We start from the raw sequence: 121,896 nt of genomic DNA, 5'->3' as shown, positions 1-121,896 counted from the left end.
AGTCCAGGGGAAGTAGAGCACATGTACATTGGGTGGTAACAAAGACACTTGGGATTCCTTTCTTCATTAGGCATGGCATAGGGCAGGGATCTCACATGACAACTTTACTAAACATCACTTAAGCCACACCTTTGAGAGGTTAATTAGGCCAATACTTTGAGAGGATGGTCATGAGTGGACTGAACTCCTGCCTCAGCAAGGACCTGGACCCATTGCAGTTTGCCTATTGCCACAATAGGTCAATGCCAGATGCAATCTCAATGGCTCTCCAACGGCTTTAGACCACCTGGACAACACAAACACCTATGTCAGGATGCTGTTCACTGACTATAGCTCAGTACTTAAATCAACCATTCCCACAATCCTGATTGAGAAATTGCAGAACCTGGGCCTCTGTACCTCCCTCTGTAATTGGATCCTCATCTTCCTAACCGGAAGACCACAAGCTGTGCAGATTGGTGATAACATCTGCTCCTCACTGACACTCAACACTGGTGCACCTCGGGTTGTGTGCTTAGCCCACTGCTCTATTCTCTATATACCCATGACTGTATGGCTAGGCATAACTCATATACCATCTATATATTTGCTAACAATACAACCATTGTTGGTAGAATGACAAGAGGGCATACAGGAGTGAGATATGCCAACTAGTGGAGCAGTACCGCAGCAACAACCTGGCACACAACGTCAGTAAGACAGAAGAGCTGATTGTGGACTTCAGGAAGGGTAAGACAAAGGAATACATTCCAATCCTCATCAAGGGATCAGAAGTGGAGAGAGTGAGCAGCTTCAAGTTCCTGGGTGTCAAGATCTCTGAGGATATAACCTGGTCCCAACATATTGATGCAGTTATAAAGAAGGCAAGACACTGACTATACTTTATTAGGAGCTTGAAGAGATTTGGTATGTCAACAAACACACTCAAAAACTTCTATAGGTGTACCGTGGAGAGCATTCTGATAGGCTGCATCACTGTCTGGTATGGTATGGGGGGGGGGGGGGTGGCACAGGACCGAAAGAAGCAGCAGAGGTTTGTAAATTTAGTCAGCTCCTTCTTGGGTATTAGCCTACAAACTACCCAGGAGATCTTCAAGGAGTGGTGTCTCAAAAAGGCAGCTACTATTATTAAGGACCTCCGGCACCCAAGGCATGCCCTTTTCTCACTGTTACCATCAGGTAAGAGGTCTGAAGGCACACACTCAGCGATTTAGAAACAGCCTCTTCCCCACTATTATTCGATTCCTAAATGGACATTGAACCCTTGGACACTACCTCACTTTTTAAATGTATAATATTTATGTTTTTGGCACAATTTTTAATCTATTCAATATTCATTTACTGTATAAAGTATACTGAATAAGATTTACTTATTTATTTATTATAATTTTTTTCTTATATATTATGTATGGCATTGAACTGCTGCTGCTAAGTTAACAAATTTCATGTCACATGCTGGTGATAATAAACCTGATTCTGACCTGTATTATTTTTTGCAATTTTGGTTGGCAAACTTTAGAAAAGGTTGTGATTGCACAAAGGACGGAGCAGAGGAGATTCTGCAGGACTGGAAGACTTCAGTCGGAAGGAGATCGCACAGGCTGGGGTTATATTACCTGGAAGGGAGAATATTGAAGGTGACCTGATAGATAGGAAGATAGTAAACACTTTTTCCCCCATAATGCAGATATCTCCACAGGAGAGCATGGGTATAAGGTGAGAGGTAGGAGGTGTAGAGTGAATTTTCGCGGAATTTTTCCCACCTGAAAAATGGTTGGAATCTAGAATGCATTGCCTGAGGAAGTGGTGGAGACAGGTACAAGCACTTGAATTGCCAGAACAAAGACGGCAGACCATTGCAGCTACATGAGATTAGTATAGATAATTACAATGGCTGGCATGAACATGATGGGTCTGTTCCCCTTCTTCGTAGAGTCTTCTTTCTAAGACTCTACAAAGAAGAGGAATGTAAAAATGCTTTTAAATATCTTAAGTATTGCATGGGCAATGTAATCGGTTTGAAAAATAGATAATTCCTCACAAATTCAAAAGAGTTGATGTCTGCCTAATGAATATTATGTTGATTGGATTTTCGCAAGTGATCTCATCTGTTAGACTTTTGAAAAAGGTTAAATATTCTAAATTAACTGCAACTTAGCTTGTTAAAAAAAGAAAGGAAAATGAAATGCTGTTTCATTGACTAGTGGAGTTGCTTAAGAACATGGGGCCATACTAATTGAACCAGCATTAGAGCTGGGTGCTTCTAACAGTCAGATAGCTAACAGAGACATCAAACTATGTAACCAGAAGTAAAATATCAGGAAAATAGACAGCAATAAAATAATCTTGTTTTGTTAGGGAATTAATATATTGAGGACTACTAAAAAGGCATGGTCATTTACACAAATCTGAAACTTTCCTATTATAGCACAGCCAGATCCAATTAGCTCTTTTTAAAATGGTTTGTAGGGACCACTATAATGAAATTAAAGATGTTTATTATTGCAATAACCAACATAAGATATAAACTGTCACAGCATCAGAGGTAACTAAAGTATATTCTGAAAGACTGTTCCCTATGAGTCTTTTCCAGTCTGTCCTTCTGGGTTTATATGTTTTTATATATTTTAATAATATATTTATAGTCTAGAAAGAGTAAGCTTAACTGGAGTCCTGCTATTTCTACAAGTTGAATGTAAATAATTTTCATTATTATCATCATCCAGTTTTATTTCAGAATTAGAATCAATATTAGGTTTAATATCATTGGCATATGTTGTGAAATTGTTGCCTTTTAAATTTTCTGCAGCTGAGAAATGCCAGTGTGTGCCCATTGAGAGTTTATGGCATCTCTTCATTAGAATCTGAATCAGAACAAAAGCTCCAATTGTTTTGAGCTAATGAGGATGCTGAAAATTACTTTCTGAGCAGAGATTTTTGGAGAATGAAAACATAATAGCAATAACAGAAGAATTGTCACTGAACAGAAGAATGAAAGTTAATTTAACCATCGCTGATTGACAAAGGTTCCTGGAATGCAAAGCTGCAAAAGGTCACAGGGCCCCTTTAACTATACTCTTGACACACAAGCACAGCAATTTTAAGACATCATCTTTAAAAGCAAGGCAGATTTATTGAAACAGCTCCCCCTAATGTTTGAATCAGTGGTCACAGAGGTATCTACATCCCTGCATATAAAAATTTGCTGTTCAATTACTGCTAGTTTGGAAAGGCAGTCATGTCATTGTACAACAAAATCACTTGAAATGGAAATAGTTTCAATATGTTTCATAACAATGACCCAGTCAATATCCATCATGTAATTCATTAGAGTTCTCTGAAATGTACCTCCTGCTAACAACTTAAATATTAATAGTGCTACATTTACATTGAAGAGTTGCTATTTTATGTTTTAAACCTACATAATTAAAAAAATCTATTTCCTATTTATAAGTTACTGCAACAACATGGTTTAATGGTGAAGGAAGCATTCCATGATACTTCACAAGAATTTTATTAAAAAATAAAGTGACCATACTAATAATTAGGCACAATACCAAGAGCCTGGTGTGACTGGCAGGCTTCAAAGAGAGGTAACTGTAGAGCTCAGAATTTTGGCAGCTGAAGGGATAGCCAGCAATGAAGGAGTATTTAAAACTGGAAATATTCAGTCAGCCAGAATTGGAGGGCATCTTGAACACTTTGGAGGTATGAAAAGATTGAAGCACCTTGCTATCAGCATGGCAACAGCTGCGGGTTGAATTGTGAGTTAGGACAGGGCAGCATTGTTTTGGTGACCTCATGTTTGAAGGTACAATATGCCTACATTTTCTACCATTAATAACTTTAAGAAAAAATATGCAGATATGTAGGTGGAGTAAGGAGAACATAGACTTTATAATAATTTCTACTTCCAGCTGAAAAACTAGTTAATGTAGAGTGTCAGAATTGTCATAGCATAGAAAGTCATTCAGCTCATCATCTCTTTGCCAGTTCAAAGCAATCCCACCAGTCCCACCCACTCTTTCCTGCAAACTTGAGCTTTACACTAATACTGCGTCACTTTGGTTTTGTACTCCATGCAGTTATGAATCCATGCGTCTTGTGTGTCTTACTCATCACGCTCTCAGTTTACCCTACCATTTTCAAACTTTGGACGCGTCTTTACTCATCCGCTCCTGCAGACCCTCTGATTACCTCTGTTCACTTTTCTCAGACCTGTTTAAATTTCTGCAGAGAGAATCTGCATTGTTTGGAAATAGCCGGGAACGGTAGATCTGAGAGAAGCTCTCCCAAACTAGAACAGACTGCTCTATGTGTGCAGTAAAAATAAAGTCCCGAATATGAAACATATAAACCAGAAGGAGACGCTGCCCTCGCAATAAAACCCTGCAGAAGACAAGTGCCCTCGAGATCACTGTGGTAAAAGATTTATTTTGAGCCTACGATGATAGGAAAATTATAATCTCTTTTGGTCATTTATAATATTGTGGTTTATAATTTTAAACTATTAGCAAGATTTGACTTCACACGGAACGTATTTCCGAAATTTTACCGCAACTTTACTTCAGTATTTACCGAGGATTTTAATCAGTAACTACTTTCAGTTGTGTAGCCTCGGAGTAAATTGAATCAATAATTTTTTTTTAAAAGTGTGGATTTTTTAAAGTAATTTGTCCGGAGTAAAGTGGAAGTTAAAAAAATTTAAGTTTTTTTTAAACCAGGAAGCAGTCAGGGGAGTTTTAATGTGACCACGTGCCCCCTTCACATGGCGGTAGTGGTGTGTGATGTTTCATTGTGTTTAGCCTTGAGTTTCTTTAACAAGAGTTTGAGATGCTCAGCGGGGTGGAAGTCCTCCTTATCCGCGGTGTTTATTCCAGCGAAGCCTCTGTTGGAACCGGGCTGTAAAAAATACCTGCTTTAATTCCGCCGATTTGCGGAGAATGCAGACATAATGCAGTCATTGCTCCACGTTTTTCTAGAAATCGTGAAATTTTAGATCTGTGCAGTTTGCGCTAGGAGCTGTTTATCCGGAAGTGCTGCTCTCCAAACCTCTGGAGAGACGGTCGCCACCTATTCTTCCTCTGTGGTAGAACTAAATCCAGCAGCACGTGAATAGTTATAATCTACTGAGCCTGGGTAACTTCTACTAAGAACTTCAAGACTGGACTTTAAAGCTGCCGTTGAATCGCTGCAGTCGAACGGAATGTATTCAAAGGCACCACCCCTTGCATGTTAATATTCTGTAATCGAAGCTCATTCTTTTTCAGTATCCAGCCACCTGTTCGCGGAGCAGGAAAGTCTTGGAGGCACCGAAATGCCGGCACAAGAAAATGTCACTGGCAACTATTTTGTGGCCCGTTCAGTTTATTCGGAAAATAGTTTTTTAGAGGAAAATGAAAGAAAGGAAAAAGTCCCTAAAACGATACGTGACCGGCTGGTCAAGGGATGCAGGTGAGTTAAAAGTTTTCCGGGTTCCGAGATTTTCAGCAAGTTATTGGCTACCATAGTGTAATTTAACGAGCTCTTACAGTTTTAACTTTGCCTGCATTTACAAAAATTGCTGATGCCCACGGTGATTTCTTTAGATGTCAAACCGAAAAGGAGAAACACTTTAGGGTGATCTCAACAGAGGGGTGGTTCGGAAGCGGGGAAAACTGCACGGCGCAAATCCTGAATCCACGATTACAGAACGACAAGCTCATGTGGTTTTAGGTTGTGCCGCGACAGATTAACACAGGACAGTCAGGGTAACAAGGGGATAAATCTAGACTAGATAGAAGGGTCTGGAGTCATCACCCTATATATTAAAAAAGGGCCAAAGCAAGGAAGCAAGTTATTATTCCATGTAAATTTTACTAATATTCTGGTAGTATTTTTGTAGTGAAATAACATTTTACCTATGCAATGACATTTGCCTTTACATTTTAGCTTAATTTTCCCACCCTTTGTATATTTAATGATGTGTATATGTGTACACTCTAATCTGACTTCCTAAATTCTTATTCCCATTTTGAATACTTCTGAGTATTTCGTGTTTTCAACTTGGTTTCTCTGTTGGCAACTTAATTATTATCACAAGGCTTTCTGCTTGTTCATTTTAATCTCCATCTTTAGACATTAAAAAGTTTTTTTGCCAAGAATATGCCATTCAGTCCAACAAAGCTTGCCAAATTCCTATTCACACAGTGTGTTGAAATAACTATTGAGTTTAGATTTGAAAGTCTCTAAGCTACGTCTCTCAGCTACACAACTAGGTAGTTTGTTCAATGCCTCCACTACTCGCTGCGTAAAGAAATGCTTCCTGATGTTAGCCTGAAATCTCCCTTGAACCAGTCTCCACCTAAGGCCCTGTGTCCTTGTTGATTGATTAATTTGGAAGTAGCAGCTTCCACTTAAACCACCTTAATTATACCCTTAATGATTTTGAACACTTCTGTCATGTCTCCTCTCATTCTACATCTACTTAAGTTAAAGAGATTTAATTCTTTCAATCTTTCTTCATATCTCATACCCCGCAGATCTGGTATGAGGCTGGTCATCCTTCTCTGAACTCTCTCCAGTGCCTTCACATCCCTCACTAAATCTGGAGACCAAAATTGTACGCAGAACTCAACGTGTGGCCTCACAAGCACATCATACAGCTTAAGGAGAACGTTTCTGGACTTGAACTCCACTGAGCGCATTATATAGCCCAACAATCTATTAGCCTTCCTGATCGCTTCTGTGCATTGTCTAGATATTGATAGTGATGAGTCTACCAGGATGCTCAAATCCTTTTCAGACAGTGCACGTTCTAACTCAAGATCCCCCACTGTATATTTATATCTAATATTTCTACTTCCTATATGTAATACTTTACATTTACTTAGATTAATCAGCCCACCTCTGGATTTTGTTTAAATCTAACTGTATTGATTCTGCTACCTGAATGTCATCTGCCCATCCTCTTAATTTTGTCATCTGCAAAGTTTACTAGTATATTTGTTATGTGCTTATCCAAATCATTTTAAATTATAAACAGCAGTGGTCCTAAAACTGTTCCCTGTGGAACCCCACTTTTAACAACTTCTAGGTATGAAAATTATCCTCTCACCATAACTCATTGTTTCTTTTTTTTAAGTCATTTGTGCACCCATTCGCATACCTCACCCTTAATCCCTACCTCCTGTAATTTGATTATTAATCTCTTGTGGGGTACCTTGCCAAAAGCCTTCTGAAAGTCCAAGCAAATCATATCAACTGCTCTATTGCTTTCATAAATTTTAGTGCCACTTCATTGAACTCCAGCATATTAGTAAAATAAGTTCCCTTTTTGGAACCTATGCTGTCTTTTTATTAACATCCCTGTTCTTATGAGCTGTGTTTCCATCTCATTCTTTAATAATGTTTCCATTATCTTGCCTACAATACACATTAAGCTTACCGGTCTGTAGTTACCAGGGTCAGTGTGGTCACTCTTCTTGTATACTGGGCCAACATTAGCCTAGTCAGAGAGCTCTTGTTTTGCATGCTCTTTCTTTCCCCACCCCCTGCCCTTGTGATCAGGTCTGCACCAGAACACTCTTCTGCTGGCAGTGTTTGATGCCAGACTACCTTGGTTAGATCCCCTTTTAACTTGTTGAACTTAACTTTCCTCGTGATGGTTGTTCTTACTTTGGATTATCCATTGTATGCCTCTGTTACTAAATGTGTTGCAGGCAAGCCATGCTGCATATTCTCCTCTTCGTCCCCCAGATCGGGCACTGTTTCCTGCTTCAGAACAGGAGATCTAAATGAGAGTTGTCTGTAGCTTGCCTTGTCAGCTCCTTCTGCGTGTTGCTAGCAGATCCACTCAGGACGTAACGTGTTCATCTTGATTGTTGGCTTGTTATGATGAGGTGATGTGTCCTCAAAAGTTTAGTGTAATGGACAGCATGTGGACCTCAAGCATATTGATTGAGAATCATACAAGAATATTTGCCTCTGCTATTTCCAGAACTAGGCTCTGATGGATGAAACCTTCATCTGTATATAGTTCTCTGGGTCTCATTTCGATCTCAGTTTTGCTTAAATGATTGAAAACTCCCAGTTTAAGCCAATATGTGGCACATATGTGGATATGTAGTTTTGAACTACTCTACGGTAAATGCAATATTGAATTATCCCCCTGCAGAGGATTGATCATTTCTCAGTCAAGGTAGATTTGTGGTGAAAAGGGTAAGTGTTTCCCAAAGGGGAGAAAGAGATCTCCAACCCCCGCCCTGATCCTGAGCATCTCGCCTGAAAAAGGAGTTGATGTGTCAACCTAGTACAGTATATGACATTGAGGTTTGACATACATGGCATTAGGATGGGTGTTAGCCTTGATGTAGGTTGTTCATAGTAAAACCTGTTTCATTTTGAGGTGACCCCAGTGCTGACATGGTAGCTCAGAAATATTGCAAAGTAAATTTTATTATCAAAGTGCTTATGTCACCATTTACAACCCTGAGATTTGTTTTCCTGCAGGCACAGAGTAAATCTATAGAATAGTAACTATAACAGGATCAGTGAAATATCAACTAGAGAGCAGATGAAAACAAACTGAGCAAATGCATATATAAGTAAATAGCAATAAATCATGAGATAAGAGTCCTTAAAGTGAGATCATTGGTTGTGGGAACAGCTCAATGGATGGGCAAGTGAGTGTAGCTGTCCTTTTTGATCAAGAGTCTGCTGGTTGTGGGGTATTTGTTTCCCGGGTGATAGATTGGCAGTACTCTTGGGTACCATTAATAACAGGACTGCTAATGATCTTGCAAGCGGAATCTCAGGTGATGGTGGAATCATTTAGAACAAAAATGTTTCCTCCTTGACAGGATCATCTTGCACACTGATATTCCAAAGGATAGTATTCATAGTCGGCAAAGTACCGTGGGCTTTAAGCAATAAACTGCAGAAATAAGTTGGAAGAAAGGAGGGAAAACCCTGCAGTTTTCCCCAGCTGTGTCTAAGCTTTTTGTACGTGGGGGGGGGGGAGGAAATGTGTCTCTATATGGAGAACACACATGCATTCAATGTTAGATAGAAGACTTCGTTGTAATTATTTTTGATAGCTTAACTATATGGCTCGGCAAGTAAAAGAAAAAGGCTAGGGTCTGTATATTGTTATTGAAGGATAACTAAGAAAAAGCTTTGAAGAAAAGATAAACAAGTAAGAACTTCAATGTAGATTTTTATTTATTCTTTATACATGGATTCTGAATGTTTCTGCAACACCACAATTTAACATTCGTTCTTCATTGCTCCTGAGATAGTGAGGAGCTACACATTGAACCTTCTAAATTTCATAGCTAAAGTGTGGTGCTATTGGGTTGAGGGTTTTAGGATTTGGCCTCACTGACAATGAAGTCACTGCCACTCAGGGGTTCCCAACCTGGAGACCCCTCAGTTAATGGTAGGGGTCCATGGCATAAAAAAGGTTGGGACCACTACTGCTGGTTGTATTTCCAATTTAGAGTTGATGTGTGACATTGGTGGGTGAGCTGCAGATGTAATTTCCAAGCTTGTTGCTCTGTGCATTTGATGTAGGGACTTAACCTGAAATATCATCATCAACTTTGCCCGTAGATTCTGCCTGACCCACTGATTTCCTCTGGAAGAATGTTTCCTACACCCCCACCCCAACTGTTGTGTTGGAGGGTGTATATTACACTGCACAATGGTCAGTGAATATGTTTTCTGTCACTATGATGGGGAATAGATCTTCAATATAGCTGAAGATGGTCAGGCCTAGAGCATTACCCTGAAGATTGCCTGCACTACTGTACTGAGGCAAAGTAATTGCCATTCAATTACCATAGGACTTTAGAAGAATGGTGGAGGGGGTTGGTGGAACTATATTGAAAGGCCTAGATAGAATGTATTTGGAAAGAATGTTTCCTATAGTGGGAGAATCTAGGACTAGAGGGCACTACCTCAGAGTACAAGGCTATCCCTTTAGAATGGAGATGAGGAATTTCTTTGGCCAGAAGGTGGTGAATCGTTTGAATTCCTTGTCACAGGTAGCTGTTGAAGCCAAGTCATTGGGCATATTTAAAGTGGAGGCTGTTAGATTCTTGATTAGTAAGGACTTCAAAGGTTATGGGAGAAGGCAGGAGAATGGGGTTGAGAGGGATGATAATATTCAGACTTGCCAAGCTGAATGGCCTAATTCTTCTCCTGTGTTTTGTATTCTTATAATAGTCTTCCTTTGCATAGGGTGTGACTCCATCTATTGATTCCCACGATTACTAATTTTGCTAAGGCACTTGTCTGTTCACTTAGTTTCAAAGTCTCAACCTCTCAACCTTGAATAAAGGCAGAACTTGGAAAAAGTGAGTAAACAAGTTTGTTTTTAAGATGGGAGAAGGGTGGAGAGAATAAAGAGAAAATCCGTGATAGGTTGCAGACCAAGATTGTACTTGTGACACATGTTGATGATATCTGGGAGAAGGTGATGTGTGTGTGTTTTTAATTATAGTTTTTTTTTGTCTGGAGGCATACGAGTAGAGGCAACAGAGGGAAAGAAAAGTTAGAATTGAGTTTCAAAACAGTTCTTGCTCAAAATCTGAAATAACAGGGAATGCTGGAAATAACAGGAATGCTGGGGGTATGGTGGTGCACGGTGAGCAGAAAGGTGAGGGCAATAATGCAGATACCAGTTTCCAGGCAGCTTCTGCAGAGGAAGAAACGGTTAACACGTTGATAATCATTCAATAGAACTGGAAGGGTGAGAAGGCAAGCATGTTTTGAGTTCCAAAGATTGGGTGGGGTGGACAGAACGAAGGGAATGTATTTGAGATGGCGTCAACAGCATGGAGTTGATGTTGATCCAATGAAAGGCGTTTCATCAATTCACTCCACGTCTCCGGCTCTTTGCCAGTTAAAGCACACTTGTTTTCTTGTTTTCCCAGATCTGATGACAAATCATTGACCTTGTTTCTCTCTCCACATGTGCTGCCTGACTTGCAGAGAAGCTGCAGCATTTTCTGTTTTCAAACTGGGTTTCCAGCATGGGTTTTTCTGTGCTGTTCTCTCTGCATTTACTTTTGACTATGATTCGATATGTGAGATGAGTCCTGGAAATTGTTGACTCTGATGGAACCCAAACAAAAATCCAGTGTCTTTATGACTAGTGAAACCTTTTATTAAATGCAGAGCTTTTGAAAATAACATTGTCAAGAGCTTTGTGTTTGTAATTAGAGAGTATCTGAGAAGATAACATTCATGAGATTTGTACATGAATTAGGGGTCATGGGATTGTAGATATCTAGACTTTTAAACTTGTTCTAAAACGCTAAGACATGATCTTTTACCTTAACAGCAATCATGCTCTTTATCTCCTGTGCCTTCATTTCCTTGGAAACCTTTTTGATATATCTCCAGTGAAAATACTCATTAATTGTGCATTCATGTGCTTCCGGAGTGGAGAGTTTCAAAGCATCACTAGTTGTGAATACAAAAGAAACCTTTTGACAACTTAACCATTTGGCTAAATCTTATTATGGGACTAACACCAAATTCTATATTTCTGCAGAATCTTCATAATGTTTGTTTCAATGAATCCACATTATATTTTTCTAAGCTTTAGGTATTCAGAGCTGTGTAGGAGAAATTAAATCAACTATCTCAAACCAAGAACTAGTTTAGTATGCCTTTCTTGCATTCTCTCTGAAGTAGGCAAAAAATTTTGCCCCGTTTTAATAATAAAAAAATCCCTCCCCCCTCCTCTCTTAGTCTTTTCATTGCTTCGGCTTCTTACTTTTTCACACCTGCCGATTATCTCCCCCCGGTGCCTCTCCTTCCATTTCTGCTATGATCCGCTCTCTTCTATCAGATTCCTTCCTCTCCAGCCCTTTACCTTTCCTACCCACCTGGCTTCACCAAACATCTTTTAACTATCCTCCTTCTTCAACCACCCCCCCCCCCCACCCAGCCTTTTTATTGTGGCATTTTCTTCCTTCGTCCCAGTCCTGAAGAAGGGTCTTGGCTTGAAACATTGATGTTTATTTATTTCCATTGATACTGCCTGGCCTGTTGAGTTCCTCCAGCACATTGTGTGTGCATTGCTTTGGATATCCAGCAGCATCAGAATTTCTCATGTTTATATTCTCCTTTATTCAGGAGGCTAAATACTGTATGTAAAGTATCCCAGCAAGTCTCCTTTTAATTGTAATATAATTTCTTTTAACATCCAATTCTATTGCAATAATGAATATGGCATTTCACCTTTATGACTTGTGCTGCATATTTCTTGAATTGTTAACAAAGAAATTCAAGGTCCTTTGAATGCAAACCTTTTCCAGATTATTGACATTTGAAAATATTCTCCTTTACAAGTTGTTGTATCATATTTAATAACCACATTTTTCCACATTCTATTCCTTTTTTTTGTCATTTCTTGTAATTCAGTTGAGTTATTCATTGTAGCCTCTGTTCACTTTGTAACCTGCTTTCCCACCAAGCTTAGTTACACAAGACAGCTTTGAGTCCCCATCTCAAAGATGTTGTAGATTGCCGAAACCCCAAGCATAGATTCTTGCAGAGAAAATATAGCCTGCAAAGACCAGCTTCTGCCTGTTTTTTCTGTCTGTTAACCAATTCTAACACCATATTTGCAGAATCCCATGACCCTGAAGTTGTGTAATAGTCATCTTCTGAGTACTTTCTGAGAATCCAAATCACCAATTCCATGAATTCTCTCCTATCCACACAGCTTAGTAAAATGTAAAAATGTTCAAAAAAAAAGCAATTTCTCCTTCTTGTATTGCACTCTGCCAATAATTATTTTATGTATTTCATATTTCCAGTATCTGCAGTTTTTATTTTGATCTTCAGTGTTTTTGTGAACTCTGTTCATCTTTCCTTCAGTAGATTCTTGTGTTTATCTCCCTACAACTAATGTCAGTCTAATGTGTTTTTTTTTGTTTCTTCTCTTCTTCTGTCCTTCTCCCTCCTGACTTTGTTGGTCACCTCAGATTTGCGACCTTCCATTTAATCTGTAGCTGGCCAGTGGTGTGGTGGCACAGACTTTGAGGCGAGTATTCCCAGGTTCAAATCCAGCCGGCTTCTTGCATGCTTTCTATCTGCACTGAGTTGAATGTCGAGCTAGCAGCTCGGCCTCATTTAAAAAAAAGAAATGCTAAAGAAACAGCAAAGTTGGCACCTCATGCACCACAAGACGTGGAGAAGAACAACGATTGAGTCTATGCTGAGTAAAATCCAGAGAATTTCTGGGAACATTGCTTAACCCCTTAATCATCCTAGTATCATTTTTTCCCCTACTGCCAGTTTTTAATTTCTCTTTGTCACTGAGCTTTGGATTCACTTATTTTAAATATTTTTCATGCTTTCTACCATGAAATGTGGAGAGAATTCTGAAGTGAATATTACCCTAATCTTTCCTATCTGTTTGCAAGGGATACATGTATGTTTTCACTGTTTGCTTTCTTGTATATAATCTTCATATTTTTGATAGCTTATTTTCTTTGTTTTCTGTGTCAGCATTCTTTACCAAGTCCTAAAATATTCCCAATCATGAAGCTTAAACTTCTTTCTTTAATGCTATCTTTAAAACCAATTTGTTTTTAAACTAAAACTGGACCATTTTTATCATGTTCTTATCCCTTCAAGGGAACAAATGCTCATTGCAAATTATGAATCAAGGATTTAAGCAAACTATATTGTCGATTTTGTTTTGGGATCTGTGCAACTTTTATGAAGATGGTCATGGGTCATCTTTTTAAACAGCTGTAGTTCTTTGAAAAGCTATTGCTGGGTCTGAATTCTCCAATGACAAAGAAACAATAATATATTTCCAAGTCGGCATGTCATGCAACTTGGACTGAAACCTGTATGTAGTTAGTGGTGTTCCCTTGTACCTGCTGCCTTTGTCCTCCTGGGTCAAGATTGTGGTGTTGGAAAATAGTACCTGAAGAGCAGTTCCTAGCAAATGCAGTGGTGTCTTTTGTAGATGGTTTGCGTTCAGCCGTGGTACTGAGAGCGGAGGAGGTATATTTTTATGGTGGTGAATCATGTACCAATTTAGCAGGCTGCTTTGTCCTGTTTAGTATACTCCGTTTGGAAAGCGAACAGGGTATAACTAAGTAACTTTTCTTGATTGTCAAGTAGATGCCTGTGTTGTAAGTGGGTTAGAGGCGCAGGTAGTTTTGGAGTGCAGTCGTGAGTACTGCCTTGTTTCTTAGCCCTTTCTTGTATTCAGTGCTTAGTAGTGGATTGAATCAAGTTGACTGAAGAGAGACTCCTGTAATGGTGAGAATCTTAGGAGGAAGCTAGGGTGATTTATCAAATCATTACTGTTAACTTAATAATGTGAATGCTACCTCCTTGTCCTTACTCTTCAGTGAGCCATCTTGATGTTGAAGTGTCCAGGAGCCTCCTCCCAGTACCAGATAAAGATGCCAATTTCTGAGCTTATGGATTGATTGCAGGTCCATTTGTTGTATTAGAAATGGTAAATTTAATTGAGTGGAAGAACATAAATTCAGAGTAGGAAATGAATTATAATGAAAAATGTTTAATGAGATCTTTCGGTTGCTGCTAACTTGAATCAGAAAAAAACTAGAGGTAAAGTTTGTTTTTCTATTGTTTCCTGAACTCCATAATGTAGGTGTTTTGTCTTGTGTTACAAAGAGCACTCATGAATTGATAAAAGCTGAGATTGGCAGTTGTAAATTGAAATGTTACTTTTGGTTCTTTCATGTATTTCAGCAGATTATATTTGTGATATTTGTGATTTTTATACTCCAGTTGCTCAGCTAAAAGGGTTCTGGGTATTATTAAAGCTGTGCTTCCTATACTGGATTGGTTGCCCAAGTACAAACTGAAGCAATATCTACCTGGAGACATTATTTCTGGACTGAGCACTGGCCTGGTTGCAACATTGCAAGGTAAGTTTATTTTCAAAGTACCACCTTTGAACTTTTAATCATTTTGATTTAGGCATTTTTGTATTATTAGTAGCTCTGTGTACACATGTGTAACTTCATCAATTATCAGTTCATTTAACTAACAGTTCTCCTTTTCACAATTGAATCATTAATAATTTCAAATTTATGAACTAATTATTTATATTACATGACATTCTTAAGTGTACTTAGTGGTGTTATGATATGATGCCTCCATCAAACTTTATATATTTGAAGCAAAAGAATCTATTTTTACCCATTTACATGCATCTAAATAGATCCTTAATCAGTTACGAAAGAGATTTGTTGATATCATTGGATTGATCATTACCAATAGAAAACTAATGTGTTCTACTTTGTTCTTTAGTCATATGATGTTTTCTCCTAGTCATTGACAAGTTTTAGTATAAAGTGAGGGCAAAATTAAGCAAATTGAACTGTTGCATAAACATTAATTGAGAACTTTTTGCATTCTGGAATCAAATTTCACAACAAGATATTAATATAACTATCCATTAACATTTTCACAACAGAAGAATATATCGGCCTTAAACATTTGATCTCAAAGAGACAAGTTCTTGATGGGAACTATTTTCTTACTTGCTTCATATATGTTGCTACATATCAAGTTGAAACAATGAAAAGTGTTATTACAACACATCATTTTTTGAATTTTCAGGTCTGGCTTTTGCTCTACTGGCAGAAGTCCCTGTTGGCTATGGTTTGTACTCTGCTTTCTTCCCCATTTTACCATATTTCTTCTTGGGGACCTCAAAACACTTAGCTGTGGGTGAGTATACCCTTAGAGTTTTTATTGTTGTTCATTCCCTTTTACTATCGGGTGAGTTTTTTTTTTGATGCCTTGGCATGAGAGCCGAGCCTACAGGTTTTAAAAAATCACTCTTGCAATTACAGTAACATTAAATGGACAGTAAATGGAAAAAAAAAGAAAGCCCAAGAGTGGAATAAGAGAAAAGAACTAATCTGAGAGAGTTGTAGAAGAAAATCTACTGAGTATCATCTCAGTGCAAATGGGGCTAGTGGAGTAAATTACCATCATTGATGCCTGTATTCTAAACTAGATTTCAGAGTTTGATGCAATTTCAGACGAGGTAGTGTGTTCAAATACAGAAATGTTAAATGGAGATGTGCTGTAAGTGTAGTATTTGGGGAAACAGCAAGGGTACTTTAACAGCAAGACCCAACAGTAATTATCTTCTTGAGGAATGGCAATTTGTTGAATTACAGTCAGTGCATACGGGTCAATAGACCAATTTGGGCATAGTTGAAGTTTTGAACTAGTAAAGTTTCCAGGATTGGGAGAGGGTGGGTGGTTAATGTTGGTGACAAAGCATCAGTAGTTGTAAAAAGATTTGAGAAAGATTGTTTTCAGTTTGTACAGCAGACTAGTGAATTGAGTGGCACAAGCAGAATGGATCAGAAACAACAATAGGGCATTATTGACTTGGTGAACATTGATGCTATGAACCCATGAACACTACCTTGATATTTCTTTTTATTGCATTATTTATTTATTTGTGTAATTTGTAGTATATACTTTATTGCTGCTGTGAAACAACCAAATTCCTGTGATAGTAAATTTGTTTCTGATTCCGCAAGCCAAGAGCACTGGGAATAAATTCAACATCTCCAGAAGTGTGGGGGTTTGTCAGCACCTGAATGGTACCGGGGGAAACTTTAAAGCTTAGACACAATATCCGGTGCTTTTGGGTGCAGCAAATGAAGCTTCTGTGGAGGAACTGGGCAGTAGGAGGCCCTGCAGGCATGTGGTTTATGAATGGTGAGAAGTCAGAAGTAGGTACAGAGATGAATGAAACTCTGTCTTTAAGTTGCCATGTTCAGTTAATGAATCTTCAACTACCATTTGTTACCAGTTATCCTCCAATGTTCAGTCTTTGACCAACAGACCATAGCCTCAGTTGTTGACCTGCACCACCTTTAACAATTGGATATAAGTTAATTTGTTCCATTCCACTGTCCAGCATGCAGAAATTTTGTAGGCCTATAACACACTTGTTTCACAGACTGCACACCTTCCCAGATATTCAGCCATGACAGCCACATGACCTGAAGCGATTGCACAGTGCTTCCAGTTGCAATACTAGGTAGCAAAAACTTGAAGCAAGGTGGAGGATGACAGGTGCTGGGCACTAACAACCGTGAACGGTACTGAGGCTAAATCTCCTGGTAATGAGTGTCCTTTCACCTCCTCTTCATTTTCAACATTGCCAGGGCTTCCCAGTCTGGGGTCCTCAGACCCCTTGCTTAATGGTGTTGGTCCAAGGCATGACAAAAAGTTGGGAACTCCCTGCTATAAGATCTTCAGACTTGCGGTTTGCAGATGGTGCCCTTCTTGCTTCCCCTTTGCCTCTGAATCATTACTTAACCCTTTGTAGCTTTCTCCTTCCGGGTAACCAAAGAAGTACAGAGTGTAGTCAGTGAAAGAATAGCAAGATTGCAGACTTTTTTAAAAAAAAAATAAGGCTTTGTTCAGTAGCTTCACATTTGTAGGCACGTTTGTCAGAAGCTTTGCAAATTTAGAATATGGCAAAGGTTCTGGAACAGGATGTGGTTTGGCACTAAATGTGAGTGGGTTGCAGTCATGGTGAAGTATGTTGCAGGTGCCAGCTCATGTGCGTGTTCTACTGCAGAGGTTTCAGATTTGGGTTGCACCATGAGATGCAGCTGGGCTGTCATGGTTAATGCCCTCCCCACATCTACACGAAACACTGTTGTAGCAAAGCAGCATCCGTCATCGGGGCCCCCAGGACGCCGGACGTGCCACCATCAGGAAGAAGGTACAGGAGCCTCAGGAATAACGCCACCAAGTTCAACAACAGTTAATGCCCCTTAACCATCAGGGTCTTGAACAAAGAGGATAACTTCATTCAACTTCACTTGCTCATCATTGAAATGTTCCCATTACCAATGGACTTGCTTTCAATGGCTCTTCATCTCATTCTTTTCAATACTTATTACTTGATTGATTATTTATTTATTTGCACAGTTTGTTGCCTTGTGCACACTGGTTGAACACCCAAGTTGGGCCATCTTTCATTGGTTCTGTTAGGGTTATTATTCTATGGATTTATTAAGTATGCCTGCAAGAAGATGACTTGTTTAAAATAATTCTGTGGGTCCATCTGAAAGCTCTTGATGTTCTTAACTGAATTAAAAGTAACCTATTTGTTTTGTATCCGAGAGTAGACCCTTGTGAACTAGGGAAAACTAGGGAAATCAGGTGAAGATTCTAAGGGATATAGCTATCATATTTTGGAGGTGACAGAAACATTTGAAATCCCTGGTAGTCATATCTGCATTGTGATGAACTACAGCTCAGTACTGAGGGTGTGACCAGAATTAGCATTGCAAAGTTTGCAGCCCTTGGGTTTCTCCAACTGCAGCAAGGTTCTTGCGCACTCCAGGTGAGCTCTGAACTAAACATTGATAGAATGTTTCATGGACTCTGTGGTTTGATGTCTTATATTCTGTGTTTATCACTTTTTCTGCTGTTGGTATGATTTGTTATTTTTTTGTGTGTTGGAGTTTGATATTTTCTTTGAATGGATTCACTGGTGTTGCTTTGTTTCATGGCTGTCTGTGGGAAGAAGAATCTTAGGTTTGTATACTGCATACAAACTTTGATCATGTTCTTTGAACTTTGAGAGCTAGTAGATATACACAGGGAATCAGTCAGTTTGGGGAGTCAAAGGAGATTGACCAGGAATCTTCTGCTAAAGTCCTGGCTCGTTTAATTAATGTTGATCTGGGGTCCAAATGCTGTTGAATGATTGTGAAAGCCTTAAAAATGGTGAACTTTTTTTTTGGAGCATTAGTTTTCAAAATGACAATGCTGATGTCAAGGCAGGACTGCAATCTAATAGTACAGTCTTTCTACAGTACACAATAGATATTTGCTGCATGTTTAAATGTCTCATGTTAGTTATGATGTGATTTTCCACAAGAATACCTATTACCTTGGATATAGTTTGGACCAAAGTTGGGAAGTCATAATTGCAGAAAATACTATTTGTGGCAAAATTTATAGGCTTCCTAATATTGGTTGTTGGACAGAATATAAGCTAGGAATTAAGTGTTCCTTCAAGAGAAATTCAGTCATCCTGTGACATTTAATGTAGAGAGAATAAGCAAAGTTTACAGTTATAATATGGAGGTAGGATGCCTTAAAGAGGGCTTTCTTGATCAGAATGCAGAGAAATCAACATAGAAACAGACTGTATGTTATAAATCTAAATTGTGAGACAAAGTTAATTAAATCTTTTTATGAAAGATCCTTTGGAGAGGAATGACATAGTTAGAATTTTATGGTGAATTTGAATAATTTAATTGCATTGAAAGCTAGGATCTTAATTCTGAACAAATCAGTTTTGTAGGTATGAGGAGCAATAGACTGAGATAAGTTGGGAAGCAATTTAAATGAGCATCTAGCTGATTAACAGCGAATTCATAAAGTAGTTTTGCAATTATGGGTTCTCTCCAGCTTACAAGTACTCAACTTGTGCAAACCAGTACAGGTGAATGAGTGTTTAGGAGACTGGCATTATGGATTATGGACTAACTGTATACAAACCATATTAACTTGAATGCAAAAACTAAATTATATAAATTTGATGGCCTTGTGGATGGAAAAATTAAACCCTGAAAAGACTGCAGAGGATATTTAGGAGTTGAATGTGTTTGAGTCTGATGGATAGAAAATAAAATGGGAAACCTGTACTCATTGGCAACTTAATAAGGTACAACACTGTACCTATTCAATTGGCCACAGGAGTGGAACCCAGAGTGGTTTTCTGCTGCTGTAGGCCACCTTCCTCAAGGTTTAACCTGTTGTGCATTCAGATATGCTCTTATGCACACCACTGTTGTAACATATGGTTATTTGAGTTACTGTCACCTTCCTGTCAGCTTGGACCAGTCTGGCCATTCTCCTTGGACTTCTCTCATTAACAAGGCTTTTGCACCCCACTGGACTGCTGTTCACTTGATCTTTAGTTTTTGTGCACCATTCTCTGTCAACTCTAGAGCAGGGTCAGCAACCTTTTTGCCTCTGTGGGCCGGATTGCATGTTAATGAGCGGATGTTGGGCCAGATAAAAGCCATAAAAAACTTGAAATATTGGAATTATCCATTTAAATACATCGTTATGTTTTGCCTCAAATTAATGAATAATGCATGCTAGAAAATCATTTGTGTTTAACTAAGGATGCCAATTAGTAATCAAAGAACTCAGTTTAGTCACAATTTATTTCAATCAAGGCATCTTTTGAATCTATTAAAAGGGACACAAAGAACCTTTAAACATAAAACATATGAACATAATGCATTGAAAGGTGGTAAATATAATCAAAAAAAGATAATTTCAATGCAAACAGTTGATAAATCAATGTGAAACTCGATGCTGCTTGTTGCTTGAAAGCTTCTCAATATTGTTGATGCCAAGAGCAAGACATTATCTGGATGGGCATCAGTCAATCTTATTCTCAAATGTTTCTTGGTGTGCTTCATTTTTGAAAATAATAGCTCACACGGATAAGTGCTGCCAAAATATGATGCCATCTTTTTCGCATGGTCCACTAAGTTAGGATACTTCCCACTTGGATGAATATATTTTCTATAGAAGTCAAGCACTGACACATCTTCAGAATGAAATTCCAATCTCAATATGTCGTCACACTGCATCTCAATCAATTCCTTCTGAAAAATTTCAGATGCATTGTCATTCATATATACCAGTGTTTGGTTTGGAACAAAATGGAACCCAGGGCCAGTGTAACAAGACGCCATGCATGTTCATCAGTGTGGTTGCGTGAAACACTCCGAATAAGGAAAAATCGCTCGCGGGCCGGATAAGCATAGTATCCCAATATTTGCCCATGGGCCGGTCAAAATACTTTCATGAGCCGGATCTGGCCCACGGGCTGTAGGTTGCCTACCCCTGCTCTAGAGTGTTGTGTGTGAAAATCTCAGGAGATCAGTAGTTGCTGAGATACTCCAACTACCCTGTCTGGCACCAGCAGACATTCCATGGTCAAAGTCACTTAGATTACATTTCTTCCACATTCTGATTTTTGGTCTGAACAGCAATTGAACCTCTTGACTATGTCTGCATGATTTTATGTGTTGAGTTGCTGCCATATGATTGGCTGATTAGATATTTGCATTAATGAGCAAGTGTGCATAATAAGGTGGCAACTGAGTGCATATTTTCTTTGGTAGAAAAGATACAAAACAGGGACCTCTGGGAGCCTTGGTATTCAGACACTGGAGTATCAATGTTCATACATCACAAGATTAATGAGCAAGTATAACAAGAAGTTTAGAGGTCAAATGCTGTGGAGAAGTTCCATAAGTAATTGGAAAATAACAGTAAATTATCCTGATCAGTTTTGCACTGCCACTGGGTGAGCTCAGACATAGAATATTGTTTTTTTTTGTAGATTGGCTAAGTCATAGGAAGTACCAGAGGTGCCTGTATAATGGATTCAAGACTCATTTATTTCTCGCGTACATCAAGCGTACAGTGAAATGCATCATTTGTATTAACAACCAACATGCCTGAGAGTATGCTGGGGGCAGCCTGCAAATGTTGTCACGCATTCCCACGCCAACATAGCACGTCTACAATGCTTAGCAGAACAGCACAACACAACGAGCAACAAAACAACGACAGCAAAACAAGTCCCTGTTCCACTCTCCCACCCACACATCCCAGCCCAGTCTGTATTCTTTGGTCTCTAGTCTCCATCAGACCAGATTCAGATACAAACGTTGATCCTTCAACTACCCCAATGAGACATTCGCAAACTTGAGCCCCAGGCATGGGTCTCAACGTTTGGGCTTCTGATCATTGGTCATCAACCTAGGACTTGCCAATTTCCAAGTTCTGGACCTGACAATTATCAGACCTTGCTCCTCTTGTTCTGCAGAACTCCAAATTTAGACTCTGGCTTGTCCTCTAATTCCCCCACATTCCTGTCCCTAAAACCCTAACCTGACCTTTGCCTCCCCTTTCTGTCCCCCCCACCACAAACCCAAAAAGAAATACTTATTTAAAAAAAAACACTAAACCCTGCAATCTCAACGGAGGTCAAAGCTCAGTGCCATCTTGCTTTCCTCCTTGGTGCTACAGTGGATTTTTTCATAATTTGCAGATAGCACAAAACTTGGAGATAAGCGAATTACATGGAAGATATTAATCAGTTTCAAGGAGGTATGGATGGAGAGATGACCAATGAAATTTAATGGTCATTATTATGAGCTTGTGCATTTTGGTAGGAGGATTGAGAAAAGATGACCAACAAGAGGGCATAACTTTAAAAGAAGCAGAGAGTGATCTGATGGATACATGGTTTGGTAAAAGTGGCAAAGCAAATGGAGAGCATGGTTGAGAAGGTAGCTGTAACCCTGGGCTTTATTAATAGAGGCACATCTCAAGACCAAGGAAGTCATGATAAATCTTTGTAAATAACACAGCCCTAGACTGTACCATTGTGTAAAATTCTGGCTACCATTCTTTGGAAAAGGTGTGCAGACTTTAGAGAGAGTGCAGCAAAGATTTGTGAACATAATTTTAGAGCTGAGTATTCTTTGAGCATAGTTGTAGAGCTGTGGTACTTCCAAGAGCAGCTGAAATTCCAGTGTGATCTCAAACTTGTTTAAAATCATGAAGTTTTCAGAGAGTAGACAGCATGTTTTTCGTGTTCAAAGTAAATGTATTATCAAAATACATAAACAGTATGTCACACTGAGATACACTTTCTTGTGGGCATTCACAGTAGAATAAAGAAATACAATAGAATTAATGAAAAGCTACACACAGACTGACAAACAGCCAGTGTGCAGAAGATGACAATCTGTGCAAATAAGATGTATCAAATGATAATAAATAAATAATACTGAGAACATGAGTTGTAGTGTCCTTGAAAGAGTCCATAGGTTGTGGAATCAGTTCAGTAAAGAGGTGAGTAACGTTATCCACGCTGGTTCAGGACCCTGATAGTGTGGGTCCCAAAGCTACTGTACCTCCTTCCTGATGGCAACAGTGAGAAGAGAGAGGGCCTGGATGGCGGGGTCCTTGATGATGGATGCTGCTTTCTTGTAGCAGTGGTCCTTGTAGATGTGCTCAGTGGTGGGGAGGGCTTTTCCTATGACCGAATGGGTGATACCCACTACTTTTTGTTGGTTTTTCTGTTCAAAAGCATTGGTGTTTCCATACCAGGCCATGATAAAACCAGTCAGAATGCTCTCTTATGTGCGTCTATAGAAGTTTGTCAAAATTTTAGATGACTTGCTGAATCTTTGCAAACTTCTAAGAAAGTTGAGACACTGCTATGTCCACTTTGTAATGGCACAATGTGCTGCTCCCAGCACAGATCCAGTGAAAAGGTAATGCCATGGAATTAAAGGTTAATGCCCCTCTCCCCCTCCAGTCCCCTGATGAGGACTGGCATTTGGACTTGCAATTTCCTTTTCTGGTAGTCAAAAATCAGCTCTTCGGTTTTGTTGACATTGACTGAGAGGCTAATGTCGTGGTACGATTCAACCAAATTTTCAAATTCTCTTCCTATATGCCAATTCGTCGCCAGCTTGGATTCTGCTAACAGTGGTGTTGTTATCAAACTTATATATGGTATTAGAGCTGTGCTTAACATCACAATCATAAGTATAAAGTAACAGGGAAGAAGGCTAAAACTTGTGGTCCACCTCTGCTGATGGAGATAGTGAAGAAGATGCTGTTGCCAATCCAAACTGACTGGGGTTGGCATGGGAGGAAATGGAGGATCCAGTTGTACCAGGATGTATCGAAGCCTAGATCTTAGAGCTTATTCAAGCAACACACACCAAATGCCTGAGGAACTCAGCTGGCCAGACAGCATCTATGGAAAAGGCTTGCGATCCTTCATTAGAATCCTCTGCCCAAAATGTTGACTGCTTACTCTTTTCCGTAGGTGTTGCCTGACCTGCTGAGTTCCTTCAGCATATGGAGTTGCTGGGGATTTCCACCATCTGCAGATTTTCTTTTAGTTCTTGGAGCTTATTGACTAGTTTTGAGGAAATGATGTTGAATGCTGAGCTGTAGTCGGTGAAGAGCATCCTGATGTATGCATCTTCAGTGTCCGGGTGCTTATGGACTGAGGGAGAAGGGATGAGTGGCCAAAAGAAACAGATGTGACACGGAATAAAACATTTTTCACAGCAAGTCTGGAATATATTCCAATGTATTAGAGCAGCTGGAATGGGGGATCCAGTACGGCATTCATAAGGGAGCTGGCTGAGTATCTGAAAGAAAAGGGCATGCAGGCGTTTTGGGAGTGAGGCTTGCTGGGTTGCTTTTGGTTGAGCCAAGATAACTTGACAGGCTGAGTAGCTGCCTTCTTCCATGCTGAAGTTATTCTGTGACTATGATACCCAGGAGAGATGTATTTCACTTGAGGAAGTGGGACATTGACAAAATATATGCCATGAGTTTTAGAAAATGAGAGGTAACCTCAGCAAAATGTACATGATTCAATAGGTCAGATTCTAAAAAGATGTTTCCCCTGGTTGTAGACAGTAAAACTGAGTAATTGGTGTCCTAGAATAAGCAATCTTTTAGGACGAGAGTGGTAGGGGAATTGATTACACTAAAGACACATCAATAGATTGTTGTGCTCATGTGGATCAGGGGGATATATGGGAAGTCTGAAGAGACTCTAGGCTGAATTACTTAATCCTTCTCTTGTTTTTAAAACAAGTGGCCTCTGTGCACAGTATTTTCCACTTTGCAGATCATTTGTCGGAACTATTGTATTTATGGGAATATAAATATTTAAATTTAGATTTGGACTTCAGTAGTCAATTTTAATAGCTTCTCAGAATTATCTCAACTAAGTCTGTCTTCTTCCAGAGTGTGCTGGTACAGAGTGAAATAGTATCAAGTCTCTGTATACACCTGGTAATGGTTTCCTGTGTAAGACCAGAAACTGAAGTACTGTAGTGGTATTTGTATGAATGTAGAATGGTACTAAGTTGTTATACCTCTTGTACCTGCTCTCACCAGTGGGAATTCCACATAAGTGAATTGTCCTAGACATGTTAGAGTGCACTTGGTACATGTGGGGCTTGCATCTGCATGACTTCCTTGCTCCAAGAAGGAATGAGAAAATTGTAAAGCTTAAGAGGGATGAGTTTGCTTGTCATGGGAATTTTCCAATTGAAAGCTCTAAGCCTACTACATTCTGCTTTTGACACACATTCTCTTGACTTTACACAGGTCCATTCCCAATTACCAGCTTGATGATAGGGTCTTTGATTCTGCAGTTGGCTCCTGATGAGAAGTTCATGATGTCAAGCAATATGACCGAATTCAGTAATGACACAAAAGTGGATATTGCTGCCAGGGATGCCCAGAGGGTTGTCATTGCTTCCACTGTCACTGTTCTTGCTGGCATCATACAGGTACTGCATTTTTAGTTGTTGATAATACCATTCTTCAACAACTGCAGCGTGTCAGTTAAATTCTTTTTGGTGATAACAGTTGTTTCCTCAATTCTAGCTTGTGCTTGGGGTTCTGCAAGTTGGTTTCATTGTTCGTTACCTCTCCGTGCCCTTGGTGGGAGGATTTACAACTGCTGCTGCCTTCCATGTCTTTGTCTCCCAGTTGAAAATAGTTTTAAGTGTGCCGACACAGAGTTACATGGGAGTCCTCTCTGTCATATATGTGAGTATTTGCTTAAACCCATCTGAAGAATTTTTATGTAATGACATTTATAAATACAGAGGATTCCAGTTCATTGGGCCAAAAAGTACAGGTTCAAATTAAGTAGCTGCCTCAGGCAGCCAAAATTCCATGGAAATAATTCAAAAGGTTTCTCAGAATGGAGGCCAGTGGCTAGTACTGTGTTAGAGGGGCCATGTTGGGACCCTTGTTATTGACAAAAAAACTCTCCTTGGGCTTCCAACTGGGTACAGGTACAGATTTTTTAACCAACGTTTTGATAGTGACTCTGCTATTTTCATCAGGGGTGATTGCTGGGCATGTCTAATCTGGTGGTGTATACATACCACTGTCATCTGTGTTTCCTGATTGATTGGATGAGGACAAACCAGCTTGCCCGCTGTCCCACCTTGTTAACTGTCATATTCCAGTTCTTACTTAGAGTGAGATCATCGTCTTAGTTATAATTCTTTTTCTCCAGATTTATCTCAATGACTTCCTTCACCAGGCAGTCCCAAAAGCCATTGAAATAAAACCTAGAAGAAAAAGAATTTTAACAAAGTTGAGATCTTGCTCTAGGTAAGAATTGGAATTTGATTGCAAACAATGTGGCACAGTGGAAATCTAATTAGTCAGTCCTCTTCCACCTCATGGTCATTCTAAGTGGACGTCCACTCTATCTAGGCCTTTCAATGTTCGATAGATTTCAATGAAATCCTCTCTTCGAAATTGCAAGGAATCACTCTGCATTCGATAAGGCTTTCATCCCTGAATCATTATCTTAAACCTCCTTTGAACCATCTCCAATGTTAGCACACCCTTTCTTAAATAAGGGAGCCAAAAATGCTCTCAATACTCCAGGAAGTAATTGCTTAAACTGGGCAAGATTTACAGTGATGCTGCCAGGACAAGAGGCCCTATGTTGTAAGGAGAGGTTAGCCAGCCTCTGTCTTTTTTACCTTTAAAATGATAAAAGATTAGCTTTATTTGTCACATGCACATCAAACCATACAGTGAAATGCGTCAATTGTGTCAACGGCCAATACAGCCTGAGGATTTTCTGTAGGCTGCCTGCAAGTGTGCCATGCTTCCAGCAACAACATAGCATGCCTACATTGTACTAACCCTAACCCATTCCACTTTGAAGTGCTGGGGGTAACCAGCGCACCCGGAGGAAACCCACATGGTGACAGGAAGAACATGCAAACCCCTTACAGAGGGTGGAGGGAACTGAACCCCAATCTTCCGATTGCTGGCCCTGTAAAGCACTATGCTAACTGCAATGCTTTGTTGGAATGTTGGAGAATGAGGGTTGACCGTAAAGGAACATTTAAAATTCCGGGAGGCGCAGATGAGGTTAGTGTTTACAGTCTTAACCCAAGGCGCATAAACTTAGCGTGAGTTGGAAAGGATTTAAAGAGACCTGAGGGCCAACTTAATCACACATTGGATAGTGAGTATATGGAGTGAGCTGCCTGGGGATGTAAATAAGGCAGATACAATGGTATCATTTAAGAAACCATTTGATAGGTGCATCAAGAATGATGAGAAATAGTGGTGTGTGGATTGCATTCAGAACACCATAAACAGAAAAGGGAAATAACTGCAGGGAAGAATTTTTCTACAGGCCAAATTAGAGTGGATTGATGACGTAATTCTGTATTTGATACCCTATCTGCCTTCCTAAACACATTGGCTACCCATTTGACATCTTCAAGAATCTATTGACTGAGACCCATATGCTCAATATTCCCTAAGATCCTATCATTCATACTATGTATGTCCTAGCCTCTGTTCATCTCTGTGCCTTGTGGCACAATAGGCAGCAAGCTTGCCATTTTTTTTTTGCATTTGTCTGTTTTTTTATGAGGTTGAGTTGCTAGCTTGATGCTCAACCCAGCACAGATGGAAAGTGTACAAGGAGCTGGCCAGATTCAAAACCTGGACCACGCATCTCAAAGTCCAGTATGGATGCCACTATACCACTGCCCAGCATGTCCTAGCCAACGGTGCTCTCAAAATGCATTGCATCACATTTGTTTGGATTAAAATCCATTTACCATTTCATAGCCCATTTTGGCAAACATTGATATCTCTCTGTAGCATAAAACTAACTTCTGCACTATCAGCTGCTCTGCTAATTAGGTAATCTGCAAACTTGCTGATCTTCTCTGCCACACCTACATTGAAGTCATTCACTTACCTTATATAACAAACAACAGAGGTCCCAGAACTGATCCTTGTGGGATACCACGATCCACAGCATTCAATTGCAGAAATCAAAGCCAGTGCCATCACCTCTGTCATAATTTTTGATCCAGTTTGTGTATTTGTCTTGGATCCCATGGATGCTAACTTCCCATGTGGGACCTTGTCAAGGCTTCACTAAAATCTATGTAAGTCACATCCACTGCAGTAATTTGCTTTGTTACCTTTTCAAAGAATTCAATCAAATTGGTCAGACAAGCTGCCCGTGGCAGAGTGATGTTGGCCACCTACGATTAGTTCCTGCCTTTCCAAGTGATCATTAACCCCCTCAGAATTGTTTTCCAGAATCTTTCCTTTTGCTGATGTTAGGCTCACAGGTCTGTCGTAACCAGGCCTTTCCTTGCTGCCTTCCTTGAAAAAAGGGACCATGTGTAGTGGGAAGGCTCCTACAGCTTGGGGCATTGGAGTTCCGAGTTTGGAGTTCAATTCTGTTATCTACTGTAAGGAGTTGGTACGTTCCCCTGTGACTGTGTGGGTTTCCTCATAGGTGCTCTGGTTTCCTCCCACAATCCAACACCGTGCCAGTTTGTGGGTTAATTGGTCAGTGTAAATTGTCCAGTGGTTAGGCTAGTGTTAAATGGCGAGTTGCTGGCTGGCATGGCTTATTGAGCCTGTTGGGCTGGAAAAGCCTGTTCTGTGCTGTTTCTCTAAATAAAAATAAAATTAATGGAACAGCTGCTGTCTATCTCTTTTATATTCCTATCTGTATTTTTCTAGGGTGCAAAATTTGGCCAAAACATTAGGAGAACACACTTCAAAACTTGCCTGGAATCTTGTATGGAATATTGGTGGCTAAATAAAGTTGAGACAGCTACTTGGGTAGAGGTGCAGCTTTTGTTACAGCTTTCATTTATTTTATTTTTCAGACTCTTATTGATATATTTCGCAATATTCGACAAACTAACATTGCAGATTTCATTGCTGGTTTGATCACCTTTGTCTTGTGTGTAATTGTGAAAGAAATCAACACTCGCTTCAAAGATAAAATAAAAGTGCCTATTCCAATTGAAGTAATTGTGGTAAGTAAGAATGATGGAGCATTAGTCTCCTATTCCTCCCTCACTTAGTTTTTGTCTTTTCCTGCCAATGATAGCTCACATTAAATGCCAGGGGACTCTTCAACTTAAGTAGTGTTTACTTAGGGAACTGAGTGCTCTGACCTGATGTTCACCTTTTGGTAGTTGAATCAGAGTCAGGAACAGGAATTTCACTCTCATCCTCCAGAGATCACTAGTGCCAATTCTCTAGACCAGTTGCTGCTCTTTTCCAAATCATTCGAGGTCTAGTAATTGCACCTCGGTTGGAGATACTCCATGTGGGGGGTGGGGGGAATCTGTTTTCAAAACATTATTGGAATGTTCTTCAGGCACCAATCTGCATACATTGAGTGATACATGGCATCGTGCCAATTCTTCCCACTTATTTTCATGATGGAGTCCCCACATGGACATATAAAGCACCTGCTCACTCAGACTCTTGTTTAAGAGTTGCAGTTCACACATTTTCTTTCATGGCTGAAAGGTTTTCCCAATTGGTTATGCAAGGGGGAGCTTACTTCTCCTTGCCTTAGCAAAACAAAGCTTTAACTGTCACACAGTTAGATGTTACTTTCCTATATAACAATTGAACCCTCTATCTAAGTCAAAGAGATGTAAGCAAGAATGAGCTTGCAATTCCAGAGCATCTTTCACAATTGCAGGTGACCTCCGTCTTGGACAGTGAAATATTTTCAACTGCAAACACGGTTGAAATGTTGGACATCTGGTAACTCATTCATGACAAGCAACCTTTCAGAAAAGCGAGGTGCTGGCCAGGCAATGTACCTAAATGATATTAATTTTCAGAACTTCCAGGATAACTCGCTAGCCATCCAAATAATGTTTTGAGATCCTATTGAACACATCTGAAAGTGTCAGTAGAAGCTTCTGTTTTACATTTGATATCTCCATATTGCGATGATGTGCCGTTAGAGTTTCAAACTAGATTTGACCTCAAGTTGTAATGCTACCTTTGAGCCAAGTCTGACAACTTCATGGCTACCTTGATGAATAACAACACCTGTTGGCTCCTCTATTTCAACATAAAGCCTAAAGGTGTTGCCGTCATATTTCCCATTTGCAGTGGTCATTATTGTACACAGACCGTGATGTTTCCCATGGTGGATGTCAGAAAAGAGCATTCTACTGCCATCTTAAGGGAACAGCAAAGAATGAAGTGTACTAGCTATTACTGTCCACTGCTCCATTAATGATAAAACAGTAAATAGATGGTGGTACAAAACCTTCAGCTGTCATGGCTTGTAATTATAAATTGTCAATGATACTTGTAGAAAGGAACAGTTTAAAAAAACATACTCTTGAGAAGTTAGTTTAAGTTAACTTAATCAATTGCTATATTTCTGATATTCTAGATGCAGTGAATGGCAGGGAGAAATAGAAAAGATCAGACTTAGATATGATGGTTCATATTTTTAGAAGGAAATCCATTATTAAATAAATCACATCAGTGAGAGTATTTTTCCAACTGGTGATCTGACCCAAAGTCTGATAAGACCATAAGATATAGGAGAAGAATTGGGCCATTTGGCCCATTAAGTCTTCACCATTTCATCATGGCTGCTTGATTTTATTTTTCCCCCCATCTCTCGGCCCCAATCTCCTGCCTTCTTCCCGTATTCCTTCATACCTGTGACTAATCAACAATCTATCAACCTCTGTCTTAAATATACCCAAGGACTTAGCCACCACAGCTGCCTGTAGCAATGAATTCCACAGATTCACCACTCTCTGGCTAAAGAAATTCCTCCTCTTATTTATATTGTTGCCTGTGATGTAATGGATGAGAGTGAGTCCTTTTTAAGATGGAAGGTCCCAAGGAAGGGAAGTAACTCGTACCATAAAGATGGAAGAGCTTCTTAAACTTAACCATTGAAACCCTATAGGTGGAGTCAGCTGGTGCTCCATCAGTGTATTTGAGTGGCAAGAACCCACATTCTAATTATAAAGTTCTAGCAGGACTTGCATTGAAGTTCCTACCTTGACATCAAGTAGCCCAAGCACTTCACATCAATGACATGTTGGCATTCTTATTAAATCTTGTGTGCACCAGGCAATTTCTTCACAGTAAGCTTTCAGAAGCACCAATGTCTTAATGACTAGGTAACCTATTAGTGATGTTGTCTAATGTGTAGGTATTGGTTAAGGCACCAAAAATATTTGCCATATAATTGCCACTTCAAAATAGTGCCATTGGATCATTTAGTTACACCTAAGAGGGCACACAGGCTCCTCGCATAACTCCTCACCTCAACTCCAGTGTCTCAACCTCTCAGAAAGTCAGCTCACATTTTTGTACTCCAATCTCTATAATGAAGACAACCTCGTGTTCACAGGTTTACGCAGTCTTCAGCACAGTAAACAGATTTGGAGTATTCATCTCTCTGCATTTTTCGTGAAATTTGTATGGAGGAGCAAAGGACACATGCATTTAAGAAAATGAGTGCTAAATTATCATATGTAAACATATTGGGCATGGTTTTAATTCTGAAGATATCAGAGGAAGGAAAGTTGGGGATAGTGGTTAATGCCACAGTTTTGAGATACATAGAATTACTTCAATGCAGGGAAGAATGACAGCATGAAGTACTGGTCAAAAATTTGAGGAAAATGTGTATAACTAGGGTGCCTAAGACCTTTGCACACCACTGTAGTAATTTTATTTATTGCACTGTGTTGCTGCTGCGAAAAATCTAATTTCCTGACATGTTGATAAACCTGATTCTGGTATTGTCTCCATTGTGGACAGATGGGAAGGGGGCCAAGAGAGGGGAGTCATGGTTTGGAAAAGAGGAAGAGAGAAGGAAACACTGGAGGGACTTTCTGTAATGATTAATAATCCAATTGTTTAGAATTAAATTACCTTGCCTAGTGTCTCAGGGTTGGGTGCGTCTGCACCCACACCACCACCTGGCCCTGGGACTCCTTCTCTGGCACCTGTCCCACACACCTCCCGTGGCGCTCCACCCTGGTCATTCCCAACATCCTTTGCTCCCGCCAGATTTACTCCACTGTGACAAATACAGTACTGTGCAAAAGTCTTGGGCAGTTTACAGCATAGATGGTGGTTATTGTTCAAACATACTGTATACGTCTGCTCGTTTCAGACTATCGTAGCTACCGGAATATCATATGGTGCTAATTTGGAAGAAAAATATAACGCTGGTATTATCAAAAAAATTCCAACGGGGTAAGAAAAATGAGGAATTTTGCTTTCATTTAAAAAGTCCAAATTCTAAAGATTCTGTTGGTATCCTCTACTACAGACTAGAATTTTTATCTGAATGATTTCAGATTGCCTGTTATTTTTTTTTACTCGTACACAGATTTTTATCACCGACACCACCAGATGTGAACTTGTTTAGTCAAATGGGAACATCAGCATTTTCTATTGCCATAGTGGGATATGCTGTGGCTGTTTCTGTTGCTAAAGTATTCGGTACCAAGCATGGTTATCCAATTGATGGAAACCAGGTAAGAAAAAACTGTGAACATACCTTCCATTAGCCTCTTGAAAGGTGGCTTGCATCCCAAATGAAAATGGGTGAACGCAAGTTCACCATTTCAGATACAACACACACAAAACTCAGTAGATTAGGCAGCATCCACAGAAATGAACCAACAGCCAACGTTTTGGGCCAAGACCCTTCTTCAGGACCTGAAAAGGACTTGAAATATTGATGGTTTGTTGACTTCCATGGATGCTACCTGACCTATTGAGTTCCTCTAGCATTTTGCACGTGTTGTTTTGGATTTCCAGCATCTGCAGACCTTCTGTTGTTTATTATTTCAAATGTATATATTTTATATTGGGATTGATTAGTCAATGCCAAAATTGTTAAGTTTATAATTTGTATTTGTATTGAAGATTTGTATTTGATTTTTAAAATAGTATCATTACAAAGCTGCAGTTTGTTTTATTTAGAGGTGCAGGGCGGAAAAGGCCATTCTGGCCAATCGACCTGCGTCGCAGGGCAATCTACCAATTTAACCCTAGCCTAATCGTAGGACAATTTAAATTGACCAATTGTCTTTAGAAAGTGGGAGGGAACTCACAAAGTCACAGGGACTGCGTACAAACTCCTTACAAAGGACTCTGGGATTGAACTCCAAACCCCGACCTTGTAATGACTTTGCACCAACCGCTACATTGCCATGATGCTCAGACTGAAATTATTCTACATATCCACAATGGAAAGAAAAATTCTAAATTCAGATTGAATTAATATCATCAATCTGAACTCAGTCAAAATTAATCCTGATGATGTTAAACTCGCGAAGATTTCTTGATTTTAAAATTAATGTCGGCGAGCTTGTAGAACAGTCAACAATGAATCACCTGTCTGTAGCACTTCCCAATTTTTTGTTTATAGTGGCATTTGTTCCAGGCTGAAACTGCAATTACTTTATCTTTACATCTGCTAGAAAAGGTCAATCTCTTACATAATAGTTCCTTAAAATGTGATGCTTATTATAAATTCACATTAATGTGAAACTGTGGCCCATTTTTGCTTTACTATAGTGCAGGTGTGCATGGACTTTACAATGAATGCTGTGTCTGGTTTAAGGCATTCTCACTGCCTGAGGACTCGATCATTTACAGAACTTGGAACAATTGGCCATCAGGCCCTTTAGGAGGGAACAGGAAGTTTAAAAATGGGAGTGCAGTGCTTGACCAGAGAAATTGCACTACCCATCCTGCAAGCTGAAATGATCCAAGCTGTGAGATGGTTGTTGTAGACTAGTTATCACAAGCCCTGAGCATTGTATGATAGCATAGTAGGTCACACGACACAATTACAGCTAGGGGCTTCGAAGTTCAGAGTTCAATTCCGATGCACTCTGTAAGAAGTTAGTCTGTCCTTCCCGTGAGTGCGTGGGTTTCCTGCAACTTTCCAAAGGTTAATTGGTCATTGTAAATTGTCCTGTGATTAGGCTAGGATTAAATGGGTGAGTTGCTGGGCATTGGATGGGAAGGGCCTGTTTCACAAAGCATCATTAATAAATAAGTGATAGCATGCTGGGAAATAAGGCAATATTAATTCCATTCAGCTGCAGGCTGAACTCCAATACCTTCAAACCTAAGGTTGTGGAGGATCTCGGCACAAACTCTATCAGTAATCTTCTTTGGATACATCTCCACATAGTAAATTAATTGACTGAGTGCATCAAAAGTGAGACAGCCTGGTCTTATTCCTTTATTTAAATTTGTTTTGTGCTCTGGGCAATGTTTGGGTTTAACATTTGCTACGTCATAGTGCTGAAGAGCTGATGAAGAGGTTTGCTGACCTGCTGCCCTATCACCACACGTGGGAACAAAAGGCTCTGTCACACTGCTGTGGTTTGTTGATTACAGATTTGCTTCACGCCCACTATGGAACCATTGGATGCACATTTATACAGCAAATTGTACTGTCTGTCACATTAATAAGACGGATGACACTTGTTCATGCGGGGACCATGCATACAATAAGTAATTTGTGAAATCAATTCCACATGCAGCTCTAAATTTATGACATAACTCAACAATACAGGTTGTTTCAATCTGGAGGGAGAACCCATTATTAAGCAGCAGAAAGAATGTACCACATAAGGGTTTCAAAAATTTGTAATTGGACTGTTGTGTAGGAATGTTGGTCGTCAAGAAGCACAGGTTTGTGTTTACAGAGCTTGTCTGAGCTTGTGAAGGATAGTGAGGTGTGGCTTTTAAAAATAAAAAGGATGTCCTGACTTTTGAACTTCATCTAAGCTTTGTTAATTCAGCCGTGGAGGCTTTTTGGACTTGTCATTCTGGGAGACAGCTTGATTATAATATTATTGAACTTGCAGCACAATCAAGTGAGTGTCCTGTACCTGATCAAAATGGATTAGATATACAGTACTGTGCAAAAATCTTGAGTATATGTAGATAACTAGGGTGCCTAAGACTTTTGCACAGTACTGGAGTAATTTTATATATTGCACTGTACTGCTGCGGCAAAACAAAAACAAATTTCATGTCATAACTGAGTGATGATAAACCTGATTCTGATAGGGGTCTCTATTGTGGATTGAGAGTGGGAAGGAGACAGGGAGAGGGGAATCGTGGTTGGGAAAAGGGGGAGGGAGTGGAAAGCACCAGAGAGACGTTCTGTAATGATCAATAAACCAATTGTTCAGAATCAAGTGGCCTTGCCTGGTACCTCAGGGCTGGGTGTGCCTGCACCCAAGACACCCCCTTCTCTGCTATCTGTCTCATGCTCCTCCTGTGGTGCTCCAACCTCACCATTCCCAACACCCTTTGCTCCCACCAGATTTACAAACTTGCTCTCTGCTCCATTTGGCAAATACAGAACTATGCAAAAGTCATGGGCATCGTAGCCACATATATGTGCCCAAGACTTTTGTACAGTACAGTATTGCACATTGTGACAGTTTCAAAGCTGTCAGATTTAGTTCCCTGCACCCCTTAAGTAAAAGACCATAAGATATAGGAACAGAATTAATCGTTTTAGCCAATGGCATCTGCTCTGCCATTCCATCATGGTTGATTTATTCTCCTTCTCAACTCCATTCTCCTGCCTCCCTGACACCTTTGATGCTTTTACTAATCAAGAACCTATCAAATTTCTCTTTAAAAATACCCAGTGACTTTGCCTGCACAGCTGGCTATAGCGAGGAATTCCACAAATTTACCACACTCTGGCTAAAGAAATTACTCCTGATCACTTCTAATCTGATGATTTACCCTCTAGTCCTCTCCACTGCTCCACATCCCTCTGCCATCCTCTCCACATCCACTCTATCTAGGCCTTTTAATATTCAATAGGTTTCAGTAAGATTCCCCCCTCCAGTCTTCTAAACTCAAGTGAGTACAGGCCCAGAACCATCAAATGCTCCTCGTACGTTAACCCTTTCATTCTTGTGAACCTCCTCTGGACTCTCAACAAAGGCAGCACACCTTTCCTTAGATAAGGGGCCCAAAATCGCTCACAGTACCACGTGTGCGGTCAGACCAATTCCTGATGAAGCCTCAGGATTACATCCTTGTTCTTGTATTCTAGTCCTCTCAGAATGAATGCTAACATTGTATTTTCCTTACTTACCACTGACCCAACCTGCAAGTTATCCTCTAGGAAATCTTGCATGGGGGCACCCAAGTCCCTTTGCACCTCTGATTTTTGAATTTTCTATCCATTCAGAAAATAGTCCATGCCTCTATCCCTTCTACTGAAGTACACAGCCACTCACTTCCCTACACTATAATCCACCTGTCACAGCTTTTTCCATTCTCCCAATCAGTAAAAATCCTTCTGCAGACTCCCTGCTTCCTCAACACTACCTGTCCCTCCACCTATCTTCATATCGTCCACAAAGCCATCAATTCCTTCATCCAAACCATTGACCTATAACATGAAAAGAAGCAATTCTCACCCTGACCTCTGCAGAACACTGCTGGTCAATGGCAGTCAGCCAAAAATGGCCTCCTTTATTCCCATTCTTTGCCTCCTGCCAGTCAGCCAATCTACTGTTCATGCTAGATTCTTTTCTATAATACCATGGGTTCTTGTCTTGTTAAGTAGCCTCATGTGCAGCATCTTGACAAATGCCTTCTGAAAATCGAAATAAACAAGGACTGACTCTCCTTTGTCTATCTTGCCTGTTAGTTCGTCGCAAGAATTCCAACAAATTTGTCAGACAGAATTTCCCTTTAAGGAAGCCAAGCTGACTGTGGTCTATTTTGACACGTGGCTCCAAGTACTGCAAAACCTCATCCTTAATAATGGACTCCAACATCTTTCCAACCACTCATGTCAGGCTACCTGCTTATTATTTCCTTTCTTCTGCCTCTTCCCTTCTTAGAGTGGAGTGACATTTGCAATTTCTCAGTCTTCTGGGATCAATCTAGAATTTAGTGATTCTTGAAAGATCATTGCTAATGCCTCCAAAATCTCTTTGGCTACCTTCTTTTGAAACCTGGGATAGAGTCCATCTGGTGCAGGTAACTTATCCACCTTCATACTTTTCAGCTTCCCAAGCACCTTCACCTTAATAATAACCATGACACTTGCCTCTTACCCCTTACACTCTTGAATTGTGGCATACTGTTAGTGTCTTCACGGTGAAGATAGAAGCAAACTCCTTTTCGAGTTCCTCTATTTCTTCTCCCCCCACAATATTACTACCTCCACAGCATAATTTTCCAGTGGCTTGATGTCAATTCTTGTCTCTCTTTTTGTATATCTGAAAAATATTGCATCCTCCTTTATATTATTGGATAGATCACCTTCATATTTCATCTTTTCTTTCTTTATCGCTTTTTAGTTGCCTTCTGTTGGTTTTTAAAAGCTTCCCAATCCTCAACTTCCCACTAATTTTTGCTCTATTAACTGCCCTCTCTTTGGCTTTTATGCTGTCTTTGACTTCCCTTGTCAGTGAACGTTGCCTCATCCTTAAAAAAGCAACTTGGAATCTATCTGCCTGTTTCCACTGATGGAGTATCTTTGCAAGAACCAAATCTGTACTAGTCAAAAAGAACAACAGTGGAATAATATGCTATTGCTGTTACATTTTAGCTGCCATTTTATCATTTGTATGATTGTGCTATATTCCAGGAATTCATAGCGCTAGGAATTTCCAATATTTTTGCCGGCTGCTTCTCAAGCTTTTTAGCAGGCACTGCTCTGTCCCGTACAGCTATACAGGAAAGCACAGGAGGAAAAACTCAGGTAATAAATAATAGTGGATAAATATGTGTTTGTATCTTGTTAAAATTCAAAGAAAATTTATTATCAAAGTACATGTATGTCACCATATACAACCCTGAGATTTTCTTGTGTGCATGATCAATAAATCTATAGAATAATAACCATAACATTATCAATGAAAAACCGTACCAAATTGGGTGTTCAACCAGGGTGCAAAAGACAACAAACTGGACAGATACAAAAAGAAAGAAAGAATAATAAATAAATATTGAGAATATGAGATGAAGAACCCTTGAAAGTGAGTGCACTGGTTAGTGGGAACATTTTTAATTATTGGGCCAGTGAAGTTATCCCTTTGGTTCAAGAGCCTGATGGTTGAGGGGTAGTAACTGTTTCTGAACCTGTTGGTATGGGTCCTGATGTTCCTGTAACTACAGTACTTCTATTTTCATTGTAGATTGCTGGACTTTTAACTGCGGTAATTGTGATGATTGCCATCCTGATAGTTGGAAAGCTACTTGAACCTCTGCAGAAGGTAACTTTTCATTTGTATTGTGACATGTTGTCTCCAGGATCGTTAGGAATAATTATGTAAGAGATGTTCATGTTAATTTGGGTTTATGCAGTCTGGCTTCACTGATCTGTGAAGCTCTGAATTTGCAAACTTTAAGGTTTTCTTTATTTTCTAAAGCCAGAATGACATTGTTTGTGATTTCCTCTCCCCACCCCAATCAACATGAAATTTGATGGTATTGCATTCAAACTGCAGCTGCAGTACAGTCTGGCGGGGAGCTGCTCTTGTTCACTCAATAATACTGTGCAATCTGGTTGCTCACAGAAATGTATTTTATTTTGTCGAGATTTATTAGAACCATAGAACATTACAGCACAGAAACAGGCCTTTTGGCCCTTCTTGGCTGTACCGAACCATTTTTTTGCCTGGTCCCACTGACCTGCACCTGGACCATATCCCTCCATACCCCTCTCATCCTTGTACCTGTCCAAGTTTTTCTTAAATGTTAAAAGTGAGCCTGCATTCACCACTTCATCTGGCAGCTCATTCCACATTCCCACCACTCTCTGTGTGAAGAAGCCCCCCCCAATGTTCCCTTTAAACTTTCCCCCCTTCACCCTTAACTCATGCGCTCTGTTTTTTTTTTCTCCCCTAGCCTCCATTGAAAAAGCCTGCTTGCATTCACTCTGTCTATACCCATCATAATTTTATATACCTCTGTCAAATCTCCCCTCATTCTTCTACACTCCAGGGAATAAAGTCCTAACCTACTCAACCTTTCTCTGTAGCTCAGTTTCTCAAGTCCCGGCAACATCCTTGTAAACCTTCTCTGCACTCTTTCAACCTTATTAATATTCTTCCTGTAACTTAGCGACCCAAAACTGCACACAATACTCCAAATTTGGCCTCACCAATGCTTTACACAACCTCACCATAACATTCCAACTCTTATACTCAATAATTTAATTTATAAAGGCCAATGTATCAAAAGCTCTCTTTATGACCCTATCTACCTGTGATGCCACTTTTAGGGAATTTTGTATTTGTATTCCCAGATCCCTCTATTTTACAGCACTCCTCAGTGCCCTACCATTTACCTTGTATGTTCTACCTTGGTTTGTCCTTCCAAAGTGCAATACCTAACACTTGTCTATATTAAACTCCATCTGCCATTTTTCAGCCCATTTTTCCAGCTGGTCCAAATCCCTCTGCAAGCTTTGAAAACCTTCCTCACTGTCCACTACACCTCCAATGTTTGTATCATCAGCAAATTTGCTGATCCAATTTACCACATTATCATCCAGATCATTGATATAGATGACAATTAACAATGGACCCAGCACTGATCCCTGTGGCACACCACTAGTCACAGGCCTTCACTCAGAGAAACAATCCTCCACTACCACTCTCTGGATTCTCCCACTGAGCCAATGTCTAATTCAATTTACTACCTCACCATGTATACCTAGCGACTGAATCTTCCTAACTAACCTCCCATGTGGGACCTTATCAGAGGCCTTACTGAAGTCCATGTAGACAACATCTACTGCCTTCCCATCATCCACTTTCCTGGTAACCTCCTCGAAAAGCTCTAATAGATTTGTTAAACATGACCTACTATTAAGTCCTTGTCTATCCAAATACTTGTAGATCCTATCTCTTAGTACTCCTTCCAATAATTTACCTACTACTGATGTCAAACTTACTGGCCTATAATTTGCTGGATTATTTTTAGATCCTTTTTTAAACAGCGGAACAACATGAGCTATTCTGCAATCCTCCGGCACCTCACCCATAGATACCATCATTTTAAATATATCTGCCAGGGCCCCTGCAATTTCAACACTAGTCTCCTTCAAAGTCCAAGGGAATACCCTGTCAGGTCCTGGGGATTTATCTATTATGATTTGCCTCAAGATAGCAAGCACCTCCTCCTCTTCAATCTGTCTAGATTCCATGACCTCACTACCTGTTTGCCTTATTTCCATTGACTCCATGCCAGTTTCCTTAGTAAATACTGACGCAAAAAATCCATTTAAGATCTCCCCCATTTCTTTTGGTTTCATACATAGCCGACCACTCTGATCTTCAAGAGGACCAATTTTATCCCTTACTATCCTTTTGCTCTTAATATGCCTGTAGAAGCTCTTTGGATTATCCCTCACCTTGACTGTCAAAGCAACCTCATGTCTTCTTTTAGCCCTCCTGATTTCTTTCTTAAGCATTTCTTTGCACTTTTTATACTCCTCAAGCACCTTATTTGCTCCGTTTCCTGTACACGTCATACATCTCTCTCTTCTTCTTTATCAGAGTTCCAATATCTCTTGAGAACCAAGGTTCCTTATTCTTATTCACTTTACCTTTAATCCTGACAGGAACGTACAAACTCTGCACTCTGAAAATTTCTCCTTTGAAGGCCACCCACTTACCAATCACATCCTTGCCAGAGAACAACCTGTCCCAATCCACACTTTTTAGATCCTTTCTCATTTCAAATTTGGCCTTTTTCCAGTTTAGAACCTCAACCCGACGACCAGATCTATCTTTTTCCATGATCAAGTTGAAACTAATGGTGTTATGATCACTGGAACCAAAGTGTTCCCCTACACACACTTCTGTCACTTGTCCTAACTCATTTCCTAATAGATCTAATATTCCATCCTCTCTAGTTGGTACCTCTATATATTGATTTAGAAAACCTTGGAACACATTTTACAAACTCTAACTCTAACTTTAACAGTATGGGAGTCTCAATCAATATGTGGAGAATTAAAATCCCCTACAATCACAACTTTATGTTTCCTGCAGTTCTCTGCTAACTCTCTGCAGATTTGCTCCTCCAATTCTCGCTATTGGGTGGTCTATAATGCAACCCCATTAATGTGGTCCTACCTTTCCTGTTTCTCAGCTCCACCATATGGCCTCAGTAGACAAGCCCTCTAATCTGTGCTGCCTGAGCACTGTTGTAACATTTTCCGACTAGCAATGCCACCTCCCCCACCCCACCTTTCATTCCTCTGCCTCTATCACATCTGAAACATCAGAACCCTGGAACATTAAACAGCCAGTCCTGCCACTCCTGTAGTCAAGTTTCACTGATGTCTATAATGTCGTAATTCCATGTGTGAATCCACACCCTCAGCTCATAGCATTTGAGTTGAAGTAGACCCACCTCAGAAGATTATTACCACCACACACAACCCTTCTATTTGTGACTTTGCATGAACTTTTAACATCATTTATTTTCACCCCCCCCCCCCCCCCACCTCCCAGCTCCACTATCTGCTCTGGTTAATTGTCTGAGTTGAAGATAAGATTCTTCACCTCTTAGCTCCCTGGTTCTGAAAATAATCACGTCATTAACGGGCCATTCCCGCATCCCATGCATCACAATTGAAGGTGTCTCCCTGCTGCAGGAAGCAAAAGGAAGGAGAATTGATTGCTCATAAAATGGAGGAGTTAATTTAAACTCATTCACTGTGGTATTTCTACACTGGTTCACCACAATTTTAAGGCAAGGGCAGATTTGCAATGTAGATCATGGAGGGGCCCATCAGAGCAATGATTTTTTTTAAACCACATATAGTTCTGATGTGGTAGACATTGTGAAACGTGCACCTTTTCCTGAATTCCAAATGCATATTCAATGGCTTCTTCAAAACAATTTTCCCATTTGAACAGTGTGGACTGCTGTTGTCATGTTGTCAGTCTATTGGCATTGTACATCTGCTGGATGTTGCAGAGAGTTTGATTTGCCATCTAAACCAGTGTAAACTAGGATTAAATTGACCTTTCACTCAAATTCTAATCTATTCCTTTGCATATTCAGAAACAACATGTGAAAGACATAAACAAAATAACCACGTTAAAAAGACATTTGGACAGAAAAGGTTTAGACCAGGGGTTCCTTATGCCAGGACTAATACCATTTATGCCAGGACTAATACCATTAAGCAAGGGGTCTGTGGACTGCAGGTTGGGAAGGAACCCTTAGTTGAGATGGGTGTGGAGAGAAAATGAGACTAGTTTAGGTTGGCACCTCGTATGGACAAATTGGGCTGAAGGGCCTGATGCCATTCTATATTCTACAACTCTATATGGCTCTCAGCAATGTGCTTCCAATTAGTTAGATCTATATCAACACAGGCCTATAAATCTAATCCTTCTCAGTCAGCGGCAAGCGAAATTCAAACAATTATCTCCTCACTTTTATTTTCTGAATAATTGTATCAGTGCTTTTTCTTTCTTGTATCTCTTACCATATCTAATTAATGCCTCTTGTAACTGCTATTTTATTGGGAAGAGTTATTGTTGTCTCAGTGTCTTTCCCCCTTGCTGAGCACATTGTCCTTCAACATTTTTTTAGTTGCGGCAGTCACCAGTGCACTATCTTATATTCTTTCATATTGCTGTGCACAAGCTAGTTGCATATTTCCATCTCTTGGCATGGATAAACTGAGAGCTTCAAGGAGATAGAATGGTGTTATTACTAAAGTGTGTGCAGCTCTCATACTTAAAAAAAAAATGACTCCCATAACCGATCCAAACTTAAACAGAAAACCTTGCAAATTGGAGATCCAGATAGCACTTGCAGTCTTAGTTTAGGGTTTGTTCATTGAGGCACCTCCTGGAAGGACTATAAAATCAACAAACTGAACAGCAACATCCTGATTCCTTCTATTATTTATGTATGCAGCTCATCAGATTTTCAGACAAATGTTCTCAAAACTTCACACTGTGCTTCTGTCTCAAAGAATGTGCTGCTTTAGCCAGTCCCCATCAGCTATAAATTTCCAGGTCTTGGGCTGATATTGGATGGGGGAAAAGAGATGGTATCTTTAATAGTTATTATATTTCCAGACATGTAATCCAAAGGCCTGGAGGCCATCAGGACAGCAAAAGACTTTCATTTCAGTTAATAACACACTTATAAATGTAAAAGTTAAAGATGACTACAAACTTCTGGATTGTCCGAAAGTCCCAACTGGATTATTAATGTACATTGGATAGGAAATCTGGTGTTCTTACTCAGTTTGGTAAATGTGTCTCCAGACTCAGCAACTTGGTTGATTTTAACCTCCTCAGTTCAAAGAGGATATGGAATACTGTATATGCTGGCTCTGCCAGTGATGTCCTGATACTGAAAAATCAATAATAAAATTCAATTTGTCAAGTTCTTAGTTCTCCGCTCTCTCTTGCTTTTCTTTTTTTTTGTCCTTTAGTCAATTCTTCCAATGCCCTACCCTTCCCACCTTCCCAGAGTGAACTGGTAGTTGCATGATCAGTACATGTGATAGATCTTATTAAGGTGGTGGGACATCACTTATTTTTGTTTCCTTTTAACAAAACTGGTAAATGAGAAAAAGAGTTGTTTTAAGAGTTGTTTTAAAACATCCAGCTGCCTCCTTTGGAGCAATGTGCCGGAGACTTGTACTCAGTTGGCCATTGGTGTCACATGTGGCTTGCAAAGTGATCCCCGAGGAAGTTTGTCAGAATGACAGAAATTGCATTTAATAAACAAATGTAAATGTCTTTTGAAATGCTGAGAATTAACGTTGTATAATAAATTGAATTTTCTCATTAGTAATATTTCTTCCTATTGATTCAATACAGAACTTCATTTACAGTTCAAAGGAAACATTGCTGGAAGAACTCAGTGGGTTGAGCAGCCTATGTGGGAGTAAAAAGTATAAGTTGATGTTTTGGGTTGAGACTCTACATCAGCATGTCCTCCACAGATGCTGCTTAACCTGCTGATTTCAAAAGTTCAAAGTACTTTTATTATCAAAGTATGTGTGTGTGTGTGTGTGTATTATTTATTTATATGTGTATATATATTTTTAAATTAGTAAAAAGTAATGAGACGTGAGATAGTGTCCATGAAAGTGTGATCATTGGTTGTGGGGAAAATTTCATTAATGAACAAGTGAACTTGAGTATAGTTATCCCCTTTTCTTCCAGTGTTCTATTTTTTTTTGTTCCCGATTTCAGCATCTTCAGTGTCCTTTGTCTTTATCTCCACCTCTTGGACTCCATTTTACTGTACTAGAAAATTATTGTGAAAAATAGTGGGCGTAACATGAAACTGTAAGCTGAGTTTTGAAATGCTAAGCATTGTATGTTTGATATTCAATTTTTTTTTTAATTCAGTCTGTACTGGCAGCAATTGTCATTGCCAATTTGAAGGGAATGTTCTGGCAATTTTTTGATGTTCCAGTTTTATGGAGGCAAAACAGAGTTGATTGTGTAAGTATTTTGAAAACCGTCCTTGTTGAAACTGTTCATTAGAAAATTTGGAGACTTCATACTCTTAAGAATTGGGTATGACTAAGATATATGACTGCCACCTTAGAGTCCCAGTTAGCATGACACTATTACAGCTTGGGGCATCGGAGTTCAATCACAGCATCCTTTGTAAAGAGTACCTGTACATCCTCCCTGTGGAAAGTGTGGATTTTCCCAGAGCCCTCCAGTTCCCTCCCACAGTACTAAGACTTAAGGGGTAGGTTAATTGCTCATTGCAAATTGAGATGAGGTTGGGGATAATCAGGTTTGTTGGGGTTGCTGGGGTGGTGCAGTTCGAAGAGCTTGAATGGTTTATTCCACACTGCGTCTCTGAATCCAAATCTAAATGTTACCAATCTGGTATAGGGCATGCTTTGTGATGTTTTTCTTGTCCTCTGTCAATCTGAATGCAGCCATGCCCTCATTGCAGTAATACGAAGATGAATTTATTCATCCAAGTTAAATCTAACAATCAACAAAAAAAATGTCCAAGAAGAACTAGTAACTTTATATTTTTACCCAATATCTTTTTTTTAAAAAAAGGAGAAATTTGACAAGCTATTGTAATGGAGAGTAAAACATGAATGGTTTATTTTTGTCCAATTATTGTATATCTGACAGCTGATGGATTTATAATTCCCTTGGTAAGATGAGTTTATCTTAAAAACTATTGATCATTAAAAGATTGCGCTGTAACTGACATTGTCCTGTTTTTCTGCAGCTTATATGGGTTGTGACTTGGATTGCATCTATCCTTTTGGGATTGGATTTGGGGCTTTTAGTTGGTGTATGCTTTGAACTTCTTACTGTTGTCCTTAGGGCCCAGTTGTAAGTATTTGATTACCATTTTTAAGAATGAAATTGCTTTATTTATCATATACTAGATAAAATCATTTATTAAATTCAACATTAATCTTCTAGCCCAGCTTCCACAGTTCTAGCGAATGTACCAAACACAGACATTTACAAGAATCTGAAGAGATATAAAAATGTAAGTATATTTCAATTTGTTTTACTCTGCTCCAAAATATGGTTCAAGTATTATTGTTCTAATGGAGAATGTTTTCCTATTGGTGTTTGACAGCTTGTTGAACCAAGTGGTGTGAAGATCTTCAAATTTTCTTCTCCCTTGTTTTTTGGAAGTGTTGATTATTTTAAGGAGAGACTCAATAAAATTGTGAGTATGTTCTGCAGTTGTATAAAATGCAGCTCTTTTAAATACATACTTTTAGTTATGTGGCTTGTAATTTTATGAATGTAATATTTTCAGGTTGGATTTAATCCAGTTCGAGTGTTTAATAAGCGAACAAAGGCTTTGAAGAAGATTCAGAAACTTGTAAAGAAGGGTCAATTAAGAGCAACAAAGGTACTTAAATTGACTTTGTTATACTGGCCATTTTTAAAAATGAGTAAATTTTTAATTAATTCTAGCTTCTTACTCCATTCTCTTCAATTTTCTGGCCTTCATGTGCGTATCTCTGCAACCTGTATCTATTATCTTATTTTTTTAAAAAGTTTTTTCTCTCATACTTGTCACAATATTGCATTTCCTCCAACAGCTTCATCTCAATCTTGGAAGTCTTTTGTTTGTATATTCACACATAACAGTCTTCCTCATTAGGTCAGTCATAGAAAAGTACAGCACAGAAACAGGCCCTTTGGCCATCAAGCCTGAGCTGAACTGTTTACCTGCACCAGGATCAGATCCCTCCCACCCGTGTACCTATCCAAACTTCTCTTAAACATTGAAAGTGAGTTCACATGCACCACTTGCGTAGGCAGCTCATTCCACACTCTCATGACCCTCTGAGTGAAGTTTCCCATCGTGTTGCCCTTAAACATTTCACTTTGCACCTTTCACCCTTGGCCCATGACCTCTGATTATAGTTCCACCCCACCTCAGTGGAAAAAGCCTGCTTGCATTTACCCTATCTATACCGCTCATAATTTTGTATACCTCTAACAAATCTCCCCTCAATCTTCTATGTTCCAAGGAACAAAGTCCTAACCTATTCAATCTTTGCTAATAATTCTAGTCCTCCAGACCCAGCAACATCCTTGTACATTTTCTCTGTAGTCTTTCAACCTTTATTTAATCAATTACTTTTGCTAATTTTTTTTTAGTGAATATGAATTCCCTCACATTCAGCTTCCAAATGAATATGAATGACTGGTCTGTCTCTGTTGTCCAGAACCATCACTCATCACCCAACAAACCTGTAAAACACTAAACCCAGTCGGGTGGGCCTTCCTTGCTTTCCTGAACCATCCTGGATTCCAGCAAGAAATACTGCCCATCAAGCTTTAAGAGCTGGAAAAACCCGTTCCCATATTTATCAGCTGTAAAAGCTGAGTGTGGCTGTTAGTGTATAATATTTAGTGATTTGACATTTAAAAACTATTGAAAATAAAGTAAGATGTATATAAAATGCTTGATTTCATAAACATCTGGAAGCATTGGATGTTAGCCTATTTTTCAGATTCTGTCCTCCATCTCCCAACAACCTCTTTTCCTTTCACACTTTCAAAGCTCATTCACTGTATTCTGAAGTATTCTCCTGATCAAAAGTTTGTATGTCCTTGTATACAATGCAGAGATTCATTGTTTTTGTGGACGTACTCAATAAATCTATAGAATAATAACAGAATCAATGAAAGACTGCCTAACTTGGGTGTTCAACCAAAGTGCAGAAGACAACAAACTGTGCAAATGCAAAAATAAATTAATAATAATTAAACAACCAATATTGAGAACATGAGATGAAGAGTCCTAAAAGGTGAGGCCATATGTTATGGAAGCATTTCAAAGATGGAGTAAGTGAAGTTGTCTCCTTTGGTTCAACAGCCTGATAGTTGAAGGGTAGTAACTGTTCTTGAACTGGTGGTGTGAGTACTGAGGCTCCTGTACCACCTTCGTGATAGCAGCAGTGAGAAGAAAGTATGATCTGGGTGGTGGGGGTCCCTGATGATGGATGCTGCTTTTCTGCGACAATGATCCATGTAGATGTACTGAATGGAGGGGAAGTCTTTGACCATGATGGACTAGGCTGTATCCACTACTTTTTGTAGGATTTTCCAGTCAAAGGTATTGGTGTTTCCATAACAGGCTGTGACACAGCCAGTCAATGTTCTCTCTGCCATACATCTATAGAAGTTAGTCAAAGATCAAGAAATCTCCACGTAAGAACATTAAGAAATAGAAGTAGGAATGATCCTAAATTCTGAACATCTTGGATTTATTGCTTATGCCTGCAAGAAAACTAATCTCAGGGTTGTATATACATGTACTTTGATGATAAATTTCCTTTGGAAACCTCAGAATACTGAAGCCTATTGATCGCAAGTATACTTTTATGATCAATCATCTGCAGCCTTTTCAGGTAAAGAATTCCAAAGGCTTGCAGTCCCCTGCATGAACGGATTTCTCCTAGACTCAGTCACTTTATCCTGAAAAGCTGACCCCAAGATTGGAGCTATCCAGCATGATATTGGAGCCTCTGAATGAAATTCTGCCAAGCCCGCTCATTTTTCTGAACTGTCAAGAGTGTTCTCTGTCTTACATCTCTCTTTATTGAGTAACCACAGGGATGTCCGCTGCTCCGATTTAATTTCTCTCGTGCAGAGATCAAACTAATCCAAATGTGGTTTCATCAATGTTATGCACGATATTAGTAAAAGTTCCTTGTTTCTGTAATTCCTTTGGAATAAAGACCAAGGTCCCATTTGCTTTCCTAACATGCGTGTTTTACCTGCATGTTTACTTTGTCTCTCACGAACCAGGACACCCAAGTCTTTCTGAAAGCAAACCCGTTTCTCACACGTTCAAATAGAAATCATCATTTCCTTCCTTTCTGACAAAGCCCTTAGCCTCATATTTTCCCATAGTGTTGGTCACCTTCCTGTAACTCCATATTTTCTTATTTTCCTCTGTGATCTGTTGAGGGTAGTTTCCCATCAGTTTACGTGCTCGATGGATTTCGCAATGATCCAAGTCTGTATTTGTCCAACAGTTATATTTCAGAAATTCCTTTCCCATCTTTAGGACGGGGTTGTAACTGATGGAAGTGTTGCCAATGAAGCTTTTGAAGACGATGAGAATGCTGCAGAAGAGCCAGAACCAGACGTTCCAATGAAGGAAATGGAAATCCAAGTTGACTGGAACGCTGAACTCCCAATCAAAGTCATGGTTCCCAAAGTTACCATTCATAGCCTTATTTTTGATTTCAGTTCTGTGTCATTTATTGACATTGTGGGAGTCCGAATCTTTAAAATGGTAAGTAAACTTTTGCGGTAACAAGTAGCACTGTGAAAATCATGTTTTTTTAAAAGAACGGAAATGCATTTCTTTTCAGTCGGCATTTAGGTGAAGTATGTTTGTGCTCAGATACATCATCTGCTGAAAAATACTATTTAAAAAAAAATTTAGACTTATTCCCAGTTGCAATTTTTAATACAGTGTTTTAGTATTTGCTTTTTTAATCTGCATCTTAATGAATTTTTAAAATATCCCTAAAGTACATCATTAGTATCTACAGTTTTAAGTGATTTGTTCCTTGTGAAATCCTTTCTTTAGAATATGGATGGTCTAATTAAAAGGAAATGAAGGCTAAGTTTTAGAATTCATTCTGATGTAAAGACCATAAGACATAGGAGCAGAATTAGGCCAAATGGCCCATTGAGTCTGCTGTACCATTTAATTGTGCCTGATCCTTTATTTTCCCCCTCCTCAGCCCCACTCCCTGGTCCTCTGCCCATAACCTTTGATGCAGTGCCAATCAAGAACCTATCAATCTCTGTGTTAAATACACCCAAATGACCTGGCCTCCATAGCTGCCCATGGTAACAAATTCCACAAATTCACCACCCTCTGGCTAAAAATTCTCCACAGCTTTATCTTACATGGCGCCCCTCTATCCTGAGGCTGTGCCGTCTTGCTCTGGACTCTCCCACCGTGGGAAACATTCTTTCCACATCTACTCTGTCTAGGCTTTCAATATTTGAAAGGTTTCAATGAGATCCCCCTTCATCCTTCTAAATTCCTGCGAGCAGAGGCCCAGAGCCATCAAACGTTCCTTGTATGATGACCCTTTCATTCCTGGAATCATCCTTGTGAACCTCCTCTGCACCCTTTCCAATTCCAGCACATCTCGTCTAAGATGAGGAGCCCGAAACTGTACACAATACTTAAGGTGTGGCCTCACCAGTGCCTTATAAAGCCTCAGCATCACATCCCTGCTCTCGACCCCTTGAAATGAATGCTTGCTTTGCATTTGCCTTCCTCACCACTGACTCAACCTGCCACTTTCTTGCCCATTCTCCTAATTTATCTACGTCCTTCTACAGCCTTCCTGTTTCCTCAACACTACCTGCCCCTCCACCAATCTTCATATCATCTGCAAACTTGGCAACAAAGCCATCTATTCCATCGTTTAAATCATTGATATACAGCATAAAAAGAAGCTGTCACAAAACTGACTCCTGCAAAACACCATTAGTCACTGGCAGCCAACCTGAAAAGGACCATTTTATTTCCACTTGCTGCCAACTATCAATCAGCCAATGCTAGTAACTTTCTTGTAATACCATGGGTTCTTGGTAAGCAGCCTCGTGTATGGCATCTTGCCAAAGTCCTTTTGAAAGTCCAACTATAGAACATTCATTGCATCCCCTTTATCTATCCTACTTGGAATCTCCTCAAAGAATTCCAACAGGTTCATCAGGCTAGATTTTCCCTTAAGGAAGCCATGCTGGCTTTGTCCTATCCTGTCCAGTCTCTCAAAATACTCCATCACCTCATCCTTAACAATTAATTCCAACATCTTCCCAACCACTGAGGTCAGGCTTACTGGTCTATAATTTCCTTTCTGCTACCTCCCTCCTTTCTTTGAGTGGAGTACCATTTGCATTTTTCCAGAACCATGGCAGTGCCCAATGATTCTTGAAAGATCATTACTAGTGCCTCCACAATCTCTACCACTACCTCTTTCGGAACCCTTGGGTGCAGTTTATCTGGTCCGAGTGAATTGTGCACCTTTAGGTCTTTCAGCTTTTTGAGCACCTTGTAATAGTAACTGCTATTGTAAATTGGGTGTCTCTACTCTTAGGCTTTCTATATGTGCTGTTGCCATGGAAATCGAGAAGTTGTTTCTTTCTTACATTTACTCACTAATGTAATATTGTTAATCCAATCTGGAAGGTGTGTGGGTCAAAGTTAGGGCCACCCTGCAAAACCTTTAAGCTTCTGACTTGCGTCCCTTCTAGTTCATTGCATGGTAAGTGCTGTTGATGTTAAACTGTTTGAGGAAAGAACTTTTCCATCTCTACCTTGAAATTTCATGGTGTGCGCACACCATTGACATCCATTATAAATCAGATTTGCCCATCTCTCAGAAGAATTCAGACCTTCTATAAGCAGGTATAACTGTAGACTCTGAAAATAGTATTCTAAATTGTACTTATCAATGTTTGCAATCATTAGAGTTTATTTAATGCATAATTCGGTAACTGGTGATGGAGCTTAGCGCCTGATTAATCCTTCTGATTAACTTCCAGAGCCTTCTGCTGCACTTGGATCATATTCCCATTTTCCCCTTTCATTTGCTTTTCAGTTTCCCTTTTATTTCAGATAAGGTGTAAATCTATATGTGAGGGTTTTTGTTTCAAATTGCTGAACTTTTTGACATCTTGTATTTTCTGCTTTATTTCCATTTATAAATAAAATTCACATAGTTCTGATAGAAACTTGAGTTTTCCTCAGTCTTTTTAAACTATAGGAAATGGCATTTGAAGTTGACCCCTGGTGACATGTAAATTATTATTTATTGCAGTTGGTAAAGCAATTTGAACGAATAGGCGTTAAAGTTTATGTGGCAGCATATGAAGGTAATTTAATTTTAAATAATAAATCAGTTTTTACAAAGCAGAAATATTAGCTTGAAGAAGCTTGTGATGAGCAAAAAATAAGTGTTTCTCTGGGTTTGCCCAGCAGCTCCATAATGAATCACCGACTAGTCCAGGAATCACTAGCATGACTGTTTCCAAAAACAGGATTTTGATTCTTGCTGATAGATTCCTGCTAGTAAACCTGTTGGTAAACACTACTGATGGGCTCAGCATGGAACTGTGTAGTACCCTGTGAAATTCAGCAATGAAGCATTGGCTTGCTGCAATTCCCAAACATTTTCAAATCAAGTCAAATTTATTGTCATTTAACTATATACATGTATACTGTCAAACGAGACAATGTTTGTCCAGGCCAGTGAGTAAAACACGGTAATACATATAACACACATGTAACACATAATTGATGAAAGTAAGGATAAAATCTACAGATGAATTACACATAGATAAACAAAATAAAGTTTATAAATTAAATATTGTTAAGGTCCAAAACAGGTCAACTAGTGACTCTTCGAATACGATGCGGCAGTGAGCTCAGAAGCCTAATGGCTTGAGGGAAGAAACTGTTTCTCATCCTGATCATTCTTGGTTTTAATGCACCAGAGTTTCCTGCCTGATGGTAGAAAATCAAAGGGGATGAATGGGTGGGATCCTTGATAATACTAAGTGCCCTGTGTATGCAGCACTCCTGATAAATGCCCCTGATGGGTGGTAGGGAGTGATTAGATCTGGCATCCGATCAGTGAGCCCTTTCATTTGAACGGAGACATTATAGCTGCAGAGAGGATAGATGAAGTCCATTTTCATAATTTCACTGCTTTTTAAATGTTTAGGTGATTTTTATGATTTTTAATTTGTAACTGTAATAATTATTTCCAGTGAATTGTGAATGCTTCAGACTCTGTTAGAACAATTTAATTGTCAGTAATAAAATGCATTCTTTTAAGTCTATCATTCATCCAAAACTTGAAATTTGCATGCTGTTGAGCTGCCCTGCCCTCAGCAATTTATAGAGGCCACAGTTCTATGGACTTGCTTGAAACACTGGACTATTATACCCAGTACAGTGGTGAATGATTAATTTTATGCCTATGATTCAAAGTAACTCGGAAGCAACAGACAGAAAATATCGGAGGAACTCAGCAGGTCAGGCAGCGTCTATGGAAATGAATGAACAGTTGACGTTTCGGGCTGGGACCCTTCTTCAAATCTGACTTATTTTGGCTAAAATCCCAGTTAGGAATGATTTTTAAAAAAGATCTTGTTTCCCGCCTGAATTCCAGATGACATTGTGAAGAAGTTGGAAAAGTGTGGCTTTTTTGATGAAAGTGTGAAAAAGGACATGTTTTACCTCACCGTTCATGACGCTGTTGTTCACATACACACTCAGACTATGTACAAAGATATACAAGATCCTATATATGATAAGGTAGGAGGCAATTTAATTCTCATTTGATGAAATTTTGCTTTTTGGATAGAAAACTTGCATCAAATCTAGAGTAAAGATTGTAGATGATGTGTTAACAATAATTCCTATAATTCACACCATTTTCCACTGCTTACACGGTCAATTCTGATTACTGCCTGCTCACAGAAAGAAAGAAATGTGATAACTTCCTTTTAGTTTCCTGAGTAATGCTCTGAGCTGATGTTTTGTTTGTTTACTTATTTACTTTTATTTGGTGAGAAACAGTGCAGAATAGGTCCTTTGAGCCTTGCCACACAGCAATACCCCGATTTAATCCTAGCCTAATCAAAGGACAGTTTACAATGAATAAATAACTGGTAGGTACTGTGGGAGGAAGCCAGAACACCGGAGGAAACCCATGCAGTCACAGGGAGAACTTACAGGCAGCTGCGGGAATTGAACCCAGATCGCTGGTGTTGTAAAGCGTTGTGCTAAACCCTATGCTACAATGCTGCTTACGCATATTGAAGGAAATGGGGATGAAGACTTTGGCAGAGAGATAGGAAGAGTGTATTGGAATAGAACTGCTCAGTTAATACTTTTCACTTTTATATTGTGTCCTTTGGATCAAACTGTAAAACAGAGTCAGAGGCACAGCATACATGAAGGGAAGGACAAATACACTGTGCAGAATATGGGAAACCATGGGAGTTTTCACCAGTTCACCAGTACAGCAAGTAAATAGACAGTGTGTGAGGGAGGAAAGGCAAGTGATGGAGAAGGGATGCGCTCAGCCCGAAGATGTAGGGGAAAAGAAAGAAAAGGATAATAAATTTGAATGCATTGTTAGGGATGAAAAGAGAGGAGGGGGTGGAGAGTATCTTAAATGTATCTATTTTAATGCTAGGAGCATTGTAAGAAAGGTGGATGAGCTTAAAGTGTGGATTGATACCTGGAATTATGATGTTGTAGCTATTAGTGAAACATGGTTGAAGGAAGGGTGTGATTGGCAACTAGATATTCCTGGATTTAGTTGCTTCAGGTGTGATAGAGTAGGAGGGGCCAGAGGAGGAGGTGTTGCATTGCTTGTCCAAGAAAATCTTATGGCAGTACTTTGGAAGGATAGATTAGAGAGCTCCTCTAGGGAGGCTATTTGGGTGGAATTGAGGAATGGGAAGGGTGTAGTAACACTGATAGGAGTATATTATAGGCCACCTAATGGGCAGTGTGAGTTGGAAGAGCAAATGTGTAAGGAGATAGCAGATATTTGTAGTAAGCACAAGGTGGTGATTGTGGGAGATTTTAATTTTCCACTCGTAGACTGGGAAGCTCATTCTGTAAAAGGGCTGGATGGCTTAGAGTTTATGAAATGTGTGCAGGATAATTTTTTGCAACAATACATAGAAGTACCGACTAGAGATGGGGCAGTGTTGGATCTCCTGTTAGGGAATTTGATAGGTCAGCTGACAGATGTATGTGTTGGGGAGCACTTTGGATCCAGTGATCACAATAGCATTAGCTTCAATATAATTATGGAGAAGGACAGGACTGGACCTAGAGTTGAGATTTTTGATTGGAGAAAGGCTAACTTTGAGGAGATGCGAAGGGATTTGGAGAGAGTGGATTGGGTCAAGTTGTTTTATGGGAAGGATGTAATAGAGAAATGGAGGTCATTTAAGGGTGAAATTATGAGGGTACAGAATCTTTATGTTCCTGTTAGGTTGAAAGGAAAGGTTAAAGGTTTGAAAGCACCATGGTTTTCAAGGGATATTAGAAATTTGGTTCGGAAAAAGAGGGATGTCTACAATAGATATAGGCAGCATGGGATAAAGGAATTGCTCGAGGAATATAAAGAATGTAAAAGGAATCTTAAGAGATTAGAAAAGCTAAAAGAAGATATGAGGTTGGTTTGGCAAATAAGGTGAAAGTAAATCTGAAAGGTTTCTACAGTTATATTAAAAGCAAGAGGATAGTGAGGGATAAAATTGGCCCCTTAGAGAATCAGAGTGGTCAGCTATGTGTGGAGCTGAGGGAGATGGGAGAGATTTTGAACGATTTCTTCCCTTCGGTATTCACTAAGGAGAAGGATATTGAATTGTGTAAGGTGTGGGAAACAAGTAAGGAAGTTATGGAACCTATGACAATTAAAGAGGTGGAAGTACTGGCGCTTTAAGAAATTTAAAAGTGGATAAATCTCCAGGTCCGGACAGGATATTCCCCAGGACCTTGAGGGAAGTTTGTGTAGAAATAGCAGGAGCTCTGACAGAGATCTTTAAGATGTCATTAGAAACGGGGATTGTGCTGGAGGATTGGCGTATTGCTCATGTGGTTCCATTGTTTAAAAAAGGTTCTAGAAGTAAGCCTAGCAATTATAGACCTGTCAGTTTGACATCAGTGGTGGGTAAATTAATGGAAAGTATTCTTAGAGATAGTATTAATAATTATCTGGATAGACGGGATCTGATTAGGAGTAGCCAGCATGGATTTGTGCGTGGAAGGTCATTTTTGACAAACCTTATTGAATTTTTTGAAGGTTACGAGGAATGTTGACGAGGGTAAGGCAGTGGATGTAGTCTATATGGACTTCAGCAAAGCCTTTGACAAAGTTCCACATGGAAGGTTAGTTTAGAAGGTTCAGTCGTTAGGTATTAATGCTGGAGTAATAAAATGGATTCAACAGTGGCTAGATGGGAGATGCCAGAGAGTAGTGGTGGATAATTGTTTATCGGGATGGAGGCTGGTGACTAGCGGGGTGCCTCAGGGATCTGTTTTGGGCCCAATGTTGTTTGTAATATACATAAATGATCTGAATGATGGGGTGGTAAATTAGATTAGTAAGTATGCCAATGATACTAAGGTAGGAGGCGTTGTGGATAATGAGGTGGATTTTCAAAGCTTGCAGGGAGATTTATGCCAGTTAGAAGAATGGGCTGAACGTTGGCAGATGGAGTTTAATGCTGAGAAGTGTGAGGTTCTACATTTTGGCAGGAATAATCCAAATAGAACATACAGGGTAAATGGTAGGGCATTGAGGAACGCAGAGGAACAGAGAGATCTAGGAATAACAGTGCATAGTTCCCTGAAGGTGGAGTCTCATGTAGATAGGGTGGTGAAGAAGGCTTTTGGAATGCTGGCCTTTATAAATCAAAGCATTGAGTACAGAAGTTGGAATGTAATGTTAAAATTGTACAAGGCATTGGTCAGGCCAAATTTAGAATATTGTGTGCAGTTCTGGTCACCGAATTATAGGAAAGATATCAATAAATTAGAGGGAGTGCAGAGACGATTTACTAGGATGTTACCTGGATTTCAGCACTTAAGTTACAGAGAAAGGTTGAACAAGTTAGGTCTCTATTCATTGGAGCGTAGAAGGTTGAGGGGGGATTTGATCGAGGTATTTAAAATTTTGAGAGGGATAGATAGAGTTGACGTGAATAGGCTGTTTCCATTGAGAGTAGGGGAGATTCAAATGAGAGGACATGATTTGAGAGTTAGGGGGCAGAAGTTTAAGGGAAACACGAGGGGGTATTTCTTTACTCAGAGAGTGATAGCTGTGTGGAATGAGCTTTCTGTAGAAGTGGTAGAGGCCAGTTCAGTTGTGTCATTTAAGGTAAAATTGGATAGGTATATGGACAGGAAAGGAATGGAGGGTTATGGGCTGAGTGCGGGTAGGTGGGACTAGGTGAGATTAAGAGTTTGGCACGGACTAGGAGGGCCGAGATGGCCTGTTTCCATGCTGTGATTGTTATATGGTTATAATATCTGCTCGGAGGAGCTCATGCAGAACTATGTGCCCGATATCTATTGAATTAATGTAAATGGGACCTTTGTATGGTGGCACCTTTTGGTGAAGGAGGAGGAAACTGAAGAAAGTTAAGTTCCTGTATGTAACAGGGTTTACTATGCACCAGATCAAATTCTTGGATGAAAATGCCTGGAAACATGGAATGACATGGTGTGTCTGACATGGAATGAAAGCCACTAATGTTGTCTTGAGACTGGCCAGTAGTTGGTTGAAACATTCCAGTATCATTTCATAGTTCATTAACTGGAACCCATTATCCAGTTATCAGAATCTTACTCAATAAGTGCAGAGCTGTGGTCCACTGCCAGCATTTCTTATGTTCTTTGAAGTAATTTATAAGAGCATTTTAACAGCCCTGTGAGTTATTTTCCAATGTTCATAATTCTTTCCCCTCTTTTTGCCACAAATGTTTGCAAGTCACCTGCAAACAGGAAGTAAGAAAAGTGCATAAAGTTCAGCAAGCTAAAATCAGACTGGGGGCCCTTTTGGAATATAAAGTTAGCAGGAAAGTGTTCATACAGACAATTAGAAAGTTCAAAAGGTGCTACGAAATGGCCTTGGCAAGCAAGATCAAGGAAAATCCCAAGGCATTTTATACTTGTATTGGAAAAAAATAGGATTACTAACAGAAGGGTAGGTTCATTTAAGAATAATGGAGAGAATTTATGCCTGGAGTCAGAGCAAGTGACTGAGGTGCTAAATAAGTATTCTGCATCTTTTTTAATGGAGGAGTATGATTTGGAGGACAGTGGAAAAAGAATGGGGCATACTAATGTGCTGGGATGCAGAGTGCAGAGGAGATGGTCCTCAGCTGCCTTAAAAGCATTAAGGTGGATAAGTCCCCTGGGCTTAATGATGTACTGTATATATACCAAAGCATTGAGTAGATTACAGGGGTTTTGACAAAGACCTTTGTCTCATCACTGGTAACAGGTTGTTGTTGGAGCATTAGAGAGTGGCCAATTTGCCTTTGTTCAAGAAGGGAAATGGGGATAGCCCAGGTATCCCTCCACATCAATGGGAGAGAAGTAACTGGAGAGGATACTGAGGGATAGGATTTGTGCTCATTTGAAAAAGCAAGGCCTACTTGGGAACAGCCAGCATGGCTTTGTGCGAAGCAGAATCATGTCTTAATGAGTTTTTTGAGGAGGTGTCAAAATTGCTTGTTGAGTTTGAGGCAGCGGATGTTATCTCTTTGGACTTTAGTATGATATTAAATAAGGTCTTCATGGTAGATTAATTCAGAAGATAAAGATGCATTGGAGCCAGGGTGAATTGCAGATTCGGATTTGGAACAGGTTTGCCCTTGAGAAGACAGAGTAGTGGTGGAAGGTTGCTATTTAGACTGGAGGTTCAGATGAGTGCTGCTCCACAAGGATTGCTATTGGGACTTGATGGTTGTGATATTATCAATGATTTGGATGAAAATGTAGATGGTTAGATTAGCAAATTTGTGGGTGACACCAAGATTGATGGTGTTGTGGACAATGTAAAGGACTATAATTAAAACCAGTGGGATATAAATCAATTATAGATATGAGCAGAGGAGTGGCAGATGGTGTTTAATCCAGGCAAGTGTGAGGTAATGCACTTTGGTAAGTTAAACAGAATGAGAAACTATACAGTTAATGGCAGCATTGAGGTACAATGGGATCTTGAGGTCCTGCTCCATAGTTCACTGGAAATGGATTAAGATGGATAAAATGGTAAAGGAGGCATATGTCATGTTTGCCTTCATTGGTAAGGATGCTGAGTAGAAGACTAAAGAAGTCACTGCACGTATGTAAGATATTAACCAGATTACTGTTGGAGAATTGTGTGCAGCTCCAGTTGCCCCATCATAGTAGAAGGTAGAGACTGTGGGGGAAAAAGTACCAAAGAGGTTTACCATGATGTTGCTGGATTAGAGGGTATAGGCTGCAACAAAGCATTGAACAAACTTGGGTTGGGTTACTTGCTCTAGAGCAGGGAGCTCCCAACCTTTTCTTTTTAATGCCATGGAGCATTACCATTAACCAAGGGGTCCATGGACCCCAGTTTGGGAACCCCTGCTCGAAATCATTGCAAGCTGAGGGGAGACTTGTCAGAGGTCCTTAAAACTGAAGGTCATCGGTAAAATAGAAAGTCAGAATCTTTTCTCTAGGGTAGAAATGTCAAACACCAGAAGACATGTTTTAAGACGAGGATTCCCAACCTTTTTAGTGCCATGGACCCCTACCTTTAGCTGAGAGGTCTGTGGATCAGGCTGGGAACCACCTTTATAAGGATAGGAGGGGTAGTTTAAAGGGAACATGAGTGATAAGATTTTTTTCCCTCCTACAGAGTAGTGGATACCCGGAATAGGATACGTGGGTGGTAGTGGAAGCAGGCAGTTTGGTGGAGTTTGAGGATTTTGGACAGACACTTGAATAGAGTGAGATATGGAAAATGCACAGGAGGAGGACATTCAGTATAAATTGGCATCAAGTTCGGCCCAGCTTGGTGGGTTGAATGGCCAGTCCCATGCTATCCTGTTCTATATTCTGTTATATACCTCTGCATTGATAAATGGTTGGAAATATAATGTTGCAGTATAGGGAGGTAACTCGGAGTGCTATTACTTGTAATACATATTAGATCATACATTCTAGAAAGCAAATTATATTTGTGCTCACAAGAAAAGATATTGTTGTAATATTCTGCTATAGGGGAAAACAAACACAGTAAATTGTGAAATACGCTGATAGAATCAGTCTGTCAGATATAATAAATTGCCTATTGTTCAATAGACAGTGAGATTTACTGCCCTTCGTACTGTTTCATTATTATACAGCTACATTTCACTGATTTGTTAATTGCGTTTCCAACTAGATATCACTCATACAAGAATCGAAAGAACCTTTGGAAGAAATCGAGGATGATGTGGAAGAACTAGAAGATCAGAATCAGGTAAATGCCAATATTTAAGAAGTATTTTTCTTCTAGCATATCTCGGGGTTTCCTCACTCTCAGGCTCACGTCATTAGGGCACAATCTCCTTTGATGTAAGGAGTGGCCTTTATCATCCTTTGACCTTCCAGGTCAATGTCAAAGCAGTTTACAGGAAAACCACAGAAGTAGTTTGTTGCTTGGTACACAGCCTTATAGATATTGTAAAGCACGAAACATGCTAAAAATGCTGATAGAATTAGTCTGTCAGATATAATAAATTGCCCATTGCCTATTGAAAACATTTTTACAATATAGAATGGGTGTGCTTTGTCTGCCCAGCTGAGCTGCATTTACCTGCTATCTATGCTTGGGACATTGTTGAACAGTGACTGTTTTAGACTTTGACTATGTCATGATATTCGATGTCCAGGCTTATAGTTGAACAAGTCAAAATGTACATTGGTTGCATTGTTAATAAGATTAATTGAGCAGAGATGCACTCAGAGGCCATTTTATTAGGTATACATATACACCTGCTTGTTAATGCAAATATCTAATGAGCCAATCATTTTTCAATACATAAAAGCATGTAGACATTTAATTGTCATTCACACCACTCATCAGAATGAGGAAGAAATATGATCTAAGTAATTTTGACCATGGAATGATTGTTGGTGCCAGATGGGGTGGTTTGAGTATCTCAAACTGCTGATCTCCTGGGATTTTCATGCACAGCACGCTAGAGTTTACAGAGAATGGTGTGGGTAGAAACAAAATAATATCCAATGAATGGCAGTACTGTGGGCAAAAATGCATTGTTAATGAGAGAGGTCAGAGGAGAATGGCCAGACTGTTTCAAGCTGACCGGAAGGCAACTGCAAATCAAATTACCAGACATTACAACAGTGAGTAGAAGAGCTTCTCTAAATGCAAGTCTTGTAGTGGATGGGCTACATTAGCACAAGATCATGAACATACACCCAGTGGTACAGGAAGTACCTATCCAATAAAGTGGCCACTGAGTGTATTCTCATAACGAGTTCAATTGTAATTTCTCTAACTGAGATCAATGGGAAAGAATGTTGAGATGTGGAGTAACTGTTGGTCAACTGAGTTGTGGCATGCATCATGTGTGTTAAGAATGGGCTTAAAGGCCTGAATATCCTCTTCCATTTTCTAATCTCAATATTGGCCCCTGCGGTAAAAGCAATCAGTGAGCAGCTGTTACTAATCATACTGCCTGACTCTTGAAGTGTGAGGATAAAGAGAGAAAGAGTGAAGCATATGTAAGGGGAAAAGGGAAGAGAATCCAACAAGTTAGGAAATGGGGAGGAAGTTGAGATGAATCAGTTGGAAGAAGTTAATGAGAATGAAATTGGAGAACTTTTTTAATATTTTGAAATGCAGCACTTCTTTCCCTTTGAGCCACGCAGCCTGGCAATCCCACAGTTTAATCCTAGACTAATCATGGGACAATTTGCAGTGAACAATTAACCTACCAACTGGTACGTCTTTGGACTGTGGGAGGAAACCCACACTGACACGGGGAGAATGTACAAACTCCTTACAGGCAGTGGTGGGAACTGAACCTGGTTCGCCTGTATTGTACAGCGTTGTGCTAACCACTAGGCTACCAAGCCCCCTGCCCCCCCCCCCCACAACCCTGAGGCAGAATGTGGGGGGAAAAGGGAAAAGCATAACTGAGTAAAATGTAAACTTGAGAATGCAATATTGTGTATGTGGGGGGGGGGGAGAGTCATTCAGTTTGTCATCTGATGTTGATTTTGCAACAACCTTGTATGTATAGTATACTTTAATTATAGCTACAATAACAACGACCTGAGCGAAGCTGGCCAGGAACTGGTTCCCAGTAGCAGAGGGTGGTTCAGCCAGTCTCGGGTTTGCATGCAGATAGGGTCACATGGAGAGGTCTGAGATAAAGTGCATGTTAGATGCTGACTTACCTGACCATCACCTCCACTGCTGCACTGGCCCAACAGTGAAACTCTGTGCTAAGGTGAAGCCTGATATGCCTTGCATCCAGCCCTTTCAACATTACAGTATGGCAGGCTTTCATAAGAACTACACTCTCCACAAGTTGTTTACAGATTTTCACTTTATTCCAGTATTTTAATTATTTGCTCCTTTTTAAATTATTTAAAAATGGTTCCAACATTTTAACTATCTGTTTTGAACATTTTTCATTTTTCTCAAAACGTGTACCAAAAATCAGGAACTTTTGACAGAAATGGCCTGTCAAAAGCTATCAACACGGTGTGAGGCCTCTATACAGTGCAGAATGAAACGTGGGCTATATCTCTGGTCCATAGTGTTAGTTTTCTAACCCTGGGCTTGGAAGAGGAAATACGTACAATAATACTGTTCACCATTGTTGTCCTTGTGACATTAGTGACTGACATCTGGATAGTGACTAAAGACTTGGTCAAGGCTTGCCTCTGATGTCCATGCACTTCAACTGTAGGCTTTGCCACAAAGAAACACTTGCTCAGTCAGGAACTAGCGGCTGGATGGTACACAAACTCCTGTATCACTTGTAAACCAAAGAAATTAGATGCAGAGCTGGAAAACCACAATTCCACAAATCTAAACACAAGGAAATCTGCCGATGCTGGAAATTCAAGCAACACACACAGCTCTTGTTAGTTATTGCTATTTATTTATATTTGCATTTGCACAGTTTGTCTTCTATGCTCTATCTGATCTTTCATTGATCCCATTTGTAGTTACTATTCTGTAGATTTGCTGAGTATGCGCCTGCAGGGGGAAGAATCTCAGGGTTGTATGTGGTGACATGTATGTACTCTGATAACAAAATTTACTTTGAACAAGCACAGTATTTGTAGCTAACTTATTTACAAAAAATGAAGCTGATCACATCTGGAGTCTCAACTAGGCACTTGAGACCAGTAACCAATTGACTGGATTAGATTTTTCTGGGAAAACAGCTGTTTTTCTAAATGTTGCATTTCTTCATAGTTTAAAAGTTTTTTTTTTTGGTTAATGCCGTTCAAGTTGCTGCTCCGGAAGACAAAAAAGTTGATACTTTATTTCAAATATTCCTTCACAGGGCCACACTGGATTCAGCTATTGAAGCTCTTTGATCCAAATGATCTTGGATACAGAGAATTCCCAAGGCACATGCACTTGTCAGTTCTTATGGATTCATTGGAGCTTTCTATACTAGGCCGCTGTTTTGTTGTTAATATGGATAGGCCATGAATGATCTTTGATATAAATCTAAGAGATTTGTAATCTATTTTTATATGTATAAAACACCTACAGAAATCTTTGCTTGAAATTCTTGCAATTGTGACTATTGGTTGGTTTGACCTGGGAATCATTGTTATATGGTATATTAGGCGCTATCTTTTTCTGCAACTAGGGACATGATACTATCAATAAATTGGAGTAATGCTATTGCAGCCCAGCCTGAAGTACTCTGTAGTCATGTCCTATGGACTGTTTAGATCTGAAACGGACTGTTCACATGTCGCTGGGAGTTTGCACTGTTCATTTTCTGTCTACAGTAGATTCATAATTTTGCAGAATTAATCTTAATTGGATTGAAATTACATTTAATCAACCATAGCTCGCCGGGACAGGAATTGTTGCACATCAAAAACTGAAGTTTTGTGCCATTTTATTATATAAACTTTTAAAGTGTGTGATATTTAGAAATATAGGAGAACTTCAAACCCAATTACTTCCTACAAAACAAACTTAATGGGTTAATGCATTCTATTCTAAGTTTATTCCAAATACAATATAATTAGTGCATAATATATTCTGAACTTTGAATATTACATGAAAAAATGTCTAATCTTAATGCTATGAATTATTTTATTCTTGGAATTGTTTTTAAAAAAATGTTTAGCTACCTTCAGGGTTAACGTGATTTTTCACATTATTGATACCAAAGTGTCCTTAGTCACACTGAGGAATAAAGTGTATGGAGATCAAGAAGAAAGTTGTACTTAATTTGGAATTTTGCTTTAGATGTAACCCATGAGTAGTAATTTTTGAGGATGATTGTGATCGGTCTTTTTTTTCCCTTGTGGGAGAACTGCACTATATTTACTATTTTATTTTAAATTTAACCACTGAACAGAATAGTAGGTATCTCAAAAATTCAGGGTCAATCATACCATTTAAACAGTCTACTCTTGCTTTCGGTGAAAACAATTCAATAGGCCATATAATTTGAAATGATGGATATGGGATGTGAATGGGGGCAGATTATTTGTCCATGCTGTGATTGTTATTAAAGATAAAAGTACAATATTAACAAATCTCAAATTAAACAAAAGACAGGGGAGTTTTATTTTCAATTACAAAAGTTCAACTTTAGTGAAAACAATTAATTTTTTGTAACATCAAAGTGGTATACTGTAGAAAGCCACTCTATACCACTGTGCATGGATTACAGACTATGTGGGTGTTGATTTTAAAATTGGCTTTAAATTCATTTTAATACATTCCACTGGAAATGTTGGAGTATTATTCCCTCAGAAATGTCCTCATTGATAGGTGGAGATTCTAATGGAATTATTGGGCTTAACAGCTAAAATCTTTTGTTTCCCCCTTTTTAAATTAAGAATTTGAAGATATTGTTGTGGTAACTTTACTATTCTGTAGTTGAAGTAAGGAGAAAAGCTGATCTATTTTAGGAGTTTAAAGTTTGCAACCAAATAACCAGCTTTTTGGATTCAGGATTGAAATTAAGAATTTTATTGAATAAATTTTCAAGCAAGTTAATTTTTTTTCAATTTTAACATGGGGGGGGATGGTGTTCTTGAGTGTTATTATGACATCACTTAAGGTCCACCTTAGTTTTCATCAAATTTTCTGTCTACTTTATTAATTAAAGTATCAATCTGTTTAAAATCAATTGATCAATACCTGTCTTACAATTGTGGGCATAGGAATATCATTGTATTCTTTGAACAATAGTATGTATTATGGCTTCTTCATCGATGGGCTCTGCAAATCCAGCTTTTGATTAGTTTTGCACTGCTCAGTTCACTGTTTTGCAACTTTTGTTCATTTATGTAAATTGGTGACAGATCATGACGCGAAATTTGTCCTTTGATAAACTACCTAAATTTCAGTTACACTAATTTGTAACTGCAGACTTTGTAAAATAATATGCAATTAAGCTGTGTAGTAAAATTATAGTCATTTCAGAATCTTGTAAGTATGGAATTAAGTAATAAAAAAAAAAGCAACTTTGGAATTGCGTGCGAAAATTGGGGAGAAAAAGAGGGATAGACTAACTCTATTGGACATGATCTGTTTAAGAATAATTGTTATGATACTTTGGAAACAATACACTATACAAAAATGCATTTTAATGTTCAATATTTTATACAAGTAAGCATTTGTTTCAATATTTTTAAATATGTGGAATGAATGGGGTGTTTCTTGTGTTTCAAAATATTTAGTTTTGCTTTGAGGTTGCCTCATGCTACAAGTCTGATCTGTTTGCTAGTGGAGTCCTATGGTACACATTCTTGCTTGTCATGAAATGCTCTCTGATATGAAACCAAATATTGTTTGCCATTTAATACCTATATTTTTGTGCACTGACATTCTTTATAATTATGGATGAGTGGATCCCTGATCATTTTTTGTTAATTTAATGTAATGATAAATTGATTGGATCAGTCTAATAAAGATATCAGTTAAGGAATGATTGAAATCAGGCATTGTATATGGAACGTGCAACCACTCACCCATTCTACTCATTATAGTTCACTAAGCCTCTTTCTACTTTTCTTTATCCGACTCGTATAACCCTCTTTCTTCCTTCGCTTTTGTGCTAAATTAATTTACTGACCTATTTGCTTCATTTGCTGATTGCACTCAGTTTTTAACAAAAATTCTAAATTCACCAATTAAGTTGGATGGTCTTCTAGTCCTCTCCACAAATAAATACACACTATCTATCAAAGCCTTTATTTGTTATGATTTCTTGGGTCAACCCGTTCAAGAAACAAGCAAGCCTCTTTGTTCAGTCCTTCATGATGGGAATAACTGTTTCTGGTGCAAACCCTGCAGTTTCTTTTCATTGTTTGTATATCATTTAATATTCTTCTCCAGCCCTTTACCTTTCTCACCCACCTGGCTTGACCTATCCTCCTCCTCCTATCCCCATCTTTTCATTCTGGCATCTTCTTTCATTTCCAGCCCCAAAGAAAGGTCTCTGCCCGAAACATTGACAGCTTATTCATTTCCATAGATGCTGCCTGACCTGAGCTCCTCCAGCATTTTGTGTGCATTAATCTGGATTTCCAGCATCTGCAGAATCTCTTGTGTTTATTATTTCAAGTATGGTAATCGAACTCTAAGAGTTTACTGTAACTTCTAAATTGCAATTCTGCCTGTACAAGAAATAAATGACTTTAGTTTGTTAACTGTGTTGTCTATTTATTAAACTCCAAGATCCCCATGAGCCCACACACCATTTATTCTTACCAAAATATAATTCACACTTATAACCATATAACAATTACAGCACAGAAACAGGCCATCTCGGCCCTTCTAGTCCGTGCCCAACGCTTACTCTCACCTAGTCCCACTGACCCGCACTCAGCCCATTCCTTTCCTGCCCATATACCTATCCAATTTTACTTTAAATGACAATACTGAACCTGCCTCTACCACTTCTACTGGAAGCTCGTTCCACACAGCTACCACTCTCTGAGTAAAGAAATTCCCCCTCGTGTTACCCTTAAACTTTTGCCCCCTAACTCTCAACTTATGTCCTCTTGTTTGAATCTCCCCTACTCTCAATGGAAAAAGCCTATCCACATCAACTCTTTCAATCCCCCTCATAATTTTAAATACCTCTATCAAGTCCCCCCTCAACCTTCTATGCTCCAAAGAATAACCTAACTTGTTCAATCTTTCCCTGTAACTTAGGTGCTGAAACCCAGGTAACCCAGGTAAATCTTCTCTGTACTCTCTCTATTTTGTTGACATCTTTCCTATAATTTGGTGACCAGAACTGTACACAATACTCCAAATTTGGCCTTACCAATGTCTTGTACAATTTTAACATTACATGCCAACTCCTATACTGAATGCTCTGATTTATAAAGGCCAACATACCAAAAGCTTTCTTCACCACCCTATCAACATAAGATTCCACCTTCAGGGAACTATGCACCATTATTCCTAGATCACTCTGTTCTACTGCATTCTTCAATGCCCTACCAATGCCCTTAAAATGGTTGTTATTCCCTTTTATGCCTTGTGGCATTTTTGCCATTTCTGTAGTAATTAACTGTTTTTCATAAAGCGGAGTTGCTAGTTCAATGCTCAACGCAGAGAACTTGCAAGGAGCCTGCCAAATCTGAACTTGGGGCTGCTTACCTTGAAGTTGGGTGCTGATGCCAGTAACCACTGGCCTACTAAACACTTAAGCTACGGTGAACTTCATTTACAAATGATATTCCTATCTCTCCTGGAAACTTGTCTTCTGCAAAGTTGGACTATAGCTCCAAAGATAATTTCTGTCAATAAATAAGGTCAAAAAGGATATTCCTGGGATGTTGAACAGGTTAGGACTTTATTCCCTTGAACATAGAAGGTTTGGGGAGATTTAATAGAGGTATGCAAAATTATCAGAGGTATAGAAAGGGTAAGTTCATGCAGGCTTTTACCATGCAGGTTGAGAGAGACTACAACTAGAGGTCATGGGTTAAGGGGAAAAGGAGAAATGTTTCAAAGCAACATGAGAGGAAACCTCTTCACTCAGAGGTTGGTGCGAGTGTTGAACAAGCTGCCCAGTGCAAGTGGTGGATGTGGGGTTAATTTCAATATTAAAGAGAAATTTGGAGAGGTACAAGATTGCGAGGGGTTTGGAGGCATATGGTCTGGGTGCAGGTTGATGGAACTAGGCTGAATAATGGTTCAGCACAGACTAGATGGGCTGAATGGCCTTGCTGTCATGTTCTATGACTCTAAATTGCAGGGCCTGTATGTCCCTTCTATCACTCTGAATCACAATTCTCTGCCATCTATAAACTAGTACAATGGCTGGATAATTTTAGTTAGGAGAACTACATGGATTTAAATGTCTCCTGGCAATAGTGCTCTTGTGTTGTCCATGGTATTTACTGACGATGGAAACACTGGGAATAATTTGTAACAAAGGAGAATACTGGGCACAGGATTCAACTTGACATTTGAACTTTTATATAATGGAGAGAATTCCAGTTAACTAATTCTGTGGGGTGAAAATATTAGCTAGGGAATATTTTGAATAAAGCTTCCATATGATGTGTGAAGACATTTTACCTAGATGTAGATATTAAGGTATAATTGCTGTGGCTGTTCAGCCAGCCCTGAAATAATAGAACCTCTGGGTATCATCATTGGATACTCCTGTCATTCTCTTACAAAGAAACTAACATTAAAAGTGGATTATTGTAGAGGTTAGTATCTAATATTATGGTATTATAATTGAAGCACAAGTCTACTAGAAGAAAGATGTATTATTCACATCAGCCTGTAAAAATTAACTTTCTATTAACATTGCTCAGTGGTAAACACAACATTCAGTAAACTTTTTGACAATAGAGGACAACTGTGTTGATTTTAAACAATTGAGTGAATATGTTTTGGCTCAACAATGGAAGTAAATATGGCTTGTGTCTTTATTCGAGACATTTGTTTTATTTTGAAGTTTCTGCTCCATCTGTCAAAGCTCATCTGGTCTTTGGATGCAAGGGTAGCTTAGCCCTGATTAAATCAGACCCGACCACATGTGACATTTAGTTGTCAAACTAAATGTAACACTGAGCGTCATAGGAAGTCATTCCTGCCTGTGGCCATCAAACTTTACAACTCCTCCCTTGGAGTGTCAGACACCCTGAGCCAATAGGTTGGTCCTGGACTTATTTCCGCTTGGCATGATTAACTTATTATTATTTAATTATTTATGGTTTTATATTGCTATATTTCTACACTATTCTTGGTTGGTGCGGCTGTAATGAAACCCAATTTCCCTCGGGATCAATAAAGTACATCTGTCAATCTGTCAAAGGAAAAGATCCAAGGGTGTTCTCGATGATTGCTTCAAAATCTAACACACTAACTCATCAGAATCCCTAGACTGCAACCATTTGGGAGTCTATTTGTGATGGCACATAGAACTTGACTAGGGAACACATGGATGTCCAAAAGGAGAACACAAACCAATTTGCTTGGCCAAGTACCACTTCTCCACTAATGGCAGAGTCTGAGGTTACACAATAACCTCATCTTTGGCCCCACAGTCTGGAGTGGAAGCAGTTTATCTTTTATTCCAGGGGACTACCTAAAGACAATTAAATCGGAGCTGTAATTGATGGCCTTTTTTTGCTTGAAGGGTGTTGGCACAAAATGTGGTTTTCTTGGTATGAGTGAAAGCTGATTTTGGTGAAATTCCAATCCAAGGCTCCTGCTTCCTGCACAATATTTCAATTGCCCCAGTCAATCCAACAAAAATAATGAGGCTTGTTTCAAATTTTATATTAACTAAGACAAAGTAAATAGAAAAAAAAGAACAATGCTTGGTACCAGTTTATTACGCAATCTGAAATGTATGTAAATGAGTTCACTGTACAGAACAATCAATTACCTGGAATGCTTATTGGGAATCAGTTTTTTTGAAGGGTTAGCAAGCTTGAAGTCAGCTACACCTCTAAAGGAGGTGAAGTTGTTGCAGATCCTTTAAAAAACAGTAATTCCACTGCCAGGGGAAATCTATATAAAGGGCAACTTCCTTATAATGATAATGACCCAGGAACCTGATCTATAAGCTATAGTTCTGAAGTTAGGAATAAGGAAGTAGCTTGAAAGTAATAAGGATTTCACATGCAGTGATTTCCCTCCTCCTGCAGTAAAAAGTTGGAAAGGAGGGGAAGAGGGAGAGAAAAGAAAGATAAGAGGAATACACAGGCAGAAGGTGGGCGAGGAAGAGGAAATGTCTCAACATTTTACACAACCTGAGTACTAATAAAGATTGAGACTTATTAAAGTTTACTTTGAGTGCTTTCTTTGTTCACCAAGTCAGTGAACTCCCCACAGATGCGGACAGATAACAATGTGACCCAGATTTCAACCACCCTCTGGGTGAAAACATTCTTCTCCTAAATCTCCAGTCCTGCTAATTATAGGCAGTCCTGTTAAGTGGAAAAGAGTCTTATTATCAATATCCTTAATTTTATTTGTTAATTGTGTCTCCCAAGCTGCCTTCATTTCAAGACCAACAAACCTTGCCTCTCTGATCTCTCCATTAGCTGAAGTGCTCCATCCCGGTCCACACATCTTCATTTTTTTCCAGTACAAATACATCCTTCTTAGTGTTTTAATGACCAGAACTGTCCAAAGTAACCTAACTAATGTTTGACGAACATATCGAAATAGACACCATCTATGAATCCCTTAGAGCTAAACAAAAACATGCAAGTAGAATTCAAAGGTCAACTGAAGGGTTAGCTAGTAAGACCAGAGGCAAGTGAACCTATATGAACCCGAGCACTCCCAGAGGGAAACACCCAAAACTGCACACTGAGGATGTCTCCTCGACTAATCTGCAAACTAATTGCCAAGCTCGGCAAGCACCACAACATGAAATGTTTGAAACAGTTGTGATATCATCTTCCCGTATCCCTACTAATGGAGCTAAGTATCCCGTGTCTTAATTATCTTATGTAACTGTGCTGCTGCATTATGGAATACATGACATGCGCCAAGAACCAGCAGTTTCTCAGTACAAAGTGCCCACACATAACAGATATTTGGGTAGTGAAAATTCACTCTTACATAATTCACAAAATGATTCCAGAAGATTTGGGATGCAGACTAAAAATTCACTCTGCTGGAGAAAGTAACTAAACACAAACTAAGGAAGAAAAAGTACTGTCACTTTTTCTCAGGTTTGTCCTCCCCTAATGCATCATGTTGCATTTTGTTTTCCACGATGAAGATCTACCTGGCATCTATCTGCCCATCTTACCAACTCCAGCTCATTCCTACCAGTTGTACCACAGCCAAACAAGCAGGTTCCACTGCATTCACTGATGATCCTCTATCTCACAAAATAAATTGGCACAAAACTGATTCAACAGAAGCCATAGCTGATTGTATAACATTTTTATCTTATCAAAATGCTTATCTATAAAAAATAACCAGGTCAAGTTGCATAATTAAGCTCAGTTAATCACAAATTTTCTATAATAAAGCAGTCATGGTGACTTGTCTGCGAGTCTGTTTAAAAAAATACTCAGTAGCAGTAATGACGACTATGATTGTTTTTAAAACCCAAATAAAAATTGATTTAAAAAAAAGGGAGTAACTCAGCAGGTCAGACAACATTTGTGGAAAAAGAAATAGATCTGGGTTCACATTTCTCTTTTTTGTTAACTTTCTGGGGGTGACTGTGTTTCTTCCGATGCTGCCTGATCTAATGAGTTTTTCCTGCATTTTATGTTTTTCCCCTCAGTTTTCCAGCATCTGCAATTTTTTATTGTCACAGAACCCCACATGGTTCCATCATGCTGTAGAAAAGGGAATTTGCCTTTCGTACCCACTCTGGATTATAACCATTAGCAAGTTCACAATGATATTGATTTCAGACATGGTAAAACCAATATAACAAAATACAATAGTGTGGAAAAGTCTTTCGTGCTTTATATATATGGCTAGGGTGCCTAGGACTTTTGCACAGTACTGTATTTGTCAAGGCGGAGCGGAGAACGGGTTTGTAAATCTGGCAGGATTGGGAATGGTGAGGGCGGATCACCGCAGAAGGGGTGTGGGACATGTGGCACATGTGAGGAGGAGTGCTGGTGCAGGTGCAAAAACAGCCACCCCAGAGATGTCAAGAAAGGTCACTCTATTCCAGACAATTGGTTTATTGATCATTACCGAATGTCTCTCTGGTGCTTCCTGCTCTCTCCCCTCTCCCTTCCCCTTTTCCCAACCATGATTCCCTCTCCCTGTCCCCTTCCCACTTTCAGCCCGGCTCAGAATCAGGTTTATCAGCGCTCACATACTGTATGTCATGAAATTTGTTGTTTTTTGTGGCAGCAGTACAGCGCAATACAGAAAATTACTATAGTGCTGTGTAACTGCCTTAGGCACCTTTTTACTGAGTCAATGCCTTTCCATCAGCCATTTTACAGCCAGAGCATAAGAGCATAGAAAGCACAAAGACACGTGGAAGAGAGATGCTGAAAGAAGACAGAGTGAAAATTAGGTTTACATGTGCAATACAGTGTGACTTCATTTTTAAATTTTGACGCATGTCTGTTTTCTGGTAGTGTTAGTGTTTAAGGATGGTGGGGTGGAGATACAACTCTACCAAAGGAGGTGTAAGGCGCTCCTTCCCTCCGCTAGCCTGCAGGTCACACTTGGTGTAGCACCAACTTAGCCCCCCCCCCACCCCTCCCCAATCAGGGTTATGTGAAGTCATGGGAGCCCCTGGTCCATACAAGTCCTGGTTATGTGACCACTGACGCCAGGCAGACAGTCTCTGAAGAGTATTGATAATGGCTGTGATCACTCATCTTGTAAAGATACTGCCCAGAAGAAAGCAAAGGCAAACCGCTTCTGTAGAAATTTTTACCAAGAGCAACGATGGTCATGGAAAGACCATGATCACCCACGTGTTACAACACAGCCCATAACGAATGAACCTTAGAGTTTAGAGCACGGCCATGTGGATGATGTGATTGTCAGCGACAGGGGGAAGGCTAGAGGAAGACTCCTGGTGAATGGAGAATAGGGAATGCGGGTACGTTTGGGTAGGGCTTGAGTCCTTTTGTTTTGGTCAGCCCTGGCAGATTTGGGGTAGAAGTACTGCCTCCTCCTCCTCATGCTCATCAACTGCAGCCACAGCACAGAGCTGGTGACGCTGACTGACCTGATGATGCCATGGCCGTGAGAGTTCCAACAGGTCACACTCTCTCCCAAATATACCCACACGTCTTCATCATAGTCCAGTCCTCAGAAACCGTTTCTGCTCCAGGGTTTGGACCTGTTTTGGTGTGGAATGCTGTTGCTCACTTCAATTTGTTTTCATGATTTGTATTTTCTTTTCTTTTTCTTGCACGTTGAGTGTTGGTCTTTTATTTTTATTTTTTCTCTTCAATTAGGATCCTTCAGGTTTCTTATCTTGTGGCTATCTGTGAGCAAGCAGATCTCAAAGATGTATAATTTATCCATTCTTTGATAATAAATGTACTTGAATCTTGAATCAATGAGCAAACGACCTGTTCTTTAGGCAGTCTGTACAAAAACCCATGTTGTAGGTCATTCTTTTGGTTTGGTTAATACCATGATTGATTTGATTTTAACAGAGACTCAAATGCAGTTTACAGAATTCACCTTGTGGCAATTCCTTGGAAACTGGGCTTAGACCTGCAGGAATCATTAAGCAACTTAATGACTGGTGACTGGTGGAACTGACTTGCATCACCTAAACCACAACTTTTGTGTAAACAATAGCTCTCTAAAGGAAGGGTGCAAAGTGGGGATACATCTCATCATAGTAAGATCATCTGTCTTTGTGATCTGTTGCTTTTTGGAAATTCAGGATGAAACGTAATTAGTGCTCTTTCAATAGAGATGACTGTTTGCTTCATTCATGCCACAGTGAGATGATGCAAGTAGTTCCAGCTCCAGCTTTTAAAAAGAGTCTGCTATATAAAAGTTCGTTGCCATGGTCGGCTTAGCAGCTCCTGCTGAGACATTTAGACTTTGGCCTGCCACAAGCTTGTTGGCTTTCCAATGGAAGGGGATTTCTAAAAGCAAATGTTGTTAACTGGCACATTCCAAGGTGCAGGAGTAAAAGAAGAAGTAAGTTTATTATTATTAAAGTACATATAGGTAACCTTGTACTACCTTGAGATTCATTCTCTCACAGTCATTTACAGGGGGAGAAAAAGAAATATAATAGAATTTTACAAAAAAAATCTATATGTAAACAGACAAAGACTGACACACAGCCGATGTGCAAAAGAGGACAAGCTGATGTCACGGCCAAGAAGCCTCACCAATTCCTCTACTTCCTCAGGATCCCCATTGAACCTCACCAGTTTTTATCAATGCACCACAGAAATCATTTTGTCTCAATGCAGCTTGATACTGGCATTTGCTCGACACATGACCACAATAAATTGCAAAGAGTTGTAGACACTGCTCAGCACATCATAGACGCTAACCTCCCCTCTATGGACTCTATCTCTACTTCTTACTGCCTCAGTGAAGCAGCCAGCATAATCAAAGACCCCACCCACCTTGAATGTTCACTCCCATCAGGCAGCAGGTACAGAAGTTTAAAAGTACATACCACCAGGCCCATAGACAGCTTCTGTCCCACTCTTGTCAGACTCTCAAATGGATCTCATTCTGGCATCCCCCTTCTTTCTCAGTCCTGAAGAAGGAACCTCGACAGTTTATTCATTCCCATAGATGATGCCTGACCTGCTGAGTTCCTCCAGCATTTTGTTTGTGTTGTATAAGAAGCTGGACTTGATCTTACAGATGAACTCGTTATGATCTTGCACTTTATCATTTACCTGCTCTGCTCTTTTTTGGTGGTTTTTACATTCTATTCTGCATTGTGTTACCATTATTGGCTCAATGCGCTCGGTAATAAATTGATCCATTTGAACGTATGCAAGATAAGCTTTTGACTGTACCTTGGTACATGTGATACAATAAACCAATACAAATATCAGTACAACTAAATAAAAGATATATAATTCTGAGAGCACAAGTTGTAAAGAAACCTTGAAAGTGAGTCTGTAGATCATAGGATCAGTTTAGACTAGTGGTGAGTGAAGTCACACACAATGGTTAATAACTCATTGGGGTGATTGATAAGTTCGTGGCTTGAGGTAGAAGGAGATGAGTTATTAACTTCAAACTTTCTGCATAATCACTCAAAGAGTTTACCTGCATGTGCATGTAACGAGAGCTGTATAACTCATGTCCTTCTACCTTAGGCCACGAACTTATCAATCACCCACCTGCGGACACTTTCTGGAGGTCCAAGATCCGTATGCTCCACGAACACTGGACTAAGTGTGTAAATATAGGAAGGGACTATGTTGAAAAATAAATGTGCTAAATTTTCTAAAATTGACTCCTTCTATAGTAGGCCACGAACACATCAATCACCCCTCGTAGATCATCTACAAGAATAACTCTTAAAGTTGTACAAAGTAATATTTCACAATGGTGTGAATTTACATGTTATTAATAAGTGCCAATCTTAGAAGTCAAGAACAGATAGGCAATGTTTCAGGAAGAGCAATGAGGTTATTATTCTCTGCCATCATGCTTCTCACATGAATTGTGAAGATGACAATAGATGAGGGTTTTTGCTCATATATTTACAGATAATGGTGTCATTTGTAAGCTTGGAAGAGTGGGAAGGGAGGCTTTGGGGGTCTAAGTTTTTCAGTCATTCATTCTTAGGGGGTTTTCTGTTTTGTCTATGTCTGTGAAGAGTAAGAATTTCAGGTTGTACACTGCATACATTCTCTGATGTTACATTGAACCACTGAATTATTAGCTCATCTTGCTTTGGCTTTGAGAACATCGCGGAGAGCTTGCTTCTTGAGCGTGGTAAAGAGATTTCACTGGCTCTGTCAGGTAGGTACTTCCAGTTCCAGGACAGGAGGGCAGGGCAGTTGGATGGCAGACTGCAGGGAAGAGCACATTGGGCACTCGGGGCCACGTGGAATAATTTTCAGCAGGACTGTCGCCAGCTCTCATCACATCCTTCTGGACTGCTTCCAGGCGGAGGTTGACAACCTACATGAGGAACAAGGGCCTGTTTGAAATCATTGGCAGCAGGTGGGTGACCAGCATTGTGTAGGTCACATGGATTCCCACTGCCCCCCAGATTGCAGTGATTTTATGGTACATACACTCCTATTTTCTTCAAGCTACTGGCAATATAACCATTATTCTTAAAAGGAACTGCTGGAAACTGCATCACAAACTGTGTGATATCTTTTGGGGAAAGAGACAAATTTGATAGCCTCATTATTCTATTATTGACTGAAGGGGATGTGTGGAACTATCCTCAGTGTTATTGGTGCCCAGCATTCCATTGGGTCTGTTCTGATGTCACAAAATCAAACTTATCTAAAATTTATCAGATATCTTTGTTATTGCAAGTTTTCTTCCAATTAGAAGACTGGAAGGTCTAAGAAATCATGACACGTGATTATTGAAGCAGTCTCTTTTACGCTTGCATAATCAGAAATTGCTTATCTGCAAACAGTCTTTGTATAACAAGCACACATTTTCCAACAGATGTACTACTGTTTAGCCCAAGACATAGTGGAAATAAAACATGTCATTATAACCTTCTGTTACTGTTACTGATACTGCTCCTGATGTGTTGATGACACATCAGCATTTCAGCTCTAAATAAGAGTTCTTCTTTGTTACATGCGTTAAGTTGTGAGCTCAGTTTACAAATATTCCTTTGGACATGGCTTCTGTAGTACGATTGCCCTATAGGTGCTGAGCACACCTACATGAACTTGTTTTCCTGGATTCCTGACAAATTTGCCACTTCAGTAACTAGAGTACTTTTGCTGGTGATTTTCTAACTCCCATCACACAATGGGTTTCTCTTTTACTCTGCAGTGCTTTATGGTGTCTCGGCTTTGAACAGCTATGCAGTTATGATATCACAATCCGCTCTTTTCATGAGCACAACATTGATTCCCTACAATGACAGCCATCAAGTGCTTATTATAAAAATACAGGGCTGCTGACTGCATACATTTAACAGAGCTGGATAGGTCTAAAATATTCAATGTTATTGAGGGATGTTAAACAGAATCCAGATGAAAAAAATACTAAGTGAGGCCTGACAAATATGAGAAAATTTGCAGATGCTGGAAATCCAAAGCAACACACAGAAAATGCTGGAGGAACTCAGCAAGCCAGGCAGTATCTGTGCAAGAGAGTAAGCAGTCGATGTTTCGGGCCAAGATCCTTCATCAGGTGAGGTCTTGGACAGGAGATCATATGCCATGGACAGTAACAATAATATGCCTGATAAGACCATATGGCTTAGAAGTGTAATTTGGCCATTTGGCCTATCAAGTCTTCTCCGCCGTTTATTAATCCTCATGGCTAACTTATTAACCCTCTCAATCCCATTCTCCTGTCTTCTTCCTGTAATTTTTGATGCCCTGACCAATCAAGAACCTATCAACCTCCACTTTAAATATACAGTGGATTCCTGTTAATTGGGCCATCAGATAATCAGGGCAGCTGCATATTTGGGACAACTCTTAATGATAAAAAAAAACGGATCAAGAAAATTGCTGGGATTCCCCTTCATTTATTTGGGACACTATGCACTTAATTGGGGCAGGAGGCTGTTGCCAAACAGTTTTCAACTATTGTCAGACGTGTGCATGTGTGGAGTTGTTAGACACTACACCATGCTCAGAGCAAACAGTTTTTAAATAGCATCAGTTGTAAATGCTTCTGTTCAAAAAGCAGTGATTCTTGTCACTGATAGTTGGCGAGAAATAAACAAATAAACAATTCAGAACTGTTTTGCTCACTGCCATTTCAAACACTTGGCTTGGAGTTCCCAGAAATGGCCAGCAGTGAAAATCAAACAGTTTCACTATTTCAGCAAGTTAGAACCAACAAAGAATTTTAAGTTATTGATAATCATCTTGAATGCTACAATGAAAATGAAGATTTAGAGCTGGGGTAGGCAACCTACAGCCCACGGACTAGATCCAGCCCGCGAGCTATTTTTCCTTATTCTGAGTGTTTCACGCGACCATACTGATGGACATGCATGGCATCTTGTTACATTGGCCCCAGGTTCTGTTTTGTTCCAAACCAAACACTGGTATATACGAATGACGGGAAGGCAGACTACCTTATTAATATGTATTAGATACTCTCCGAGCACGCGCAGGTTTTCAGATGGGATTGTTCAAATTTGTAAACAGAAACAACGTCACTGTGTTTTAACAAGTAATCCATGCTAAATATCCAGATATTTACATGTGCTACGATACTTGTAGAATAACTCGCGTTTCAAATTAAAATTGAAGAAAAAAATTCCAATGGCAATGAATGCAAAACACAGGAAGATAGACACTGAGTGCTGAAATTTCTAAGACACTTGGACACTAGATTACTTCTTCATCAAGCAAGCTGTGAAACCAGTTTGTCTCATTCGCCTAGAAAATGTCGCTGTGAGGAAGATGGAATCATTGTTTGGCAGCACTTATCTGTGTGAGCAATTATTTTTGAAAAATGAAGCACAACAAGAACCATTTGAGAACAAGATTGACTGATGCCCATCTGGATAATGTCTTGCTCTTGGCATCAACAAGTCTGACACCCAATATTGAGAAGCTTTCAAGCAACAAACTGCATCGAGTTGCATGCTGATTTATCGACTGCAGCGATTAGTGAGGTCAGCTGAGAAGATCATCCGGGTCTCTCTTCCTGCCATCACCGACACTTACACTACATGTTGCATCCGCAGAGGAAACAGCATTATGAAGGACCCCGTGCACCCCTCATACAATCTCTTCTCCCTCCTGCCGTCTGGGAAAAGGCACCGAAGCATTCGGGCTCTCACGACCAGACTATGTGACAGTTTCTTCCCCCAAGCTATCAGACTCCTCAATACCCGAAGCCTGGACTGACACCTTGCCCTACTGTCCTGTTTATTATTTATTGTAATGCCTGCACTGTTTTTGTGCACTTTATGCAGTCCAGTGTAGGTCTGTAGTCTAGAGTAGCTTTCTCTGTGTTTTTTTTAATTACATAGTTCAGTCTAGTTTTTTGTACTGTGTCATGTAACACCATGGTCCTGAAAAACGTTGTCTCATTTTTACTATGCACTGTACCAGCAGTTATGGTCGAAATGACAATAAAAGTTGACTTGACCTGACTTGACTGTTTGCATTAAAATTATCTTTTTTTATTATACTTAATTTACCACCACTCGATGCATCATGTTCATACGTTTTATGTTTAAAGATTCTTTGTGTCCTTTTAATAGATTCAAAAGATGCCTTGATTGAAATAAATTGCAACTAAACTGAGTTCTTTGATTACTAATTGGCATCCTTGGTTAAGCACAACTGATTTTCTAGCATGCGTTATTCATTGATTTGAGGTAAAACTTAACTAAATGTATTTAAATGGAGAATTCCAATATTTCAAGTTTTTTATGGCACTTATCTGGCCCACGATCCGCCCATTAATACGTGATCCGGCCCACAGAGGCAAAAAGGTTGCCGACCCCTGATTTAGAGGATGCAATCAAAGGCATTGTATGAAGACAGTCCATTTTCTGCACTAGGCGTCAGCGCTTATTTTATTTATTTACACGCAATCAAAAGAACAAGGCAGCGTACACTAAATGAATTCCTACATTGATAACCATTAGGAACTAATACAGTTTTATAGTACTGTAGTAGTATTGTTCTGATTTGTTCCATATTTCATTTAAATACATAATTTGTTACTCAGTTCAATGGTCTCAAAACTGCTCCAAGGGCGGTCTAACCAATACTTTATAAAGCCTCAGCTTTACATCCTTGCTCTATATTCTAGTCCTCTCAAAAATAAATGCTAACATTGCAATTGCCTTCCTTACCACTAACTTAACCTGCAGGTTAACATTTATGGACCCTGCACAAGGACTCCAAAGTCCCTTTGTACCTCTGAATTTTTGAACATTCTCCCCATTTAGAAAATAGTCCATGCCTTTATTCCATCTGCCAAAGTGCATGACCGTGCATTTCCCGACATTGTATTCCATCTGCCACTTCTTTGTCCATTCCCTCAACAAGTCCTTCCGCAGACTCCCCGCTTCCTCAACACTTCCTATCCTTCCGCCTATCTTCATATCATTTGTACACTTGGCAACAAAGCCATCAATTATGTCATCCAAATCATTGACATATAACGTAAAAAGAAGTAGTCCCAACAGCAACCCCTGCAGAACACCATGAGTCACTGGAACCCAACCATAGTACTCCCCTTTTATTCCCACTCTTTACCTCCTGTCAGTCAATCTTCTATCCATGCTGGTATTATTTCTGTAATACCATGGGCTCTTATCTTGGTAAACCTTGTCAAAGGCTTTCTGAAAATCCAAGAAAACAACATGCACTGGCTCTCCTTTATCTATCCTGCTTTATTTCTTTATTTCTTCAAAGAATTCCAACAAATTTATCAGGCATGATTTCTCCTTAAGGAAATCATGATTACTTTGGCTGGTTTTATCTTGTGCCTCCAAGTTCCCCAAACCTATTCTTAATAATGGACTCCAACATCTTCCCAACCACTGAAGTCAGACTAACTGGCATATAATTACCTTTCTTCTTCCTTCCTCCATTCTTAAAGAGTGGAGCGACATTTGCAATTTTTCATTTGCAATTTTTCCTCCAGAAGCATTCCAGAACCTGGTGATTCTTGAAATATCATTACCAATACCTCCACAATCTCTGCAGCTGCATCTTTCAAAATCCTAGGGTGTAGTTCGTCAGGTCCAGGTGACTTGTATACCTTCACACCTTCTCCTTAGTAATAGCAACTACATTCAATGTTGCCCCATGCAACTCTTGAATTTCTGGCATGCTGTTAGTGCTTCCACAATGAAGACTGACACAAAATACTTATTAAGTTGCTTCTCCATTCCTTTGTCCCCCATTACTACCTCTCCAATGTCATCTTCCAGCAGTATGATATCCACTCACCTCTCTTTTATTCTTGATGTATCTGAAAAAAACTCTTGGCTATCCTCTTTGATAACTTTGGTTTCACTTTTCACCCATCATGTTTCACCTTTTCCCCCCTTATGGCTTTTTTAGATGTTTTCTGTTGGTTTTTAAATTGCTTCCCTATCCTCTAACTTTCCACTAATTTTTGCTATATTATATGCCCTCTCTTCTGCTTTTATGCTGTCTTTGACTTCTCTTGTCAGCCACAGTTGCCTCTTCCTCCCTTTAGAATATGTCTTCATCTTTGAGATGTATCTATTCTGTGCCTTCCAAATTGTCCAAGCATTGTTCTTCTGTCATCCTTGCTAGTGCCCCTTCCAATTAACCTTGGCCAGCTCCTCTTTCCTTAGTAACTTCCTTTACTGCACTGTAATAGATATACATCTGACTTTAGCTTCTTCCTCTCAAATTGCAGGGTGAACTCTATCATATTACGATCATTGTTTCTTAAGGACCGTAAACTTTACCGTAAACTCCGTAATCAAATCTGGTTCATTACACAAAACCCAGTCCGGAATTGCCTTTCAACTACAAACTGCTCTAAAAACCATCCTTTAGGCTTTCCCAGTTTTCCCAATCTACCTGCATGTTGAATATGCCACTGACTATCGTAACATTAACCTTTTTACATGCCTTTTCTATCTTCCATTGTAATTTGTGTCACTCATCCTGACTACGGTTCAGAGGCCTATATATAACGCCCATTAGGTCTTTTTACTCTTCCAGTTTCTTAGTTCTACCCACAAAGTCAAGTCAAGTCAAATTTATTTATAAAGCACATTTAAAAACAACCCATGTTGACCAAAGTACTGTACAAACCATAACATGCAGCTAAAATCACAAACACAAGACACACAGATATAAACAACAAGGCACTCAGCTTCTAGGCACAAAATGAACAACACACCAGCCGAGGCACAAGCCAAAAATCAGCCACATCAGGAAGAGTCAAACGCTAGTGAATAAAGGGAAGTTTTGAGCCTGGACTTAAAAGAGTCAACGGAGGGGGCAGATCTGATAGGGAGGGGAATGCTGTTCCACAGCCTAGGGGCTGCAATAGCAAAGGCGCAGTCACCCCGAGCTTAAGTTTAGATCGCGGGACAGCCAGGAGCCCCAAGTCAGCTGACCTGAGGGCCTTGGAAGTAGAAAAAGGGGTTAGAAGGTCTGCGATATAGGAGGGGGGCAGCCCATTTAGGGCTTTATAAACAAGCAGGAGAACCTTAAAATCAATTCTAAACTGTACTAGTAGCCAGTGGAGAGAGGCCAGGATGGAAGTAATATGGCCGCTCTTCCGGGAACCTGTCAGGAGCCTGGTTGTAGCATTCTGGATCAGTTTTAGGTGGGACAGAGACGACTGACTAATCCCAGTATACAGGGAGTTGGAATAGTCCAAGCGGAAGGACATAAGTGCGTGGATGACTTTCTCGAGATCTTTGAAAGAGAGAAATGGCTTGATTTTGGCAGTAGTACGAAGCTGGAAAAAACTGGCTTTTACTACTGCATTGACTTCCTTGTCAAACTTAAAGGTGGAATCAAATATCAAGATCAAGCTCAAGATTCAAAAGCTTTATTGTCATTCTAACCGTACATCAGCTCTGCAGGGCAAAATGAGACAGCGTTTCCCAGGAGCAGTGCAATCATAACATAACAAACACAACATTAAATAATAAACATATCAATAAATAGTAAAACACAACAGCCACATGTCGGTTAAAATCAATTTATAAGTGTCCAGTGCAAGTTAAAAGTGTCCAAAGCAGTCAGGTAGAGCAGCTATTTAGCAGTCTGACTGCCTGTGGGAGGAAGCTGTTTAGTAGCCTTGTGGTTTTAGTTTTGATGCTCCTGTGACGTTTACCTGATGGCAGAAGAACAAACAGTTTATGGAGCGGGTGTAAGGGGTCTTTAATGATGTACAATATCATGTACAGTATCATATTGTATAATATAATATAATTATATATATATATATATAATAATTATGTATAATATCACACCAAAGATTTTATATCTTCCCAAACTTAAGTCAACTCTTTCTGAGAATTTGATATCAACTTTTACCATCAGAGCCACTCCAAACCCTCATGTCTACCTGTTGTTCCTTTTGATAAAATGTGTAGTCATGGATGTTAAGCTCCCAACTATGATCTTCCCTCAGCCATGATTCTGTGATGCCCAAAATGTCTTAGCAGCCAATTTCTAACTGCGCTACAAGATTATCTACTTTATTCCATATGCTGCATGCATTCAAATATAACACCTTCAGTCCTGTATTCTTCACCCTTTTTGACTTTGCCCCCATGTTACACTTCAATTCATCCCAATGACTGCAGTCTTGCCCTATCATCTGCCTGTCCTTCCTCACAGTCTCACTACACACTGCGTCTATTAATGTACCAAATGCTCCTTTTTCCTATCTATGTCAATAAGAACCATGACTTCTGGCAAGTGTGTTGTGCATTTGGAAATATCATCATCAGTTGGATTGGATTGAATGCACCCAATTTCATCCATACCTCTCCAAATATAGGCCACTCCTTCTACGACAGTTAGCAAATCCTCCTGCTTCCAGCAAATGCCCTTGCAAGTAAAATTTATCACAACTCCAGCAGTCTACTCAGGACATTCTCCCACAGGAGGAGAATACAAATAAGGAGACTTAGACTTGAGAACCTATAACTGGAAGCAGAAGTGAGATTTGAACTTCAGGGCCAAGAGGCAGAGATAGAAAGCATAGATCCAAGAACCAATGGAAAAGAATTGGATTCTTGAACCAACAGTGGGATAGTGGAATGTACCCATGCACCAATAGAAAGAAGTAAGGGGAAGGGGTGGCTGCTGGAAGACCTGATGACAAACACCAATAGGACTTGCTTTATGCTTCCTTATTGCTGCAATTGGCTGACAATTAGCAGCTTCCTACCAATCAGTTGTATTTGGTTCATGGTGTATGGACGAGGTCATCAAGGGGAATTTGGACCAAATCAAGGACTCTTTGAGCCAAAGAATCTGCTTCCATGCTGTATAACTCTGAGCCTATACTGTTCTAAAGGCCAAAGGAAGATGAGAAGGATGAAGCACAATAATTTATCCAGAAATAATGTTATCAGTTACTTTAATTAGAACTATGTCAACATTATGATAGAGCCAGAAATCTGGTTAGTGGGATTCAAATATGGAATTCAGGGAAAGATAGGTTTGAATTTGGGATGCTGGTACACATTCAAGGAAAAAATACACAATATGTTAGAAGCATTCAGAAGTCAAGCAGCGTTTGTGGATAGAGAAATAGGTCTCGAACTCTGGATTCTCCAACTTGCATACCTAGGGGGTCACCTGCCCACACGGACTTCTGATCCTGGAACCCATCGACCTCCAGGGACGGGCCCAACAGCCCTTGTCCTCGCTGGTCTTTGTCCACAGTGCTTTCTGGCCCAAAATCTGTTTAAAGAATGTCCTTCATTACACATCCATGTCAAACACGGGACAGAGACCTGGACTCTGGCCTGCCCTGTAACTCACCTGTATCCCTGTCCCTGATTCATAAGGATACTGAGAGAGAAGCCTCTAGTAGCTCATGGACTGTTGTATGGATTTCCAAAATAATTTTGCCATTGGAAAGAGGCCCTGCAAATAGGAAGTGATAAATTACAATATTGATTTTCCTGCTGCAAAAATGACATCAATATGTGACTTCTGATGTCTCTTGCTTCCTTGGAAATGAAGCACAGTTCTTTGTTAATGCTGGAACATTGAATTAACAATGGTGTATCAATGAGACCACCTTTGACTGAAGCCTCTGTGACTATCAGGTACGAGGATAAGGATTGTGGTTATTGTGTAGTAACAAGCATTTGTTATATGGATTATAAACTGTACAATAAGATTTATTTTAATGCATATTTTGCTATCAAGTTCAGAACAATGATGTTTCTCAGGGTAAATGCTATTTTTAAAGGACCATTAAATTTCTAAACTTTATAGAATCATGGATCTCTGCAAAACAGAAATGGGTTATTTGGCCCATCCAGTCCATGCTGATTCAATCTTTTGCCTACTTGCACTGGGAACATATCCCACCAATCCCCTGTCATCCATGTACTGTACCTGTCCAGACTTGTCTTACGGATTCGAAGGAATCTAAGTATATTTATTATCAAAGTATAATAAGATATATAACCGTGAGATTTTTCTTCTTCATAGACAGCCATGAAACAACGTAAACCAAGAAAGAATATCACGGAACCCACTCAAAGAATAAAACCATCAATCCCACCCATCCAAAAAAATTTTTGCGCAAACAGCAACAAGAGACAATGAGTAAAAACACATAAAATACAAAATCATAGAGTTTATATTCGGTTCATCGAAGTGTTCATTAACTGCCCCAATTCAAAGTTGCCCAAAAATCCAAAAATAGCAACTGAAAAAAGGGCAGCCAGAAACCAGAGAACACATCATGATGTGAACCACAGTCCAATGTGCAAACCATGTTGATTAAGCCTTGTTCCAGCACCATTCTCCATCAGCATCGAGGAGAGAGAGAACATTGAAATGCAGGGGTGTTCCCTCAGGAGCAGCAAGTGAGAGGGACGGTCACACACAGTCACCTTCCTCTGACAGCAGCGAGTGAGAGAGAGAGAGGGACTGTCACACACAGTCACCTTCCTCTGACAGCAGCGAGTGAGAGAGAGAGAGAGAGAGGGACGGTCACACACAGTCACCTTCCTCTGACAGCAGCGAGTGAGAGAGAGAGAGAGAGAGACGGTCACACACAGTCACCTTCCTCTGACAGCAGCGAGTGAGAGAGAGGGAGAGAGGGACGGTCACACACAGTCACCTTCCTCTGACAGCAGCGAGTGAGAGAGAGAGAGAGGGACGGTCACACACAGTCACCTTCCTCTGACAGCAGCGAGTGAGAGAGAGAGAGAGAGAGGGACGGTCACACACAGTCACCTTCCTCTGACAGCAGCGAGTGAGAGAGAGAGAGAGAGGGACGGTCACACACAGTCACCTTCCTCTGACAGCAGCGAGTGAGAGAGAGAGAGAGAGAGAGACGGTCACACACAGTCACCTTCCTCTGACAGCAGCGAGTGAGAGAGAGAGAGAGAGGGACGGTCACACACGGTCACCTTCCTCTGACAGCAGCGAGTGAGAGAGAGAGGGACGGTCACACACGGTCACCTTCCTCTGACAGCAGCGAGTGAGAGAGAGAGAGAGAGAGGGACGGTCACACACAGTCACCTTCCTCTGACAGCAGCGAGTGAGAGAGAGAGAGAGAGGGACGGTCACACACAGTCACCTTCCTCTGACAGCAGCGAGTGAGAGAGAGAGGGACGGTCACACACGGTCACCTTCCTCTGACAGCAGCGAGTGAGAGAGAGAGAGAGGGACGGTCACACACAGTCACCTTCCTCTGACAGCAGCGAGTGAGAGAGAGAGAGAGAGAGAGGGACGGTCACACACGGTCACCTTCCTCTGACAGCAGTGAGTGAGAGAGAGAGAGAGAGGGACGGTCACACACAGTCACCTTCCTCTGACAGCAGCGAGTGAGAGAGAGAGAGAGAGAGACGGTTACACACAGTCACCTTCCTCTGACAGCAGCGAGTGAGAGAGAGAGAGAGAGAGAGAGAGAGAGAGAGGGACGGTCACACACAGTCACCTTCCTCTGACAGCAGCGAGTGAGAGAGAGAGAGAGAGGGACGGTCACACACAGTCACCTTCCTCTGACAGCAGCGAGTGAGAGAGAGAGAGAGGGACGGTCACACACGGTCGCCTTCCTCTGACAGCAGCGAGTGAGAGAGAGAGAGAGTGGGACGGTCACACACAGTCACCTTCCTCTGACAGCAGCGAGTGAGAGAGAGAGAGAGAGGGACGGTCACACACAGTCACCTTCCTCTGACAGCAGCGAGTGAGAGAGAGAGAGAGAGAGAGAGACGGTCACACACGGTCACCTTCCTCTGACAGCAGCGAGTGAGAGAGAGAGAGAGAGAGAGACGGTCACACACAGTCACCTTCCTCTGACAGCAGCGAGTGAGAGAGAGGGAGAGAGGGACGGTCACACACAGTCACCTTCCTCTGACAGCAGCGAGTGAGAGAGGGGGAGAGAGGGACGGTCACACACAGTCACCTTCCTCTGACAGCAGCGAGTGAGAGAGAGAGAGAGGGACGGTCACACACAGTCACCTTCCTCTGACAGCAGCGAGTGAGAGAGAGGGAGAGAGGGACGGTCACACACAGTCACCTTCCTCTGACAGCAGCGAGTGAGAGAGGGGGAGAGAGGGACGGTCACACACAGTCACCTTCCTCTGACAGCAGCGAGTGAGAGAGAGGGAGAGAGGGACGGTCACACACAGTCACCTTCCTCTGACAGCAGCGAGTGAGAGAGAGGGAGAGAGGGACGGTCACACACAGTCACCTTCCTCTGACAGCAGCGAGTGAGAGAGAGGGAGAGAGGGACGGTCACACACAGTCACCTTCCTCTGACAGCAGCGAGTGAGAGAGAGAGAGGGAGAGAGGGACGGTCACACACAGTCACCTTCCTCTGACAGCAGCGAGTGAGAGAGAGGGAGAGAGGGACGGTCACACACAGTCACCTTCCTCTGACAGCAGCGAGTGAGAGAGAGAGAGAGAGAGAGACGGTCACACACAGTCACCTTCCTCTGACAGCAGCGAGTGAGAGAGAGGGAGAGAGGGACGGTCACACACAGTCACCTTCCTCTGACAGCAGCGAGTGAGAGAGAGGGAGAGAGGGACGGTCACACACAGTCTCCTTCCTCTGACAGCAGCGAGTGAGAGAGAGAGAGAGAGAGGGACGGTCACACACAGTCACCTTCCTCTGACAGCAGCGAGTGAGAGGCTGGTAAATAGCTCTGAACACTCACTCGCCCTCTGCACTCACCTCAATGTTTTCAAACTACCTTGACGCTTTAATCGGTGACGTTGGCGAGAAATTGAGTCATTCATTGGCTTGTGGCCTGTCTCTAAGCTTCTAGGCCTCAAGGCCGCTTGCCTCCCAGAACCTTCTCATAGACAACGAAGCGCCAGATGGCTCAATTGGCCCAAAAACACACCATCGCAAGTTACAACAGTATCAGAACCACACTTAAAATAAAAAGACATAAACATTACAATAGAAAGCACAATATCATTTCCATTGGCAGCTCATTCCACACTCACACCCCCTCTGAGTGAAGAAGTTTCCCCTCAGATTCCCTTTGAATATTTCATCCCAAGTTTGTGACCTCTTGTTCTATTCTCACCTAACCTGAGGGGAAAAGAACCCGCATGCATTCACATTATCTGTATCCCTGGTAATTTTGTAAACTTCTGTGAGATCTCCCCTCACTCTCCTGAGCTCCAGCCAGTGAAGTCCTAACCTATTCAGTCTTTCCCTATAACTCAGGTGCTCAAGTTCTGGCAACATCCTTGTAAATTTTCTCTGCACTCTTTCAAGTTGTTGTTATCTTTCCTGTGGGTAGGTGACCAGAAATGCACATACTACACCAACATGGTAGCATAATAATAATCATAATCATCATAATAACAATAATAATAAGTACTTTATTGATCCCGTGGGAAATTATCTTGTTATGCTGCAACATTTAAAACTATACTCAGCAATGATAAATAATAATGATAACAAATAAAAGTACAGAATAATAATATACACAACAATAATTTACCAATGTGCAATAATAATATACAAAATAATAAAGCGGAGACTATTGTACTATGATGTGTGTTTTCCTGTCGCACAGAGATGAACTGTTGTAATGCTTATTGCATTTGGTAAGAAAGATTTTCTGTAACGATCCTTGTGCCACCAGAGCTGAACGAACCTGTTCATAAGCATGTTCTGCTGCTTATTCAGTCAGTCATGGAGAGGATGCGCCTGATTGTTCATAATGGATAACAGTTTGTTTAGTGACCTCTGCTCCATCTCTAACTCAAGAGAATCTGGGTTGTAGCCATCAGCCTTCTTGATTAGTTTATTTGGTCTTTTTGAATCACGAACATAGAGCCGCAAAGACGACTGCACACACTCCAACAGACTGGTGAAAGATTTCCAACATCCTGCTGCACACATTGGAGGATCTCAGCTTTCTTAGAAAATAATGTCTGCTCATCCCCTTCTTGTAAACAGCCTTGGTGTTGGGTTTCCAGTCAAGTTTGTTGTTGAGGTGAACACCCAAGTATTTGTACTCCTCCACCAAGGCAACTTCTTCTCCAGGAATGTATACAGGACTCGTCACAGTCCTCTTCCTCCTAAAATCAATCACCACCCTCCTGGTTTTGGCCACGTTCAGGGGCAGGTGATTCCCCTCGCATCACTTCACAAGCCTGTCCACCAGTTCTCTGTACTCCGACTCCTGCTCATTTCTGATACACCCAGCCACCGCACAGTCACCAGAGAACTTCTGCAAGTGACAAGACTCAGATTTGTACTGAAAGTCGGAGGTGTACAGTGTGAACAGAAATGGAAACAGGACAGCATAGCAGTTAGAGTAATACAATTACAATGCGAGCGACCCGGGTTCAATTCTGCCGCTGTCTGTAAGGTTTATATGTGTTCTGTCTGTGACCACGTGGGTTTAATCCACCTTCCTCCCACTTTAAAAAGATGTGCACGTTAGTAAATTGTGGGCATTCTATGTTGGCACAGAAAACCTGCCAGCCATTCCCAGTACATCCTCGTTGGTCAAAATGATGCAAAATGATGCATTTTGCCGTAAGTTTCAAAGTTTTGAAGTACATGTGACAAATAAAGCTAATCGTATATTTAGCATCTTGTACAACTTCACATAATATTCCACCTCCTGTACTCAGTGTCCTGAGTTATGAAGGCCAACGTGCTAAAATTTCTCTTTACAACCCTATCTACCTTAGATGTCACTTTTAAGGTATTCCCAGCTGCCTTTGTTCTTCTACACACCTCAGAAACCTAGCATTTACCACGTAAGTTTTGCCCTGGCTGGTTCTCCCAAAGTGCAACATTTCACACTTGTCTGCATTAAATTTCATCTGCCATTTTTCAGCCCATCTTTCCAGTTGGTGATACTTCAATAGTCTTCCTTGCTGTCCACTCTGCTCCCAATCCTGGTGTCATCTGCAAATTTGCTGATCAGTTTGCCATGTATTCATCCAGATCATTAATATAGATGACAAACAATGACAAAGTGAGCACTGATCTCTTCAGTAGAACACTCATCATAGGCCTCCAGTCAGAGAGACAAACATTCACTAACACTCTTTGGATTGTCCCACTAAACCAATATTGGATCCATTGACTACTTCATCCTGAATATGAAGCGACTGAACCTCCTGGACCAGTCTCCCATGTGGGACTTTGGCAAAGGCTTTGCTGAAGTCCATGTAGACAACATCCACTGCCTTTTCTTCATTAACCTACTTGGCAATTTCCTCAAAAAACTTTAAAATTTGATAGAGACAACCTACCACACATAAAGCCATGTTGACTATTCCTTATCAGGCCCTCTCTATCCAAATATTTATACATCCTGTCCTTTAGAATATCTCCCAATAATTTATCCACAACCAACATCAGGTTCACTGGCCTATAATTTCTTGGCTTATTCTTAGAGCCTTTCTTGAACCAAAGAACAACATTAGTTATCCTCTAGTCCTCCAGAACCTCACCCTTGACTATGGATGTTTAAACATCTCTGCCAAGGCCCCTGCATTTTCATCACTAGCCTCCCATAAAGTTTGAGGAGAACAAGTTGTCAGACCCTGGCCGTTATCCACCCTTTAGACTCCTTGCATGGACAACCACACTTATCTTCAAGAGGACCAATTTCATCCCTTGCTATCCTTTTGCTCTTAATATACCCATAAAAACCCTTGGGATTCTCCTTCACCTTGTCTGCCAGAGCAACCTCATGTCTTCTTTTAACCTTCCTAATTTTCTCTTAAGTTCAAGTTCATTGTCATTCAACCTTACATGTATACAGCTAAATGAAACAACATTCCTCTGGATCAAGGCACACAACACATACATATAGTCAAGTCAAGTCAAGTCAAGTCAACTTTTATTGTCATTTCGACCATAATTGCTGGTACATAGTAAAAATGAGACAACATTTTTTTAGGACCATGGTGTTACATGACACAGTACAACAAACTAGACGGAACTATGTAATAAAAAAAAAACACACAGAGAAAGCTACACTGGACTACAGACCTACACTGGACTGCATAAAGTGCACAAAAACAGTGCAGACATTACAATAAATAATAAACAGGACAGTAGGGCAAGGTGTCAGTCCAGGCTTCGGGTATTGAGGAGTCTGATAGCTTGGGGGAAGAAACTGTTACATAGTCTGGTCGTGAGAGCCCGAATGCTTCGGAGCCTTTTCACACACATAACACATAAAGTAATACTACCACAAACGAATTCACAAGTAAGGTGTATTTACCAAATAAGTTAAAAAGTAAACAGTATAGCACTACTGGAACTTCATATGTGATGAGGCCTGGGCGGTAACAGAAAGTTCAGTTGTCTTACAACCTGGGAGAAGCTATTTCCTATCCTAATAATTCTTGTCCTAATGCTATGGTATCTTGTGTCTGATTATAGGGGTCAAAATAACTATTGGATGGATGGGTCCAATCATTGACAATGCTAAGATTCCTGTGTACGCAATGCTCCTGATAAATATCTCTGATAGGTGGGAGAGAGATCCCAGTGACCCTCTCAGAAATCCTTACAATATTTTGTAGAGACTTGTGGTCAGATGCCTTGCAATTCCTCTACCAGACAGCAGCTAGTCAGGACATTCTTGATGGTGCTCCTATAAAAATTGGTTCGAATGAGGGTGGGGGGAGGAGGCTCACTCACCTTAATCTCCTCAGGAAGACACCGCTGCACTTTCTTGACCAAAGCGACGGTGTTGATGGAGATCACCTGTTATGTGTACCCCCAGAAACTGAGTGCTCCTAACTCTCTCCACAGTGGAGCTATTTACGTGCAGCGAGGAGAGGTCAGTCTGCACCTTCCTAAAGTCCACAATCATCTCTTTGGTCTTGTCCACGTTGTTGTGCTTGCACCATTCTACCAGTCGCTCAACCTCCTCTCTGTACACCATCTCATCATTGTTATGGATGAGACCAACCACTGTTGTGTCATCAGCAAACTTGGTAACTCTGTATGAAATGGATCTAGCAGTGCAGTCATGCATCAGCAACATGAATAGCAGTGGACTGAGCACGTATCCTTGGGGAGAACTGGAGCTTGGTGTGATGGAGCTGGAGATGTTTCTGCCAATGCAGGCTGACTGTGGCCCTTCTGTCAGGAATCCCATGATCCAGTTACAGAGAGAGGTGTAGAGACACAATGAGGACAGCTTACCCACCAGCTTCTGAGGTTTGATCATATTAAAGAGTGAGCTAAATTTAATAAATAGCTTGCTGGCTTATGTGACACTACTTTGCAGGTGGGGCAGGATGCAGTGGAGCCATCATCATTTACGGCATTATCAGTGGACCAATTTGAGAGATACGCAAACTTAAGTGATCTCTTGCATTTCTTACACTCCTCAAGTGCTTCATTTGACCCCACCTGCCTATACCTTCTATCCACCTTTATAATTACCAGGGCCTCAATATCCCTTGATATCCAAGGTTCCATAAAACTGTTAGTCTTTTATTCATACAGATTCTATAGATACTCTCAAACATTTCACTTTTGAACTCCTGCCACTTATCAAGCATCATTTTGCTATAAAAGCAACCAATCCCATTTCATGTTTGCCATTTCCTTTCTGATGCCACCAACATTGGCCTTACTCCAATTTAGAATCTCAGTCTGAGTACCCGACTTATTCTCTCCACGCCTATCTGGAAACTAATGGACTTATGACCACTAGATCCAAAGCTTTCTTCTCCACACACTTCCGTCACCCACCCCATCTCATTCCCTAAGAGGAGACCCAGTATTGCAGTCTCTATAGTTGAGACTTTTAAACATTGATTAAAGAAACTTTCCTGAACATATTTGACAAACTCTATCCCATCCAATCCTTTTGTAGTATGGAAGTCCCAGTCAATATGTGGAAAGTTAAAATCACCTATAATCATAAGCTTGTATTTCTTGCAACTGCCTGCCATCGCTCTATAAAGCTATTCCTCTATATCTCACTATTTGGAGGTCTATAATATAGTCCCATTAATACATAGCCATTCATTTTTATACCTCAGTTCCACCTATGTAGCCTCAGTAGGCGAGCCCTTCAGTTGGTCCTTTCTTAGCACTGTTGTGACATTTTTCCTGATGAGTAATGTCACCCCTTCCTCTTTAATACCTTCTCCTCATTGGAACTCCAGAACATTGAGCTGCCAGTCATACCCTCCTGCAACCAAGTCTCACTAATGTGCTCAATATCACGCTTCCACACGTGGGTCCATTTCCCAAGTTCATCGGCCTTACCTACACTGAAATAGACTCATCTCAGAACACGCTCATAATCACAGTTTCAGTCTTTGCTTGTAGTCTTACTTCAGCCACCTCTGCTGTCCTGCCACTCTGGTTCCCATCCCCTGCAACTCCAGTTTAAATACCTACCCCCACCAGCCTGCACCAGCAAGTCCTCCAGCAAGGATATTGGTCTGCTTCCAGCTGAGGTGCAAACTATCCTTTTCGTACTGTCTCACAGAGAGCCCAAGGATCCAAAAATCTGAAGCCATTCCTCCCGCAGCATCTTCTTAGCCATGTGTTTAACTATTTCTTGTCTTGCCAGCATGCAGCATGATTAACAGTCCTGTGACGAACACCTTGGAGGTGTTGACTTTTAACTCCCTGATCTCACTTCGCAAGATCTCTTTGCCCTTCCTGCCTATGTCATTGGCACTGATGTGGATCACAACTTCTGGTTGCTCAGCCTCCCCCCTGAAGGATGCCGCGGACGTCTCTGAACCTGACACCTGGGAGCCAACACACTCTCCGGGTGTCTCATTTTCATCTACGGAATCTCCTGTCTGTTCCCCGATCACTACAGTACTCTCTTCCTCCCTTCCCTTCTGAGCCCCAGTGTCAGAGACCTTGCTTTCCTGGTGGGTCACAATATCTAAACCTGTTATTGGGAGGAGTGGCAGCCACAGGGGTACACTGTACTGTCTGCCTATTTCCTTTTCCTCACCTGACTGTTACCCAGCTACCTGCATCCTGCAAACTAGGTGTGACTGCCTCCCTGTAACTCATGTCTATTAACCTCTCGGTCTCCCGAATGATCCGTAGATCATCCAGCTCCAGTTCCCTAACACAGTCTGCAAGGATCTGTAGTCAGATGCGCCACGCAGGTTTCATCGTCAGGGCCACTGGAATTCTCACTGACTTCCCACATTCCCAAAAGAGCAGCACATCACTGTCCTGATTGTCATCCAAGGCATAACCTGACATTTTATGCCTTTCTCCATCAATGTTCAGATGTGTTGTGGAGCACCTGTGGACTGTTCACCAGAACGACCCTCAGCATCCCATTGCCTGGCAGTAACCACAAACATGCGAAAATCTGCAGATGCTGAAAGTCAAAGCAAAGCACAGAAAATAAAGGAGGAACCGAGCCCATCAGGCAGCACCTATGGAAAGAGAAAACAGTTGATGTTTCAGCCCAAAATCCTTCATCAATCCATCTTAGATGCTAGCTGGGCTGCTGAGCTCCTCCAGCATTTTGTGTGTGTGTGTTGCCTGCCACTAATTCTCCATCTTACCACCACTCTGACCCATGTGTCTGCGGACTTCTGCCCTGTTACAATGAGGCCCCGTAAAGCTTGAGAAGAGTACTTTGCCTTCCACCCGGCCAAGTTGCTGCCATCCAGACTCAATATCAAGTTTTCCAGCCTTTGTCTATCTGTATCAGACAACTCAACTGGCTGTTTCTGCTGTGATTTTATGATTGCCCTTCAGTGATTTTGGCTCAGTTTTTTCTTCTCTTTTATTGCAGTCTGACCTGCTGGGTATGGCTTGGAGCCCAGGTTTTAGCAAGACACAACAAAAAGAAATATAATTGGCCTCTAACTACTCCATTAGATGATTTGGCCTGGTCTCACCCTTCCACAGATGTTCCTTTGGTCTTATCCATTCCTTGTGACATTTGCTCTGCAAAATTACAGCACAAACAGCCAGTTCCGTTGTCTCATGCAGATAGACAAACGTTCTGCCAAATGTCGGAAAACCTGATATTGCAACAACCTTACACTCAGGGTCAGTAAGACCAAAGAACTGATTGTGGACTTCAGAAAGTGTAGGTCAAGGGAGCACACAACAATCCTCATAGAAGGATCAGAAGTGGAGAGGGTGAGCAATTTCAAGTTCCTCGGTGTCAACATCTCTGAGGATCTAACCTGGGCCCAACATATCGACGCAGTTACAAAGGCAGCAGCGATATTTCCTTAGGAGTTTGAAGAGATTTGGTATGTTACCAAAGACACTCGCAAATTTCTAAAGATGTACTTTGGAGAACACTTTAACCGGCTGCATCACCATCTGGTGTGGGGAGGAGAGGGTCACTGCACAGGATTAAAATAAGCTGCAGAATGTTGTGAACTCAGTCAGCTCCATCACGGCAATAGCATAGCTAGTATCCAGGACATCTTCAAGGAGGAGTGCCTCAAAAAGACAGCATCCATCATCAAGGAACCCCATCAGCCAGGACATGCCCTCGCCTCATTGCTAATTGTGTGGAAGTGGTACAAGAACCTAAAGGCACACACTCAGTGATTTAGGAACAGTGTCTTCTCCTCTGCCATCAGATTACTGAATGGACATTGAGCACTACCTCACTACTTTTTCTTTTTTTCTTTCTCTCTTTGCACTTGTTATTTAATTTTACATTTTAAATTTACATTTATATATACTGTATATACTTCTTACTGTAATTCACTATTTTTATTATATATTACACTGTAATGCTGCCACTTAACAACAAATTTCATGACATATGCCAGTGATATTAAAACAGATTAGACCATAAGATCATAAGATAAATCATCAGAATTAGGCCATTTGGTCCATTGAGTCTGCTCCACCATTCAATCATGGTTGATCCTTTTCTATCTCCTCCTCAACCCCAGTTCTTGGCCTTCTCCCTGTAACCTTCGATGCCATGTACAATCAAGAACCCATTAATCTCTGCCTTAAATACTCCCAGTGACCTGGCCTCTACAGCTGCATATGGTGACAAATTCCACAAATTCACCACCCTCTTGCTACAGAGATTTCTCTGCATCTCTGTTTTGATGGCCCTCTATCCTAAGGCTGTGCCTTCTTGTCCTAGATGCTCCTACCATGGGAAATTTCCTTTTCACATTTACTCTCTCTAGGCCTTTCAACATACAAAAAGTTTCAATGAGATTCCCCCTTATCTTTCTAAATTCCAGTGAGTACAGAGTCAGGGTCATCAAACGTTCCTCATATGATGACATATGATATAATTCCTGGACTCATCCTTATGAACCTCCTTTGGAACCTCTCCAATGCCAGCACATCTCTTCTAAGATGAGGAACCCAAAACAGGACACAACACTCAAGGTGAGGCCTCACCAGTGCCTTATAAAACCTCAGTATCACATCCCTCCTCTTGTATTCAAGACCTCTTGAAATTAATGATAACATTGTATTTGCCTTCCTCAGCACTGACTCAACCTCCAAGTTAATCTTTAGTAAGGTGTTCTGCACAAGGACGCCCATGTCCCTTTGCTTCTCAGATTTTTGGATTTTCTCCCCATTTAGAAAATAGTCCGCACATTTATTTCTACTACCAAAGTATGTGATCATGCATTTTCCAGCATTATATTTCATTTGCCACTTTCTTGTCCATTCTCCTAATCTGTATAAGTCTTTTCTGCATCCTACCTGTCCCTCTATCAACCTTTGTATCATCTGCAAACTGGACAACAAAACCATCAATTTTATCATCTAAATCATTTATATAGAACATACAAAGAAGTGGTCTCAACACTAACCCCTAAGGAACACCACTAGTCACTGGCAGCTAACCAGACAAGGGTCCTTTTATTCCCACTCATTGCCTTCTTCCAATCAACCAATGCTCTAACCATCTTAGTAACTTCCCTGAAATACCATGGGCTCTTAACTTGATAAGCAGCCTCATGTGTGGCACCTTGTAAAAGGCCTTCTGAAAGTTCAAATATACAACATTCACTACATCCCCTTTATCTATCTCACTTGTAATCTCCTCAAAGAATTCCAACAGGTTCATTAGGCAGGACTTTCCCTTAAGGGAAACATGCTGACTTTGTGCTCTCTTGTCCTGTGTCACCAAGTACTCCATCACCTCAACCTTAACAATTGACTCTAACATCTTCCCAACCACTGAGGTCAGGCTAACTGGTCTATAATTTCCTTTCTGCTGCCTTCCTCCTTTTTTAAAGAGTGGGGTGACATTTACAATTTTCCAGTCCTCTGGCACCATGCCAGAGTCCAATGATTTTTGAAAGATCATTGCTAAAGCCAGTACAATTTCTAATGCTATGGCTTTCAGAACCCTAGGGTGCAATTCATCTGGTCCAGGTGACTTATGTACTTACAAGTCTTTCAACTTTTTGAGCACCTTCTCCCTCATAATAGTAACTGTACTCACTACATCTGATGCACTGCATCTGGCATTCGACAAACTCACTCTCCATTACCAACCTCATTTTCCCAATTGACCTGCATGTTAAAGTCTCCCATGACCATCATAACATTGCCCTTTTGAGTCGCCTTTTCTGTTTCCTGTTGTAATCTGTGGTCCACCTCCCAGCCACTGTTGGGTGGCCTGTACATAACTGCCATCAGGGTCCTTTCACCCTTGCTGTTTCTTCCAATCCTATGTCACATCTTTCTACTGACTTGATGCCACTCTTTACCAGCAGAGCCACACCTCCCCCTCTGCCTACCTTCCGATCTCTGATTCTTATTTAAAATTAGCTTTTTAAATCTTTTCCTATTCTATGAATCGTTTCAAATTAGAAATACTAGCTCCCTTTCTTTTTTTTTCCATTTGCCTGATGTACTAAGTAGTTCCAGCAATTATTTTGGGCTTCCAGCACCTCATCAGCATTTGTTTCCAATATTCTTCTCTAAATTGTATTCACCTTTATTAAATCCTCCTTCCACCTTCTTTGCTCTAATAACTATTAAAGAATTTCTCTGGGTGAGTGAGTGAGTACAGAAGTTGGAAGGAAATAAGTTAGGGCTTTACTCTGTGCCAGCCAGCATGTGTGGAGGAGGGTGGAGTAATGTTATGTGTGGTTAATTTGTCTGGAGGAGGAACCACAGAAATCAGAGCTGGTTCATTATTGCCATGTGCACAGTGAAAAGCATTCAGATCAATTCATTATACAGTGCATTGAAGAACAAGGTAAGACCATAAAACCATAAGATATAGGAGCCATTCAGCCCATCGATTCTGATTCAATTCTTCCAGTCATTCCCACTCCCCTGGCTTCTCCCAATACCCTATAATGCCCTGGTTAATCAAGAACCTATCTATCTCTGCCTTAAATGCACCCAATGACTTGGCCTCCACAGCCGCTCGTGGCAACAAAGTCCACAGATTTACTACTCTCTGACTAAAGTAATTTCTCCGCATTTCTGTTCTAAATGGACTCATTCAATTCTGAAGTTGTGCCCTCTTGTCCTAGACTCCCCCACCATGGGAAATAACTTTGCCATATATAATTTGTTCAGGCCTTTTAACATCCAGAATGTTTCTATGGGATTCCCCCCTCATTCTCCTGAAGTTCAGGGAATACAGCCCAAGAGCTGCCAGATGTTCCTCATACAGTAAATCCTTGCATTCCTGGAATTATTCTCAAGAACCTTCTATGAAGCCTCTCCAATGTCAGTACATCCTTTCTAAAATAAGGAGCCCACTAACATTGTAGACTAATGTTACAAGGAACATTTTGTGTGTCACAGTTCAAATGGTTCTGTTTATTATCAGTGAAGGTATACAGTACACTTGTCTTTGCAGATATCAGTGAAAAACAGAACCCCAGAAGAATAAATGACAGAGAAACATTAGAACCCCAAAGCCCCATGCTGAGGGGCTGACAGACAGGGCATTCAGAGGGGTAGTTACACCTAAGGTGCAGTACACAGGAAACTGTGCGACTGAAATGAGGGGGAAGGGTAGAAGCAACCCCTGTGGCTGTTCCTCTCAAAAACAGGTATACCACTTTGGATACTGTTGGGGTGGGGGGTTGGCCTAGCACTCCCCACCCTGCCTCAGTGGTCAGGTCTCTGGCTTTGTGACTCAGAAGGGGAGGCAGAGAGAAAAGGTGAGCTGCGGTGATAGGGCCTGGTGAACAGAAAGAAGGTCCTGTTGCCGAGAGTGAGATCCCTGGATGGCATGTTGCCACCCAGGTGCCATGGTCTGGGGCATCTCGGATCAGATACACAGCATTCTTAAGTGGGAAGGTGAGCAGCCAGAGGTCGTGGTTCATGTTGGTATCAATGACATGGGTAGGGGGGTGATGAGGTCCTGCAAAGTGAGTTCAGGGAGTTAGGTGCTAAGTTGAAAGACAGGGCATCCAGGGTTATGATCTTAGGATTGCCACCCATGCCACAAGCTAGTGAGGCCAGAAGGAGGGAAAGCATACATTTTAACATCTGGCTAAGGAGAAGGTGCAGGAAGGAGGGTCTCATATTTTTGGATCATTGGGCTCTCTTCCAGGGAAGGTGGGGCCTGTACAGAAGGAATGGTTTGCACCTGAATTGGAGGGGACTAGGATCCTAGCAGGAAGGTTTACTGGTGCTGCACAGGGGGGTTTAGAGCATAAAACATAGAAATCTACAGCATATTACAGGCCCTTCAGCCCACAATGTTGTGCTGACCATTAACCTACTCTAGAGACGGCCTAGGATTTCCCTAGCACATAGCCCTTTATTTATCTAAGTTCCATGTGCCTATCTAAGAGGTTCTTAAAAGGCCCTATTTTATCCAAGAGAGTTTAAACGAGAGTTACAAGGAGATGGGGACCAGAACAGCAGAGCAGATAGTGGAGAGGTTGTGGAGACAGATGTTATTAAGACCTCACACAAAGTCAGGAATCAAAGTGTTGGGCATGGTGCAACTAATGTTCTAAGCTGTGTATATTTCAATGCAAGGAGTATTGTAGGAAAGGTGGAAAAATATGGATCAGCATGTGGAATTATGACATTGTAGCCATTAGTGAGACTTGGCTGCAGGAGGGACAGGATTAGCTTTTCAGTTTTCTGGGGTTCTGTTGTTTTAGATGTGACAGAATGGGAGGGATTAAAGGGGGAGGGGCAGCTTTCCTAGTCAGGGAAAATGTTACTACTGTGCTCAGACAGGACAGACTAGAAAGCTCATCCACTGAGGCTATAAAGATGGAACTGAGTAAGAAAAGGACCACGTTAATGACATTACATTGTAGGCCTCCCAAGAGGATTTAGAAGAACAAATTTGCAGACAGATCACAGACTGCTGCAAGAAATACAAGGGCATGTTAGTAGGTGATTTTAACTTTCCACATATTGACTGGGACTCCCATACTGTAAAAAGACTGGATGGGGAAGTGTTTATCAAATGAGTTCAGAAAAGTGTCCTTAATCAGTATATAGAAGTCCCAACTAGAGAGCGTGCGATACTAAATCTCCTATTTAGGGAACGAGACAGGGCAGGTGACAGAAATTTGTGTAGGGAAGCACTTTGCATTCAGTGATTATAATGCCATTAGTTTCAAGATAATTATGGAAAAGGATAGGACTGGTCCTTGGGTTGAGATTCAGCAAGTGTGTGTTGGTACAATTTGTTTTCTGGCAAAGGTCTACTTGGGTGCGAGGCCTTCAGAAATGAAATTTTGAGAGTACAGAGTTTGTTTGTTCCTGTCAGAGTAAAAAGCAAGGATAGCAGGTTTAGAAAACCTTGATTTTTGAGAGATACTAAGGCCCTGGTTAAGAAAAAAGAGGAGGTCCATAGCAGGTAGAGGCAGGAAGGAGCAATGAGGTACAAAATGCTTAAGGAGAAAATTCAGAGGGCTGTAAGAAGGCATAAGGTTACTCTAGCAGACAAAGTGAAGGAGAATCCTAAGGACTTCTATAGATATATAAAGAGCAAAAGGTTAGCAAGGGACCAAATTGGTCCGCTGGAAGATCAAAGTGGTAATTATGCATTGAACCAAAAGAGATGGTGGAGATGTTAAATGGAATTTTTGCATTTGTATTTATTCAAGAGCTTTCTTTATAACCCTATCTATCTGGTAGGGTTATCTATCTAATATATATCTAACATTTTTTATTTATAGAAGACAGGCAAACCATCAGAGAAGGCATGGACCCTATACAGATTACAGAGGAAGAGGAGTTTGCTGTCTTGAGGCAAATTAGGGCAGATAAATCACCAAGGCCTGATAAGGTGTTCGTTTGAACTCTGTGGGAGGCTAGTGCAGAAATTGCAGGAGCCCTAGCAGAGATATTATATTTAAACCTTCCTTAGCCACGAGTGAGGTGCCAGAAAAATGGCAAATGGAATCTAATGCAGCTTAGTGTGAGGTATTGCACTTTGAACGCTACACAGTGAATGGTAGGGCACTGAGGAGTGTGGTAGAACAAAGGGATCTGTGAACATAATTCATTTAAAGTGATATCACAGATAGGGTTCTAAGAAAACTTTTGGCACATTGGCCTTTATTAATTAAGGTTTGGAGCGCAGGAGTTGGGATGCTATGTTGAAATTATATACGTAGTATGTTGGTGTGGCCTAATTTGGAGTATTGTGTATAGTTCTGGTCACCCAGATGTAATTAAAATTGAAAGAGTGCAGAGAAAATTTCCAAGGATGTTGCTGGAACTTGAGGACCTGAGTTATAGGGAAAGGTTAAATAGGAATTTATTCCCAAAAACAGAAGATTGAAAGGAAATTTGAATGAAATATAGAAAATTACGAGGGCCATATGCAGATAGGGTAAGTGCAAGCAGGATTTTTCTGCTGAGGTTGGGTGAGACTACCATTTAATAGTCCTAAACAGTAAGGTAGAAACTGTCCATGAGCCTTGTGGTACATGCTTTGAGACCTTTCTATCTTCTGCCCAATGAAGGAAAGGAGAAAAATTAAAGTCCAGGGTGGGTGGGGTCTTTGACTGCTGGCTGCTTTACTGAGGGAATGGGAGCATCAGATAAGAGCTCACACAGGTGAGGCTGGTTTCTGTGATATGTTGAGCTGAGTTCACAACTCTGCAATTTTCTGTGGTGTTGTGCAGGGTGGTTCTCATTCCCGCCTGCAATGCATTTGGATAGGACTCAACAGTCAGCCGATGAGAGGTCATACTGTTGGAACTAAAGGGTGTTCACATGACTAGCAAATGCTTTGAACTGAGCCTCCAACATTGCTGATCAGATGAGGATGTTGAACCTGTTCTGGTATCGCTCCATGTTACATGAGATCTCACACGAAGCTGGAAACTATGACACCACTTCCTGTTGGCTGTGACTAATGTATTTGACCTACAGTTGGTAATCTCATACAATAGGAATCTCAAGAGTCTGCCAAGGAATTGTAGGAAACTTCTCCTTCCGCTCTCCTGCTCACTGTTAATGGTTTTCCAAATGTAAACAGATTTTACAGTCGCAACATGGATCACATGTGTCCTTTTAAGGGCTGGATCCTGGCTAAAGGCTCGGAGCTGTGTAACGTTGTGACTGCACAGGAGCTTCCCAGGTTACCAATTTAGACCATAACACATTTGAGCAGAATCAGGCCATTTGGCCCATCTAGTATGCTCCATCATTCAATCATGACTGATCCTTTTCTCCCCCCATTCCCTGGACCTTCTCCCTGTAACCTTTGATGCCATGTACAATCAAGAACCCATCAATCTCTGCCTTATATACACCCAACGACCTGGCCTCCACTGCTGTCTGTGGTAACAAATTCCACAAATTGACTACTCTCTGGCAAAAGGAATTTCTCCACATCTGTTTTAAATGGACGCCCCTCGCTCCTGAGGCTGTGCAGTCTTGTCCTAGACTTCCCCACCATGGGAAACATCCTTTCCACATCAACTCTGTCTAGGCCTTTCACCATTTGAAAGGGTTCAGTGAGATTTCCCCTCATCCTTCGAAATTCCAGTGAGTACAGGCCCATAGCCATCAAATACTCATATGTTAGCCCTTTCATTCTCAGAATCATTATCCTGAACCTGCTCTGGAACCTCTTCAGCAGCAGCACATCTTTTCTTAGGTAAGGGGCCTAAAACTGCTCACAATAACCCATGTGTTGTCTGATCAATGCCTTATAAAGCCTCAGCATCAAATCCCTACTCTGGTATTCCAGACCTCTTGAAATGAATGCTAACACTGCATTTGCCTTCCTCACCACTGACTCTACCTGCAAGTTAACCTTTAGGATGTTCTGCACAAGGACTCCCAAGTCCCTTTGCGTCTCAGATTTTCGGATTTTCTCCCCATTGAGAAAATAGTCTGCACGTTTATTTCTACTATCAAAGTGTAGTTTTCCAACATTGTATTTCATTTGCCACTTTCTTGACCATTCTCCTGATCTAAGTCCTTCTGCAGCCTACCAGCTTCCTCAACACTAACTGCCCCTCGAACAATCTTCATATTATCTGCAAACTTGTCAACAAAGCCATCTATTCCATCATTTAAATCACTGATATACAGCACAAAAAGAAGTGGTCCCAACAACGTCCCCTGTGGAACACCATTAGTTACTGGTAGCCAACCAGAAAAGAATCCTTTTATTCCCACTCACAGCCTTGTACCAATCAGCCAAAGCTCTAACCATGCCAGTAACTTTCCAGTAATACCATGGGCTCTTAACTTGATAAGGCACCTTGTCAAGGCCTTCTGAAAGTCCAAATGTACAACATTCCCTGCATCCACTTTATCTGCTTGTAATCTCCTCAAAGAATTCCAACAGCTTCCTCAGGCAAGATTTTCCCTCAATTAAACCATGCTGACTTTGACTTAGTCCTATCTTGTCCTGTGTCACCAAGTATTTCAGAACCTCATCCTTAACAGTTGACTCCGACATCTTCCCAACCACTGAGGTCAGGCTAACTGGTCTATAATTTCAATTCTGCTGCCTTCCTCCTTTCTTAAAGAGTGGAGTGATATTTGTAACTTTCCAGTCTTCTGGCGCCATGCCAGAGTCCAATGATTTTGGAAAGATCATTTCTAATGCTTACACAATCTCTACTGTTCCCTCTTTCAGAAACTTAGAGTAGAGTTCATGTGCTCCAGGTGACTAATGTACCCTTAGGTCTTTCAGCTTTTTCTACACCTTCTCCTTTGTATTAGTAACTGCACTCTCTTCTCTTCCCTCACACCCTTCAATATCTGGCACACTGCTAGTGTCTTTCACAGTGAAAACTTATGCAAAATACTCATTTAGTTCATCTGCCATCTACTTGTCCCCTGTTATGTTCTCTTCAGTCTCATTTTCTAGCAGTCCTATATCCACTCTCATCTCTCTTTCTATTTTTACATGCTTGAAGAAGCTTTTACTATCCATTTTAATATTGTTTGCTAGCTTGTTTTCATTTTGTCTTTTCCCTCCTAATGATTCTTTCACTTACAGAAATACAAAATTCAGCCATACATTTAAAAATTATTATTATTATTAATAATCAGATGTTTTATGCTATTCTTTATGTAAATGGCCAATGGTATAGTGACATCTGCACCGACTTCATGGCGAGTGGTCCCAGGTTCGAAGCCAGCCTGCTTCTTGCATGCTTTCCGTTTGTACTGGGTTGAGCATCGAGCTAGCAACTCTGCCTCGCTTAAAAAAATAGCAAGGTTGCTGACCGATGCACCATAAGACATGGAGAGGAACAACAAACAACCAAACAATGCTCTAATGAATGGATGCAGTATAAATTATACTAGTTTAATATGGGCAGTGTTAGGATAATTAATCAATAAAATTAAAGAATTAAGCAAGTGTATACAAGAGGATACTTTGCTGGCTCCTATCAAAAATGGATCTTTCTGACTTACAAAGCATGGGCTGGTGGATAGTTCTCAGAAATGAACCCTTTTTTTAACCTGAGATCCTCCAAGAGGACCATAAACTTGACATTGGGTTTAGAGGCTTGCAAGACTTAATAACCTGGAGAGCTATGTTGGCTGGAGTCAGAGCTTCATGCTTTGGCTCCTGGTAGGGTTACCCATGCCAAACAGGTCAAAGGGTAGAGGACAGACTAAGAGTGGTCCACTAGTCCTCCCGGTTTGAGAGCTCAGCTCAAGGCTAACAACCCTGACTGGTAACACAAAACTGTTACGGAAGCAGCAATGAAGAATGCTTCTCCATCTGAGCATGATGGTATTCCTGAGTCTCTACCCAGTTCTTGCGCAAAACAAGAGGAAGCTCCGGACACGATGAAGGAAGCCATGAACACTGCCAGAGATGGAGGATTTTCGCTGTTGCCGTAAATGCAAATGATGCAACAGGATAAAATAAGTAACCTGAGATCTACCTGTTCCCCTCCCTTCACCAGCAGAGTCTGGTTGACATATGAAGCAACATCTGGAATAAAATCATGCTGTGCTAGCTCCATTTTGAGCTGTTCCCTCTTTTATTCTCCTCCCTCGTTACCAATACCTTGTTACCAACAACAGGCCTAGTACACAGTGCTTTAATTCCCCAATTTCAGAGCATATGAATTCTTTTCCCCTTCATAAATGTCATTTGCCACTGGAACACTGCAACACTTACTTTTTAATAAAGCAGAGTCCTTTGGCTAACTTGTTGTTTCAACAGGTTGTACAACCTTAGATATGGTATGAGGTATATCATGTTTTTAATTGGAGGATGTTGCTCTAACCCAAGGCTGTACCTATCGACTTGACACTGTTTCAAATCCTCCTACTCATACAATAATGCCTGAAAGTGCTGGAAACACTCAGAAAGTCAGGCGGTATTTGGGGAAAGAGAAACAGTTATTGAAGACCTTAATTTGGCATAAAACTGAAACATTAATCCTGTTTCTTTTTTCCAGAGATGTTGCCTGACCTGCTGAGGGTTTCTAATATATTCTGCTTTTATTTCAATTTTCCAGCATCTGAAATATTTTGTTTTCTGTGTTTTTTTTAATATACTAATGCAATGCTACTTGAAGGTAGATCACATGGTGCGGAATGACGCTTAATTTAATAGAACCAAAGTTCTTTTGTGGCTTGCACCAAACTGCTATGTATTAAGTGCCATTACAAAGAAAGCATGGCAGTGCCTCTACTTTCTTCGACGTTTGCGGAGATTTGGCGTGTCATCTAAAACTTGGACACGCTTCTATAGATGTGTGATAGAGTGTGTGCTGCCCTGTTGCATTACGGCCTGGTATGGAACACCTTATACCCTTGAACAGAAAAACCAACAAAAACTGGTGTGTACAGCCCAGTCCACACAGGTAAAGCCCTCCTTACCTTTGTATGTATCTATAAGGAATGGCATCATGGGAAAGCAGGATCCATTATCAAGAACCCCCACCATCCAGGCTATGCCTTCTTCTTGCTGCTGGAGCCTCAGGATCCACACAACCAGGTTCAGGAAAATTTATACCCTTCAACCATCAGGCTTTGAACCACAGGGGATAACTTCACTCAACATCACCCATCCCAACAGTGAACTGTTTCCACATCCTATGGGACTCCCTTTTAAGGACTCTTCATCTCATGTTTTTGATATTGTATTTGCAGTTTGTTATCTTTTGCACATTGGTTGTTGGTCTTTTACAGTTTTTCATTGATTCTGTGGTGTTTGAATTTACTGTGAATGCCTGCTGGAAAATAAATCTCAGGGTAGTATATGGTGAAGTTTATGTACTTTAATAATAAATTTGCTTTGAACTTTGTATTAACCTGGAAGCCTAATAATTCTACAAATACTTCTTTGTGCAACTGTTATGGAGGCAAAGCTATGTTAAGCATATCACTAAGTGCTTCTGAATTAAAGCAGCTAACTATTATGTGTGTTAGAATCCTTAAAAGCTTAAACTACCAATTCATCTTCAGTTGTTCTGAAGTCAGTCAATATCAGCTGTTGCTTTGAAGTTTTGATTTTGTGAGTTTTAGAAAAAAAAATGTCTACTTACCTAACAAAATATATTTTTGCCACTCAGGACAACAAAGCTGTGGAATTCTGTGGGGCAGAAATCTGTGGTAGAGGTAAACCGTGCAAGGCACAAAGGTATCAAGTGATATAGGGGGAGTACAATAACCAGATATTGAGATTGCTGATCACAGTGATTGTATTGTATGGTGTAACAGGTTTGAATGGAGTAGTATTTTCTTTCAAGATAAATTGCCTTTTAAAATCTTGTGAGGCCACCACCCATTTAAGGCCTGTTTGTGTATTAGAAAGCTTTTTACTTAAGAAAATGATAGGCATGTATCTTGGAAATCCCGAAAGACTAATTGTGTTAAAACTCTAGACCCTTCCAGAAGTGATCTTGCATCTCCTCCATTTAGGAAGTAACTATAAGCCTTTAACCTTGTAAGACAAAATCAGTACTTTTATCATTGAACTGAGCATTGGTCAACAAATGGGATAATGAGTAAAAGCAAAGAAGCCAGGACAAATCTTTACAAAACAGCGGTTTAGCATTAACTGGAGTATTGTGTCCAGTTTTAGGTACTCTACTTAAGCAAAGACATTGAGGCTTTTTGGATGGCGCAAAAAAGATTAACTGAAATTTAACGGAGATAAAAGTTACTGTGTCCGGGTGGCACAGTGGCAGAGCTTGAAAATCTGCTGCCTCGCAGTGCTGAGACTGATGCACCATCAATAACTCCCAATTGACCACCATACTACATCCTGGAGACAGAGAGGCCGGGCTCAGGCCTCAATCACCTTTATACAGGGGTCAGTGGGAGGAGCCACAGGAGCAGTCAGCGGTGGGGGGGTGGGGGGGGGGTGTCCAGACAGGTATATGTAGTTCACCACAGAGACCCAGGTTCAGTACTGACCATGGGGTGTTGTCTTTTCTCCTTGTGATGCTGGGGCTTCCTCCTGGGTGTTGCTGTCCTTGCCCACTTCCCAAAGATGAGCAGGTTAATTTATCAACAGGTAAATTGGTCACTGTAAATTGTCCTTGGTCTGTACATGAATATGGAATGTGAGGAGAATTGATGAAAATGTAGGAAAAAAAGGGAATTAATGTTGGAATAGTGCAAATCAGTGATTGATGGTTAGTGTAGATACATTGGGCCAGTGAGTCCACATGAACCAACATTAGTGACCAGCTTATATATTGTGCCTTTTGTGGACTAGTAATAGTCTAGGATTACACTCCTTGGAGCTGGAATTTACAAAAGTATTTGAACTTGTCAGAATCATAGACAGATAGACAGGGGGAAGTTTTCTACTCAGAGAGTGGTGAGTGTGTGGAATAGGTTGCCGGCAACAGTAATGGAGGCGGATACGATACGGCCTTTTAAGAAATTTTTAGATAGGTACATGGAACTTAGTAAAACAGAGGGCTGTGGGTAAGCCTAGTAATTTCTAAGGTAAGGACATGTTTGGCACAACTTTGCGGGCCGAAGGGCCTGTATTGTGCTGTAGGTTTTCTATGTTTCTATGTTACAGTTTGTGGTGTGGGGAGGTATGAAGAAACATAAAATTGGGAGAAAGTGAACATATGTTTGTAACAGAAGATGGAGCAGAATAAAATAGCAGATAATTCAAAATGGAATGGGAAACACCAGGCCTCTGGACACAATGTCATTGTAGAAATCCTGTCCATTGATTGGATGATCCTTCAAAATGAGGCCTTTCCTGAAGGTATCAAGATGGGAATGGGGATAGGGGCAGGTGAGGATGAGGATAGGGATGAGGAAGAGGAAACAGATTTGAAAAGGGATGGTAGTACATTGTGAATATGGTGGGAATGAGAATGGGTTGACAATGGGATGGGAATTAAAGACGTACAAAAAAGCTGGATGAACTCAGCAGGTCGGGCAGCATCCGTTGAAAGGAGCAGTCAACGTTTCGGGTCAAGACCCTTCATCAGGACTAAAGAAGGAGGGGGCAGGGGCCCTATAAAGAAGGTGGGGGAAGGGTGGAAAACCAATCAGAGGAAAGATCAAGGGGTGGGGGAGGGGAAGCAGGGAGGGGATAGGCTGTGGAGGTGAAGAAGGAATGTAAGGGGAAAGCACTATGGGTAGTAGAAGAAGGCAGAGTCATGAGAGGTGATAGGCAGCTAGAAGAGGAGACAGAGTGAAGGTGGTATGGGGGAAGGGAGAGGGAGGTAATTACCGGAAGTTGGAGAATTCGTTGTTCATACCAAGAGGCTGGAGACTACCCAGATGGTATATGAGGTGTTGTTCCTCCAACCGAAGTTTGGCCTCATCAGGGCAGTAGAGGAGGCTTCCTCCAACCGAATGATTTGACTGAAAGTGGATAGAATTCATATGGAAGTGGTTAAAAGGTTCAAAAGTTAATTTTATTGCCGAAGTATGTAATTGCAATGTAACTCTGATATTTGTCTTCTCCAGACAGCAATGAAATTCTGAAAAACCATGGGGTGGGGGGGGGGGAAGCAAAGCTCTCAAATCCCAAACTCCACCCCCCCCCCCCATCCTTCCCTCACACAAAAACTAACAGATCGCCCACATGGAAAATGGCAGCTAGAATATCAAAAACCCCAAACCTCCACCCTTCCTTTGCAAAAGAAAACAGCGACAATAACATCAAATCCCCAACGCCCTCCCTCGCAAAAAGCAACAGCGACAATAGCAACAAACCCCATCCCCTCTCTCACACACAAAAGCACCAACAAAAACATCAGACTGCAAACCCCCAACCCGTCCCTTGCGAAAAAAGTAACACGTTATCCACCCGCCAACCGGCAACAAGAAAGGAAACACCGAAAACTGAAGCAGACCAAGTAATACATAAATCTCAGAATTTCAAAAAAAAACTCTCGACAGCATCAAGGAGAGAGGCCGTATGAACTCAGTCCTTCCACGACGAACGACTGTCATGGGGAAGGGAATGGGGATGAAGGTAGACTGGGATAGGGAAGAGACAGGGATGGGATAAAGTGGGTAGGATCTCCATCTTACTGCTGAGGAACTTGGTAACCAACTACAAAACCTGTGCACAGCATAAACTCCGATTTTTATAATTTGCTTCATTTGTTGTGATTTGGGTTGACTGAAAGGATTGTCTCATAGCTTGTGTTGTTCAAAAAATGCTGCTCTCCCAGAGTCCAGGCGATAACAGCCATCTGGGCCAATCAGACAACATCTGAGAATGAACTTTTATTATTACTACTCAATAATCCTTGTGGCTGATTAGATGGCCCCAAGGCAAATGCAGACTCATGGTGGTGCGTTGTAAATGGAACGATAAGGATCGTACGGAGAACAACGACTATGAAGGTCTTGTATTAATTGTCAGCAAGCTTCATGATCAAGATAATATCTTTGAAAAGAAAGAATTTGACCAAGCAACTAAGTATTTTTATAGTATAGCTTTGTAAACTTTGTAGAATTTCAGAAAATAGTTCTGGAAAACACAGAACTAGTAATTATCAACTGTATAGTGTCTGATAAAAGCTCATTTCTTTAGTGCAGGAGTTCCCAACCGTTTTTATGACATGGATCCATAGCTGGGAACCACTGCTTTAGTGGCAAGAGGGTGGGTGGATTGAGGAACCCATTTCATTAGGTTTTATCTTTATTTGGCCAGGGCATAATGATAGACAGCTGCTGTGGCATTGAAATAGGAGGACGTCTCTCCTGCTCTTCTGCATTGATTTTCTGAATCCACTTCTAAAAAATGCTTGCTTCCAATGGCAAAGTAGTTTTTGCATCAGGGATTCCCTCATACTGGGTTATATGGATGGTCAATTCCCACCGATGCAGATAACGTGGCCATTTCTGTCAGAGCAAAGTTGTTGCACACAAGTCTGGTTGCCACATTGCAGGAAGGATGTGGAGGTTTGCAAGGGGTCCAGAGAATGTTCACCAGCGTGTTGCCTGGATTAGAGAGTATTAACTATGAAGAGAGAGTGGACACACTTGGATTGCTTTCTCTGCAACATTAGAGCTGAGGGGCAGCCCAATAGATGCATAAGAAATAATGGAAGGTATAGATAGAATAAAGAGCATCTTCTTCGTAGTTTGGAAATGTAACATCTTAAGAGGACATCGCTTTAAGGCCAAAGGGGAAAGTTTTCTTTTATGTATGCAGAGAGTGATGGGTGCCCAGAAATTGCTTCAAAGGAAGCAGGGTAGGTGAGGGTTAGGAGCCATTTCGGCAGGTATATGAACAGGCAGGGAATGAAGGAATATGCATTATGCACAGGCAGGTGGGATGATTTCAGGCTGTATAATGATTGGCACAGACATCATGGGCTATAGGGCCTATTCCTGTGGGGTTTGGTTGTACATTCTACATTGTGTATTCAAAGTTAGAAAGGAATATGAAGGTACTACTTGTTCAGCAACTTACTATTTCTATAGAGGACACAATTGTATCCCATCCTCCCAGAAATCTCTATAATGGCAGTACTCCCAAAGATTAATTTTCTCATTATTACTATTGTAATTGTTCTCACAATCGACAGGGTAAGCCATGATCTTAGATCTACAACTACAGCATATTAGATTTTTTGTGCCAACTTTCAGTGTGAAACAAGCTGGAAGTAACCCCTTTTCTCCACCGGGAAGTCACTTTGGAATTCTGCCTCGTGCTGTAAAATTTACTTTATTAACTTGTGGCTGAAAATGTTGTTTAGTAAGCTGCTCAGGATTAGATACGATCTCCTATTGCAGGAGAAAAACAGGTTTTTCACCAGTATTTAATAATAGAATCATAGAATTTCATTGCCCAGAAACACCCCCCCCATTCCAAGCCAACCATGATACCTATCAATGTAAAATGCCACTTGCCTGCGCTTAGCCCATACCCCTCCATACCTGTCCTATCTAGGCGTTTTAAACATTGTACTTATATCTACCCCAGCCATCTCCTCTTACAGCATGTTCCAGATAACCTTCTATGTGAAAAACATACCCTTCAGTTTCAATAGTTCAATTTAATGTCAGAGAATGTTTACAGTATACAACCTGAAATTCTTATTCTTTGCAGACAGCCACAGAACAGAAGAACCCCCCCCCTAAATAATGACTGACAGAAAAAGACCCTCTTCCCCCTCCCCCCACTTACTCCAGTAAAACTATTAACCTCCCACATCCACCATGTAAACAACAGCAAAGCCCCCAGAGACCGTGATCTCTGTGACCTTCGAACCAGGGTGCAAAGCACATAACACATGATAACTTACGAAGTCAAGGATAAAATCTATAGATGAATCACACATAAATACTGTAGCAAACTAAAGTGCAATAGTATTAAATATTGTAAGGAACACAACAGATTAACCAGTGACACTTCAAATGCAATACAGCCGGGAGTTCAGAAGCCTAATGGCCTGAGGGAAGAAACTGTTTCTCATGCTGACTGTTCTTGTTTTTAATGCATCGTAGTCTCCTGCCTGATGAGAGAAAGTCAAAGTGGATGCTGGATGGATTGGTAGGATCCTTAACCTGTGTATACTGTGCTCCTGATAAATGTTCCCGATGGTTGTTAGGGAGACCCCAATGATCCTCTCAGCCATTCTCACAGTCCTTTGTAGAGACTTCAGGTCCAATGCTCGGCTGCTCCTGTACCAGATGGAGATGCAACTTGTCAGGATGCTCTCAATGGTGCTCCTGTAATACACAGTTAAGCTGGATGCTGCCTGACCTGATGAGCATCTCCAGTATTTGGTGTGTTGCTCTGGACTTCCAGCACCTTAGAATCTCTAGTGTTCAAGGTTTTACCAGCTGGGTTGAGGGCCAGGGTTATTCTAGTCCCAAAATTATGGCAGTGATATGTGCAGGTTCCTTCATGTAGGGCTCAACACACATGACTGGATGGTTTTCATGGGAAATTTGATAAACATAAGAAATAGAAACAATGGTCAATCCTCATGCCTGCTCCCCCATTCAATCTGATCATGGATGATGATATGTTTCAATCTACTTACCTTGCATCACCTGTTCATCAATCACATAAGAATGCCATGTTTCATTCTTCTGAATGTGGTGAATATTGCTCCAATCTGCTTCATTTTTCCTCAAAGGACAACTCCCATAGTGCAGGAATTCTCAAAGTTCAAAATGAATTTATTATCGGCGTACATGTATGATACCAAATACCAACCCGAGCTCCATTTTCCTGTGGGCATTCACAGTAGTTACAAAGAAAAACAATGAATTCAATGATAAGCTACAGACAAACAAAGATGGATGAACAACCAACGTGCAAAAGACTCGTGATCTTCTGAATGAAAAAAGGTCACCTCATTTCTGTCTTAAGTGAGTCATGAAGAGACCTATTTCTATATATTTTCTCTCAGGAGGAACATTCCTCCTACATCCACCCAAGGAGAAATCCCTCTGGAGAGTGAAACTCTAAGGAAACCAGAATTGCTGCAAGTGTTACAGGTTCGGTCACACCAAGGTCCTGGATAATTGCTGAAGTATATTTTTACTCTTGGACTAAGAATAATCCACAATGGTACATTTTGTACTTTTCAAAGAGTTCAGTGACAAGATTGATGTTCACTGCTTGCAGTAAGATTGGCTCTTGTGTTGCCTGTAGATTAGCTATTGGCTGAGAGTGTGAGAGTAACTTTGTAAAGCTTTTAGCCAAAACTAACTTGTAAAAATTGACATTACTGTGCAACTGGATGCAATGTAGATGCTGCAGTAGCATTTCAAAGACAATCATGGATAATAGTAACAGTAATTGCAAGAGGTAACAGAACTGGAGGAGGTGGGCTGCCTAACAGGAAACATAAACGTATAGTTTTCTGGTTGGCAAATTACTGCATGGATGGCCTAGGTCTGAACATTTTACCATTTATATGAATGATTTGGGTAAAGGCACCACAGTTATAATTGTTAAGATTATTGATGACACAAAGACAAGTAGGGAAGTAAACTGTGAAAGAAATATAAGGAGGGTATAAAGGGATATGGGTAGGTCAATTGAATGGGCAAAGTTCCAGCACATTGGATACAACTTGGGGAAGTTGTCTACTTTGTCAGAGGATAAATATCTTAATGGTAGGAGATTGCTGAGCTCTGACGTACAGAGGGATCTTTGTGACCTAGTGCAGGATTCATAAGGGTTAGTTTCAGATGATGCAAATAAGAGCAAAAGCTAATACAATGCACTTGTTTATTGTAAGGGGTGTTGAACACAAAGGAAGGAAAAGTAGAAAGGTAATGCTGCAGAATACAGGCATCTGAAGTTACAGGTACTATATTTGTTCCATTATTTTAGGAAGGATATAAATGCACTCAAAGTCATTCAATGAAAGCTTACTGAAGTGGGCCTGTTATATTTTGAGTGCAAATTGGATGGCCTAGGCTTTTATCCAGTGGAACTTAGAAAAATAGAGGAGGCTTGAACCAAACGCAAAGCAACAAAGATGATCTAGCGGCGAGCAATAACCTTAACAATAAACTGCAAAGTAACAAGCCCTGAGAGGTCAGCAAACAAGAAAGAACTGATACTTAGCAGGATAAGGCAACCAGGTAATTGAAGGCTAGGAGCAACTGGGTGGTTCATATGAGTGAGCAAAGACTATGAATGAGAGCTGGGTTTAAATAGATTCCAGATGATGAGGTGGAAACGAGTGGCAGGCGATTCCTGTTTGCTGGTTGGAGATTGGGAGCTGCCTCCCTGTGCTGGGCTGACAGAACCCCACCCCCTCCCCTACCGTCAACCTCCATTGGCCCAGATTGATCTGGAATGGTCTGGTGTCACTTCATGTTGACCAATGGATCCAAAATGTAACTGGACGACACCCAAGAGCTCTCCTCTAGGCGGAACCTTCCTGGTTGACCAGGTACCACACATAGAACCGCAACAGTATGAATCTACCTATCAAACAGCACAAGGGTGTGTCTTCCTGTCTGGGCCTGATCATCAGGTGCATCCATCTCTATCGCAAAACGGTTCGGACAGCAGAGAATTGAAGTGGTGGTGAAGCATCTCCTGAGCTGCTCGACAGTGTGTTCCACGGCAGCAGAGTAGGTTATCTGTAGGAGGAGCAGCAATTTGGTTACAGTTCCTGACAAAATGGCGGTAGAAGTTGGAGAAGCCCAAGAAGAGCTGTATCTGTTTGAAGGAGTGTGGTCCGGGTCAATTAACAACAGAGTGCACTCTCCCTCCATCCATGGTTACGTTGAGTTCTGTGCATCCAGGCTATGTAAATATTTAGCTGGCACTTACACTTGCCCTGTTAATGCATGCACACAAGGAGCGGCAGAATCGCGGGTAAGATAGCAGCCTTTATGTACTGAATGTAAATGGATAAAGTAAACTAAAGAAAATCATGTCTTTGTCGTTTGGAGCATTAACAGGTTATCTCTTGGGTTGAAAGGACATAATCCAGGAGGGAAATAACTGGGGTGTAGAACTTGCTTTTTTCTAAGTTTTCAGTACAGTTAATTTTCAAGGAGACACTGAAGGACTGAATGGAAGTGCCAAACATGGTTTTGGGAGTCGGTGGGAAAAAATGAGGATGTCATCAAGGTAGCTTATCTCGGAATGAAGAAATTAATGAAGGCTTGGAAAAGTTTGAAAGACATTACCAAGTATTCATAGTTGCCAGTGGGTGTCATGAACACAGTCTTCCACTCATTTCCCTGGCTGATACAGATCAGGATGTATGCGCTTCTGACAATCTGGTCCCTGCGGAATGTTTTGAATGTGCCATCAAGGGGAGACGGTGATGGTTCTTTTTTTTTTTTTTTAATAATTTTTTATTGCATTTTTAAATGATTACAAAGTATGAAAAAACAATGTATATAACCCATACCCCCTCCCCTTAACCCCTCCCCCCTAACTGCCCCTTAGAAAAAAAAGAAAGAAAGAAAGAAAGAAAGAAAGAAAGAATGCCTGGTGGTTGGAAGATCTCCACATGCTCCATGGAGTTCGTAATAATTTTAATATGTATATTTATTTCTTTCCCCTAATAACCAATTGTTTCATCTTAAAAGCATCTATATATTTAATCCTGTCTTTTGTAAATAAGGGCTCCAAATTTTCAAAAATGTTTCATATTTATCTCTTAAATTATAAGTAATTTTTTCTAATGGAATACAACCATAGATTTCTTTCTTCCAAGAATCTATACTTAAATGTGAATCCGATTTCCAAGTAACTGCAATAGCTTTTTTGGCTACTGCCAGTGCAATTTTTATAAATTCTTTCTGATACTTATTTAGTTTGAGTTTCGGTTTTATCCCTTCAATATCACCTAGTAAAAATAATATTGGATTATGAGGAAATTGTGTTCCTGTAATTTGTTCCAGTAAAAGTCTTAAATTTGTCCAAAAAGGTTGAATTTTAGAGCAAGACCATGTCGAATGTAAAAAAGTACCAGTTTCCTGGTTACATCGGAAACACTGATCCGATAAATTTGGATTAAATGGTGATGGTTCTTAATGGTGATTTTATTGAATCCGTGGTAGTCAATACATGGGCAAAGACCTCCATCTTTTTCATAAAGAAGAATCCTACACAAGATGGTTGAATGAAGCTGTGCTGTAGCCCTTCGGCGATGTAGTCATTCATGGCTTGGGTCTCAGCAGGGGAGAAGGAGAACAGACTATCTCGGTGAGGGGTGGTGCCCAGGAAGGGGCCAATCCCGCTGGGTGCTGGCCTCCCTATTTCTGAAAGCCGTGGCTAAGTCATGTTATTCCGGTGGGAGTTTGGTGAAATCAAGGGTTTCTTTTGACTCCATGGATTTACTGGGTGAAGTCTTTTGAGGTTATAGGCAGGTGAGTCCCAAGTTGAGAGGAGTGCTGGGTGAGTCAATCAGGAGGAATTGGATAGAATTGCAGTGTTCTCCAATGCTGGCGTGCACAGGGCACGTGCATGGTCTGACATCCCAGACCCCAAGGGATGCCAGTCAATGGCCGTGATCCAAAAGGAGCAAGAGATGGGCTCAGTAGGGAGTCCAAGCTCTACCCACAGAGTCCGATATGGAAAGTTGCCTGCTATGCTGGAGTACACCAGAGCCTCTTATGCACGTAGAACCATTGGGGTGTGATGGGGGGGGGGGCAGAGGGAGTGAGTCAGGCTATGATGCTAGAATGAGAGGCTTGGAAGGAGCTTACCAGATAGAAGCCCCCTCACCTCCACCTGATGGTGCCTCTTTCCCAGACACAGTGGGCATTTGATGGGTGGGTGATCGGCAGCTCTGCAGTAAGTACTCAAGTTGCTTCTCCACCGATGCTCAAGCTCTTGGTGGTTTAAGGGAGCCCTCCCTAATTGCATGGGTTCTGGAGGCAATGGTGATAAGAGCCCTGCAGCCTGCAATGGTCTGGGAACAGAACTAGGGTTTTGGCTGATGACCCAGAGGGTCGTTCCATAGGACTATTGTCATTTTGGAGAGCCAGAGTGATGAGGCTCTCAAGGTCAGATAGGTAACTCACGTTTTAATTGTTCCGAGAAGCCATGATGTTAGTGGGCCAACAGCACTTCTGTATTCCACCACAAGAGCCTGAATTCCATTGAGTAATCCAGCGCTGAACGTGAGCCTTGATGCAGGCAAAGTATCCATTGTGTTGCCCCCCTTCCACATCCTGGATAGTCAAAAACCTGGTTCATCTCAGCGGTAAAATCTTCATATTGGTTGCAAATGGTGGTTTTATTGTGCCAGTTAGTGGTGGTCCAGGTCAGAGTTCACCCAGTCACGTGAGAAGTGACACCGGCAGCCCTGTTTCAGTCCAAAGCATACAGAGATGGCTGGAGCTCAAAGTGCAATGTGCACTGGGTTAGGAAGTTGCAGCATGGGCTGGGGATCCATTGAAGAAGTCGGGCACTGGAATCCGGGGCTCCAAGGGAGACGGTTGACTGGTGTGGGGTTGCTGTGTCGAGATAGAGAGTTGGTTGAGAGTGGCAAGCAGATGGGAAATGGTTCCATACTGTTTCTGGTGCATCAGCTCCTGCTGACAGACAACATCCTTCAGGTGAGCAAACTCACCTGGGTCAATCGCAAGGTCACTCATCCTGTAAAGGAAAAGTGGAAGAGTTCAACCCAAACACAGAGCAGCGGAGATGATTGAGCAGTGATCAATGTCTTTGATAATAAACTGCAAAGTACAAGCCCTAAGGGGCCACAAAACAAGAGTGAATGGATACTTAACATGACAAATCAACAGGGTAATTAAAGGCTAGGAGCAACCGGTTGAGACCGGCTGGTTCATATGAGTGAACACAACGGTGGATGAGGACTATCGGCTGCAGACGATGGAACAGAAATGAGTGGCAAGTGATTCCTGTGAGCGGGCTGGAGACTGAAAGCTGACTGCCTGTCAGAAGTGAAATGTGACGTGTTTGAAATAGGTAAGATGCCATGAGGTCTTGACAGGGTTGACGTAGAAAGAGAGAAATGAGGTGACCTTTTTTCCTTAAAGGGTGCTGAAAGCAGGCTTCTGAATATTTTTTAAAGGTAGATGTAGATAGATTCTTGATAAGCAAGAAAGTGAAAGTTCACTCCAGCTCACTGGAGCTGGGTAGGAATTTGCATACGTGAGTAAATCAGATCAGCCACAATGATATTGAATAGTAGAACAGCCTCAAAGATTGAGAGTGGCCAAATTCTCCTCTCAACTCATATACAGTACTCAAGTGACTGTGCCAGGTGCCTCAAAGTCTGGGTGTGTCTTCCCCCATGCCCCCCCCCCTCCAGTATTCCTCTGCCAACCATCCCACATTCCTCTTGAGGTAAATATATATAGGCATCCATTATTCTCAAGAGATCGTGGATTTGCGCCTTGGAAAGTTTCCAGGGATGTATGGCATCCTTGGCAGGGTTGTATGGGAGACCAGCAGTTGCCCATGCTGCAAGTCTCCCCTCTCCACACCACCAATGTTGTCCAAGGGAAGGGCAAGGGCCGATACAGTTTGGCACCACACACGCACAACTTTTGTATACTACTGTATTCAGAGATACCCAATTAGCAATAATAGAATTCCTCAACCAATCCAGAATTGGTACAAGTGACATAAACTGTGCACTTTTTAAACTAAGGAATAGAGGGGACAGGGAACTTAGAACAGCCCAGCCTCAGCTGTTTAAACACCATGGTGGAGAGTAACATATTAGGACATAAACTGATTATAGGCTTCAAAAATATAAAAATGGGTCAGAATAGGATGAAAAACATCAGCAGTAGACTGTATAAATGCAAGAAGTACTGAAGAATATAATTGGAAGCTGGAATTATATGCAAGTGTGTTTAAGCATGAACTAATAGCAATAACTGAAACCTGGCTGATCTCAAAGGATGGTGATGAATAAAGTAATAAAGGATATACTTTACTTAGGAAAGATAGGCAAGATCGTAAAGGTGTGGAGTAGCCATATACCATAAGAGAGAATTTAAATATGAGGCTGTTTATGATAGGAGATGTATCGAGACTTAGTGAAGATATCTGAGTGAGAATTGAAAGCTATAAGGTTAAAGGAATAACATTGGGTGTATGTTATAGACCCCCTAATTTTAGTGATTTTAATAAACAACTCTATCAGAATTTCAGAAAACCATGTTCTGCAGATGATGTTGTAGTTATGAGGGATTTTAATTTCCCAAATATTAAATGGGAGAAGCCAGTGATTAATGGATTACAGGAAAGTGAATTCATTGAGTTACTGAATGATAGATTTTTGACCCAGTATGTAAATGCACCAACAAGAGGGGAGGCCTGTCTAGATTTGATATTCTGTAACAATCTGAATAGAATTTTGAGTACAGAAATTGTTGAGCCTTTAGGAACAAGTGATCATAACATAGTTAGTTTTTAAGTTTTTGGGAGTGTATCTCAGTAAAAACAAAACAATTAAATTGAATTTCAGACAGGCAAAGTTTGTGCAGATGTGGCAAAGACTTCAGAAGGTAAACTGGAAAGAACTGCTTGATATTGAGTCAGTTGAGGAACAATGGGGTTGATCTAAAGAGTTAATACATGCAGTGTAGGAAATGTTTATGCCCAAGGTCGAGAGAAGCAATAAAAACAATAGATCAACTATATGGATGAATAAAGATATACATAAAAATACTGAAGAAAAGACAGCTATATAAGGAATACAGAAAAAGTAGTAATGATGTTAACCATATGGCATATGAGAAAATGGGAGCTATGATCAAGAGGGAAATTCTGACTGCCAATAGGTAGGTTGAGAAGGATATTGCTGATAATGTTAAGGTTGACCGCAAGAGATTTTTGTAATATTTTAGTAGTAAAAGAAAAGCCAAAGAGGAAGTTAAGTGTATTTGCAGTAATAGTGGGGTTTTAAATTATGCAGAGAAGGACAGAATGAAAACTCTCAACTGATACTTTGCTAAAGTATTCACTGGCAAAGGTGTCAGCAATATGCCAGTAAGTGTAGAGAAAAATAAGGTTGTTTTGAGATCTTAGAAAGTGAGGTCCTGCTTCAGCTGAAAAGGCTAAAATTTAATAAACCTCCAGGGCAGACAACATATATTCAAGGATACTTCAAGAAGTCTGTGACTATATATACAAACCTTTAACCTGTATATTTCAAAAGTCAGTGAAGACTGGTGAAATCCCCAAGGACAGGAAATGGGCTAACATTGTCCTGCTATATAAGAAGGGTGACCACACTGACTCTGGTAACAATAGACCGCTAAGCTCAATGTGTATCGCAGGTAAGATATAATAAAGAACGAGATGGTAAAACCGCTGATAAGAACAGGTATAAGGGGTGATTGATAAGTTCATGGCCCAAAGTAGAAGGAGTCAATTTTAGAAAACCTAGCACATTTATTTTTCAGCATACTCCCCTCCTGCATTTACACACACAGTCCAGTGGTCTTGGAGCATACTGATCCTTCTTTGTAGAAGTTGGTGTCTTGGACCTCCAGAAGTGGCCCACAGCATGGGGTGATTGATAAGTTCGTGGCCTAAGATAGAAGGAGATGAGTTACACAGCTCTCTTTACATGCACATGCAGGTCAACTCTTTGTGATTCTGCAGAAAGTTTGGTTAATAACTCATCTGCTTCTACCTTAGGCCACAAACTTATCAATCACCCCTGCTGTGGGCCACTTCTGGAGGTCCAAGACACCGACTTCTACAAAGAAGGGTCCACGACCGCTGGTCTAAGTTTGTAAATGTAGGAAAAATAAATGTGCTAGTTTTTCTAAAATTGACACCTTCTACCTTAGGCCACAAACTTATCAATCACCTCTCATCTGTTAGCAGAAAGCCATCATGGGTTCAGGAAGGGGAAATCATGTTTTACTAATATGCTGGAGTTCAATGCAGAGACAACTTACAAGTTTATGATAACAATAGAGCGGTTGATATCATTTGCTTGGAATTTCAGAAGGCTTTTGGCAAGGTACCCCACAAGAAGTTAATAATCAAATTACATGAGGTAGGGATTCAGAGTAAGGTGTGTGAATGGGTGCAGAATTGAGTCAAAAACAGAAAACAACGAGTTATGATGGGAGGATCACTTTCACACCAGGAGGTTGTTAAAAGCAGTATTCCACGGGGATCAGTTTTGGGGCCAATGCTGTTTTTAATTTACATTAATGGCTTGGATAAGCACATAACAAATAAACCAGTAAAGTTTGCTGATGACACAAAATTAAGGGGATGGGCTGATAACATTCAGGCAGCAGAATCAATACAGTTAGATCTAAACAAAATCCAGATGTGGGCAGGTATATTGCAGATGAAATTTAGTGTAAGTAAACACGAAGTATTACATATAGAAAGTAGAAATATTAGACATGAATATACAGCAGGGGATTTTGAGTTAGAACGTGCACTGTCTGAGAAGGATTTGGGCACCCTGGTAGACCCATCACTATCAATATCTAGACAATGCACAGAAGCGATCAGGAAGGCTAATAGATGGTTGGGCTATATAATGCGCTCAGTGGAGTTCAGGTCCAGAGACATTCTCCTTAAGCTGTAAAATGTGCTTATTGAGGCCACACCTTGATTTCTGTGTACAATTTTGGTCTCCATATTTTGTGAGAGATGTGAAGGCACTGAAGAGAGCACAGAGAAGGGTGACGAGACTCATTCCACGTCTGCAGGGCGTGAGCTATGAAGAAAGATTTAAAGAATTAAATCTTTTTAGCCTAAATAGATGTAGATTGAAAGGAGACATGACAGAAGTGTTCAAAATCATTAAGAGTATAATTAAGGTGGATGTCAGCTGCTATTTCAGAATTAATCCATCAACAAGAACACGGGACCATAGGTGGTGACTGTTTAAAGGGAGATTTTAGACTAACATCAGGAAGCATTTCTTTACACAACTTCTTTCCACAATTTCTTTACTTTGACCACAGTACCTGGAGTACTGTGTTCAGTTCTGGTCACCTCACTACAGGAAGGATGTGGAAGCCATAGAAAGAGTGCAGAGGAGATTTACAAGGATGTTGCCTGGATTCGGGAGCATGCCTTATGAGAATAGGTTGCATGAACTCGGCCTTTTCTCCTTGGAGTGACAGAGGATGAGGGG

The 121,896-nt window shown here is 40.7% G+C and overlaps 1 protein-coding gene and 1 long non-coding RNA gene across 2 annotated transcripts; one reads left to right on the top strand and one right to left on the bottom strand.

The window, feature by feature from the left end:
- Nucleotides 1–4,353: 4,353 nt before the first annotated feature.
- On the top strand, nt 4,354–65,898 carry slc26a4 (solute carrier family 26 member 4). The gene is made up of 21 exons (XM_059986882.1): nt 4,354–4,422; nt 5,271–5,454; nt 14,773–14,912; nt 15,610–15,720; nt 25,225–25,409; nt 25,507–25,671; nt 28,803–28,955; nt 32,099–32,181; nt 32,318–32,465; nt 37,586–37,699; nt 38,136–38,213; nt 44,343–44,438; nt 45,199–45,305; nt 45,399–45,468; nt 45,562–45,654; nt 45,748–45,843; nt 48,520–48,750; nt 51,305–51,359; nt 52,661–52,806; nt 59,441–59,518; nt 62,589–65,898. Exons 2-21 carry the CDS (start codon nt 5,318–5,320, stop codon nt 62,610–62,612), a joined length of 2,310 nt encoding a protein of 769 aa, XP_059842865.1. The 5' UTR covers nt 4,354–4,422; nt 5,271–5,317; the 3' UTR covers nt 62,613–65,898.
- A 16,050-nt stretch (nt 65,899–81,948) lies between these two features.
- LOC132403481 (uncharacterized) lies at nt 81,949–84,009 on the bottom strand. Its single transcript, XR_009515270.1, has 3 exons — nt 83,833–84,009; nt 83,635–83,751; nt 81,949–82,168 (listed from the first exon to the last, which is right to left on the bottom strand). It is a non-coding gene; the product is annotated as an uncharacterized LOC132403481 (long non-coding RNA).
- Nucleotides 84,010–121,896: the final 37,887 nt, after the last annotated feature.

This window comes from Hypanus sabinus, chromosome 13, assembly GCF_030144855.1.
Source record: "Hypanus sabinus isolate sHypSab1 chromosome 13, sHypSab1.hap1, whole genome shotgun sequence".
In the NCBI taxonomy this organism is placed as follows: Eukaryota; Metazoa; Chordata; class Chondrichthyes; order Myliobatiformes; family Dasyatidae; genus Hypanus; species Hypanus sabinus.
This window is presented reverse-complemented; position numbering and strand designations above follow the sequence as displayed.

What these genes read in the sequence shown, in the direction of transcription:
- slc26a4 (XM_059986882.1), top strand. Translation starts at nt 5,318, where the DNA reads ATGCCGGCACAAGAAAATGTCACTGGCAACTATTTTGTGGCCCGTTCA. An exon ending in TACTTGAACCTCTGCAGAAG is followed by an intron (nt 38,214 to 44,342) that starts GTAACTTTTCAT and finishes TTTTTAATTCAG; the next exon opens with TCTGTACTGGCAGCAATTGT. An exon ending in GTCAATTAAGAGCAACAAAG is followed by an intron (nt 45,844 to 48,519) that starts GTACTTAAATTG and finishes TCCCATCTTTAG; the next exon opens with GACGGGGTTGTAACTGATGG.